This window comes from Lissotriton helveticus, chromosome 9 (assembly GCF_964261635.1).
Source record: "Lissotriton helveticus chromosome 9, aLisHel1.1, whole genome shotgun sequence".
Classification (NCBI taxonomy): domain Eukaryota; kingdom Metazoa; phylum Chordata; class Amphibia; order Caudata; family Salamandridae; genus Lissotriton; species Lissotriton helveticus.
This window is the reverse complement of record NC_136070.1, coordinates 6,552,552-6,674,894: the sequence shown is the minus strand read 5'-3', so window position 1 is coordinate 6,674,894 and position 122,343 is coordinate 6,552,552. Positions and strand designations below refer to the sequence as shown.

Sequence of the window (122,343 nt, the reverse complement as noted above, 5' to 3'; positions counted from 1 at the left end):
AGCAATAAAATGTCTTCAAGCTCCTTAAAATACACCAACATCACAGCCAGAAACGTAATAGTCAATAATGCTGAGTGTTTGCAAAGGGCTGCAGAGTGTGCAAGGGGAAGCTTGTCTGTAGAATAAAACTGTGGAGACCGCCGAGTGTTACCGCGCCCCCTGGCTATCCAGCTGTCTAGGGTCCCCCGAAGCCTCGCAGTTTTTAAGCCTCTGGGGCCCAATCGCTAACTCCCAGCGCTGATTCCTCTCCTCCTTATGGCCCTCGGCACCCACCAGCTCACAGACGACTGTTAACAGCAGAACTACCCAGTGCTTCAGTTCTACCTCTGTGGATCTCAGTAATGTATCAATGCAGCTGGTAGGGCTGGGACAGGGTACATAACTGACCTGGCTGTATTGTTGGTTTCCTCCTCTGATTGTTCTGTGCCAACAGTCCAATCAAATAACAGTCCAAGAGTGTATATATATCACAGATCCTGCTCTAGTCCTTATACGTGCTGGGCCTCATTCCGGCTTTGAATCTGAACCTCTGAGCATATGGGGAAAAACATTAATTCTTCCCAGTTGCTCATATCAACCATCAAGCATAGTATAACAGGTCCCAACGCCGCACATCAATCCGGCTGCGTCGTAGATTGGTTTAAAGTAGAACCTTTTGAAACTGGAGTCCGAGGACCAATCATCCGCATTCATGATATCCTAGAGTCTGCCTCCTACCTGGACAGCTTTGGAGGCCATTGCTCACCCTGGTGGAGTGAGGACCAATCATCCGCCTTCATGATATCCTAGAGTCTGCCTCCTACCTGGACAGCTTTGGAGGCCATTGCTCACCCTGGTGGAGTGAGCTCCAAACTCAGTGATATCAACACCAGCCTCTGACATGACCCATCTAACCCACCTGGCAATGGTCGCAGAGGACACGCCTTCTTTTGAGCCCCAGTGTGGGTATAAAAGGTTCATGCTCCTTCTGTTCAGTTTGCAACTTCATACATTACCGAAGGGTATTGTGTGAATGTAGTTCCACCTCATGAGGTTAATACATTTTGTATTTTATATTCCAGTTTCCATGCCCACTTCTATCTTATTGGTCTGAGGACTTGTGCAGAGATGGGCGAACCCCTAGCACTGGTAGGCCTTGCTGAGGCCCACCACCACATAAGGAGTTTACTTACCCATGGCTGTTCACCTACCAGAACATTGCTCACTGGACTATGACCCGATGAGATAGCTGATCTGAAGGAGTTGATAGTGCAGTATGCCAAAACCTCTGGAAGAGCTCTGCCAGGAAATTTACAATATCAGTAATGCTGGTGCCTGGGGATCCAGGTGTTTCTCCACACAGCAACAAACCCACCTTCTACAAGCCGATTTGACCCTCTTGGTAGTTCCTGGGGCACATGCCTGTTGGCCGAGGAATTCAGCTCCTGGTGACAGCCTGACAACTTGCCAGCATCGCCTGAAATCCGCCATGCCATGAGGTGAAGGCGGTCCTGGAGAAGCAGAGGATGTGGATGGCCCAGGGGATTCATCACAAAGGATGGTAGACATATCAACGAAGGCCATGCCCGCTCCAGAAGAGAATAGAACCATGCTTGTGAGTGTCAGATTGGAGTGATCATCACCAGAGAGGCCCGCTGACGTCTGACCTGAGCCGCCACTCGCACACAGGACGAGAGGGAAGGTATACGCCTGCTCCGTGGGCAAATCTTGCAGTAAGGCGTCCACCGCCTCCGAATCCAGTCTCTAACTGACATAGTGCAGAAGCTGGGCATTTCATCTGGAGGCAAAGAGATCCACCTGGCAAGGATCCCTGAGCGACACAAGAGTTTGAAATACTTCCGGGTAGAGTCTTCAATCCCTGAGGTACCTGGAATTCCAGTCTGCCACCAAATTCATTGCTCCTGGGAGGTATTCTGCCATCATCGAGATCTGCCGTTGGAGGCAACAGTGCCAGAAATTCTTGGCTAGCTCCACCAGAGCACGTGACGGGTACCGCAGAACTGGTTGATATATTGCACTGCCGTAGTGTTGTCCATCCTACAAGAGTACGCAGCACAAAATCTTGTCCCTCGTCAGGGATTGAATAGCAAACAAGCCCACCAGAAGCTCTAGACAATTGATCTGGAGGGTCTGTGTAGGAAAGTATGATCTGCTTCTATTGTTACCCCCACTTTTTGCTTGATATAATGCGGTTTATGACTAGTCTGACTGGGATCCTGCTAATTAGAACCTCACTCTCTGTGTTTTCTCCCCTAAATTGGTTTGGTAAGTACTAAGGTACATACCAGATTGGACACTGGTGCACACTTATCAGTCCCTAGTATATGGTACTAAGGTACCCAGGCCATAGGTACACCAGGGGCTGATGCATGTATTACGTCACCCCAGGGAGACCACTCAATATGTAACTACAAGCTTGCCATTACAGCATGTGTAAGCTGGTGCTAGCTCCACTTACGAAAGATATAGGTTTACATATATCTAAGGTCACTGCACTTAAAACCTAAAAGTCACCTCTACAGCAGGCCTAACAATCCTGAAGGCAGGGTGCTTGGTTTTAAGTCTGAGGGTGCCCCTGCATGAGCGGGACACCCCTACATCCCATGGAGTCCACTCTCCCGGGTTGTATGTGAGACAGCCCTTTGGCATATAGAGGGGCACCACGTCATTACGCGATGACCGTCTCAAAACGGTCTTGAAACTGGCTGTAACGAACCCTGTCGTGTTTGGCATCCCCCACACCATAAACTGTGTAGGAGGTATGATTCGATGCACTGTAAAGCTCCTTTGGGAGGCCCTCAGTGATACCGGTACATGTCTTCCAGACTCGGACAGCAAGCTAGGGCTGCTGCTGGCCAGAGACACGCTTCTGCCCTTCAAGCTCGGGCAAGGGAAGGCAGAACAATAGGTATCCTTTCAAAAGGAGGTGTGACCACCTCCCAGACATGCTTTAGTGCATTGGGGCAGGGCGGGGCGCTTGCCAATGCCATTCAGTCTGCATGTGGTGCACATTTGGTGCCTCCCTTGCATAGTCCAGCTCAAACCAGTTCTGGGAGCCGTTGGCTCCCACTCTGGTACGAAACTGGACAAAGGACATGGGAGTTTCCTCCCTACTGTCCCGCCCCTCCTCTGGGAGGTACCCCTGAATCATCCCAACCCTTTCTCTGGGGTACTTAAGGGCTTACCTGAGGGTCCCTTGATTCGTCGTAGGACAAGATTCAGTTAAAGACACCACTGCTTCTTCGACCGTCTGGGCACTCTGGACTTCGCTCTTGGCATCAAGGCTGCAACCGGAAAGACTCCTGCTGCGCCTGATCTCCTTGCCCTGCCCGTCTGCTGCAACATCCATGCCTGTGCACCATACAGGAACCTTCCAAGGCCTGTGGGCATCCAAGACACCTAAAGGAATCTCCCTTGAAGTGAAGGAGTCACTTACCTCATCCACAGGCACCACAACTAAACCGACAGGTCTGCTAAACCTGGGCTCCCATGGACTCCGAAAGGCTCAGCAACACAGGTCGTGGTTCTTCACATGCCTCGAGGTCTGACCTGTCCTCTCATCAAGTTTGAGGCCAGTATCCCTCGTCAGAGCCACAGGAATCAAACCCCTGTGCACTGCGTTGACTACAGTTGCAAAGGATTTTTGTCTGATTTAAACTTTCACCTAGACAATTCTGACTCTAAAGACTCCTTGGCCCTTCTGGACTCACTATCAGCATGTGATCTTGTGCAATTGGTCAAACATCCCACTCATCAGGTGGGTCATATACAGGATGCGGTATTCTCTAATGATGACAGACTTACAATAGATGTTCCCATCCCACTGGCCTGGACCGACCACTTTGCCGTCCCTCTGGAGCTTCAGACTGTCCCGCTGCCTGCAAAGACGGGTGCCCCTAGTCATATTAAATCTAGGAGGAACTTTAGAAAAATTATGAGCGCCTCGCTGGCTCCGCTGATGCAAAATTACAAAGCGGATCTCTCTGAGGATGTTAATCTTGCCGCTTCGGAACTGTCCAAAGCCATTAGTGCAGCAGGAGACGTGCTGGCTCCCCTGTCCTCTTGCTACTCTGCGAGGAAAAAACCTTTGGCACCCTGGTTCTCGGAGCCTCTTAGGCTCATGAGACAGGGTTGCAGAAAAAGAAAAGGGTTTGGCGGAAGAGCTGGATTATGAAGGAAAGGGACAAACACAAGAATCTCCTCAAGGAGTATAAGAGGGAGATCATCAGAGTGAAGCAAGAGTACTTTGCTAACCTGACTATGGCTCTTTCCTCTCCTAGGGAGCTTTTTAAAATAGTGGACACGCTCTGTACGTTACAGATGCCGGACCCTGTAGTAAGTTCCCAGGAATTCTGCGATAAAATCGCAGGATTCTTTCATTCAAAGATCGTGGACATCTACTCGGATCTTGAATCACAAAGATCCGCTACTTCTCTCCCACCCGTCCCCTTCGTGCTGCTCTCGAAGGAGGTTTTATCCACCAGCTCAATGACTCTGTCTGAGTTTCCGCCTCTAACGTATCAGGAGCTTGATCTGCTCTTAAATAAGATAAAGTCGGGGTCTCCACTTGACCCATGCCCCCTTAAAGTCCTGAAGGAGTGCAGATCTTCTTTACTGCCCTTATTGCTAGATATCATGAATAGGGCTATGAGAGAGGGCATTTTTCCATCTCAATGGAAGAGTGCGGTGGTCAAGCCCCTCCTAAAGAAGCCTACACTTGATCCCGAGGTGCTTAAGAATTATCGCCCCATCTCTTTGCTTCCAGCACCGGCAAAGATGATGGAGACTTATCTCAATCAACATCTGGCGGTTTTTCTGGACTCCTCGGGTATCTTGGATCAATCCCAACATGGTTTTAGGAGGCACCATAGTACAGAGTCAGCTCTCACGGTTGTTTTGAATAACATCCGTATGGAGGTAGACCAAGGACATACCATCGTCCTGGTCCTTTTGGACCTGACAGCCGCCTTCGATACCCTGTCCCCTTCGGTTTTAACATCTCGCCTGAGGGAGATAGGGGTGGAAGGGACGGCTCCGAGTCTGCTGGCCCCCTTTCTGGACCAGAGAGAGCAGAGGGTCAAGTTGAGTTCCTATCTCCATCCCTACCGGTGCAATGCGGGGTCCCACAGGGGTCGGCATTAAGTCCGACCCTGTTTAACATCTACGTGACCCCGCTTGCCGGGCTTGTTAGATCTTTTGGGATGGAGGTAGTCTCGTATGCGGACGACACACAGATCTTGGGGTCCCTTTCACATCTGGGTAACTTGGCGCCGTCCAGCTTTAGGAACTGCATGGAAGCAGTTTCCTTGTGGATGATTCACAATTCACTAAAGCTGAACGGTGAGAAGACTGAGATCTTGGTGTTTGGCCCTAACAAGAACATCTGGTCGCCTGATTGGTGGCCGCCCTCTCTGAGAGCCTGTCCTACGCCTACAGAGTCGGCACGGAACTTGGGAGTGCTGATCGACCCTGCTCTTTCCATGACTCTGCAGGTTAATAGAACGGTTGCTACTTGCTGGGGTATTATTAAAATACTCCGAAAAATAAAATATTATCTGTCTCCTCAGGCGCGGAAGCAAGTGGTGGCAGCACTTGCTGCTTCGCGACTCGATTACTGTAATGCCTTATACATCGGCATGAATAAGAGTGTTACAGCTTCTTCAGACTGCCCATAATGCGACCGCCAAATTTGTTCTGGACGCTCCCGGACTAGCAACAGCAGCCAGGAAGGCCTTACACTGGCTTCCTATTGAATCGAGGATTACCTTCAAAACCCTCTGCCTCACTTACAGTGCACTCTCTGGTAAGGGTGCGGGGGTGTCAAGGAGCTGTTGCTACCCTACGTATCAGGTAGAGACTTACACTCTTCTTCAAAGAACCTGCTGGTGATACCTCACTTCCGCAGGAATAAGTGGGGTGGTAGGGCTTTTTCTTCAATCGCCCCCAAATTATGGAATACTCTTCCTTGCAAAATTAAATCCCAGCCCTCCGCTCTGCTTTTTCGAAAAGCCTTGAAAACTTGGTTGTTTGCTAGGGCGTACCTGTAGTTACTGTTCATTTGCTCTTATGGTTTTGTTGTTAGGCGCCTTGATGCCTTCGGGCTTAGTCGCGCATTACAAGATTCCTTTCATTTAATTTCATTTCTTACTTTCACCAAGATCTTCGGGCTCCAAGTAACCCCAACCTCATGCATCTCCAGTGATGAAGATTTTCGTCCTCACCGCAACACTTGCATCGTGGGCCTACTTTTTTGGTGAGCAGCGCAAGGTCCTCTCTCTACTCCAGTGCCTCCGGCCTGTGGGTCCTATTGAGGGTCATCTTTGAATTCTTTGGGCTTCTTTGATTGCTCGGGCCTGCCCTGACTTCCCTACTCCTGGTGAGTCACCTGGAACTTGCTGGTCCCGACATTGGACCTTCTTCGCTTTCCACGTTGTTTGCATTTGCCAAGGCTTGTTGGTGCTCCCGACAGACACCAGCATCTCAACTCTCAATATCCGACGTGAGACAGGTTGTGAATGGCTCCTGGTCTTCCACAGCATCGCCTGGTCCTCACAGCTGCAGCTCCAAGATCACGTCAAACCTCCAGCAGGACCCGGCATCGGTGGGCATTCGTCGTGGTCACTCCTGAGGGGCATAGACTCTGTCCCCTTTGCTTTCAGGTACTTTTTTACTTTAATCCACTTTTGGGTTCCACCGGACACTTTCTCCTTCTCCAGCAGCTGCATCTTTACTGAAGTCCTCCATTGGGTTCGACAGCAGTTTCCGACACCACTTAACATCTATGCCCCCGGCTCCCCTGGGGCAGGTATCCTGGTTCCTAAGGTATCCATTGGTAGGGTGACTCTCCAACCTTCTGTCTTCCACGGGGTTTCTTCAGGGTCCACTGGGAAGGCTCCTTCTTCTTTGAAATTGCAACCACAACTTAACCCTTGACTTGCACTGATCCCGCAGTCCTGTTCCCACTCTGCACATGGCCTCCGTGGGGCTCCTGGTTACTTACCTTGGGTGGTTCCTTGGGTTCCCGGCACTTCTACGTCTTCTGGGCACAATCTTGACTCGAGTCGTGGTTCACATTCCACTAATTTAGTATATGGTTTGGTCTCCCCCTGGTGACCACTGTGTATTCGTGCTACTTACTGGTATTGTGTGCATTGTGTGTGTCTCTGGCTAGGAGATATCTGTATGAGTTAATGAGTGTCTTATAATAAATACATATTTTTATAAATACACTGTGTGGTTCTTTTTCACTTAAACTATACCAATAAGATCAGGCTCTGGTAAAACAAGCTGCTTTACACACCTTCTGGAGTAAGCCTGAAGGCTGCTCTCCACAGCTACCACTTAGAGAGCTTTCTAAGGTTGTCTAAGACCACAAAACTCACCATAAGGGTTGTCTGGATTAGTGCAGGGTGCTACATTTACATAAGTGTACACCATATACCAGGCCAGCTTCTCACAGTCAGTTCCTCCTCTGTCCACCTGCCTTCCATGGAGATTGAGCCGCATCTGGCTTCCCAACACAGACGGCTGGCATCAGATTCCATCACCAGGGCTGGAAGGGAGCCGAAGATTGTCCGCCCATTCCAGGCCTCCATGTTGTCTATACACCAATGCATCTCTGTCCTGGCCTCTGATGTCCGGTCACCAGCTCTGAATAAGGCTCCTCTGAAGGTGAGCTGCCTTCAGCCTCTGGAGGGCCCCATAATGAAGAGGTCCCGGGAAGATAGCTTGCCCGTTCCAGGCCTCCATGTGGTCTATCCACCGTTCCATCTCTGTCCTGACCTCTGACATCAAGGTCACCAGCTCCGAATAAGTAAGGCCCCTCCGAAGGTGAGCTGCCTTCAGCCTCTGGAGGGCTCCATAATGAAGAGGTCCCGGGAAGATGGCTTGCCCGTTCCATGCCTCCATGTGGTCTATCCACCGATCCATCTCTGTCTTGACCTCTGACGTCAAGGTCACCAGCTCCGATTAAGTAAGGCCCCTCCGAAGGTGAGCTTCCTTCAGCCTCTGGAGGGCTCTGTAGTATTGAAGTCCCAGGAAGATGGGTTGAATCACGGATGATAAGCCAACAACCCTGGCCAGTTGTCGCAGAGAAATCCTGTTCCTCCGAAGAACCTTCTTCAGTTCCTTTTTGATCTTGTTTATTTTCTGGCCCGGCAGGCTCAGGGTCTCCCCCATTGAGTCTATGCGGAAACCTAGAAAGTTCATGGTCTGTTGAGGCGTCAGATTGGACTTCTGCTGGTTTATGACAAACCTAAGATCTCAAAGGAGAGATATGGTAGTATTCAGATGGGCTACTAGGAGATTATGTGATTGGTCCATCAGCAGGATTTCGTCCAGGTATATGAATAACCTGATGCCCAGGGTCCGTAGGTATTACTCTACTAGTTTGAGGAGCTTCGTGAAGCACCAAGGTGCTGAAGATAGACCGAACAGGAGAGTCTGGAACTCAAAGGTCTGCCCTTTCCTTCGAATTGGAGGTGCCTGCAATGTGGCGGGAAGATGGGGACCGTCAGGTAGGCGTCCTTGAGATATAGAGGTGCTAACCAATCGTCCTGAAGAAGCATATCCCTGAGGATGTGAATACCCTCCATCTTGAAGTGGGGGTAAACCAGCCACTCGTTGAAGGACCGGAGGTTGACCGCCCACCAGAATCGTCTGTTGCTCTTCTAGATCAGAAACAGATTGCTGAGAAAACCTTTGGGGTGAAGATGTGATAAACATATTCTTTATCTTTATTTCGGCAATTATTTACCATAAAAGATTTCAACAATAATCATTTCATTTAAAAACAATCTGAAACATATTGCATTCTTGACCAGAAGGTCCTGTGTCTATTATGGACATCTCTTGGGTGGAAAAGGACAGAGGGCGGGGTCTCACTGTCTGTATCGGGGTGCCCTAGAACTCTATGTGGAACCCTTTGAAAGTCTTCAGTACCCATGGGTCTGCTGTTATCTCTGCCCATTTGTATGCGAATAGGCGCAACCTCCCTCCCCCCCCCAAACGGACAGATGATGACTGAACGGGGCTTACTGTTGTATCCATTGCTGTTGTTGGATCCTCTTTGGGCTCTTATATTTTCCTCCACCGCAACCGCGGGAGGGAGAGAAGGTTTCCCGACGGCCATCATGCCATCCATTGTTCCTGTTCGCTTGGGCTCCGTTAGGGCCTTGGTAGGTTTGACGGCCAGAGGAGCGATCACTGCCTCAAACGGCCCCTCCAAAAACCTTTCCCGGGAAGATATTTTTCATTGAGAATTGAGCTTTGTTGAGGGCTGAGAAAGTGGAGACAAAGTTTCCTTGTTCTTTGACTAAAGCTTCACCGAACCAGAGTGCCCTGCATTATCGGACCTGCCTCCGAGGTTGAAAGTTCCCCCAACTTTGTATCCATCTTGATCAACAGGGAGCGGCGACGTTCCGCAGAGAGGGCGCAGTTGGTGTTACCAAGGAGGCAGATCGCCCTCTGCGCCCAACCTGCGCCGAACAGGCACTGCCACATTTGTGAATACCAGAGGGGGACTTGGAAGGCTGAAGGAGAGCATGGAAAACTGAAAATGCTTCTAGGGCCACCTTGAACAGCAGGGAACACCTGTAAGACTGCAGAACGGGAAAGTAAAACTAGTCATCCTGCAGGTCCAGCACTACCATCCAGACTCAAGGATCCAGGACAGATAGAAGCCGGGGCAACATTAGCATCCTGAATTGTCCTTTTTCAGGAAGAATTTGAGAGGGCGATGATCTAAAATAGGACAAAGGCCCTATCCTTCTCCAGCACCAGAACAGAACAGGAACATCAACCAGTCCTTATTTCGGATGGCAAGAAACTTACGATGGCTGCTTTGGTCAAAAGAGGCTCAATCTTATTTTTGTAGAAACCACTGAGCTGGGTGGGTTACGCAGCAGGTCTGGCGGGGCTGGTAGGCCGAAGCCCAATAGAATGATTTTGAGCACCCACTGGTTGGATGGGATTCTCTGCGACCCCTGAAAGTAATATTTATTGATAAAGTTTTACATAGCGCAAACTTGACCTGTGAGGGTATCGGAGCGCTTTACAAATGATCAGAAATAAGAAAAAACAGGAAAGCAAACAATATAATCCAAGAGAGGTACCAACTGCGTAAGTTCACAAACTGGGGAAGGGAATATCTCTGGAATAAGTCGATGAAACAACAGACATGGTCCGACAGTAAAGTGAATCATGTGAGTAGATCTTGAGTCGAATTGTTGACGAAGGGCGGGAATGTGTTTAAAAAAAAAGAAGTTAAATCACTACTTATGAAGGATGCAGTTGAGAGACTCAGTCTGATTTCAGGCGGTAGGGAGTTCCCAATTCTCGGGGCAATAGCCGAGAAGGCTCTGTTACAAGTTTACTTTTTTGGCATTTCTGTGGTCTCAGTAACAAGGTGATGGTGTTTCTAGTGGATCTGCAATCACCAGACACTTCTAGCTTTTGTGACAAGAACCTAGGAGCGTTGTAATGAAGAGCTTTATGGGTCATGCAAGCAATTTTTAACTGTATCCTTGCTTCAAAGGGGATCCATTTTGGGGTTTTAGAGCCAGGGTGATGTGTTTATTTCTTTCTGTTCCTGAGAGGAGTCTGGCAGCCGCATTGAGAGATGCCCTTAGAGGTGCCAGCTTGGATCTGGGAAGGCCACAGAGAGTTGCACTTCCACAGCCCAATCTGGGAGTGACTAGCCCCTGGACCGCTAATTTGAAGTCGCCCCGAGGGAGGAAGGGTTTTAATTTCCACAAAATGCTAATTCGGTAGGTCGTTCTGTTGATGGTATTACTGATGCGCTCTGCATGGTCCGGTTATTGTGAAGAGTTATTAACAGACATCTTGTCGAGTCTATAATGCTTGGCGAGCAGCTAAGAGTGTTTAGAGGAATCAGCGATAGAACCATCGTGGATGAGTGATTGGGTGGGACGGTTAGAAGAATTCTGTTTTGATGGCATTAAGTTTGAGGTGGCTGAGGGTTAGCCAGTTTTGAGTTTCTAGTAGGGTTGTGTTGAGTGATATCTTCTGGGGAAGAGATTTATAGGTACAGTTGGGTGTCATCCGTGTACATGTGGAAGTGGGTGTTGGAGGTATTCAAGATTTCGGCTACAGGCTCCATGAAAAGGTGAAAAGCGTAGGTGAAAGACGACCCTTGTGTAACCTCTAACATGACCGGTGTGGCATTGGACAGCCACTGATTAACCTTAATTCTTTGAGTTCTTTTGTGAAGAAACAAGGTAAACCAGTTTAGAAGAGATCCTGAAAGTCCCATTTCTCAATCCAGTAAGTCTTTGAGACTCATGTTTAACCAAATCGAACGCAGATGACAAGTCTAGGAGAATTAGACAGCAGGATTCGTTCTGATCCAACATTTTTAGCAAGTCGTCCACTATGTGCGTGAGAGCCAATTCCGTGCTGGCCTTGATAGAAGCTGGACTGAGATTAGTCTAGGAGTTGGAAGTGATTTATGTATTGCAAAGTTGGACTAGAATACATTTTTTAATAAGCTTAGATAAAGATGTAATGTTGCAAATAGGGCAGAAGTTGGTTGGGTCCGAGAGATCTGTGGTGGGTTTTATCAGAATAGGAGTTACCTGTCTTACTATAAGGCAGTCTCGGATAATGCCTTGCTGAAGTGCGCAGTTTACCCTCTTCATCCAAAGTGGGAGTAAAGAAGATTTGATCTCCCTGAAGATATTTGACAGCAATGGTCGCAGAAGGGGTTTAAGTGCTGTAAAGATGTTGTGACTATCCTTTAAGTAGAAGGTTTTGAATATATTCCAAGAGTTGTTTTTGAGGGTGGGCCCTGTGAGACCAGGTGGCTCAGCCGTGTGGGATGGAGGCCGATGGGCCATACAACCGAGAGGAGCTCCCTTGCCGACCACAGGTCATTTCCAATTGTTTCCGTCTTTCCCAGTAAGGAGGAGTCAAATTCCTTCGAGTTTGGCAGCAGATTAGACTTATTTATGGGTGGGCTTGGTTGAATATTCGATTGATGTTTGACCAGGTCAAAGAGTGTTTTAGGTAGTTTTTTGTCTAGGTCTAGCTGGGTTTTAAAGACATTTGCTTCTGATGCATTTATTATGGGTGTTCCACACCGATCGTAAGCGTTTTAGGTATTCTATAGTCGGGAAGAACCTCCATGCTCGTTCAGCTAGTCTTCGATTGCGTCTTTCTGCATGCAGACGGTCATTGGACCATGGTTTGAAATCTTTGGTGGATATTCTTTAGAAACTTCAATTCAGAACAAGAGAGAAGAAACACAAAAGGGGAATAGAAGGGTAAAAAAGTACAAATCGTGACAAAGAATGATACCAGGCTTGAAAAAGAACGCTCAAGAGTGACATAAAGGAGTAGTGAGTGTCAGTGGACGATGAACAAGGCAGGAGTTGGAAAAGAACGCTCAAGAGTGACATCAATCAATCAATCAATCACTGACACTTATAGAGCGCGCTACATACCCATAGGGTCTCAAGGCGCTTAGGGGAGGGGGGGGGGGGTGGCTGCCGCTACTGCTCGAACAGCCAGGTCTTCAGCTTCTTCCTGAAGGAGAGGTGGTCTTGGGTCAGGCGCAGGTCGGTCGGGAGGGAGTTCCAGGTCTTGGCGGCCAGGTAGGAGAAGGACCTTCCTCCTGTGGTTGCTCTTCGGATGCGGGGGACGGCGGCGAGGGCGTGGTTGGCTGAGCGGAGGTGGCGTTTGGGAGCGTAGAAGTTGATCCGGCTGTTGAGGTAGCCCGGGCCTTGGTCGTGTAGGGCTTTGTGTGCGTGGGTGAGGAGGCGGAAGGTGATTCTTTTGTTGACGGGGAGCCAGTGAAGGTCTCTCAGATGTCCGGAGATGTGGCTGTGTCGTGGGATGTCGAGGATGAGTCTGGCTGAGGCGTTCTGGATCCGCTGGAGTCTCTTCTAAAGCTTGGCGGTGGTACCGGCGTAGAGGGCGTTGCCGTAGTCCAGTCGGCTAGTGACGAGGGCCTGGGTGACGGTCTTCCTGGTCTCGGTGGGGATCCACCAGAAGATCTTCCGTAGCATGCGTAGGATGTTGAAGCACGCTGAGGAGACGGCGTTGACTTGCCTGGTCATGGAGAGGGAGGAGTCCAGGATGAAGCCCAGGTTGCGTGCATGGTCTGTCGGTTTGGGTGCGGTGCCCAGGGCGGGAGGCCACCAGGAGTCGTCCCAGGCGGAGGGTGAAGAGCCCAGGATGAGGACCTCCGTCTTGTCCGAGTTCAGTTTCAGGCGGCTGGTCGTCATCCACTCGGCTACCTCTTTCATCCCTTCGTGTAGGTTGGCTCTGGCGGTGGCGGGGTCGGGGTCGTTGGTCAGGGAGAGGATCAGCTGGGTGTCGTCGGCGTAGGAGATTATGCTGAGGTTGTGTTGGCGTGCGATGGCCGCGAGGGGGCTCATGTAGACGTTGAAGAGGGTGGGGCTCAGAGAGGATCCTTGAGGGACGCCACAGATGACTTCGGAGGCCTCTGACTTGTACGGTGGTAGGCGGACTCTGTGTTCTTCCGTCGAGGAAGGAGATGATCCATTCCAGCGCCTTGTCCTGGATTCCGACGTTGCTGAGGCGCTGTACTAGGGTGCGGTGGCAGACCGTGTCGAATGCCGCGGAGAGGTCTAGGAGGATGAGGGCCGCTGTTTCTCCGTTGTCCATCAGGGCTCGGATGTCATCGGTGGCGGCGATGAGGGCGGTCTCGGTGCTGTGATTGGCTCGGAAGCCAGACTGAGAGGGGTCGAGGGATCCATTCGTCTCGAGGAAGGCGGCCAGCTGCTTGTTGACGGTCTTCTCGATGACTTTGGCTGGGAACGGGAGGAGCGAGATGGGGCGGTAGTTCTTGAGTTCGGTGGGGTCCGCTGTTGGTTTCTTGAGTAGAGCGCTGAGTTCGGCGTGCTTCCAGCTCTCAGGGAAGGTGGCGGTGTCGAAGGATGTGTTGATGATGTCTCGCAGGTGGGGTGCGATGACAGCGTCGGCCTTGTTGAAGACGTGGTGAGGGCAGGGGTCGGTCGGTGATCCGGAGTGGATGGAGTTCATCGTGCGGATGGTGTCTTCGGTGCTGATCGGGGTCCAGGCGTGGAGGGTGGAGGTTGTTCGGTCATGGTGTGCGTTGGTTGTTTGTTAAAGGAGTAGTGAGTGTCTGTGGACGATGAACAAGGCAGGAGTTGGAAAAGAACGCTCAAGAGTGACAAAGGAGTAGTGAGTGTCTGTGGACGATGAACAAGGCAGGAGTTGGAAAAGAACGCTCAAGAGTGACATAAAGGAGTAGTGAGTGTCTGTGGACGATGAACAAGGCAGGAGCTGGAAAAGAACGCTCAAGAGTGACATAAAGGAGTAGTGAGTGTCTGTGGACGATGAACAAGGCAGGAGTTGGAAAAGAAAGCCCAAGAGTGACACAAAGGAGTAGTGAGTGTCTGTGGACGATGAACAAGGCAGGAGTTGGAAAAGAAAGCCCAAGAGTGACACAAAGGAGTAGCGAGTGTCCGCTGACGATGAACAAGGCAGGAGGTGGAAAAGAACGCTCAAGAGTGACATAAAGGAGTAGTGAGTGTCTGTGGATGATGAACAAGGCAGGAGTTGGAAAAGAACGCTCAAGAGTGACAGAGTAGTGAGTGTCTGTGGACGATGAACAAGGCAGGAGTTGGAAAAGAACGCTCAAGAGTGACAAAGGAGTAGTGAGTGTCTGTGGACGATGAACAAGGCAGGAGTTGGAAAAGAACGCTCAAGAGTGACATAAAGGAGTAGTGAGTGTCTGTGGACGATGAACAAGGCAGGAGCTGGAAAAGAACGCTCAAGAGTGACATAAAGGAGTAGTGAGTGTCTGTGGACGATGAACAAGGCAGGAGTTGGAAAAGAAAGCCCAAGAGTGACACAAAGGAGTAGTGAGTGTCTGTGGACGATGAACAAGGCAGGAGTTGGAAAAGAAAGCCCAAGAGTGACACAAAGGAGTAGCGAGTGTCCGCTGACGATGAACAAGGCAGGAGGTGGAAAAGAACGCTCAAGAGTGACATAAAGGAGTAGTGAGTGTCTGTGGATGATGAACAAGGCAGGAGTTGGAAAAGAACGCTCAAGAGTGACATAAAGGAGTAGTGAGTGTCAGTGGACGATGAACAAGGCAGGAGTTGGAAAAGAATGCTCTAGAGTGACATAAAGAAGTAGTGAGTGTCAGTGGACGATGAACAAGGCAGGAGTTGGAAAAGAACGCTCAAGAGTGACATAAAGGAGTAGTGAGTGTCTGTGGACGATGAACAAGGCAGGAGTTGGAAAAGAACGCTCAAGAGTGACATAAAGGAGTAGTGAGTGTCTGTGGACGATGAACAAGGCAGGAGTTGGAAAAGAATGCTCAAGAGTGACATAAAGGAGTAGTGAGTGTCTGTGGACGATGAACAAGGCAGGAGTTGGAAAAGAATGCTCAAGAGTGACAAAGGAGTAGTGAGTGTCTGTGGACGATGAACAAGGCAGGAGTTGGAAAAGAACGCTCAAGAGTGACAGAGTAGTGAGTGTCTGTGGACGATGAACAAGGCAGGAGTGGAAAAGAACGCTCAAGAGTGACAAAGGAGTAGTGAGTGTCTGTGGACGATGAACAAGGCAGGAGCTGGAAAAGAACGCTCAAGAGTGACATAAAGGAGAGGCGAGTGTCTGTGGACGATGAACAAGGCAGGAGTTGGAAAAGAACGCTCAAGAGTGACAGAGTAGTGAGTGTCTGTGGACGATGAACAAGGCAGGAGTTGGAAAAGAACGCTCAAGAGTGACAAAGGAGTAGTGAGTGTCAGCTGACGATGAACAAGGCAGGAGTTGGAAAAGAACGCTCAAGAGTGACATAAAGGAGTAGTGAGTGTCTGTGGACGATGAACAAGGCAGGAGCTGGAAAAGAATGCTCAAGAGTGACAAAGGAGTAGTGAGTGTCTGTGGACGATGAACAAGGCAGGAGTTGGAAAAGAACGCTCAAGAGTGACAGAGTAGTGAGTGTCTGTGGACGATGAACAAGGCAGGAGCTGGAAAAGAACGCTCAAGAGTGACAAAGGAGTAGTGAGTGTCTGTGGACGATGAACAAGGCAGGTGTTGGAAAAGAACGCTCAAGAGTGACAAAGGAGTAGTGAGTGTCTGTGGACGATGAACAAGGCAGGAGTTGGAAAAGAACGCTCAAGAGTGACAAAGGAGTAGTGAGTGTCTGTGGACGATGAACAAGGCAGGAGTTGGAAAAGAATGCTCAAGAGTGACATAAAGGAGTAGTGAGTGTCTGTGGACGATGAACAAGGCAGGAGTTGGAAAAGAACGCTCAAGAGTGACAAAGGAGTAGTGAGTGTCTGTGGACGATGAACAAGGCAGGAGTTGGAAAAGAACGCTCAAGAGTGACATAAAGGAGTAGTGAGTGTCAGTGGATGATGAACAAGGCAGGAGTTGGAAAAGAACGCTCAAGAGTGACAAAGGAGTAGTGAGTGTCTGTGGACGATGAACAAGGCAGGAGTTGGAAAAGAACGCTCAAGAGTGACATAAAGGAGTAGTGAGTGTCTGTGGACGATGAACAAGGCAGGAGCTGGAAAAGAACGCTCAAGAGTGACATAAAGGAGTAGTGAGTGTCTGTGGACGATGAACAAGGCAGGAGTTGGAAAAGAAAGCCCAAGAGTGACACAAAGGAGTAGTGAGTGTCTGTGGACGATGAACAAGGCAGGAGTTGGAAAAGAAAGCCCAAGAGTGACACAAAGGAGTAGCGAGTGTCCGCTGACGATGAACAAGGCAGGAGGTGGAAAAGAACGCTCAAGAGTGACATAAAGGAGTAGTGAGTGTCTGTGGATGATGAACAAGGCAGGAGTTGGAAAAGAACGCTCAAGAGTGACATAAAGGAGTAGTGAGTGTCAGTGGACGATGAACAAGGCAGGAGTTGGAAAAGAATGCTCTAGAGTGACATAAAGAAGTAGTGAGTGTCTGTGGACGATGAACAAGGCAGGAGTTGGAAAAGAACGCTCAAGAGTGACATAAAGGAGTAGTGAGTGTCTGTGGACGATGAACAAGGCAGGAGTTGGAAAAGAATGCTCAAGAGTGACATAAAGAAGTAGTGAGTGTCTGTGGACGATGAACAAGGCAGGAGTTGGAAAAGAACGCTCAAGAGTGACATAAAGGAGTAGTGAGTGTCAGTGGACGATGAACAAGGCAGGAGTTGGAAAAGAAAGCCCAAGAGTGACACAAAGGAGTAGCGAGTGTCCGCTGACGATGAACAAGGCAGGAGGTGGAAAAGAACGCTCAAGAGTGACATAAAGGAGTAGTGAGTGTCTGTGGATGATGAACAAGGCAGGAGTTGGAAAAGAACGCTCAAGAGTGACATAAAGGAGTAGTGAGTGTCAGTGGACGATGAACAAGGCAGGAGTTGGAAAAGAATGCTCTAGAGTGACATAAAGAAGTAGTGAGTGTCTGTGGACGATGAACAAGGCAGGAGTTGGAAAAGAACGCTCAAGAGTGACATAAAGGAGTAGTGAGTGTCTGTGGACGATGAACAAGGCAGGAGTTGGAAAAGAATGCTCAAGAGAGACAAAGGAGTAGTGAGTGTCAGTGGACGATGAACAAGGCAGGAGTTGGAAAAGAACGCTCAAGAGTGACAGAGTAGTGAGTGTCTGTGGACGATGAACAAGGCAGGAGTTGGAAAAGAACGCTCAAGAGTGACAAAGGAGTAGTGAGTGTCTGTGGACGATGAACAAGGCAGGAGTTGGAAAAGAATGCTCAAGAGTGACAAAGGAGTAGTGAGTGTCTGTGGACGATGAACAAGGCAGGAGTTGGAAAAGAATGCTCTAGAGTGACATAAAGGAGTAGTGAGTGTCTGTGGACGATGAACAAGGCAGGAGTTGGAAAAGAACGCTCAAGAGTGACAGAGTAGTGAGTGTCTGTGGATGATGAACAAGGCAGGAGTTGGAAAAGAACGCTCAAGAGTGACATAAAGGAGTAGTGAGTGTCTGTGGACGATGAACAAGGCAGGAGTTGGAAAAGAATGCTCAAGAGTGACATAAAGGAGTAGTGAGTGTCTGTGGACGATGAACAAGGCAGGAGTTGGAAAAGAACGCTCAAGAGTGACAGAGTAGTGAGTGTCTGTGGACGATGAACAAGGCAGGAGTTGGAAAAGAACGCTCAAGAGTGACATAAAGGAGTAGTGAGTGTCAGCTGACGATGAACAAGGCAGGAGTTGGAAAAGAATGCTCAAGAGTGACATAAAGGAGTAGTGAGTGTCTGTGGATGATGAACAAGGCAGGAGTTGGAAAAGAATGCTCAAGAGTGACATAAAGGAGTAGTGAGTGTCTGTGGATGATGAACAAGGCAGGAGTTGGAAAAGAATGCTCAAGAGTGACAAAGGAGTAGTGAGTGTCAGCTGACGATGAACAAGGCAGGAGTTGGAAAAGAACGCTCAAGAGTGAGATAAAGGAGTGGTGAGTGTCGCTGGCGATGAACAAGGCAGGAGCTGGAAAAGAACGCTCAAGAGTGAGATAAAGGAGTGGTGAGTGTCGCTGACGATGAACAAGGCAGGAGTTGGAAAAGAATGCTCAAGAGTGACAAAGGAGTAGTGAGTGTCAGTGGATGATGAACAAGGCAGGAGTTGGAAAAGAATGCTCAAGAGTGACAAAGGAGTAGTGAGTGTCTGTGGACGATGAACAAGGCAGGAGCTGGAAAAGAATGCTCAAGAGTGACAAAGGAGTAGTGAGTGTCTGTGGACGATGAACAAGGCAGGAGCTGGAAAAGAATGCTCAAGAGTGACAAAGGAGTAGTGAGTGTCTGTGGACGATGAACAAGGCAGGAGTTGGAAAAGAATGCTCAAGAGTGACAGAGTAGTGAGTGTCAGTGGATGATGAAGAAGGCAGGAGTTGGAAAAGAATGCTCAAGAGTGACATAAAGGAGTAGTGAGTGTCTGTGGACGATGAACAAGGCAGGAGTTGGAAAAGAATGCTCAAGAGTGACAAAGGAGTAGTGAGTGTCTGCTGACGATGAACAAGGCAGGAGTTGGAAAAGAACGCTCAAGAGTGAGATAAAGGAGAGGCGAGTGTCTGCTGGCAAACAAGGCAGGAGTTGGAATCAAGACGAGTTAGTATTTGGCTCTCCCGATATCTGTAGAGCTCGCTGATGGCGGCAGAGCAAAACCTTGGCCTGGCACTTATTCTTTTTATAAAGAAGCACTGGCCCTGCGGCACACAATGTGCGCCTTAGGAAGGCCAGCACAGTATAAATATCGGCACACACATGCACAATGGCAGCTGGACCTTTCTACAACACTTGTGCTAGGCTGAACAGTACTTTCAAAATAATTAGTCTGTGGTGTTGCATTGGGGAGTTCATCGGGCTGCAGGTTAAGAAAGAAAACTCCCTTTAAAGAATTCATACAAAGGTAAAAAAGTTTGCGGCAAGAAATGTTCCTGCGTGCAGAGCGGGCATGGTTCCCGCTCCTTCCTGAGAGTCGCTAACATGAAGTAAGAGAAGCTACAAACGGAAGTAAAAACAGTGCAAACCATAGTGTCTTTAATATGATTAAGGTCTATCCCAAAAGATAATAATAAAATAAACTTTTGTTGAGTGTTCTCCATGATCAATAGCTGCAGTTCTTTCTCCAGAGCTCTCTCCCGAAGTGTGAGCGGAGGATTTGCATTTCACACGACGGAGGAGCTTGAAATGCGGACTGCACACAATCGTCTCAGATATGGACGACTAGGCTTGGAGTGGCATTAATGCCCGGCTCTCCGTACACGTGTCATCGCAGCCCGGAGTGCAGAAGGCTCCACTAGGGTTCATAATGAGCATTTCATCTACAAGAGCAGGGTCTTTCCACAAGGACACAACGCTACCAGAGTTTGTCGGGAAATCTGCATCTTCTGGAAGCAGGGCTTTCTGCAGCAACAGCACCGTTCCACCGAAGGTAGGATCTCCGGCGGGGACATCTCAGTAGTGGACTCGTGTCTCTTTAGTGGTGTAACAGCACACCCATGTGAAAAGGCCATCAGTCCGCTGCAAACATTATTCAACAATATCTTTCTGTTCCAGTGCAAAATCTCCCCACGTCTGAAGTCTGAGGGGCATCTCTGCCTCAAGCATCTCTCAGGGCAGCTGCAGTATATCCTCCTCGACATCCTGGGGAGACAAAGAAAACGTTTTAGCAGCGAGCAGAGCATTATCTCGTCACATATGTAGGTTACAATGCACAGGCATATTCACTCTCAGACTTAGGAGACAACATCAAGCTCTTAGACCTGCCCTTTGCCTGAAAGGGAAGATTCAGAGCTACACGAGGGCAGCATGGGGGCCCTCAGACACCCTACAAAGGAAGCGGATTCTGGTACATTAACTTCTACCGTTGCTTTGCACAGTTTTGATTCTTCCAATACTTAGTTTAGTTTTGAAACAATCACCCAACCCTAGCTAGGAGCTCATAATCCTCTAGAGGCAGGTAGTAAAACTATACACATTGATCGACCCATTTGTATTTCCCTCCTTGAATATTTAAAAAGGTGTGTGTAGTGGAGGTGTGTGTGTAGTGGAGGTGTGTGTGTGTGTAGTGGAGGTGTGTGTGTATAGTGGAGGTGTGTGTGTATAGTGGAGATGTGTGTGTATAGTGGAGATGTGTGTGTATAGTGGAGGTGTGTGTGTGTAGTGGAGGTGTGTGTGTGTAGTGGAGGTGTGTGTGTGTAGTGGAGGTGTGTGTGTGTAGTGGAGGTGTGTGTGTGTAGTGGAGGTGTGTGTGTGTAGTGGAGGTGTGTGTGTGTAGTGGAGGTGTGTGTGTGTAGTGGAGGTGTGTGTGTGTAGTGGAGGTGTGTGTGTGTAGTGGAGGTGTGTGTGTGTAGTGGAGGTGTGTGTGTGTAGTGGAGGTGTGTGTGTAGTGGAGGTGTGTGTGTAGTGGAGGTGTGTGTGTGTACTGGAGGTGTGTGTGTGTAGTGGAGGTGTGTGAGGAGGACCATGTTGCAGCCATGTAAATGTTCTTTAACGAGACACGGCCACACATGCTAGAGTCGCTCCTTTATCCTGCTAGACTGGTTTTCCTTGCCATTGAGCAACACTATTTGTGCTGCCATCTGACTACAGAAGCCTTTGACACCAGCTAGCCTTTAGACTCTGGCGCATGTGCCAAGTGTATATGCGTTGTATTCCATGGCCCTCCTGACATCACACGTGTATACATGTACGCGATGGCCCTCCTGACACAACATGTATACGTTGTACAAGGTGGCTCTCCAGACATCACTGCTCAGAAATGGAGATCAGTACAGAAGCACCATGGTGCTCTGCTGGGCCTAATCCACTTTTAGGAGGTGGTTGTGAGGAGGAGTAGTGAATGAGGAAAAGAAAGGCTATATAGCAATATCAACAAGGAAAAAGGGAGAGGTTTACAATGAGTGAAAAAAGAGAAAGGGGAGTTAGACACAGAAAAAAGAAAATCGATGCAGCAGGCAAAAGTAAGCAAGAAGGAAGCCAGATGCGGAAGGGAATGGAAGGGTGTACAGGAATAAAGATGAGTACAACGGTTAGGGAATCAGGGAAGGCAGGGAATGAGGAAAGGATGCATGAAGGAAAGCTCACTGTATGCAACACATTTCCACAGATTATATAAGGTATGCAACCAACACGCCAAGGAAGGTTGTGTGTTAGAATATTGCAATATTTAACATGCTTATATGAGCCGCAGCAATGCACCCCTAACCACTACGACCCTTCGACCTAGAAAGAGGATTGGTGTCCTACAACCGATGGCTCTGGGGCTTGGAACCATTAGCCCCATGTCAGCACAATGCCACAGCAAACAGGATGACTGGCAACCCTGTGCTACAGTGCTTGGCTTTACCCATGCTCCAGAACGTTACCACAAAGGACAATATAACACGCAAACACCCTCAGGCACTTGTAACCCCCTCAGGCACTTTAAACATGCTCATTTCAAAGTGGAATACTCTGTAAAAACAGTTTCTATTCAAATAAGGCTGAAAAGGAATGATTAAGAGTAACATAAAGTGCTGCAATAATGTTGTAAAATTTCCATTTTTTGACAAAATCTGCAAATCTGTGAGGAATATCCTGGGGATCTGGTCGAGTGTCTTCATGCACAGGATGCACTGAACATGAACGCACTTCACAGTCCAGCTACCACTCAAACTCTCTCACGGAGTCTAACAGCACAGAGGACAATACCTTGGCGAGGTCTCCCGTAAATCCTGGTAACAAACAGAGCGGACGTCCATGTTCCCAAACACCTTTCAGCTGTTTTCGCAAAAGAACAATAATTCTGCAAAAGAAAATATAGATAAGACAAACTTACTGATTTGTATAACTAAATGCTAAGGCTAGTATAAGCGAACAGCACAGCCCTCGGTGTGCGGTATTACAGCACGCCCCCTCGGTGAATGGTATCACAGCACGCCCCCTCGGTGCACGGTACCATAGCACGCGCCCTTGGTGCACGGTACCATAGCACGCCCCCTCGGTGCACAGTACCATAGCACGCCCCCTCGGTGTGCGGTATTACAGCACGCCCCCTCGGTGCATGGTATCACAGCACGCTCCCTCGGTGCACGGTACCACAGCACGCCCCCTCGGTGCACAGTACCACAGCACGCCCCCTGGGTGCACGGTACCACAGCACGCCCCCTGGGTGCACGGTACCACAGCACGCCCCCTGGGTGCACGGTACCACAGCACGCCCCCTGGGTGCACGGTACCACAGCACACCCCCTGGGTGCACGGTACCACAGCACGCCCCCTGGGTGCACGGTACCACAGCACGCCCCCTGGGTGCACGGTACCACAGCACGCCCCCTGGGTGCACGGTCCCACAGCACGCCCCCTGGGTGCACGGTCCCACAGCACGCCCCCTGGGTGCACGGTACCATAGCACCCCCCTGGGTGCATGGTACCATAGCACGCACCCTGGGTGAATGGTATCACAGCACGCCCCCTGGGTGAATGGTATCACAGCACGCCCCCTGGGTGCACGGTACCACAGCACCCGGTGCGCAGTATCACAGCATGACCCCTGGGTGTACGGTATCACAGCAGAGCCCTCTATGCACACCAACATTCCCTGGTATCCTGAGTCTGGTAGTGGTTAAGGCTTCAACGCTGCTCATGAACAGATCTGGTGAAGTCCTGTCCTAATGAGTGGCAGACCTCCACAGCACCGTCTTACACCCTGTGGGGCAGAGTCAGTGTGTAGACTTCATCCCAGTTTCACACCCCTTGCACCTTACCAAGTACATGTACTAGAGAACATGTCAAAATCATTAGGCCTTAAGAGTAACACATTAAATGTAACCTCCAAAAAAGGCAGAGTTCCATGAGTAAACGACCCAGAATAAGGGTAAATACCTCCTTTACTGGCTTAATCCTCACCTCTCGTTGTACAGCTTATTTGAACTGCTTTCATCTGAATTTGATGTTTTTCACTTCCAAGATAGCTCTTTAAATTTTGATCACCTCTTTACATCAGAAGCAACTTTGTTATCTCCATTACACTCTTGAAATGGTGCATTTAACTCTGATCACCACAGTATTTTACTTCGCATACTTTTCTCACATGACCTTCTCAGCACCCGTCGAGCACGATTCTCCTCAACCTCTTTCATCGCTGCCCGGTCACCCAGCACTCCTCTCGGTGTAGTCGAAGGCTGGTGTCCTGAAGCGTGTACTTTTCACACTATTTCCCAACTCCCTTTTCACCACAGCTTCTCCGATCACACGCAGACGAGGACACTTCTTTCCACACGTGTGCACAGATCTCTCAGTTCACGGCTTCACGAGGTGTGCAAGCTAAAGCTATACTTACTATTCCCATTGAGAACGGTATGTTCACCATAGGGGAAGGCGGTCTCTTTGCTTTACCATTACCTCTCTTGGAGTACAATGCAATGCTGTAGCATTTATGGAGTACAAAAATTCTTGCCAGAAAAGCCAAAAAAGAAGGAAATCTGGCAGACAAACTAGTCAACAAACAGTAAAATACCATTAGGGAGGCACTTGTAGTTTAATTTGCAAGTCACATCGATGCTAAGCCAATGGTATTTTATTATTTGTTAACTAGTTAAAGACTCTCGGTTTAAAAAGAAAAAAAGTGTACATGACTGCATTTAGTGGGATTTCCCTTTCACGCCCCTAATAGGTTAGGCCTCTGACATGGGGCGGTTTCCCTCTTAAGTGGGATGAATGTTCTAGAAGTGGCAAACAAGCAAAGTATTGAAAACAAATATACTATTAAATCTGCCAGGGTCTAGTGACCCCTGCTAGTTTAACTTTATTTAGATCCAATGGCAGAAGGTAATCGGTGAGATCATGAGTTGAAGGAGCTTGCTTGACACATGTTTTGAACCAACATTAAATACACCCCAATACTTAAACGAGTGTAGAGGACTACCGGAGAGAAACCCTCACCACGAGCGCCCGTTATTTACGCAAGGAAGAATCTCTTCTTCCACCACAAGTCCGATTCCAAGAAGTCTACGCCCCGTGGTTGTGGTTTCAATAGTTAACTGACATCACCAGTATGTTAGTGGCCTCTAGACCAGGGTCTTCAATCTGTGGGGCGCGCCCCCCAGGGGGGCGCGACACCATCTCAGGGGGGGGCGTGCACTCCACACTAAGATCTTCCCTGTCAGATTATTTTATTGTCCTGAGGCGTGCAGGTCTTCATTCCTTTCAAATGACAATCCGTTTATTGAGCTCCGGTAACTGAGGGCTGGAGGAGGGCGGGGGCGGGGAGGGGGGGATAGATAAGGCACCACTTGCACTTTTGTCTTGCAAAGAGCTACGTGTTGACCTTAACAGTAGCTTCAGCTGTAGTGGAAGGCAGGGTCTCCTCTGCTAAAAAAACAAAAGCAAATGAACAGACAGTCCTGTTCCTTTGCGTTCGATTTCATAGCAGAGGAGATTCCTTGCCTCCCACTGCAGCTGAAATTACGGTCTGTTCCTTGCTTTTAGTTTTAGCAAAGGAGACATCCTGCCTCCGACTGCAGCTGAAGCATTTCAGTTCTACCAGTTTAACCCCGTCCTGTGAGGAAGCTCTTAGAAAGAAGCCAAAGTTTGTTACATTTACACAGGCAGGCGCCACAACACTTTGAGTTACCAAAAGAAAAATGCCAGCCCCCCATGTGTTCTTTTAACCAGCCTGCAAATTGCTTGTCTTGACACCAAATATGCTTATAAATAAATATAAATACATTTGTAATGTGACTTTTCTGTCTTTGTTCCATTTTATATTTTATTATCAGTCATGGACCATTCAGGCAGCCTTGGAACACAATTAAAAGTGCTATTATTTATATTTGCTGTTCAAAGTATGCACAGTCAAGTGCTGACAATACAGCTTTAGGTGACTGTTTATGTGTGTACCAACTGGGCCATCAAAATAATGAGCTGGCAACCGTAATCATAAGACTGGAAGTTTGTTGCAAGATCAGCACATTTATTTCCTCCACCTTGATCTCTTGTTAATGCCATAACAGCAATAGTTTAACATATCTGAAACCCTACGCTGCCGTCAATAACCTGCTAGGTTAGTTCAAGTGTCTGGGAATGCACCCTGCATTCAGGCAACTCGCTCCCCATTCTCGCCCTTCACTTTCACACTCACCCTGCACTCACAGCGATCACCATGCACTCACGCCATTCACCATGCACTCACGCCATTCGCCCTGCACTCACGCCGATCGCCCTGCACTCACGCCGATCGCCCTGCACTCACGCCGATCGCCCTGCACTCACGCCGATCGCCCTGCACTCACGCCGATCGCCCTGCACTCACGCCGATCGCCCTGCACTCACGCCGATCGCCCTGCACTCACGCCGATCGCCCTGCACTCACGCCGATCGCCCTGCACTCACGCCGATCGCCCTGCACTCACGCCGATCGCCCTGCACTCACGCCGATCGCCCTGCACTCACGCCGATCGCCCTGCACTCACGCCGATCGCCCTGCACTCACGCCGATCGCCCTGCACTCACGCCGATCGCCCTGCACTCACGCCGATCGCCCTGCACTCACGCCGATCGCCCTGCACTCACGCCGATCGCCCTGCACTCACGCCGATCGCCCTGCACTCACGCCGATCGCCCTGCACTCACGCCGATCGCCCTGCACTCACGCCGATCACCCTGCACTCACGCCGATCACCCTGCACTCACGCCGATCACCCTGCACTCACGCCGATCACCCTGCACTCACGCCGATCACCATGCACTCACTCTGATCACTATGCACTCACTCTGATCACTATGCACTCACTCCGATCACTCGCTCATCCTGCACTCAGTAATCACTCTGCACTCAAAATGCACTTGTGCTGTTCACCCTGTACCTCACCCTGCTGTCACACAAGCACACTACTCACCCTGCACTCATGAAACACTTCACTCCCATGTCCCCCTTACTGCTCAATGTGTATACTCACTCAAATAAGACCACCACTAACCATACATTCATTTGTCCGACCCTGCACTTACATCCGCACCCAAATTCATATGGTCACCTCACTCACCCTGCAGTCACTCCTCTTACCCTACTCACACACTGTCGCATCGCTCAACGTGCACTCGCATGGGTACTCCTGACACCCACACAGCGCAGAGGTTTAATGTGCCTGCTACAAAGAACGTGTACCATGCAGATCAGAGTGTGGGTAAACTATGAGTAGCGCTATAAAAAAATGTGCATTGTTGATGAGTGGTAGTGAGGAAATTCATGGAGAAGGAGGAGATGGGGGGGGGGGGGAGGACAAAACAGACAGTTGCACTATGTGCAACCAGTGTTAGGTCTACCCCTGGATGGGAGTGTTAGCCCCACCGAAGTTCGGGTCTAGTTGCGCCCCAGTACACAAGTATGGGCATGTCGCGCCCCATCAAGGTTTTCGTCCTAAATTACAAAAGCACATATTTACATGTACTGCAATCCAGCCTTTCATTGGTTCTCTTGATAGAGGCAGCTCTGTTTTTGCCCTGATGGCCGGGAATAAATCCTAAACAGATTCTTGTAAATACTGTTTTGTTTCATTTCTTTTTAATGTGATTGATACGAGAGATTCTATTACTATTTGCAGAGAAATGTTTTTGTTTCATGCAATTTTAGATCAAAACGGATCCACAGATTTATGTTTGTGGTGTTGTTATTAATCTAGGTTGTGTGTTAAACAAAGCATTCTAGTAAAAAGAATTTGCGCACATTTTATCTTGGAAAATTGGGTTTTGAGCTGTGTAATAAGCCTCTGTCATTTCACCACACCCATTCACAAACCTGCAGTTTACTAAACACTCTAATTATGTAAAACATTATTTGCCGAATATGGCCTGTGATACGCACGTGGCAGTCGATTATGTAGTGTACCAGATTCCAGAAATTTCTGTCAGGTGGTGGGGGGGGGGGGGGGAGGGGGGGCAACATCTAAAAAAAATTCAGCTGGGGGGAGCTCAAACTACAAAAGTTTGAAGACCTCTGCTCTAGACGGACGTAAAAAGGATGCTGAATAAAAAACTGCAACAGTACGGAAAGCGGACTCCACGGTTGCCTCAGGTTATGAAAATATGATATTGAGGCAGCAAAACTGAAACTGCAATAACAGAGTAGAAGACAGAATAAGATTGAAATATTATTAAATATTTTTTTACCAGTTCCTAAATGCGTTCCCAGAGAAGCCTCTTCCCCTCTGCAGGAAAGGAGAGGGGCGCAGGCCTTGGATTGATCTTAATCGACCAGAATGGGTAATTTGAAACCTGACCAGAGCTGGTCAATGATGGGGTAGTGGCTAGTTTGTAGTGCGGAGTGAAAACCTTCCATACTCTCTCTCCAAGGCTAGGTCTGGAACCCTAATTTACCCGAACATCTCTCCTTAGAGAACTACAGTTTCTTCTCAGCAAACATTCCACCATGAGCTAAACATTTTCCAGAAGCGAGGACTGTCCATCGGGTGCCATTTTGTATCTGTAATATGGTGTTGAATTCTTAGTCTATATTTTATCTGGTAGCTATGAGTGTCGGAAAGCGCCCCTTTTTGACTTGGTCACCCACACTTTTTGCCTCGTATCTGATGCAATTTTGACTGAAGTGAACCGGGTCCCTGCACGCCAGGTCCCCCGTGCCAGCGCTCTTTCCCTAAAACAAGGCAACTGCTCAATCTCTTCCCAATTGGCAAGACCTTTAGTACCCCTGTAAGTCCCTTGTAAATGGTGCCCCTGATACCTTGGGCATGGGTACTAAAGAGGGTTCCTAAGGGCTGCAGCATGTATGGTGCCACCCTAAGGGAATCACCATGAAACTCCCGCCGGCTGCCACTGCAGGCTGTGACACTGTGCAGACAAAAGGGAAAACACAGAACGGCACACGCCCTGTGTGCCACGCCCACAGACCATGTGAGCAACATACATCAGTGATCCCTACAGCAGGCCTTATAGCCTTAAGGCAGGGTGCATTATACTCCATGGGAGGGCATACCTGTATGAACAGCTATGCCCCTGTGCGGTCTAGTTCAATTAGCAGATGTACAAGTGAACAGGGAAGCCATCTTAAGTATATGTCCTGGGCACTGGTCATTATGAGTTCCCCAGCTACACGATGGCTTCACTGAAACCTATTGTGTTTGGTATCAAACACCAGGTCTTAATAAACCCCTACTGGTGCCAGTAATGGATTTATGAACCCATGCACCCAGAGGGCACCTTAGAGGTGCCCCCTGAAACCCTACCAGCCTCTTAGTGTGCTGGATGTCTGGTATCGCCCAGCCTCCCACCACAGACATGTTCCTGACTCCTTTGCAGGTGAGCGCCTGCGCTCTCGGAGACCAGGACAATGCCGGTTCCAGAGGAAGGTGTCCACACCTCCTCCAGCAGGATGGCTAGAGAATCTGCACCCCAAGGGCAGGGACTTCAAAGGCTTGGATATGTGAGCCCGGCTTCCCCCAGACCTGGGAGATGCCACCGCCTGCTTGGAGGCCCATGTGGCACCAGGACAGGTGGGAAATTCGCTATGATAGGAGGCGTGGGGCACTACCGGGCCAGTCACATGCCAAAGGTGTGCACCACCATTCTGCACAACCATGTTGATTTTGTTGGAATTAATCTCGGACAGGGTTATGCCCTCTCCCAACAGGAAGTGGTCTTTAGGGGGGGGCGTAGTGACCCCAAGGGTAAGTAGCTCATTACCTACTACCCTTCAATCCCTGTATCACCCCATAATGCAGTATTTTGGTAGCACCACTGACACCAGGAACTTGGATTAGTCTGACTGAGGAAAGAAGAGCCGAAGAAGTGAGAAGTGTTGACTGCTGGTGGACTTTGGTGCCTAACCCTGCCTGCCTACATGCGACTGTCACAACACTTGCGACAACCAGACCTATTCTGCAGCTGTGCATCCTCCAAAAGGCTCAGAGGGCCCCCAGCACTTCACCGAGCCGACAGCATCACCCTGGAGTTGGAGGAGCCACTTCCCTGCGGCCTGCAAGCACCAAACGTAACGCTGTATTCACAGTTCTGTTCACCGAGTCCACCAACGCAGCGGCCTCTCAGGAGTTCACAGTGCTCCAGGAGGTCAGATCTGTCTCCCCAATAAATGTGAAGATGCCAGGACCAACTGAAGCCGGCCTATACCAATACCCAGGGTTCTGGACCAGTTGTAGCAACCAAAGCTTGTTCGAGTCCAATCCGGACTCAAACTCTGAAACAACCGACCAGTTGACGAGGGATGTTAGCATTGCAGAGGCCAGCACCGAGAGAGGCCCAGTGGTTCTGTTTTGTCCCCCTCCGCAGGTCTAACCGTGAGTGCCTTTGATGCACAGGCCCAGCCGACCAAAACCCTCTGCATCTGAGCTTTTCGACCCGGAACCACAGTACCCGACCAAGCCCCAACTGCTCCCAGGACCCTCATGAACAGAGCCCTCCCCACCCCCTGTTGGGAGCTCCCAAACTTGTCCCCAGGTCCCCCTCTACAGCGAGTTTCTAGGAGACCCCCTTTTTCCCCACGGTGTAGCTCGCAAGGTTACAAACCCGTCCAGCATCTCTGCAGCCGGACGCTCCAGTGCAGGTAAACAGCCAGGACCCTGCAGTTAAGTAAAAGGTACTTAAGTACTTGGCAGCCCCTAACTTACCCATCAGTTCATCAGCTCTGGGGATGGGGGTGTGCATCTGTCTTGGTGACAGCATTGAGGCCTCTATAGTCCACACAAAACCTAATTTCTCTCTTTCCACCCTGTGGATGAGGTTTGGGGACCTGGAGCACTGGGCAGGCCCAGGGACTCTCAGAAGGCTCAATGACCGCCAACTCCAGCCTCTTGCTGACTTTAGCTCTGATGCTTTCCTAGACATGGTCAGACTGGCAATAGATTTTGGCAGGCAAGGCGTCTCCAGCGTCCACATCAGGGGTGCAACAGGGGGTCTGACCAGGGGTCAAGGAAAAGAGCTCAGCATACTGCTACAGGACCTGCCTGCAACCAGCCTGCGGTTGGGCTGAGAGGGTGTCTGAGTACTGACCCACCTTGGGGGCTGTAAGACAGGCGGTCAGGTAGAGGTTCACTCTGTCTCCTCATCCTCATCTGTCACCATCAACATGGTCACTTCAGCCCTGTCACATGAGAGTTTTAGGCGATTCACAGGTATCGCCCTTTTGGGGACCTGCTAGTGCCCAGGTCTTGCAAGTAGGTGGCATCACTCTCTCTCTAGGACAGGGTAAGGACCACTCCATTTCTCTTGGACGAACCTTGGTGCCATTGGCTCCAAAACCCACACATGTTGCCCTGGTTGGAATTCTACCAGGGCAGCTTTTTGGTCATACCAGTGCTTCTGGAGCTCCTGGCTGGCCACAAGATTTTTGGATGCTTTCTGCATGTACTCGGCCATCCTGGAACAAAGGCCTGGTACATAGTCCACCACACCTTGCTTTGGTACATGATAGGGTTTCTCCCATTCTTCCGGCTCAAGCGAAAGTGGACCCCTTTCAGGGTGACCAAACAGAAGCTCGAAGGGTGAAAATGAATAGTTTTCTTACCTGTCGGTGTAGTTTTGCAGCTTGAAGATCTTTCTGGATTCACTATGCTGTGCATTATTCCGCGGTCTTGTGGTTGGGTCCGGATTCGTAGTCTTTTCTTTTTTTTCCCTTAGCCCAGGTGGGCGTCGGCGTCACACCCCCTTGGGTGTATTTCCGGTGACGTCGGCATGCTTCCTGCGGAAGCTCCCACTCTTGGGCGCCATCTTCGGGTTCTTTTTTTCCATGTTTCTTTCGTTTCCGAAGTAATGGCAATGTTCTATTTAGTTTGTATTTACCGCTTTGTACTTTCAAAGTCCATTCTTTAGTTAACCACCTCTTCTCTCTCCAGCCTCATCTTTCTGGCGGAGGTGGGTGGGTTCGCTAGTGAATCCAGAAAGATCTTCAAGCTGCAAAACTACACCGACAGGTAAGAAAACTATTCGTTTTGCAGCGTGAATCTTTCTGGATTCACTATGCTGTGCATAGATTTTGTAGCGGTTTCTCATCTCTGTGGCGGCTGGGTGGAAGATGAGCGTTGGGTGTTGAATATGTGCTGTAGCACCTTCTGTCCCACTTGAGCTTCCTTGTTCATTTGTATGTCCACACAGTAGTGCTTCGTGAACGTGTGCACCGAAGCCCATGTTGCCGCCAGGCATATGTCCTCTATGGGTGTGTTAGCCAGGAAGGCTATTGTAGCGCCCTTCTTCCTGGTGGAGTGGGCACGTGTCCCCTCAGCCAGTTCCTGTCCTGCACGTTTGTGGCAGAGTTGAATTGTCTGTGCGATCCACCGTGCAATGGTCTTTTTGGTTACTGCTTTGCCCATGAAGCTGTTTGCGAATGACACCAAAAACTGTTTTGTTTTCCAGTGTCCCTTTGTCCTTTCAATGTAGTGCATGACTGCCCTTCTGGCGTCCAGGGTGTGCAGAGCTCGCTCTGCGCTGGTTGTAGGTTTTTGGAAAAAAAATCGGTATCTGTATAGACTGGTTCATGTGAAATTTGGATACCACCTTCGGCATGAAGTGTGGGTCAGTCCTCATCACAACTCTATCGTTGTGTATTTGTATGTATGGTTCTTGTAGCGTCAGCGCTTGAAGTTCGCTTACTCTGCGTAAGGACGTTATTGCAACCAGGAAGGCTGTTTTCATAGTTAGCATCTTTAGGGGGGCCTTGTGAAGTGGTTCAAAGGGCTCTTTCATGAGTTCCGTTAGGACTGTGTTCAAGTTCCATGCAGGTGGCGGCACCCGCTTGGGTGGTGCGATCCTTTTCGCTCCTTCTAGGAATCTCTTCACCACTTGTGATGTGAAGAAACTCCTGCCAGTTTCTCCCCTTGTGTAGGCGACTATCGCTGCCAAGTGAACTCTTAAAGAGGATGAGCTAAGGTTCTTCTCCAGCAAGTGCGTCAGGTAGCTTAGCACTGTGGAGTCCCTCTTCATTCGATTGTGTAGTCTTTCCTGTCTGCACCATATTGTGAATCTTTTCCATTTCGCAACGTAGCACTTCCGAGTGCTGGGCCTTCGTGCCTCCCGAAGTACTCTCAGAGTGCTTTCTGGTAGTCTCAAATGTGCGAACTCTATGTCCTCAGGAGCCACGCCACTAGGCTCAGGCTCTCTGGCTCTGGATGTAGTACCTCTCCGTTCTGCATGGAGAGTAGGTCTTTCCTCCTGCTGAATCTGTGGGGTGCACACTGTGTCATCTCCATGATCTGCGAGTACCATGTCTGCCTCGCCCACTGTGGCGCGACCAGTATCAGGGTCATGTTGCTCGCTCTGCACTTGCTCAGCACTCTGTGCATCAGTGGTATCGGGGGAAAGGCGTAAGCGATTGTCCTTGACCAATCTATCCATAGGGCATTCCCCAGTGACCCCTCCTGGGGCTGCCTGGATGCGAAGTTTTGGCATTTTGCATTCTGGCGTGTGGCAAACAGGTCCACCGATGGTGTCCCCCACCTGTCGAACAGGCACCTTGTCTCCTGAGCATTGAGCTCCCACTCGTGGGATGCCGATGTCTGCCTGCTGAGCCAATCGGCTTGTATGTTGTCCTTCCCTGGTAGGTGTATGGCTAGCAGGTCTATCTTGAGAGGGATGGCCCATCTCCATATCTCCTGCGCCAGCGTTGAAAGCGGTGCTGACTGTGTGCCCCCCTGCTTGTTGATGTAGAACATCGCAGTGGTGTTGTCTGTTTGTATCAATACCTTGTGTTTGTACAGTCTTGTTTGAAAGGCTTTCAGTGCAAAGAAGATCGTCTTCAGTTCTAGGTAATTGATGTGCTTTGCCGCATCTGTTGTCGTCCACAGTCCCCTCACCTTGAGCTCCTCCATGTGAGCGCCCCATCCCTTCAGGGATGCGTCTGTGGTGATGGTCACTGTTGGCGTTGGGGGCGTTAGAGGCTTTCCCCTTGTTATGTTCTCCATGGTCCACCATGCCATCTCCTTCTGCACTGCGTGCGTTACAACCACTAGATCCTCCCAACCGCCTGTGGCTTGTGACCATTGCTCTTGCAGCCATTCTTGAATGGGTCTCATGTGGAGTCGTACATTTGGTACCAGGTGGATGCATGATGCCATCATGCCCATGATCTTGCTCGCAGTCCTCACTGTCCGAGCTTGTCCCTTCCGGTAGAGGCGAGTTTCCTTCACCAGCGCCCTCGCCCTCTTCTCGCTGGGGAACACCTTGCCCTGTAAGGTGTTGATCTGTGCTCCCAGGAAGATTTTGACCTGTTCCGGCTCCATTGATGATTTTTTCCAATGGATGGAGAACCCCAGGTTAATGAGCGTGCTCGTCACTGTATGTGCGTGCTGCTTGCATTTCTGGTATGAGTTTGCTTTCACCAGCCAGTCGTCCAGATAAGGGTATACGTGTATACCTTGCCTTCGTAGGTGCGCTGCGACTGCTGCGAGGCACTTTGTGAAAACTCTTGGTGCTGATTTTAGTCCGAAGGCCAGTGTCGTGAACTGGTAGTGGCTTTCTCCAATGGTGAACCTGAGCATGCGTTTGTGCTTTCTGTTCATTGGGATGTGCAGGTAGGCGTCTTTGAGGTCTATTGTGACCATGAAGTCCCCGGTCTGCAACTGTGGGAGCACCTCTTGCAGGGAGGTCATTTTGAATTTTTGCGTTCTTATGAATTTGTTCAGGAACCGTAAGTCTAGAATGGGCCTCATTGTCTCGTCTACCTTTGGTACCAGGAAGTACGTTGAGTATATTTAGGCTGTCCGGAATTCGGTTAAAACCGATTGTAAACGACAATACACTACTGAATGAAAATCAGCTGACTCGGTTGAAACCGAGTCTCACTGATTTTCATTGTTGTTGCGCCTCTTGGCCACTTGATGGAGCCAACGCTATACAAATCAGTGGCCTGCCTGTAGTGTCTGGCACGGAGGTGTCTGGGGAATACAATGCTTCTGCAAATGGGCAGCCGAGGTGTGAATGGCCCAAGGGCCAGAGTAACACCAGGCCCCCTGCCTGGCTCACTTGGGGGGGGGAGAGGAGCTGTTGTGGTCTGCATCTTACTGCAGCCTGCCGTGCACGAGTACTTTACAGGTCTTTCAAGAGACCATTTACATAACAAGGCTTTGTTAATTAAGTAGTGGGCGATGGGGGACGGGCACTGGAGAAAGAGGCGGCACGCTCAAGTTTCTTGCACGTTAGTTCTCACCTAGCGCAGCCCTCCAGGCGCCTACCACAATCCAGTCTATTACTGCCTTCCTTGATGGCGTTGAACCCGGACGTGTGTTACCAAGCTTTTCCGAAGTCTGGTCAGGATATTATTATGTTTAAAGTATTTTATTAGAAAGGTACAGTCGCATTGTAGAACAAACATACAGATATGCCCAATACGTAGCAGGAACAGTCCCATGAGTAGAGTGCAAATGTCCCAGCCCAGGGGGGCTGCCTCAATATCCTGCCACTGGCATGGGAACGTGCAAAAAAGGGAAAAAGAAGGAGCATCGCCCCCACATCCTATACCTCTCTTTAAGTAAACAACACCCCCCAACAAACTTCCCCCCTCCCACCACCCTCCCTGTCCAGTGCTGCGTATCGTGGAAGTAAATTGCCATCCGTATCATCCATCCCGAATCCCTTAGCTCCTGAATGGCCCTGTTCCTCCCCCCCGCAATGGAACAGTGCTTCAAAACGGGGGCGTAAGCCTCAGCAGTCTCAGGTACCTAGGGCATGTAATTTCCTTAAATTCAGTGGCCAATAGCGAGTGAAAGGGCTGCCACAGTTCCTCAAAACAGGTCACGTCTCCCGCCAGTGTGAGAGACAGCTTTTCCATCCCCAGAACATGCCACAATCTGTGCAGCCAACCTGTGTGTGAAGGAATGGTAGGCGTGCGCCAGTGTATCAGTATGTTTTGGACTGCCGAACCCAGCATGATAGCAATCTGCCGTCCCCTCCTAGATGTCAGTGGGTACATCAAGCTATTCGGGAGACCCAGCAAGGCATACGCTGGAAATCGGGGCAATTCAATCTCAAAGCATGCATCAATCTCATCAATCACCGCCGACCAGTAGGCTTGCAGTACGGGGCAGTCCCAGAGGATGTGTGTCAATGTACCAACCCGCCCACATTCCCGCCAGCATTTGTCACTAAGGAGCCCGTTCATTTCATGCAATCGCTCAGGGGTGTGATACCAATATGTGGAAATCTTGGTAAAGGTTTCCGTGAGGCCCACGTCATAAGCTGAGTGTCGCGCCCTATACGAAATATGGTCCCACTCCGTAGGGCTAAGCGTCCTCCCCAGCTCCCTGTTCCAGCGCTCCCGACCAGGAATGTGGAAGTGGGAAGAAGGGAGCTGGAGCATCCTGTACAGGTCAGTTATGAGTTTGGCGTCCGAGGTGCGGGTTATCAGCCACTTTTCATACGGCAGCAACTTCCTATTTGCGGACTCTCTAACGCTCGGCTGCAGGGCCCAGTGTCTTACCTGCCAATAACGCATGCGCTCTGACTCGGCCATCTGATATTCATCTTTAAAGCTCTGGAAGGGAATGACCCCCTCCGTAGTGTACATGTGGAAAAGTGCCCTACATCCCCGGTCCCTCCAGTGTGAGAAGGCCCCCTGCTCTGTCCCCGGCGCGAAATCAGGATTGTCCACAATAGGTGTGAATGGCGAGGGAAAGGTGGTGAGATCGAAAGTGCGACAGGTAGAGTCCCACACTTTCAACGGAACACGCGTGATATAAGACGCATAGAGATTCGGGTGGCGGTGTGGCCTGCCTAGGAACGGTATTTCCTGTAAAGGGCGCCCAGCCACAGCCTGGTCCTGGAAGAGCCAGTGTTTGTCGGACTCCCACCTACTCCACTCCACCAAGTAACGCAATTGGGACGCTTGGAAGTATTTGCGGAGGTCGGGGACTCCCAGCCCCCCAGCCTCCGGTGCCAGAGTCGTGAGGGCGCGGCGCATTCGGGGTTTACGGCCCTGCCACACAAAGCGGGACACTTCAGTTTGCATCCGTTGAATCCAACCCTTGGGGGGCTGTAATGGTAGTGCTCGGAATAGGTACAAAATTTGGGGTAAAACGGTCATTTTGACCGCCGCAACCCTGCCCAGCCAAGAGATCGTCCCTTTGCTCCATCTACCAAGTTCCTCCCTCACCTTCACACCCATGGCCTCATAGTTGATGGAGACCATTGCCTGCAGTGTCGGGGCCAGTGCAATCCCCAGGTATTGCACCTGATCCCGTGACCAACGCAGGGGAAAGAGCCTCTGCAGGTCGTTTCTTGTTGCCGGAGACAGGGAAATGTCCAAGGCTGTGGATTTCTCCACATTCATCCGAAAGCCAGCTACACTCTCAAAGGCCTTAAGTTCAGCCATACAAGCGGGTAGGGCGCGCCCCGGATTCTCCAACGTGAAAAGAACATCGTCCGCGTACAGGCTTACAGCATGGGAGAAGCCACCCATTCGTACCCCAGTGACGGCTACATTCTGCCGTACCCGCTGGGCGAAGGGCTCCATGTAGAGCGCGAAGAGGAGGGGGGAGAGCGGGCATCCCTGTCTTGTACCGCGTTCGATAACAAACCGTCGGGAACCACAGCCATTCACCCGTACAGTTGCAGAAGGGAATTTATAGCAGTTAAACACCATGTTCCGGAATTTCTCTCCCAATCCCAACCGCGCCATCACCCTTTCGAGGTAGGGCCAATGCACCCGGTCAAACGCCTTCTCGGCGTCAACCGAGAGCAGCATCCTCTCCCCGGGAATACGGGAGGCCTTCTCCAAGATGTGAGCTATTCTCTTAGTGTTATCCACAGTCTGCCTTCCGGGCACGAAGCCAGCCTGATCAGGGTTAATCAGGCCGGGAAGGTACTGTGCCAATCTCATCGCCAGGATCCCCGTGTAGAGTTTCAGGTCCACGTTCAGTAGGGAGATTGGTCTATAGGAGCCGCACTGTGTCCTGTCTTTCCCCGGTTTGGGAATGACCGATACCGTCGCCTGTAGGAGATCTGGAGGAATAGCCCCTGGGTCAGAGAAGGAGTTAAACAGCTTGGTCAAGATTGGGGCTAGCGTCGTGCAGAACGTCCTGTAGAAGAGGGCGGTATAACCGTCCGGACCCGGGGCCTTCCCTAATTTAAGCCTAGAAATCGCTGCTATAACCTCCTCTACCCTAATCTCTCTCTCTAGGTAGTCTGCTTGCTCGGGGGTTAGGGAGGACAGTGATACCGAGTCAAGGTAATCTTCCGGGTTCCCCATTTGTGCGGCCTCAGCTGCATATAGGTCGGCATAGAATCGACGGAAGACCTCGGCAATTTCAGCATCACCCGTAATCCCTTGTCCCGCGCTCCCCGCTAACTCCTTCACTTGGCGACTCTGGTGTGCTACTCTCAGTTTGGCCGCAAGGAGGCGGCCACAGCGGTCCCCTCCCGTGTAGTAAGCGTGTTTTAAGCGCAGCGCCGCGTATTCAGCCCTATCTAAGTCCAGTGAGGACAAGAGTTTCCTGGCCACCTTCAGCTGTGTCCAGACTCTCGGAGCCCCTGTGCGACGGTGTACGTGCTCAAGCTCCCTAACCCTCTGAGTGAGCTCGTCCCGCTTCATTTTCCTATCGCGGTTGTCTGCGGTCGAGATCGCAATGAATTCTCCCCGAATTACCGCCTTAAGAGCCCCCCATTGAGTCGATAGCGAGGTGTCAGGGTTAGAATTGTGTAGCTGAAAATCCCTAATAGAATCCACTATACTCTGCACTACCGCTTTTTTATGCAGAAGCGTGTCTCGGAGCCTCCAGACCCCCCTCCGGGGCGAGCCCGGCGGGAGAAGGAAGGTCCCCGAGACCGGTGCGTGGTCCGAAAGGGAAAGGACTCCCATATCCGAGGCGGTAGCTAAGGCACGAGCCGGTCCCGAGACCAGTAGGTAATCTAGCCTGGCATACGTCTTGTGTGCATGCGAGTAGTAGGAAAAGTCCCTGTCGGTCGGGTGGAGCTCGCGCCAGAGGTCGTGCAGGTCTGATTCAACTAGCTGCGCCTTCACCGCTTGCGAGAGTTCCCCAGTCTGCGGGTATCGCTGCGCTGATCTGTCTTTCGAGGAATCAAAGACTAAATTAATGTCCCCACCCAGTATTATATATATGTCCTGTGACGCTGTGACATCCTCCAAAGCCTTGCGTAAAAATCTATCTTGCTGCTCGTTCGGGCCATAAACTGTGCCCACCGTGAATACCAGGGTGCCCAATTTAAATCTGTAGGCTAGAAGTCTCCCCTTTTGTTCCACTAGTTTGTGCAGCACCTCCCCCTTGAATGATTTGGACAAAAGAATGGCCACCCCCGCCGTTTTGGCCGTGTTGGAGGAGAAGAACTGTGTAGGGAAGTGGCGGGACCTCAGCCTGTGACAGTCCCCGGCTAACAGGTGGGTTTCCTGGAGCAGACAGATGGCAGCCTGGGAGTTTTCCAATAACGAGAGGACAGCCCTCCTCTTCGTGGGATTATTCAGGCCCTTAACATTCAGGGTGACTATCTTTAACTCAGCCATGGACAGTCGGGACCACTGTTCCTATATGTGTGGACCATAGTGTGTGGCACCATGATGACTCCCAAGTGAGCATGCGTTCCTAGCGGGATATATGCAGACACCGAAGAAGCACTGGACAAGGCAAACCCCAACTCACCCCCATCAACTATCCCCTTCCCCAACCCCCAACCCCCATTCCCCTCCCTCCCTCTCAAGCCACCCCCCAACTCCCCCCCCCCCACCTCTCCCGCACAACCCCCAGCATCAGAACCCCAACCCCCCGCCCCAAACTACCCAAAACTTCCTGAAATAGTCCCAGACCGGCCCTAACGGACCAGTCCGTGGAATGTTACCTTAGTGGACGTCCAGCCACACGTGTCCAACCTTCGCCCCCCCCCCCCGCCCCCCTTCAGCCAGCTGTTGGAACAGTGCTGTAACGAACTCCCCCCGGAGCACGATTAAGCGGTCAATGCAACAACCTCCGGATCTCCAAGCTCCTCGGACGCTGTCCGAACAGCAGCCTCACGTTCCGCTCTAATAGTCGGAGACCCTGGCCTCCGGGTCCTCTCCGCCGTCCTTCTCCTGCGTGCAACCTGTTGCCAATCTCCCTCCGCTGTGCGCCGTCTTCTCGGTGTGCCGGTCTCTTCCCCCTCCGTGGTGATGCCCAGGATCTCGCAGGTGTCCTGGAGGTTCCGCAATTGGTGAGTCTGTCCCTGCCACTGAAAGATGATACGGAAGGGGTGCCCCCAGGAGTAAGGCGTGTCGTGTTGCTTGAGAAAATCCGTCACAATCTTAAATGATTTACGCTTCTGAAGCGTGAGGGTAGACAAGTCCTGATATAGCGCCACAGGGTGATCTCGGAAGGTGAGCGAGTGCGCTTTTCGTGCTTCCGCCATGATCCTTTCCTTCAGCGGGTAGTCCGGGAGGAACGCCAGGATGTCCGGGGCGGGGCCATTAGCCCTTCTGCGGGGTCCTACTCTGTGTGCTCTGTCAATTCTAATGAGGAAATCGTCCCCTTCTCCCAAGACCATGCGAAAGAGTTCCTGCAGGTACCTAACTATATCAGGGTTCTCTTCCGATGATGGCACACCCCGGACCCTAATGTTGTTCCTTCGTGACCTATTCTTCAAGTCCTCATTGTGCGATTGGAGATCCAAGTGCTGTTCCCTGAGAGTCAGTACTTCCTGCTGCAAAAGAGCGATCTCCTCATCCTGTCTGTGCGTGGAGTTCTCTACAGTGTCCACTCTCTCGCCCAAACCTTCCACTTCCCTGCGGACTTCTCTCACCTCACCCGCCACTTCCTGCTTCAAGGTTTGGAAGTCGTCCCTCAATGTGCTGAACAGAGACTCCAAAAAAGATCTGGTGACCGGGGGTTCCATCGCCGCACCCGAGTGCGAGCTCCCAGCTGCTCCAGGCGAAGAGGAGTTCTTGTCACCCTTGGCCGGCTGTCTGTTGAGCATCTCTGGAAGCGTGCGATCATTGCGTTTACCCCCTCGCTGACCAGCCATGATGTAAGCTCCTTCACCCGGCCTATCGCCCGTCTCGGTTCCTTAGCACGTCCACTCCCGTGCCCCTAGGGGTCCACCTCCAGGCCAGGGCGGGCGGCGGTCCACTGCAGCTCCAGAAACCACGGGGAGATTCGCGCTCGCTATTCACAGGGGGTCTCAGGCGCTGCGTTACCGGGGCGAACAGCGGCTCAGGGGCTCCGGTGTCTTCACCGACGTCCAGCCGGTACTCGTGGCCAAAGGGCTCACCACGTCAGCCCGGTTGTGCTCCTGCGTCACCCCGTGGATGACTGTAGACGTGGCAAACGTCGAGAGGGGAGGCCAGAACCCCCACGGCACCCCCCTGTATCTGGGGGACGTGAGCTCCGTCCAAGGCGTGACCGCAGTACCCCCACTCGCCTCAAACCTCTGCAGGCCTCGCTGGTGGCCTCATGCACAAGTGAATCAGCACCAGGGGCGTGGGGGCGCCACAAGTAGGCGAGGCGCTTGTGCCCATGCAGTCTCAATCTGGGCTCGATATGGCTGGTCCTGCCGGAAGCAGCGCCCGGCTCCTCGCAGAGGTCGGGGAGGCCTCCAAGCCGGGCGCTCGCGTAGGTCCGTCCCCGGTCACGTCTGTCCCTTGAGTGGGGAGATCACCCAGCACCGGCCGGAGGGACCGCTGTGTCCGGCGCCTCGTCCGCCTCGTTGCCAGGGAAGCCCCGCCTAGCAGCGGGGAGCAACCGCTCCTGCTAGCGCACTCACTTGGCAGTCCCAGGGCTGTCGTCCAGTCCGGGCGGGGATCTCCGGTCCTGGCGCGCCGCCATCTTGGGGCATAGAGGGGACAGCAGGGACGCCCCGGACACCGCGCTGCACCACACCGCTATAGGGGCTCCGAAGTCCGATGCCCTCCAGGTGCTCCGTACTCTCCAGCTGGGGAGATCAGCGCCCCTCCGCCTTCCCGATGCTACTGATCCGGCGGGACCCAGGTGCAGCGCCGTCACTGGTCCGCAGCTCGTCACCGCGAACTCGGTGAGTTTTTGCTCTGCGGGGCTCCGGCGGCGGCGACCAGGCGGTGACCAGCCCCTGGACAACACAGCCGCTCTGTATGGCTCTGGGGGGGAGTTCTTAGCAGCAATCAGGGCTTAGGGCCTAGGATGGGGTCGGGAGCTCCGGCAAACACGTCTTCCTACCCCGCCATCTTGGCCACGCCCCTCAGGATATTATTAAACCGCATTTTTGGAGCTCTGCTCTCGATGTCACCCCCACTCTCTCGTAGCTTGGCTCTCGTTGTGGCCATACTCACTCACAGCTCTGCTCTCAATATAGTAATTCCCTCTAGTTTCTGCCCTGGGATTAGCCAGTCTTTTTCAACAGCTAAACAATCATGGAAGAATTGCAATGCTTAACTGCAAAATCTGAAGAGGGGTTTTTGCTCTGTGCAGACCGTGGCCGCGCCGCCATAGCGGGAACCACACTGCAGCATTGCTTTTGCCATTTTGACCGCTCATGTCACACTGTGTGGGAGTCGGGGACATTTACCGAGCTCGGGCACATGTATTTCTAAGTCTTTGGCGCTGTTTTTCCTTTTCACTATTGCTGAGTTTTCTTTCACCTACTCAGACAACTGGGTCAGGGCTCTTGCTGGGAGGATCCCGTGTAAGTGGAGCTGCGCCAGACAGTGACTCACGGCGCGCATTAGATGCAATAAAAACAATATGCAAGCCCTTCCAATGAAGCTGTTCAGGGTGCTCATGAAAACACATGGCCTTTGTCCAGGGCAGGTCTGTTGTGCCTTCGCGGTATGTGCAGTACTTAGTACTTCTGTTTTCCAAAAGCAAGGTCTCTCCAGTCTAAAGGTCGGAAAATTTTTAAAGATGAATGTCTGTTAATATATTTCTATGAACGGTTTATTAAAATAGACTTTGATAGCAAAACCATGTAATTCTTGGAGGTCCCCGTGTTTCATAAATCCTAGATTGACTGATATTTGTGAGGAGGTAGCAGTCTTTTTAAGGCCCCTATTGTCCGTCATATAGATATTTTTGGGTGGCATGAGCAGGCATTGTTCAGCGCCATGAGGTATTCCAATCTCCTTTGAGTGCACTGCTTAGCTTGTTAAAAAACAGAAGTCCTCAGTTTCACAGTTTAAAAAAAAAAGACTTTCCTGTTCATCAGCAGCCAGATGTAAATTGACCCAGTGATAAGAACTTGGGGGCAGATTTACAAGCCCCTTGCGCCACTTGGACGATTCCCAGACGGGTTTCAGGGTGAACAACAGTACTGAAACAACACTTTTGGCGGTGACGGATAACATCAGGGCCCAGGTAGATCAAGGCAAGACAGTCGTCTTAATACTCCTTGATTTATCGGCGGCTTTTGATACCGTTCCACACGACCAATTACTGAACGCCCTGGAAGGGAAAGGTATACGAGATAAGGCATTGGGATGGCTAAAATCTTTTCTGGAGGAACGAACACAATCAGTGTGTTTGGGTGATTTCATCTCTCCCCCGCGAAACATTAAATATGGGGTTCCCCAAGGGGCCTCACTCAGTCCAACTTTGTTTAATGTTTTCGTGTCCTCATTGGCAGCCATTGGAAGAAGGTGGGGTGTTGAAATGTGTTCTTATGCTGACGACACCCAGTTAATGGTTACCATTGATGAAAAGAATGATCCTAAAACCCGACTGATAAACTGTCTGACTGAACTGGCCAACTGGATGCAAGAGCATTGTCTGAGATTGAATGCAGACAAATCAGAGATCCTCTTGTTTGGCAAAAATCCCCAGCTCTGGGATAACAGCTGGTGGCCAAGCAACCTGGGGTTGCCTCCGAATCCCACCCCAAAAGCAAAAAACCTGGGAGTGGTATTGGACAGTGCCCTGTCCATGAAATCACAGGTCTCCATTGTCTGTGGTAGAGGGTTTGCATTGCTGAAAATGCTCAGACGAGTTTTCCCCTGGATCCCGACTGAATGTAGGTAAACCTTGGTTCAGTCATTGCTGATGAGCAGATTGGACTATGGCAACTCACTGTTTGTCGGAATGGCAGACTCTCTCTTTTCTAAACTGCAGATAGTGCAAAATGCCGCGGCAAAGGCTGTCTGTAATAAAAAGAGATTTGATTCGGCTAAAAGCTGCATGCGAGAGCTTCATTGGCTCCCGATGCGACAAAGAGCCAATTTTAAATTACTGTGTATCACACACAAGGTGCTCTACAATGCAGGCCCTACCATTCTACATAATAAAGTTGAATTCCACAGACCACTGAGGAACCTTCGATCCAGTACTTTAGGAAGAGCTACCACCACCCGGGTGAAGACTGTCAGGATGGGAGAGCGGGCCTTTTCGCATCTGGCGGCCACTAAGTGGAATGAACTACCTCCCAGTCTTAGACTGACAGACGATCTTCTGTCTTTTAGGAAACAATTAAAGACACTACTCTTCCCTAAATCAGAATAAATCATTACTCAGTGTGGTTATTGTACCTCTCAGCATCCAACCTTAGCGCCGTGATATCCTACTCAGGATGATTGTTAGCGCTCTATAAATAAATTAAATACAAATACTTTTGCATAACTTTATCCATGTTAAAAATGACACAAAAGTGGCGCATGGACCTTGTAAATAAGCCCGTTGAAGTCTAGGGCTCAATTTCCAGATCTGTTTAACATTGAGATCATCTAGCTCCCGTGTTGTATCCCTGATTTGGAGCTTTAAAGGTTTGAGACCTTGCTTTTAAATAGAATTAAGAAATGCTTACATAAGGGCCAATGATGTTTTTGCCACGCCATTTGGGGATACATTCTGACACCTATTTACTTTATGCTCTTTTATTTCCAAGAACTGGGTGACCATGTGCCATCTCCCGCTGATACAATGACGTAGTGCACGTTTGCTGCTTAAATTAATAATGCGGGACAGGAAAGGTTCGTCATGTAAGATGGTTGCCTCGTCGGAATTGCCTTTGTAAGGGGTTCGCTGTAAAACTGTTTGTCTAAAACCATACATCGTGGCTAGCAGCATGCAGCACGATACCTGTAGCAGTCCTGGATTCTACATTTTCCCTGCTTAGGATATTTACCTCTATTCATCTGAGGAAACGCTTGCTCTGGAAATTTCGTGCCACACATGAATTTAACAGATTGCTGTCACTGAAATGCCAGCAGCGCAACATACTCTGTGTCAAAGTTTTTATTACGATTATATTTGTTAGCTAGGTGTGAAAGCACATTCAGGGGAAACTCGCAATTAATTTTTGACTAATGAAGTGTCCTAAAGGGTGTTGGTAACAAATAGCACTATTCCAACCATTAAAAGTCAGCTTTTTACTTTACTTGTGGTTGCGCAATAAAAAGGAAAACAAGACACAATACTCATATCAACTGGCTTCTTCCATTCTAAACTACGGGGGGAAAATCCATTCTAGAGTCAGAAATTAGCTGTACAAGCCCTCATTCTGTCACGCATGCATTATCGTAATAGTCTCTATCTTGGCATTTCAAATGCTGGGTTGTCCAAAATTCAGGTAGTACAGAATTCAGTCTTCCAGTTAATACTTGGTTTGAGGAGACAGGAGCATGTGTCTGTTTTCACTCATAGATCACATTGGCTCCCTACTGAGAAGGATTCATTTGAGTCAGCCGTGTTTCTTATGCAATACATGGAAGAAAGCCCCTTTCCCAACACACTTTCACCTGTAGCAACCCAATTGCCGACCCCGCTCATAACCATGTGCTCCTCAAGGTGAGGCCTATTGGCTATGCCAATGCTTGTTTTTTAAATGTGCACGATTCCCCGTCTTCATTGAACTGCAAACTCAAACTATACAACTGATGTTTACCAAGTCCTTAATCAGAGTTGGTAGGCTACCAGAAACACGCTTAAGAAGCAGACACTGCACTAGTCAGGTGACCATGTCCTTCGTGGAGTGCAACACTCTCTGAGCAGAAGAGGGGTAGTGACTCTGGAACACAGACTGTAACTTCCAACTTGCTGAGGGACCAATTCACGTTTTCATTTAAAACAGCATTTGCAATGCAATAGGTCTCAAATTTAGGCGAGTTTGAGCTATTGACATTGCACATAACAATGCCTTTTATTTTTGAATTTGTTTTTAAAACAAATATAAGGCTTTGTCATTTACAATGCAAATAGCTAAAACTCGCATAAATGCGAAACATATTGCATTGCAAATGCTTGTTAAATCTGAGCTGCTGCATCAAATGACAATGGAAAGTATTTCATGACTGTATTAAGCTTCTGAAATGTAGAGCAGTATACAATTTCTAAAGGAAAATGGAAAAAGCAATAATAAAAGCAAAGCGTTCCATAAACACCGGTAAAACACTGTTTCAATTGGTTTTTTATGGCGCGAAAATGAGTAACCACTGAAAATAACTGTTTTTTTGAGGTATTGAAATCACTGGAAAACACTGAGAAAACACCACCAGAATTTCCCAAAAATAGAAACTGAAAACAGGAAAGCCTAAGTATATTCCTGTGTTTCTTTCCTTGAAGGGTACCCGTTCTATGGCCTGTTTCCGCAGGAGTTCCTTCGCCTCCTCCTGAAGACACTGCAGCTGCTTGCGGCTTTCTTTTTGGTTTTCTGCTTGTTGGTCTCCCCTCCAATTCTATGCAGTATCCGAATTGGATAATGTTGAGGATCCATTTGTCTGATGTGATTTCTCTCCACTCTCGGAGGTAAAATCTTAATCTTCCTCCCACTGGTGTCATGTGGTCGTAGGTGTCTAGTTTGTCTTGACCCATCTGTACGTGCTGCCCCCTGGGACCTTTTTTGTGGGCGGGCACACGGAGTTTTTTGAAGTCACTTAGAGGTGGGCTGCTGCCCCCCTCTTCTATTTTGTCCCCGTCCATTTCTCCCTCGAAAGGACTGGCCTCTTTGTTGGTACTGCCAGGACTGCTTCTGCTGACCATGCTGAGCTTGCGGGTCTGACTGGTGAGTTTGCTGGAAAGCCTGGTGTGATGTACCTGGCTGGTTTCCGCCTCTCCCGCCGGGCCTCCGTGACGGGGTGCCCCTCTTGTTCCCTCTGAACTGCAATGCTCCCATGGATCTTGCTGTTTCGTTATCTTTCTTCAGTTGGCTGAGCGTTTCATCAACTGTTGTCCCGAAAAGCGTGCTGCCGTTGAACGGTGTGTTCAGGATGCTGTGTTGCACCTCCGGTTTGAAACCTGAAATCCTGAGCCAGGCGTGCCTCCTTTCCGTGACACTCATCATCATGAGCCTGCTGGCTGTGTCTGCCCCATCCAGGGCCGTCTTAAGGCAAGAATTAGCTGCGTTCTTTCCCTCTTCAACCAGCTTTTCGGCCTTCTGCCTGGCATCCTGGGGCAGGTCCTTCAACTGCCCCAGCCCCTCCATGATCTGGTACATGTGCCTGTTTATCAGGGCGTTGGAATTAGCCATACGCAAGTGGGTCGCGGCATTCCGTTCGATCCTTCTGCCCACCAGATCCATCCTTTTGCTCTCCTTATCCGGTGGCGGGCCCGAGGTAGTGGGTACGTTAGCCCTCCTCCTTGCTGTGGCCGTGATAATGGAGTCTGCGGAGACCGTGCCCTGAATGTAGGCCGGGTCCTTTGCGGCATGTTTGTACTTTTTCTCAGTTCTGGGAGTTACTGCTTTGCATGTTGCGGGCTCCCTGAATGCTTCCTTCCCCTGAGCCAAGACGCTTTCGAGCATTGGAAGGAACTGGCTCCTCGTTTGTGTTGGGAGCAATGTTTCTAGAAGGAAGTCTGCTTTCTGCTTCTCTTCGTCGAGCTTGAGCTTGAAAGCTGCTGCGGCAGATTGTATCACCGAGTTGTAGGCCCCGATGTCGTCCGGCGGCGAGGGCCTCGAGGGGTAAGTGTCGACCACCTCCTCCGGGCTGTCGGTGTCGACATCGATGTAATCTACCTCCTGAAGGTCCAAGGGTGCCGACTCTGTGTCTGTCCTGCCATCCTCTTCCTCCCCATAGTTGTAACTATCGTAGGGATTCTCGTACTCCTCCTGGTCGTCGATCACCTCGACGTCCTGGTCTTGTTCCTCGGTGACTTCGGCGATCTCCTCTTCCTCCTCGACCGCCTCCACCACCGGTGGCTTGGTCTTGTGAGGGATCGTGAAGGCTTTCATCTTTGCGTCAAAATCTTTCTTCCGCTGCATGATGTTCTCCATTTCTGCCTCGAGGCGCCTTCTTTTCTTCTCCATCTCGGCCGCGTGTTCCGCATCGGATGGGTCGGCCGCTCTCTTCGGCGGATGGCTCGTCGCCGTGCCTCTCGGAGTCGAAGTTTTCGACGTCGAACCGGATTTTGGGTCTCTGGTCGTCGTCGTCAGTTTTGGGTCTTTCTCCCTCGGCGTCGATCGATCCTTTTCGGGGACGATTTTCAACGTTTTCTGCTGATCAGCAGCTCTCGGCGCCGGGGACTCCTTCTCGGAGGATCCGCTGGGCCTGGGAGTAGTCGCGGACGCCGCCTTTTTTGGCGTCGGCGCTTTCGGGGTCTTGCCCTCGATTTTTCTAGACTCAAGAGTCTCTCGGGTTCTTGGGGGCCGAAGAGTCTCCTACCTTGTCAGAAGTCTTCGTGTAATCGGTCTCTACGACCGTGTAGCTGTCGTCTTCGGCGGCAGCGTTGTCTTCTTCCTCGGAGGACATCCCCAGCTCGTAGAGTGACGGAGTCGGGGCCTTCCCCTGCAGGGCGGCGTGTGCTACCCTCTGCCTCTCTCTCACACGAAGGGTCTTCGGGGTGAAGGCGGAACAGGCGTTGCAGTCTCCGCTTTCGTGGTCCACCGGTAGGCAAAGGTTGCATACCGGGTGCTGGTCCTTCTGCGCGTACTTGTGGTGGCAGTTACGGCAGAACTTGAACGGCGTATTGTCCATCATCGAGCGTCCAGGGCCTCTCTGGTCGCGTGTTCGTCGACGGTCGTCGAAGATCTCGATGGAAAACGCCTTATCCTTGCTGGTTTTTCGTCGATGAAGTCCCCTGGAGTCTTCAGATGACTTTTCCTCGTATTTTCTGTATTTTCTTTCTTCTTTCTCCAAAAATGTCTGGAGCCCAACGGGAACGATCCAGACCCGACCGCGGAAAAAAAGAATCTGAAGATGGCGCCCAAGAGTGGGAGCTTCCGCAGGAAGCATGCCGACGTCACCGGAAATACACCCAAGGGGGTGTGACGCCGACGCCCACCTGGGCTAAGGAAAAAAAAAAAAAAAACAAAGAAAAGACTACGAATCCGGACCCAACCACAAGACCGCGGAATAATGCACAGCATAGTGAATCCAGAAAGATTCACGCTGCAAAACTCTACGCCCTTCTGAGGCACCTCTCTGTAGGCAAAAAGCAGGCAAGGCAACAGAACATCCAGTATCCTTTTGAGCTTTTCAGGGAGTCCCATTATCATGCCTTTCAATGTTTTGTTGAATCCCTCAACAAGGCCATTAGTTTGTGGGTGGTAAGGAGTAAAATCACACCCCATGTGTTTTAAGTATGCAGACATTTAGTAGGAACCGTGGTCTGGTACTTCCTCCTTAGGAAACGCTACCCTGGTGAAGACACCAATGAGGACCTTGGCTACTGCAGGAGCTGTAAAAGTCCCGAGGGGAACAGCTGCAGGATACCTAGTAGCATGATCCACTAATACCAGTAAGAAGGTTTCCTGAGTCAGTGGGAGGTTCAAATGGACCCACTACTTCCACACCTACCCTCTCAAAGGGGACCCCAACCACTGGTAGTGGACTTAAGAGGGGCTTTGCATGTCCCCCTGTCTTGCCACTGGCTTGACAGGTAACACAAGAACTTACAAACTCCTTCACTTTTTGTGACATCTGGGGACAATAAAAGTGGATGACCAATCTTTACCAAGTTTTGGTCTGCCCTAGATTTCTAGCTAGGGGAACGTAATGTGCTAAAGTGAGTAGAAACTCCCAATACAGCTGAGGTACTACCACTCCTAGTGGCACCAGGTGTGGGGTCTCTGGCCTCAGGAGCCCTTCCTCCCAATAGACCTTGTGGGAGCCAGAGACATCTCCCTGCTCCTATGCAGCAGCATCAGGCCTTCAAGAGTGGGGCAGACCTGCTGCCCAAGGCACAGCTGGGGCAGACCTGCTGCCCAAGGCACAGCTCTTCCCTAGAGGGTCCCCTGGGCCCAAGAGATGTACCTCATAAGGTTCAAGCTCCATGGGCTCAGTTCTCTCTGGGGCGGACATGTCCTATCCCCGAGGAGAGGGGTCCTGATCTTTTTGCTGGGTGGAAGCTGTGTCACCAGTCTTCCTGTCTTCCTACCTTTCCTCTTGGGAGGTTGGGACATCAATTCAGGCTCCAACTCTCCCTCCTTTTACACCCTGTGCTAGGCACTGTGCTCTGGTTTTCACACACACTATCTCAGGGATTTGCAGCATGGCTGCATATGTCTTTCTCTCTACCTCCAAAGCAGACAGGCAGATGTGAGCTTTGGAGAGACCACTACCCTTTTCAGGCCAGCACCCCCCTCCCCCAACCCAACCTCCAGTTGAATATCACCATAGCCATGGCATGGTTAGTGGTGACACTGACCTGTCAGCATTGGTAACTGGATAGGGTTTTCCAGTTAGGTATTGCTCTGGGGAAACCAGTGTATCTCTCACCATGGTGACACTGGCACCTGTATCCCTCACGGCGTCTATCTTAGTCCCATTCACTAATGGGTACTGCAGAAATTTCTTTAAATGAGGGGGACAGACAGCCAAAGTGGTAAACACCCCCCCCCTTCAGAAACTAAAGCAGCTTCCGTATGAACCTTGATTTGCTCTAGGCACACTGTTTATGTCATTTGGAGATTTGCCACACCAGTAGAAACTGAAGGGAGGACTAGGAGCTGGTTTGTTGGGACAGGCAGGATCTCCAGTTCGGTGTCCCTTCTTGTAACAGTGGAAACACCACGCCTTTGCAGGAACAAATCTTTCCCCTTGTACCCACTCGTGGGTTGGGAAGATTTCTTGGGCCCACCGCCCTGACCAGGATTTTGGGGCCTTTAGAAGGCTCTATTTCATCTTTGGGTTTTTCACAGTCTTATGCTTGGGGAGGCTTTGTTTTGGTCACCCCAGTTGCTGTTTTGGTTACCCTTGTCTTGACCCAGTGGTCTGCCTTCTTTCCCAATTCTTGGGGAGAAATTGGAGCTAGGTCTACCAGACACTGATGCAACTTTTCACTGATTAAGTTACTTGAAATGTGTTCCTTCACAAACAAACAAACAAACAAACAAGTCCCTCTTAATTCTGCACTTTACATTCAGTCAATCAGCCACCTAGTGTCTATAAATTCCACCTCAGATTGATTCTGGGATTTCTGAGGCCCCCTGAATTTAATTCTGTAATCCTCAGTAGTGACTCATCTTCTCTTCCTGGTCAGGAGTCTTTCCCTGCACTTAACAAAGAACAGTTCCCAAAGTAGTGCTCCCCAGTGAGTCTCTCACTTTTCTGGCTTCAAAAGCTCCCTCAAGGGCTGTGAACCACTTGATGTCATCATCCTCCTCAAATTTAGGGACAATCCCTTTGGGGGTTTTAGGATCATAGGATCCTTCTCTCTTGATTCTTAATATTGCTGCCACTGTTGATGGGTCCAAGGCCCTTATCTGCGCTCTCTCTGAGTTTGAGCCTAGGCAGCGCACGCGCCGTCTCTCGACATGTGGTATCTCCTTCTCAATGCATTTACCACGCCCATCACTTTCACTGGCTCCTTCGGAAGCCTTTCGCAATTTTTTTGGTTTGGTAGGTAAAAGCTTTACTTTGCAGGGCGTGCACAAAGCAGCCAAAAGGCAGGGCAGACTGGACCTTCCATGAATTATTTCACCAGGGCCATATATAGTGTCGGTGCACTACTTTCTCTTTTACCTCGGTTTAGTTTTTTGCATTATTTTCAATAAATGTAACTTATTATTAGAAAACATGGGTCTCATAATAAATCTCAGAGGTCTTGTAAACACCCCAAACGTGCACCTCTCTGTTGTCACTAGTGCAATTGGTTCTTGTATGGAGCAGACTTTATTTTTACTGCTCCTAACATCGCTCATGGGGCATTCATCAAAATATACTTGTTTGAGTATCCGATTCGGACCAATGTTGGATTACATGAGAGGGACTTGGTTCAGTTGGTGTCGCAGTAAAAGTCCATCCACCCCTCACGACTCGCAAACATTCCCTGGAGGTGTCTGTTGTCCGTTTCTCCGGTAACAGTCTAGATATGTCGCCCTCTCGTGGGACAGTCAGTTGACTAACAGCAGCTAGAGAGTTCTCTTATACTACGCTGGTGCAGCGCCCAGAAGTAGACAAATCGTCGCTAAATACACATGTGCCTTGAGGGGCACCGTATTCACGGGAGAAGGTGTGGTTAATTTACAATGTTGTATACCTAGGCCAGATGCTATTGTGATCAATGTTTAGAAATCTACCACTATAAATAGACCAATAGGGCGGGCGGTTGCTCTTCTTGTACTGTCCCCTCCATGCCTCCCGTTTCCCAGTTCTGGACTCACTGTACACGTTGCAGAGGGCTGTGTACGTGTCAGCTTGCCCAAGTTAATTGTTTATCTGATTTTCCATTAATGTCTACAATTAGTCTGGGGATGGATGGGTGCTGTTGGATCTGAACACTTAAGTCTCTGGTGGGCTGTCGGTGGACAGTCTTCCATAAACCCATATGCCCTTCCTCCCAGAAACCCCACGAAACAAATGTTCCCCCTGGACCTCAGTCTAGAGTTCTTGGCAGTCACTATATATCACTATAGGAGAAGCTTTCCCGAGAGGTTTGACTGACATTGTGAGAACAAACGTAGGCGGCCTTCCGACTCCCAGTCGCCCTGCTGGGGGTGCACCTTTTATCATGGACAATGGCCCCATGACAAAAGTCACTCCCCTTCTCACTGTCAAACAGCAAAGGCCCAGAGTACAATGAATTCAGTCACAAACGCACGCAGCAACAACTCCCTGGAAACTCTGACCCGATAGAGCTAAACAGGTCCCCTTGAATAAACCTTTAAACACTGTATTAATCAGATCTGTTGCTATGCCGATGTGACCTAAGGATCCCCCACCACCATGACCTACGAGTTCCCCACCCACCATGAACCAAGAGTCCCACCATGACCCAAGAGTCCCCCCGCCACCATGACCCAAGAGTCCCCCCATGACCCAAGAGTCCCCCCCATGACCCAAGAGTCCCACCATGACCCAAGAGTTCCACCATGACCCAAGAGTTCCACCATGACCCAAGAGTCCCCCCGCCACCAGGACCCAAGAGTCCCCCCGCCACCGGGACCCAAGAGTCCCCCCGCCACCGGGACCCAAGAGTCCCCCCCCCGCCACCGGGACCCAAGAGTCCCCCCCCCCGCCACCGGGACCCAAGAGTCCCCCCCCCCGCCACCATGACCCAAGAGTCCCCCCCGCCACCATGACCCAAGAGTCCCCCCCGCCACCATGACCCAAGAGTCCCCCCCGCCACCATGACCCAAGAGTCCCCCCCGCCACCATGACCCAAGAGTTCCACCATGACCCAAGAGTCCCCCCGCCACCAGGACCCAAGAGTTTCCCCGCCACCAGGACCCAAGAGTCCCCCCGCCACCAGGACCCAAGAGTCCCCCCGCCACCAGGACCCAAGAGTCCCCCCCCCCGCCACCGGGACCCAAGAGTCCCCCCCCCCCGCCACCGGGACCCAAGAGTCCCCCCCCGCCACCGGGACCCAAGAGTCCCCCCCCCGCCACCGGGACCCAAGAGTCCCCCCCGCCACCGGGACCCAAGAGTCCCCCCCGCCACCAGGACCCAAGAGTCCCCCCCGCCACCAGGACCCAAGAGTCCCCCCGCCACCAGGACCCAAGAGTCCCCCCCGCCACCAGGACCCAAGAGTCCCCCCCGCCACCAGGACCCAAGAGTCCCCCCGCCACCAGGACCCAAGAGTCCCCCCGCCACCATGCCATTGTTCATGGTAGCGCCTTGAACAGTGTGGCAGTCAGTTACTGCCTTCTACGGTTTGCTGCACTTTGACCACGTTAATGGGTTGTGTCCTACTGGTCTCAACAACAAGTGTGTCCATGTTGTCCTTGGCGAATGGAGGGGTTATATGTTCAAGCTTGCAGAGCTGTACCGAGTACTTAGTTGGTATGGTAACTCACATTTCTTTGGGACTAGAAGTGGATGTGGCCCTCGGGCTGCACACAGGCCAAGCTGTCTGGGCGCGCCGCACTGGACATCCTATTTCAATTCCAGCTGCTTGATAACTGGCCGTCTTGCTGAGCGGTGGCTGTCATTTGATTTGTTGGGTTCCCGCGGTGGATGTTGTCTAGCTGCATAATACTGAACACAGGATGATTTGTCCACAGCCCCCAGCTGATCTGCCGAACTCTCGCCGGCTGGTATGAAGCTGCTAACCGAGCTGCTTCATGCCAACTGGAGCTTGCATGAAGTCTTTCAACCCACATATAGCCACCCACTGGTGCACGGACGGAGGAGTCTTGTGGGTTTAAAACCAGTAATCTGGCGGAATCTTGGTCATCTCAGGGAAACATCACGCTACACTTTACGTCAGTCTGTGCCGGCCACGCCAGTTAAATGATGGCTTTTAATTCAGCAATAGGGTTATTAGATCCCTCCTTAGTGCCGCCTTTTCTCCACCTGTGAGCTCCCACGAGAACTGCCCCCGTTACATGCGTCGTTGCTCGGCCCGTCTTATTTATGTTCTTAAGCACTATTTTCTTTTCTTAAATTACTTTCTCTTACCGAATGTCGCAGGCATAACACGCTCTCCTGCAATGTACCACATTTTTAGTAGCTGGTGCAATAGGTCTCGCATTACTGAAAGTTTGTGCTATTTATATTGCAAATGGCAATGCTTGTTAATTATTTTTTTGTTAAGAAATATTCCAGCAGTATAATAAGTAACACGAGAGACACGAAGCAAGTAAAAATTACAGTACCACAGTCGCTTACTAGGTGTCCCTGTGGAGTTGTGAAGGTACCTCTATTAGCCACAGAAGGTAAGACATCCTTAATGCAATTATAAAGAGAAAGATCGCAGTTCACTAGGTTTCCATTTGTTCTTATTGGGAGTGAGATTTTTGTTAGTTTGCATTTTAAAAATGCACCGTTGTTTATTCTAATAGTGCAATTTTTAAATGCAGGCTAACACAAATCTACCTTTAAATAAAAACAAATAGAAATGAATGCTCAGCTGCAATCTTTCACTTTATAATTGCATTAATGGTGCAGGACCTTATATAGCTAATAGAGGTCCTTTTTCAACTCAATAGGAACATCTAGTAACAGCCTATGGTACTGCACCCTTTTCTTTCCTTCATGGCTTCTCTTCAATGACTTATGCTACTGCTGGGATATTGATTTACAAAAAATTAAAATCTAAGAAACATTATTTGCAACACTAATAGCTCCAATTTCAGTAATGCGAGGCCTACTGCATTGCAAATGCTTGTTTTCTAGAGCTAGAAGCCTAATCTGCAGCTCTAATCTCTTGGGCAGCCTTGCTAAAAGCGTGTCCTCCTCAGTGAATGGTCTTGACTGTCTTGTACAGAGTCCAGCCTTCCTCTGGACGTTCCAGTCTCTACTCCCTGGGTTGGAGGCGGGGAGCTCAGAGTTAACTCTCCCCAAGTAGTTGAGGTGGAGGCACCCCCTCACTACCTTCCCCATCTCCCTGGGTGGTCCTTCTCCTACTCTGCCAGCAATTCCAGGAGTTCTATTCGGATAGGGTTGGACCCTGCACTTATTTTACCAGCTTTACAGGGACCCAGGGCATATCAAGTCACGTTGCATAAGATGTCGGGCAAAAAGTGAGGGGTAACCATGCAGAAAGGGGCACTTTCCTACAAGGACACTATGTTCTTTGCGAGGGCAGCACCGTAGAGTCCCTGGGCGCAAGGGAAAATAGGTATGGTTGAGGGGGGGTCACTCACCTCTGCGTGACGGTGAAACAAACTACAATCACCAGAAACTCTATTCAGGAGAGCGAGACACGATCATGAGCGGCAAGTACCCCGGTGGCCATTTTGAATCCGTGGGTATTTAAGCCAGGCACCTTGATCGTGTCCTCGCTTGCCAGACTTCCTGGCAGTCTTACGCTCTTTGCTCCAGCCGTTTCTGGCATGGCGCATTCCTTACACAGAGTATCCTGAAGTCCTTGTTGGGACCGGCCCCTACTTGTGCCGTAAGTGGAGTCTGTTGCGATTAGTAAACCACTGCGGGCTTCCTGCTATAATCGCCAGCATTCTCGGTTAGCTTGCCGTCACTCAGCGCCCTGCTAAGCTCTCATCTCCTGCGCATCAGCCGCCTGCACCTTGCTGCTGCTGGGCACACGTGGAGTTCGCGCACCACAGCGCCATGAACTGCTGTGGGTGCCACAGCGCCATGAACTGCTGTGGGTGCCACAGCTCTGAAGAGCTGCATTCGAAAACGCCTGGATAAGCGAAGTGTTCCGCCTGCTTGTGTGCGGCCATCTGTGATGTACTTTATCATGACATTCAGTGCTAAAGGAGTTATTTCCATTTTTCTGATGAGTATTCTGGTTACCAGAATAACTGCATCGATGTCTCTGAATAGGACGAGATTGATCATCCCCTCATACGCCATAAAAAAAAAAAAAAAAAAAAAAAAAAAAGGAGTGACCTGTATCAACTCCTTTCGATTAAGCTACACAGCCTTTCTAGTGCATGTAAGTGGTTCCGAGCTGCCTGGCTTTGTGTATGTGGTGTGTTTGGGAGGAAGGTTCAGTTAATCATCTCCCCCGTTTCTCCTTTGCTTTGCTGCAGATAGAACCACTTGCATAGGGTCTGTGTTTCTGCAATGTCTACACGCATTCAGCACAGGGCAGTAGGAGAGGCACAGGCGGACGTTTATTTTTAGATACACCCATTTCCTTGGGCGCACTTGCTAGGGGGAACAGTTCGTTTTGTACTCATGGTAGGGCACCACAGGGAGTGATTGGACTTTCTACAGATCATCGCTCCCGTCGGCTTGATTTGTAAGGTTAGGGTCATACATAGAATATATCCGCTTGTACTAACCGATCTGATAGAGGTGAAGGCAGAGCCTCAACACATTGTAGATGACAGGGTGAAGGTTGGCAGAGACTCAGTACAAAGAGCCCATTGGAATTAAATCTAAAAAGGGTAGAAATGAACATAAAAAGGAAGAAAGGCAGGGCTCAGACTGCTCTGTGTGTAGAGGAAAGTAAAACAGTTTTCAGGGAAGAGGAATCGTCGTCTTACTTCAGCCCACACTTTACACTCACCTGTCCTCCTGGCTCTCTGGACGGCCAGACAGCTCCAGCTGCCATCTTTTGAGAACTGCCTTAAGCCAGTTCAAGCCGACCACCCTGTACCTATGGGAAAAGTATTGAAACATGGCCCATGAGAGGTCAAGAAACAGTAAGAAAAGAAACAATGCATTAAAAAAGTGAGAAAATCAGTGACAAACTAGAAATAGTGAATGAGAAAATAAGAAAAAATACGAAAACCAGGAGCACTGTGCGTGAAGAAAGCAGACAGTGCGCCAGCAAGCCAGAAGCAGGGAGGCAGGGAGTGTTAGAAATAGAAAAAAATGGCACTAAAAGACAAAAATAGTAAATGTGCAAAAATAAGACCAGAAACTAGTAGCACATAGGTATGGGTGGATGACAAAGCAGACATCAATCGCTGACGGATACCAATGCCAACACCATATAAGCACATTAGATGAATAAAGAAATACACCTTCCCCCTTCGTGCAGCAGTGTCGCTTGGCTGTACTTTCAGGAGATGTTAGAAAAAAACAACAACAACAAAAACTTGATAACCGTTGCACCATGGTTTGCAGGGAAGGACTTAAGGACACTTATGGGACCAAAACGTTTTATACACGGCAAAAAAACCACCCTTAAACAACAATGGTAGAACCCACTTCCCTGGACTTTAGAAGAAAACCTCAGATAAGGAAAACCAGCTTCTGCCAATTGAACTGGAAGAAACCATCAGAAACCTATCCTTATCCCGGACACAGTGTGTTGGGTCTCAGCTGGAAAGGCGGGCACCAGATGCGGTCACCAGGGTCACAGGAGGATCGACATCAATCAGAAACCTCCATTTAAAGCGATGCTGTTAGCGGAGTCACAGCTGGATAGACATCCTTCAGAAACCTTAATTGACCCACAGATGAAGTCACCTGGGTCACAGCTGGCTCGACATCCTCCGGAAGAACAAGTTACTTACCTTCGGTAACGATGTATCTGGTGGAGACATATGTTAGTTGTAGATTCCTTACCTTAGTGTCAGTCTGGAGCCGGAGATTTTTTCTTCAGCAATACCCCTGCGCGATGGTAGGTGGAATCGATCAACTCCGCATCCATCGTCGGCATTGTGGTCGCCGGGATGACTTTGTGGTGCCTACTCAGACGCTGTCCCTGCGCGCTGATGTCAGTTCGAACAAGACTTTCCACGTAAGAAGCGCAGAGCCATGATAGACACCGACCAATGGTGCGCCACAACTAGGGCCCGGTTATGGAGTCCCTTTCCCTAGAGATCAGTTCACAGAGCGGGAAGGATGGGTGGGGCGGTAAGGAATCTACAACTAACAACTGTCTCTTACAGATACATCGTTACCGAATGTAAGTAACTTGTTCATCTGAAAGAGACAGTTAGTTGGAGATTCCTTACCTTAGTATAGATATCCCAGCAATACCATCACCGGAGGAGGGTCTGTGAACAAAGTTCACACAAGAATGTCTTGGTGGTCTGAACGGGCAAAATAGCAGTTCCTTCAGACTTGGCTGTACAGGCAATAGTGTCTGGTGAACATGTGCAGAGAAGCCCATGTCGCTGCCTGACCGATATCGAGGAGTGGGACTCCACGTGCTCATGCAGTGAACGCTGCCGTAGCACTAGTGGAATAAGCATGCAACCCCACTACAGGATCCTTCTTCGCTAAAGCATAGCAGATCTTTATGCCAAGGACAACCCATCGAGAGTTTAACAGCCCGGCCTTTCTTGGCACCCACACATCCAACAAAGAGATGATCATCCACCCGGAAGTCTTTGGAGCGGTCAAGATAGAATGAGTGCGCACGTCGAGTCCAGACGGTGGAGTCTCCCGTCCTCCTTGGAAGGGTGAGACGGTGGGAAAAAGGTGGGCAAAGTGATGGATTGTCCAACATGAAATGATGTAACCACTTTAGGAAGAAACAAAGGCCTTGTTCTAAGCAGCACTTTGTCCGGATGCACAGAGAAGAAAGGGGGCTTGGAAGATCGAGCCTGAAGCTCACTCTCTCTGAAAGCAGAGGTAATGGCAACAAGGAAGGCAGTCTTGAGGCTCGAGGGAAGCACGCAAGAAATGTGAGAACAAGATTCAACTCCCACTGGGGCATTATGAAGGGAGATGGAGGAAACAGAGGAGTAATGCCCTTAAAGAATCTCTTAACAATAGGAGATTTGAATAAGGATGGCTGATCTGGCAGCTAAGGAAAAGCTGCAAGATAACCTTTGAGAGTGCCCAGAGCAGAGGCCTGCTCTGCCACAGAAAGTATGAACAACAAGACCTCTGAAAGACGAGCAGAAAGGCAGTCAGCAGCCTTTGGTGTGCACGATGCCAAAAACTTGTTCCATCAACAGGCGTACACCGTTTTAGTGGAGGGACGCCTGGCTGCCACGATGACCGACTTCCGGCGGAAGGTTGAAAGCCGTCAACTGCTGTCGTTCAATCTCCACGCAAGCAGGTGGAGGCTGGACAGGTTGGGTGAAGAACCGACGCCTGCTGCTGCAACAGAAGATCCTCCCGAAGAGGTAGTCTGATCGGAGGATCGATGGCCACGCTCGGAAGACCAACTCTTAGTGCCCAGTCCGGAGCCACATGAATAACTCTGGCCCAGTCGCACTCAATCTTTTTGAGCACTCGTGGCAGAAGTGGTACAGGCTGAAAGGCATACTGGAGGCTGCAGTTCGACTCGCGACAAAAAGCGACACTGAGCAAGTGCCGCCTTGGAAACTCCAATGAGCAATACTGCTGACATTGTGCGTTCTCTTCGGGGGCGAACAGATCTAAACAAGGCTCTCCCCATCACTGAAAGAGACCTTACACCACCTCCCAGTGAAGACGCGATTCGTGATCCACCAAGCACCAACAGCTAAATTTGTCCGCCTTGGTGTTCAGAGAACCAGCCATGTGTTGAACCACCAGGGCTATGCCCTGATGTTCCAGCCACGTCCAGAGGCAAAGAGCCTCCTGACACAGGGTCCACGACCCCACCCTGCTCCCCTTGTTGCAGTACACATGGCGGTGGTGTTGTCTGTAAACACCTACACCACTTTAGTTTTGAGAGAGGGAAGGAGTGCCTTCAGTGCCAGTCTGCTCGCCCAGAGCTCCAGCAGGTTGATATGTAGACCAGGCCCCGCCGGAGACCAGACGCCTCTGATTTCTGCCTCTCTGATGGCCGCCCCATCCCAGGAGTGAGGCATCTGTCACTACTGTTAGATCACTGCAGTTGTTGTGGAGTTCCCTCCAAGATCTGAACGAAGTCGGAAACATTCCCCTGATGCTGCGCCCACTGGAACTTCAGGTCCCACAGCAGAGCCCACATACGCCACGATCTACCAGCAGGATGCAGGAGGCCACGAGTCTCAGCAGCCTCAAGATCATTCTCACCGAAAACCGGGATAGAGGCTGAAACATCAGTATCATAGCCTGAATATCCCAGACTCGCTGTTTGACGGGAGGATAGACCCGAAACGGCAGTGTGTCCAGGACAGCTCCGATGAAAGGGAGCATCTGAGAAGGAGTCAGGTGACACTTTGGTTCGTTTATAGTGAACCCCAGCGAATGCAGGAGGTCTGCCATAGTCTGAAGGTGGGAGACGACATCCTGGGGCGAGCCGACCTTCAACAGCCAGTTGTCGAGGTTGGGGAGGACTGGTACCCCTAATCTGCACAGATGAGCTGTGACTATCGCCGTCACCTTTATGAAACACCCGAGGGGCACTAGTAAGGCCAAAGGCGAGCAGGGAGAACTGAAAATGCTTGTGGCCTACCGTGAACCGAAGGTAACGCCTGTGGGCCAGCAGGACGGGTACATGGAAATAGGCAAGTCCAACTCCACCATTCAGTCTCCGGGGTCGAGGACAGACAGGACCTTGAGCTAACGTGAGCATTTTGAACTTCTTCTTCAGGAGGAAGCGGATGAGGGGCCATAGGTCTAGAATAGGACGCAGGCCTTTGTCCTCCTTAGGCACCAGAAAGTAGCTGGAATAGAAATCATGACCTACTTCTGGCACAGCGACCCCCTCTATAGCTCCCTTGCCCAAAAGAGCTGAGACTGGTAAATTACAACATGTGCGGCTGCCATTAGAAGTCACCCCTCCCCCCCATCGGCGCTCCTGCAACCTCACATAACGTTCAACCCCCTCCCTCCTTCTCTCATATACAGACGCACAAAGCCTGCCCTGTCCCACCCACTCTTCATCGCCAGCTACCCTGCACCTCTCAGCGGGAGGGTGTTGGGTCCGGAAAACTGGGTTGCCCGGGGCCAGGCAGTGGGGACAGGCAATTGCCCCTGTGCTGGGCTTGGACCAAGTGCTCAGGAGGACATCAGTAAGGGCTTAATTGAATGGCAATAGGGGTTCAGAGGAAGAAGCCGCAGGCTAAAGCAGCTGTCAGGAGGTTAGTCCTGACTGTCACCGAAAGGAGCTCAAGGCCAAGGACCTCGGTCGCCCTTCTTCTCACCACCACAGGATAGGACGCTCCCTCCTCTGTAGCTATGGTAGGAGGAGAAAGCAAACTAGTGTCTGGAGAGGTGTCAGACCACCGGCATCAACCAGATCGTCTCGCGAGTCCTGTTCTTCCAGCTGGTCAGTTAAAGGGTCAAGCGACCCCTCCCAGTTATCATCACCCTCTGGTTGATAGGGAACACCAGGGATGAACAGGGGAACAAAAGCACCCTCCGCATTGGTTACGACTTTAGTCTGGCTCTGTGTCCAACTCGGGAATGGATGGCGTTGGCCGGGGGCACAGCTGGCACCGAGGATGGTGTTGTCGGGATCGGCGCTGGGGAAGGCCGAGTGAGATCGACCGGAGTCGATCTGGATCCTTCGGGGCCCTTCAGCGCCAGGACCACCGGCATCGAAGGCCCAGGACCTACAACCTGCTCCGATTGCCCAAAGGCACACCAGTGGAGTCAGGCTGCCTAAAGACGAGGTGTAAGGCCTCGTAAAACTGAGTTGGGCAGGAGACGCTGCGACTCTTAGAATGGGTAGGAGGCGCGGAGTCCACCCTGAAGCAGGCACCGGCGAGGATGGTCCAAGTACCACGTCTAGTCAGCCGACTGACGGGGAGAAGGTGAAGAGCGCATATGCTTCTTCGCCTTCTTGTGCTTTGACTTACCGAGGACCTCGACAACTTGGAGTGCGTCGAGGAGTGGGGGCTTCGCAAATGACCTTGTGACCTTCCTCTCAAATGAGACTGGGAATGATGCAGAGCCGAAAGCCGGGCCTCCAACAACTTTCGGGACTGCTCCCGTAAAGTCTTAGGGTTCATTGCCCAGCACTTTGAGCATGACTTTGGGTTGTGGTCATGCTCCAGACACCACAACCATCTTGAGACAGGAGCTGCAGGGTTTGAAGCCAGTCCGACGTTGGGACATCCCCGCACACCAGGAGTCCAAGACTAATCTGCACTAGGCTAGCAAAGAAAAAGAAATAACGGACGTCAGCGCACAGGGGCGGCGTCTAAGTAGGTACTGCAATGTCATCCCAGCAGCCACGATGGACATGGAGACAACCGACGCCACCAATTGACGTGCAGGGGTATTCTGAAGAAAAAATCTCCGGATCCAGACAGACGCCTGGGGGGAAATTCTAAGGTAAGGAATCTACAACTAACAGTCTATCAGATACCTCCCTTTCCCCTGGATGCAGTCAGCTGGGTCACAGCTGGATCCACAGCCTGTTAATACTTTAAGGAGGCGGAGAATTCCGCGAAGGAACTGTTTAAAATCTATAAATCCATCTCGGTAGCTAAATCCTCCGTGGTACAGGGGGACTGCTCGTTGGACTCGTGCAACCGTATTGCGGATTACTTTGCAGAAAAAGTCGCAAATATCTACCTATCCTTCCCGGCCCAAACCATAACAGGGTCTGAGTTTGTTGAAGCTACGGGGGAAGCTAGGGGACAGTATGGCTTAGCTAACCTCACTACCCCCCCTCCGGAGGCGCTGATACAGATCGGTAAAATCTGGCTCCCCGAGGGACCCTGCACCACCTAAACGGCTCGTTGAAAGCTTGGTGATCTTGGAGCCCTATATTAGGCACCTGTTGGATGTATCTTTTAGGACCCACACGGTACCCATAGGGTGGAAACATGCGGTAGTACTCCCCTACAAAAGAAACCGAACATCAGTTTTGAGAAACTGGAGAACCTCCGTCCCATATCACTCCTACCCTATATGGCCAAAGTAGTGGAGAAGGTCGTGAATATCCAGCTGATGGAATTTGTGGAGGAGGCGGCCCTCCTTCACGCCACTCAGTTTGGATTCCGGCCTCGACATTCCACCGAGTCAGCCCTACTCATGGCAGTCTAGACCATTAGACAGGGGGTGGATGAGGGCCAAACCATGGCCCCGATTCTGCTGGACCTAAGTGCAGCGTTCGACACTGTAGCACATACCACCTTGCTACAGTGTCTGAATGAAGGCGGGATCTTAGGCGCTGCACTGAAATGGATCCAGTCCTTCCTGGTAGATAGGGGTTTTCAGGTGAGGCAGGGGGACTGCTACTCCAGAGTGATCAACTTGGGTCAGGGCGTTCCACAGGGTTCGTCCCTGAGCCCAACCCTATTTAACCTGTATGTGTCCCCGGTGGCTACCATCTTGGAGGCTCATGGGCTGCGTATAGTGTCCTATGCTGATGACACGCAGCTGGTCATCTCCCTATCGCGCGCGCCGGGTCTTGCTGCAGACAGTTTCAGAGCTTGCATGCAGGAGCTGGCAGCCTGGATGTCTTCCAACTGCCTGAGGCTGAACGGCAGCAAGACAGAGGTGCTGGGAGGGGGGCCATCTGTGTGGAATTCAGCATGGTGGCCACCCTGTTTGGGGTTGGCACCGATACCTTGTCAGGAAGCCAAAAATCTTGGTATCTGGCTTGATACTGACCTGACATTTAGGCCTCAGATCAACAGAGTGGTGGGGGTATGTTTTGGTGTCCTGAAGGGCCTGCGGAAGGTTCTTGAGCTCCTACCCACGGAGGCCCGAAGGACGCTGGTGCATGCCCTGGTAACAGCACGCTTGGACTATGGCAATCTCCTTTACCTGGGGGCCACAGAAAGGAGTCTCGACCGTCTCCAGGTGTTACAGAACGCCGCGGCCCGCCTGGTTTTGAGGCTGCCTAGGAGATCGGCCTCGAAGGCAGCGCTCCGAGCTCTTCACTGGTTGCCGGTGAGGAGTAGAATTGAGTTCAAGGCTCTGTGCACGTGCCACCGAATCATGGGCGGTAAGGCACCGGTGCCATTACAGGACCTTGTAACCCGCTATGAGCCGCCCGAGCATTGAGATCTGCTGGCTCTGGGTTATTGAAGGTCCCCAGAGTGAGAAAGGCTCGCATGGGGGGGGGGGGGCAAGTCTTTCAGGTTCTTGGCTGCGAAAAGCTGGACCAAACTCCCGCTGGAACTGCGCCTCGAACCCTCAGAGTCAAGATTCAGGGGCAGACTTAAAACCCATCTGTTAGTTCGGTAGACTGGTGCGATACCAAGCTGCGAGGGTTCTGTCATTACCACCCACCATAGCGCGGAGACACGCCGTTGAGCGTAATCGGGCGCTTTATAAACTTGCCTAACATTATTAAAAAGTCTGTTATTGTGAGAAATCATGCCTTTATATGCAAAAACGAAATTGCAGCTTTACTGACGAATTCACATGCTCTGAACTCCACATCAACGCCAAATAAAATATAAAGAGAAGACAGGACCAACAGTGGAACCTTCTTAAAGTTAGCACCTAATAAATAATAATCCCAAGTGGTAATAAGTACCCCTAGTGTTTGTGTGGGGGTCTGTGTGCACACTGGATAGCACTCACGGTAACAGTGCTTATTCCCTAGGGAACTTTGATTAACTAAACATAACAGCACAGGTGCACCACAACATTTAACATTCATATTTTTAATGAGTCAAGCAGAATAGGGTTCTTCACTTTAGTTCCTTTATTTTCAAAAAGATGAAGCACCATACAGCCAAAGCGTTTCGTCCCAAGGATGGGACTTCAGGGCTTCTGCTATAGAAGAAAGATTTCAAACGAAGAGTCTATGAGGTATGGATGCAAGTCACCGCTGAGGATGGACACATTTATGTCCCATAGAATTTAAAATAAAGCTTAGTATTGTCTCTAGTAGGTAAAGTCGTAGGTACATCTAGAGGTAATCATTAGCTTCCTTGAGGTCCAAAAACGAAGAGGACGAGTAGTCTATGTCTGTGTTCCAATCTATTATTTGTCCATAGAAGATCTAAAATTCAGGAACACGTGGATGATGGTCCCAAGTTGTAATGAAAAGGGCCCCAGTCGGTATCTGATCAGACCAAGCGAGACCAAGTGGCAGTATTCGTAAACCCTCGGGTCGTGACCGCAGCGTGTTCCCCAGCAGCTGCTTGACTTATTGAAAATATCAATGTTAAATGTTGTGGTGCACCTGTGCTGTTATGTTTAGCCGAATAAAAAATAGTTAAGCAGGCTCTGCGACCTATGCCCAAGGTCACTGATTGACAGATCACAAGTGGGGTAGCATGTAGCCAGCAGACAAATGCAGGAACAGAAAATCCCAGATCAAACCCACAATTAAGCACAGCAACACCACAATGGTCCAGGGAGATTGGCCCCATTAAAGCACACATGGCCGTAGGGGTTACACTCAACCAGAACATGCAAGGACCACGCGCTCCCTATGTTGGGACATCTGGGCCCGTTATCTACTGGCCGCTTTGTGTCCACGCAAGGCCGAGGCCTACCTAGATTCGTCAATTAAACATTAATTTATGGCACCAAAGACAGTGGTCCGCATTCCTTTCCAAAAATGGACTGGCGGAACCTTTTTACTTAACCCATTGCACTGAATAAAAGTCCACATTAGTCCAATTGCAAATGGAGACAGTCCTCAGACCCTATGCCTGTATCTGTTCTCCTGGCTGCACTGTTTAATTAAACACACTGTTCCTGTTTAGCCAAACGACTCGAGTCTCTTAATTCTTCTCGTTATTTTATGTTCAAACAACATTTTGACGAGCCAGATTAGGAGACTATGTATACCTTGAGCCCGACTGCAGCCAAATGTAGGGGATCCCGTCCAGACAGTCACTTTTGCACAGAAAGAAAGGTGAGCAGATACTGCAATCGATTGAAAGTTCTGCTGAATCCGTGGGGGAGGTCCGACCTGAAGCATCCGTCAGAGAGGGTAAGAGACTACATCGGAACCATAGTACAGCATGTGGCGTATGACAAACTAGGGAGAAGCGCAAAAAATTAACCTGAGTGCCCTGGCATTGACAGAAATCTGGCATATTACATATTTTATATGTCCTAGCTGAGCAGGCGCAAGGCGGCTTCACAGGCGATCCCACAAAAGTCACCTTTTTTTCCGATAGTCAACACAATAAATATTCACTTTCCTAGCGTGCTAATTGTCAGAGTGGACACCTCAATCTTATTTTTTAGTCTAAAAGGGTTTCCCAGTGCCCCCGGTTTACCGGTACCGTGGGTCTCTGAAAGAAGTGCGAGGTGTTCGTCGCTTGAACTGCTGGGCGTAATAGATGGTACACTTTTTCCACTGGGTGTGAAACAGATGGTATACTAGGACCGCTGGGTGTTACACAGACGTACCATCAGTCGCTGGTTTGGTACAGGGTGCGATTCGGACATTTAGGGTAAAGGATTTGGACCTGGGAGATGGAGTGAAGCTTGTGTTTGGCCAAGAGGGGCCTGTGGTTCTCAAGTTATTCCTTTATTCTGCAAATTGTTATTATCTTTGTCCCAGAACCGACAGTGACAAACTATCAGGCTCACTTAGCATTGTGTACCGTGCAGATCTTCCGTAGTCACAGGATAGCATGTGTGTTAGGACCCGGAGCTCTTAGGGCGTGTGTTGTACGGTATATTTTGCCTGGCAGGGACTACAAGTCCCAGAATGCCTTGGGGCGCCTTGCAGAAGACTATGATCCTCATGCTCCAATCAGAGGCCGACTGGGAGGTTCTTATGTCTCCTTTCCCCTATCGGCGGTGCTTGGTTTTCAATTGGATTCCTGCCCGAGACCCAACCCTTGGATCATCAGTTGCAGTACTTGCTCCGTTGAACTGGTTTGTGTCTTTTTTCCTCGTCCTTGCAGCTGAAGCCGCACGCGGCCGCGTCGGCTCAGGCAGTCTACTCATCTCTACTCTCCACGCGGCTTTGTGCAAGTTTTCCCCGCCGCGGTGAACACTGGATTGTTTGTGTCCTTCTTTCCTACCCGCTGCTGGTGGATCCACGAAGCAGCGTTCCTCGACGTCACCCTGTGAGCCTCCACTGGGCCCCTGCTCACTCTTCCCCGATACCGGGATAGCCGCAGAGGTTTCCCTGGCGTGTCAGTTACCTGACAGGACACTTGCCGAGGGATTTTGTTTTTCCTTTTCTTGTTTTTTGAAAGACGCCGAGTGTTAGCGTCCTGCATCTATTTCTTGGCGAGAAACGTCCGAGAAACAACTCCTCTGGAGAGGACTTTATTTTGTTTGCCTTGAGGATTCTGTGAGGAGTATCACGACCCTGGTGTACATTTCCTTCCTGACTCTTCCGTTTTGGGAAATATTCGTGACTGTGTTGTACACCTTCATTTCTTCAGTGGAATCATTCCATAAGAAAGAGAGACCTGAGTATCCACTCTCCTTTTTTTTTTTGGTTCGTATGTTTTGTTTTATGTGGATACCTTTTGGGTGCATTTCACACGTTGGGCAGGTAAGAGCCTTGCAGCACACTCAATGCAGAAAGCTGATACTAGAAGTTTATTATAGTATACTAAGCAGTGTGTTGTATGCTTGTGTTCTTCTCTCCCCTGCAGGCTGCGGCTTCCTATTTTGTGTACCACGTCCGAGTACCCTGTCTTCACACTAGGAGACCTAAGGGTTTTAGGTCTCTCTCTTTTCTGGCGTCACCGCCCTTCCTGTGTGTGCTTGCTAACCGCAGGGGGCGTTGTGTCGTAGGGACAGAGGGGGACACTGTCTACACTTCTGAGGAGCCGGTTTCTGCCCGGAATCTGTTGACCGTCCGACAATGTGCTAGGAGCAGGCTGAGGAACTTTGACAGTCATAATTTTTCCTCGGTCACTTTTTTGGTGTTGGTGGCTTGGATTGCTGGGTGTGATACAGATGGTATGCTTTGCCCCTCGGTGATATGCCAGTGCAACTGTGCTAGTAGATTGGACCGCTGGGTGTAATACAGATGGTACGCTCAGCCCCTGGGTGTGACAGGGTACAATTGTTGATGTGCAATGCTGTATTGCTGTTAATTTTGCAAACTGTTTTTGTTTTAAGTGTTGTGTTTTAGCCAATAATTTAATGTTCCATATGGAGGTGCTGCCATTTCGCAGAACCTGTATTTGACATCAAAGCAATATCGTTCAGAAACAGTTTTTATTAACAATTGCATTTCTTCACGGTTGTAGCCTTCCATATGCATTGCGGTTTGTGTTTATGAAGTATTCATTTTGATTGTGGATGCATCTGTACATAGCGCTGAGCTCATAGTACATACTTGAGAAGCAGTAAAACCCTGTTTGTATTTTCCCCACAATTTCAGATGGAAACCAGAGAGCCCCTAAAAACAAAGGCGCTAAGTTATCTTGTGCTATAAAACGATCAAACCGATCCTGGAGACACCATTCAAAGCAGGCGTCCCACACAGGCTCACAAAAGTAAGAAGGTTTGCCGGGAACGTCATGCACACCCGAAGGAACACACATTTACCCTCCTTTGGCGTGGGACTTTTGACACCAACATGCTTGAACACAAGAGAAAGATAAAAGGGAGGCAATATTAGAACTATGGGCCATCCTCGAGGAAGTCCAGATCGATAATCCTGCTCTACAGACAGTAAAGTCAGCACCTCTTGCCCGCTCTTCCTGCATTCTATTATTCCAAGCCACGGACAGAGGAAGCCAGCAGGCCTCCCACCGAACAAGGAGCGGTTAGGCCCAGGCCTGTAAGATTAGCTGGCCCAGGCAGTCACTGGGCAACCCCAGTCCGGTGCATGGTCTCCCAGAAGTTCGACCACCCCGTCCGTCGCACCCGACACACAGAACCCCAGCAGCACAGAGAGCACGCACTCCCACTGGTTCAGGCGAACACACACGAGTGACCGGGAGATTCATGGAGGCTCTTGACAGTAATACAGCTAGCAGGAGTGAGGAAGGGGACCCCTGTTCACCAGGAACCGATGGCAAGGGTGAGACACAGGACCTCGCCAGTCAAGCAAAGGAGAACGGGAGCCACTGCTCGAGGCAGGAGAGGCGCGCCGTGACACGCCTCATACGGTCAACCACTAACCGACCAGAGGAAGAGCTGTGGTCATGGCACTTGTGAATAATATACCATAGGACTCTGTAAAAGACGCATGAGCATCAGGGTCATGCCTAAGGGAAGGGATGGTCCACCTATAACAAAAAAAAAAAAATGCAGCAATCAAAAGGTTCTCGGATACAATGTCAAGAATCCCCTTCACTGAACCCCTCAACTAGAGATAGAAGTCATTTGCGTGAGAGGCCCATTATTACATTCTCCTTCATCCCCTACTTATGTATTATGATTTGATCTGCTATCCAATCCGAGAATGACCATCCAGGCTACTGATGATGGGACCAGGACCACCGCCTGCTCTTCCCCAGAGGCTCCCATCCTGGGATCCGCAGCATTAAAGCACCCCCTCAACGCAAGTATAACAGCAAAGACACCACCTACCAACGAGACCACCTTCACGAGGTGGTCGTGGCATACAGGGGAGGGCTATACGGTGTCAGTGAACTCGTTTGGCAGTTGACACATCACACACACACACACACTGACTCGTAGTTGAAGCAGCTAAAAGGACAACATATTTTGCAACTAGCAGGACAATTAAGGGGGGGGGGAAGAGTTTAGATTACACTTCACATGCATCCACTGGGCCCCATGGGACAAAGCAAGAAATGGGGGCAAAGCATATGAGGCAATGTCATAGTGGCTAGCTCCCATGCACCTTTTTGTAACACCAAGTTCAGGCCATGTCACTGCCACGGCACCACCGCCTGGGTGCGGCTGAGGCACGGCTGTCTGGCGCAAACTATACCCGAAGGCATAGAATGCTGCATGTAAGAGAGACAGAAACCCACTGCTAGGAAATGTCCCCACTAATCGCAGGGAAAAGAAGGTAGAGTATGAGACGGCGGCTCCTTTGCCCGACTGGGTCGAGGGCTTCACTAGGTCATGAATTCAGTGTAGTGCAAAGGAATACTGAACCCTACATCTTGTGGAGAGAGGCGGAGCTCTCCCCTGGGAGGTACCATTCCGGGGGGTGTCCCTATGTCATGAAGTCTGAGTAACTCAATAGCATGCAGAACCCTACATCTTGTGGAGGGATACAATGGTATCTCCGAGGGCACCATTCCAGGGGGCGTCAACAGGTCATGAAGTCAGTGTAACTCAATGGTATACTGACCCTACCTCTTGTGGAGCGATACAAGGCATGGGGGGTGGGGGGGGGGAGGGGTTTGCTATGTCATTAAGTCAGTGTAGCACTATGGAATACTGAACCCTATATCTTGTGGCGAGAGACAGCGAGCTTTAGCGAGGGGAGGGGGGGGGGGTGGCACCATTCCAGGAGGGCTTCACTACGTCATGAAGTCAGTGCAACTCTATGGTGTACTGAACCAATCATCTTGTGGAGAGCGGGGGGGGGGAGCACCATTCCAAGAGGGCGCCACTATGACATTCAAACAGTGCAGCGCAATGGCATCATGGTGACCTTTTCTTGAACATAGCCCAATTGTGTAAGCCGTGCCAGCTCAAGGGAACAAGTGCCGCTTTAGGAGTAAAGACTTCCAGTCAGTGAGGACAAGGAAAGCAAAGGACAGAGGCTCGAGGGCAGCCAAGAACTAGTGAGTAAAAACATATACTTACTGATCATAAGGACGCGCAATTAATTTTGATACCATGGGCATGAGATCAACACAGCACCCGGGCGAGACGCACGCCTTCTCTTCCTGTATGCTGAAAATACAGAGGGGAATTACACCCGGTTCACTCAAACAGCCACGCGAAGAACAAGAGACGTGTTCGCTTAGACATACCTGTTTGTGAGGCTCGGCAGGCAGTCTGCTAACACACCGAGGTCTTCGATCCTGCAGAAGCAAAAGAATAGGTAAAGAAACATGCTTTACTGAACACTGTTCCGAGCACCCCGGTCCACACATCCGACACCTCTTCATGCATCCCTCAGCTGACATGCAACGTTCGTGCAATCATGCCACACTGCTGACATCCTCGCCATCCACCCTTCTATCACACACTTCCAACATCAGACACAGAACACGTAACACTAGCACAAACCACAACACTGGGCAGGGTGGGATGCTTGGAGAAAAGCCAACACCAGACACTACTCCCCATCCTATACTCCCCGACTGTACAGCACAACAAACCGACACCTGCAAGCGCTGCTGCACGCTCCCTCCTGTCCCCTAAGTAGCATAGAAGACAATTTATTTTAAAAAAATGCTTCCTTTCCGTGTATCAACGCTGTACAGAAGAGTATAGATTAAAAAAATATACACATTGTGGATTATTGCAAGACATAAAATGTGTAATTTAGAAAGGAATGGCAAAGTGAAACCAAACAAGTCAGCGACTGCGCTCAAGATTTACAAGAAAAAAAAAGCATAAAGGGCACATTGAACCTCATTCTGTATCACGGGAGAGCTCCACAGCTGTAAATCTACACCTGGAAATTTAAATACGATGGACCGGTAATTCCTGCGATGTGAAATTACTGGAGCATTCAGAGTTTTTCGCTGTGGAATCGGAAATTACCTTTGAAATCTGTGTTTTCCGCACTCATGTCCACAGGGGATTATCAAATTCCGGGCAGTTTTCTGCTGACATATTTGCAAAATGTGTCCTCAGAACTACAGGGTGAATTAACACGGCTTCCTCAGAATACTGCTTTGGGTAGCAACACCAGTTTATGCCTCGATTGGGAGTTGATGGTTACTCCATGCGACTCATTCATCAACACTGAAAGATTCATATCCAAATGGGGCCCCTTAGACATTCATTCTTATCAAGTGCTTGTTTGACATAATCATAACCGCTACTGCTTACAGCTACAAGACACAATTTCCTTCTTTTTGTATTAGAACCGAAACCAAGTCACAAAGTTTAAGAACAAGCATCTGCTATGCAATTGGTCTCGCATTAGAAAGGTTTGAGCTATTGGTATTGTAATTGACACTTTTTTTATTTAAGTTTTGTTTTTGAAAATAGCGAAATTAATAGTTTCGTCATTTACAATACCAATAGTTATAACTTTCGCAAATGTGACACCTGTAGCATTTGTAATGCAATATGTGTTGTATTTACGTGACTTACATGTATTAGTATTACAATACTTAATTGCAAACGGCAGGTTTTTTTGGTACCAATTTTCCGTGAAGAGTGTAAGGCTATGTCAGCATTTTTTTTTTTCCTATGCTAAGGCTATAAATAGCACAGTTAGCTGGAGATCACTTTACAGTCTTTCAACTAGAAAAGTGATCTTAGCATACATTTATAGAAACCTGAAACTGAAAATGCATGGCCGGCGAATGGCTTTGTCCCAGCACGAGTTTAACAATGGGGAGAGGAGCTGGACTAACGGCTAAGGCGCTCGACCTCTGACCTGGGGATCTGGGTTCGAGTCTCGGTAACGACGCCAAAACCTCCTGTGATTCTGGGCAAATCACTTAATCTCCCCGTGCCTAAAAAAATGAAAGTGTGTCCTCATGTCAAAAAAACAAAACAAAAAAAAAAACGTAACTTGTGCTATGTAAAGCGCTCTGATACCTGATTCGGTTCGGGTCTAGTTCGCGCTATATAAAACTCCACAAAAAAAAAAAAAACCCTGGCTACAAACCAGTAATTCCGGATGCATAGTGGGAAGATTTGCCTGTGAGCTAGCGGGGCTCACGTGCTCGTGGGGAGCCCCTGCCTGCTGCCGAGGGAGAGAGGGACACGCCAAAATAGCCCGGTGAGTGGGGGGGGGGGGGGGGGGGGGGAGATGTGCGTGTGTGGGTGTGTGTGTGTGTGTGTGCACGTGTGTGTGTGCACACGTGTCTGTGTGTGCGTGTGTGTGTGTGTGTGTGTGTGTGCGGGTGTAATAATATTGGAAAAGCCTTTTCACGTAATAATAATGAGAAAGCCTTTCACAAGACCTGGTTGCTTAAAGACAAATTAAGATCACTACACTTGCTGTAAATAACTAAAAAAGCATCTTGCAAACTTCCCCCCTTGGGTGACTCTAAAGTGAAAGCATTTCATTCTAATTGAGCGCGTTAACCGAAAGCGAAAGCGCGCCCACACAGCAAGCAGCAACAAGCATTTACAATGCAATGGTTTTGCCTTTGTTAAAGTTAGAGCTATTGGCATTGCTCTTGACACTCTGAAGCTCCATTCTGAAGCTCCACTCTGCACTCTGAAGCTCCACTCTGCACTCTGAAGCTCCACTCTGCACTCTGAAGCTCCACTCTGCACTCTGAAGCTCCACTCTGCACTCTGAAGCTCCACTCTGCACTCTGAAGCTCCACTCTGCACTCTGAAGCTCCACTCTGCACTCTGAAGCTGCACTCTGAAGCTCCACTCTGAAGCTCCACTCTGAAGCTCCACTCTGAAGCTCCACTCTGAAGCTCCACTCTGAAGCTCCACTCTGAAGCTCCACTCTGATGCTCCACTCTGATGCTCCACTCTGATGCTCCACTCTGATGCTCCACTCTGATGCTCCACTCTGATGCTCCACTCTGATGCTCCACTCTGATGCTCCACTCTGATGCTCCACTCTGATGCTCCACTCTGATGCTCCACTCTGATGCTCCACTCTGATGCTCCACTCTGATGCTCCACTCTGATGCTCCACTCTGATGCTCCACTCTGATGCTCCACTCTGATGCTCCACTCTGATGCTCCACTCTGATGCTCCACTCTGATGCTCCACTCTGATGCTCCACTCTGATGCTCCACTCTGATGCTCCACTCTGATGCTCCACTCTGATGCTCCACTCTGATGCTCCACTCTGATGCTCCACTCTGAAGCTCCACTCTGAAGCTCCACTCTGAAGCTCCACTCTGAAGCTCCACTCTGAAGCTCCACTCTGCACTCTGAAGCTCCACTCTGAAGCTCCACTCTGCACTCTGAAGCTCCACTCTGCACTCTGAAGCTCCACTCTGAAGCTCCACTCTGCACTCTGAAGCTCCACTCTGAATCTGCACTCTGAAGCTCCACTCTGCACTCTGAAGCTCCACTCTGAATCTGCACTCTGAAGCTCCACTCTGCACTCTGAAGCTCCACTCTGAATCTGCACTCTGAAGCTCCACTCTGCACTCTGAAGCTCCACTCTGAATCTGCACTCTGAAGCTCCACTCTGCACTCTGAAGCTCCACTCTGAATCTGCACTCTGATGCTCCACTCTGAATCTGCACTCTGCAGCTCCACTCTGAATCTGCACTCTGAAGCTCCACTCTGCACTCTGAATCTGCAGCTCCACTCTGAATCTGCAGCTCCACTCTCCACTCTGAAGCTCCACTCTGAAGCTCCACTCTGAAGCTCCACTCTGAAGCTCCACTCTGAAGCTCCACTCTGAAGCTCCACTCTGAAGCTCCACTCTGAAGCTCCACTCTGAAGCTCCACTCTGAAGCTCCACTCTGAAGCTCCACTCTGAAGCTCCACTCTGAAGCTCCACTCTGAAGCTCCACTCTGCACTCTGAAGCTCCACTCTGAATCTGCACTGAAGCTCCACTCTGCACTCTGAAGCACCACTCTGAAGCTCCACTCTGAATCTGCACTCTGAATCTGCACTCTGAATCTGCACTCTGAAGCTCCACTCTGCACTCTGAATCTGCAGCTCCACTCTGCACTCTGAATCTGCAGCTCCACTCTGCACTCTGAATCTGCAGCTCCACTCTGCACTCTGAATCTCCACTCTGAAGCTCCACTCTGAAGCTCCACTCTGAAGCTCCACTCTGAAGCTCCACTCTGAAGCTCCACTCTGAAGCTCCACTCTGAAGCTCCACTCTGAAGCTCCACTCTGAAGCTCCACTCTGAAGCTCCACTCTGAAGCTCCACTCTGAAGCTCCACTCTGAAGCTCCACTCTGAAGCTCCACTCTGAAGCTCCACTCTGAAGCTCCACTCTGAAGCTCCACTCTGAAGCTCCACTCTGAAGCTCCACTCTGAAGCTCCACTCTGAAGCTCCACTCTGAAGCTCCACTCTGAAGCTCCACTCTGAATCTGCACTCTGAAGCTCCACTCTGAAGCTGCACTCTGAAGCTCCACTCTGCACTCTGAAGCTCCACTCTGCACTCTGAAGCTCCACTCTGAAGCTCCACTCTGAAGCTCCACTCTGAAGCTCCACTCTGAAGCTCCACTCTGAAGCTCCACTCTGAAGCTCCATTCTGCACTCTGAAGCTCCACTCTGCACTCTGAAGCTCCACTCTGCACTCTGAAGCTCCACTCTGAACTCTGAAGCTCCACTCTGAAGCTCCACTCGGAAGCTCCACTCGGAAGCTCCACTCGGAAGCTCCACTCGGAAGCTCCACTCGGAAGCTCCACTCGGAAGCTCCACTCGGAAGCTCCACTCGGAAGCTCCACTCGGAAGCTCCACTCGGAAGCTCCACTCGGAAGCTCCACTCGGAAGCTCCACTCGGAAGCTCCACTCTGAACTCTGAAGCTCCACTCTGAAGCTCCACTCGGAAGCTCCACTCGGAAGCTCCACTCTGAAGCTCCACTCTGAAGCTCCACTCTGAAGCTCCACTCTGAAGCTCCACTCTGAAGCTCCACTCTGAAGCTCCACTCTGAAGCTCCACTCTGAAGCTCCACTCTGAAGCTCCACTCTGAAGCTCCACTCTGAAGCTCCACTCTGAAGCTCCACTCTGAAGCTCCACTCTGAAGCTCCACTCTGATGCTCCACTCTGATGCTCCACTCTGATGCTCCACTCTGATGCTCCACTCTGATGCTCCACTCTGATGCTCCACTCTGATGCTCCACTCTGAAGCTCCACTCTGAAGCTCCACTCTGAAGCTCCACTCTGAAGCTCCACTCTCCACTCTGAAGCTCCACTCTGCACTCTGAAGCTCCACTCTGAAGCTCCACTCTGAAGCTCCACTCTGAAGCTCCACTCTGAAGCTCCACTCTGAAGCTCCACTCTGAAGCTCCACTCTGAAGCTCCACTCTGAAGCTCCACTCTGAAGCTCCACTCTGAAGCTCCACTCTGAAGCTCCACTCTGAAGCTCCACTCTGAAGCTCCACTCTGAAGCTCCACTCTGAAGCTCCACTCTGAAGCTCCACTCTGAAGCTCCACTCTGAAGCTCCACTCTGAAGCTCCACTCTGAAGCTCCACTCTGAAGCTCCACTCTGAAGCTCCACTCTGATGCTCCACTCTGATGCTCCACTCTGATGCTCCACTCTGATGCTCCACTCTGATGCTCCACTCTGATGCTCCACTCTGATGCTCCACTCTGATGCTCCACTCTGATGCTCCACTCTGATGCTCCACTCTGATGCTCCACTCTGATGCTCCACTCTGATGCTCCACTCTGATGCTCCACTCTGATGCTCCACTCTGATGCTCCACTCTGAAGCTCCACTCTGAAGCTCCACTCTGAAGCTCCACTCTGAAGCTCCACTCTGAAGCTCCACTCTGCACTCTGAAGCTCCACTCTGCACTCTGAAGCTCCACTCTGAAGCTCCACTCTGCACTCTGAAGCTCCACTCTGCACTCTGAAGCTCCACTCTGAAGCTCCACTCTGCACTCTGAAGCTCCACTCTGAATCTGCACTCTGAAGCTCCACTCTGCACTCTGAAGCTCCACTCTGAATCTGCACTCTGAAGCTCCACTCTGCACTCTGAAGCTCCACTCTGAATCTGCACTCTGAAGCTCCACTCTGCACTCTGAAGCTCCACTCTGCACTCTGAAGCTCCACTCTGAATCTGCACTCTGAAGCTCCACTCTGCACTCTGATGCTCCACTCTGAATCTGCACTCTGAAGCTCCACTCTGCACTCTGAATCTGCACTCTGCAGCTCCACTCTGAATCTGCACTCTGCAGCTCCACTCTGAAGCTCCACTCTGAAGCTCCACTCTGAAGCTCCACTCTGAAGCTCCACTCTGAAGCTCCACTCTGAAGCTCCACTCTGAAGCTCCACTCTGAAGCTCCACTCTGAAGCTCCACTCTGAAGCTCCACTCTGAAGCTCCACTCTGAAGCTCCACTCTGAAGCTCCACTCTGAAGCTCCACTCTGAAGCTCCACTCTGAATCTGCACTGAAGCTCCACTCTGCACTCTGAAGCTCCACTCTGAATCTGCACTGAAGCTCCACTCTGCACTCTGAAGCTCCACTCTGAATCTGCACTCTGAATCTGCACTCTGAAGCTCCACTCTGAAGCTCCACTCTGAATCTGCACTCTGAAGCTCCACTCTGAAGCTCCACTCTGAAGCTCCACTCTGAAGCTCCACTCTGAAGCTCCACTCTGAAGCTCCACTCTGAAGCTCCACTCTGAAGCTCCACTCTGAAGCTCCACTCTGAAGCTCCACTCTGAAGCTCCACTCTGAAGCTCCACTCTGAAGCTCCACTCTGCACTCTGAATCTGCACTCTGAAGCTCCACTCTGCACTCTGAATCTCCACTCTGAAGCTCCACTCTGAATCTCCACTCTGAATCTCCACTCTGAAGCTCCACTCTGAATCTCCACTCTGAATCTGCACTCTGAAGCTCCACTCTGCACTCTGAATCTGCACTCTGAAGCTCCACTCTGCACTCTGAATCTGCACTCTGAAGCTCCACTCTGCACTCTGAATCTGCAGCTCCACTCTGCACTCTGAATCTCCACTCTGAAGCTCCACTCTGAAGCTCCACTCTGAAGCTCCACTCTGAAGCTCCACTCTGAAGCTCCACTCTGAAGCTCCACTCTGAAGCTCCACTCTGAAGCTCCACTCTGAAGCTCCACTCTGAAGCTCCACTCTGAAGCTCCACTCTGAAGCTCCACTCTGAAGCTCCACTCTGAAGCTCCACTCTGAAGCTCCACTCTGAAGCTCCACTCTGAAGCTCCACTCTGAAGCTCCACTCTGCACTCTGAAGCTCCACTGAAGCTACACACCGCGCAGGGCAGCTCTGGATGCTGATGCGAGAGGCCAGCTGGGAGGCGCGCTGCTCGTCTTCCTGCTCGTGCTGACTCGGAGAGAAAACTTGTTTTCATTGGGAGAGCGGCCTTCAAAGACCCGGTCACTGCGCCTCTCCGAGTGTTTAGCTTGGGATAAAATGGGCGCAGTGTTGTGGTGATGACAGTAGAGCAAGGGAGGTGCCGGCAATGCCGGAACAGAATCGGGGGCGTTCCCGGCGTCGCGTGACGTCGGCAAAAGCCAAAGAATGTCGGGAACGCCCCCGTGTCTGGTCCGGCATTGACGGACAGGCCCCTCGTCCAATGGCAAGGCTCCATTTACGGAGCCAGCCAATGAATGAGGAGGGCCGACCCAAAGCACACTACAATTCTCATCAGGTTTTCGCCTGCGCGAAAAAGATGCGCAGAGCGCATCTTTTTGGCGAGGCAAAACCTAAAAATGCGCTCACAAGGACAAATCTGAGACACAAAAAGCGCGTGGCCGACTCGTGTCTCACATTCCCAGAAGTCGGCAACATAAGTCGTCGAGCTTGGATGCATGCTTCGCATGCTTTTCCAGCTCGACCTAAAAAGCCCATGAAAACGGGCACTAGCTAAGCAGCGCGGCGCCAGAGTACATTTTTCTTTTAAATGATAAAATGCTGGCACCGTGGTAGAATTTAAAGCTCGGAGCACAGGCAATATAACATGTGTATGGCGGCTCATAAACGGGCGCCATAGTTATAATAAAAAAAAATGTTTAGCTGGAGATTCACTGGTGCGGGAGCGTCCGAGGTTGCACAAGGCGCACAGTCATTAAAAAAAATATTCGCAATGCAGAAAGCAAAACACGTCGTGCCTGCAGCAAGAGAAACTCAAGAAAACACTGATCACAGTCTAAATAACACGTACAGTGTAACAACCGAAGTAAAGGGGCCAGTCGCCATGGGAGGTGACAAATGAAGAGGAGGTGGTACTAACAAGCCTGTTTATGAATCAGAAGCCAGCATTCAGGATGGACAATGACCAGCCAATGGCAAATATGGCGGAGAGTGGGCGGGGCTTCTATTACCTACTCCACTACAGCGGATCGCATGCGCACTGGCTCAGGCTCGACCTAAACAGACTATTTTTATTTGAATTTAGACACTAGAATGAAACAGATCCACCACAGGTTTTGCTTTTACAAGCAATAATAAATAACAAGCATTTGCAATGCAATAGGTCTCGCATTTACGAGAGTTTAAGCTATTGGCATTGTAAAGGACAATGCGTTTTATTTATCTGTTTTGATCATTAACACATAAATAAAAGGCGTCATTTACAATGCCAAAAGCTCAAACTCTTGTAAATACAAGACCTATTTCATTTCAAAGAAGCGGCCGCCATTGTACCGGGTTTGCTTGGAAAGTGAAAGCGTGCATGGTGAGCTGAACGTTGCAGGAAAGAATGTTGTGCCTGCAGTGGAAGAAACTCATTAAAGAAAATAGTGCTTACAGACTAGACTAAAGACGTACCGTGTAACAGAAGAAAAAGGGGCAGTTGCATGGGAGGTTACAAATGAAAACAAGGAGTTACTAAGGAGGGACTAACGAACAAGTTACTTTCCTTCGGTAACGATATTTCTATAAGAGACATTAGTTATGGATTCCTCACCTTAGAATCACCCCCAGACGTCAGACTGGATCCTCAGAATATTTTCCTCAGCAGTACCCCTGCGCGTCGGTAGGTGGCGTTGGTCGACTCCGCGTTAAGTCGTTGGCGTCGTGATCGACGGAATGATGTGGTGATATCTACTTAGACACCGCCCCTGCATGCTGACATCAGTTCTTTACACAACATTCCATGCCAGAAGCGCAGAGCCATCTAAGACACTGACCACAAAAACTACGGCCGGTCCGAAGAGATGACATCCGTGTGGCACCAGGCGTTTCGACGACTCGAGAAGAAGTCGACAAAAAGTTGCAAAAAGAGAGTCAAAAAGCGACTCAAGGTACTCCAGATCAGCACTGGCTGGCGTGAAAAAAGAAAGAACTGACCTTAGTGTGCAGGGGTGGCATCCAAGTAGATACCGCAATGTCATCCCAGCAATCAGAACGCCAACGACAAATGCGGAGTCGACCGATGCCACCTACCGACGCGCAGGAGGTACTGCTGAAAAAATAAATCTCTGGATCCAGTCTGACACCCGGGGGTAATTCTAAGGTGAGGAATCCATAACTAATAGTCTCTTTCAGGTAAGCCTATTAAAAGAATCAGAAGCCAGTATTTACAAAGGACAATGACACAAACCAATCAAAAATATGGACAGAGAGTAGGCGGAACTTCAAGTCCATACTCCAGTACAGCATGCCTCGACCTAAAAATGTAATACCATATATGGTAAGTAGGATATGTGGACAAACAGTTTGGAGGTAGTCAAGGTAGATTTATTGTCCTATGTAAACAGGCTGTCAACATGCAGAGCGGGAGTAACGCATTTACCCTGATGGAGCACCAATAATGTAGACGGGATGCAGGAGCTGCACTCCAGGTGATTGCACCCATTCTCCAAAACACGCAGCATAAATGCAGAAGGGACACAGGCGATGCATTTTGGGGGATAATAGCTTCCTAAAGGACAAGTGGCAAGAGGAAAAGAGACACAGGAGCTGCACTCCTAGGGGGAGGGGTGATTACACCTTCCTCCAGAACAAGCAGCAAAGATGGAGAAGGGGCGCAGGCCTTAAACTCCAGGGGATTACATCTCATTAAACATGCAACAGGAATGGGGAAGCAAAGCAAGTGCTGCGCACCAAGGGGTTACACCGTCCTCCAGAACATGCAGCAACAATGTAGAAGGGACGCAGGAGCTGCACTCCAGGGGATTACACTCCAAGAGTTACACCTTCCTTCCTTCCAAGGCTGCAAACTGGATCACCTCACACACTGGCAGAGGTAGGATAATGCAAAGAATGTGACACGGACTCCCACCAGAGGCAACGCAGTGCGGAGAGTACCACAGGGTCTCCAGCAGGCGCAGGATAATGTGAGGAGTGCCACACGGACTCCCACCAGAGGCAACGCAGTGCGAAGAGTACCACAGGGTCTCCAGCAGGCACAGGATAATGTGAGGAGTGCCACAGGGTCTCCAGCAGACGCAGGATAATGTGAGGAGTGCCACAGGGTCTCCAGCAGACGCAGGATAATGTGAGGAGTGCCACAGGGTCTCCAGCAGACGCAGGATACTGTGAGGAATGCCACACGGACTCCCACCAGAGGCAACGTAGTGTGAGGAGTGACTAAGGGTCTCCAGCAGACGCAGGATACTGTGAGGAATGCCACACGGACTCCCACCAGAGGCAACGTAGTGTGAGGAATGCCACACAGACTCCCACCAGAGGCAAAGCAGTGCGAAGAGTACCACAGGGTCTCCAGCAGGCGCAGGATGATGTGAGGAGTGCCACACGGACTCCCACCAGAGGCAACGCAGTGCGAAGAGTACCACAGGGTCTCCAGCAGGCGCAGGATAATGTGAGGAGTGCCACACGGACTCCCACCAGAGGCAACGCAGTGCGGAGAGTACCACAGGGTCTCCAGCAGGCGCTGGATAATGTGAGGAGTGTCGCACGGACTCCCACCAGAGGCAACGCAGTGCGAAGAGTACCACAGGGTCTCCACTAGGCGCAGGATAATGTGAGGAGTTCCGCACGGACTCCCACCAGAGGCAACGCAGTGCGAAGAGTGCCACACGGACTCCCACCAGAGGCAACGCAGTGCGGAGAGTACCACAGGGTCTCCAGCAGACGCAGGATAATGTGAGGAGTGCCACACAGACTCCCACCAGAGGCAACGCAGTGCGAAGAGTACCACAGGGTCTCCAGCAGGCACAGGATAATGTGAGGAGTGCCACACTGACTCCCACCAGAGGCAACGCAGTGCGAAGAGTACCACAGGGTCTCCAGCAGGCACAGGATAATGTGAGGAGTGCCACACTGACTCCCACCAGAGGCAACGCAGTGCGAAGAGTACCACAGGGTCTCCAGCAGACGCAGGATAATGTGAGGAGTGCCACCCGGACTCCCACCAGAGGCAACGCAGTGCGAAGAGTGCCACACGGACTCCCACCAGAGGCAACGCAGTGCGGAGAGTACCACAGGGTCTCCAGCAGGCACAGGATAATGTGAGGAGTGCCACACTGACTCCCACCAGAGGCAACGCAGTGCGAAGAGTACCACAGGGTCTCCAGCAGGCGCAGGATAATGTGAGGAGTTCCGCACAGACTCCCACCAGAGGCAACGTAGTGCGAAGAGTACCACAGGGTCTCCAGCAGGCGCAGGATAATGTGAGGAGTGCCACACGGACTCCCACCAGAGGCAACGCAGTGCGAAGAGTACCACAGGGTCTCCAGCAGGCACAGGATAATGTGAGGAGTGCCACACTGACTCCCACCAGAGGCAACGCAGTGCGAAGAGTACCACAGGGTCTCCAGCAGGCGCAGGATAATGTGAGGAGTGCCACACTGACTCCCACCAGAGGCAACGCAGTGCGAAGAGTACCACAGGGTCTCCAGCAGACGCAGGATACTGTGAGGAGTGCCACACGGACTCCCACCAGAGGCAAAGCAGTGCGAAGAGTACCACAGGGTCTCCAGCAGGCGCAGGATAATGTGAGGAGTGCCACACGGACTCCCACCAGAGGCAAAGCAGTGCGAAGAGTACCTCAGGGTCTCCAGCAGGCGCAGGATAATGTGAGGAGTGCCACACTGACTCCCACCAGAGGCAACGCAGTGCGAAGAGTACCACAGGGTCTCCAGCAGGCGCAGGATAATGTGAGGAGTGCCACACGGACTCCCACCAGAGGCAACGCAGTGCGGAGAGTACCACAGGGTCTCCAGCAGGCGCAGGATAATGTGAGCAGTGCCACACGGACTCCCACCAGAGGCAACGCAGTGCGGAGAGTACCACAGGGTCTCCAGCAGACGCAGGATAATGTGAGGAGTTCCGCACAGACTCCCACCAGAGGCAACGCAGTGCGAAGAGTACCACAGGGTCTCCATCAGGTGCAGGATAATGTGAGGAGTTCCGCACAGACTCCCACCAGAGGCAACGCAGTGCGAAGAGTACCACAGGGTCTCCAGCAGGCACAGGATAATGTGAGGAGTGCCACACGGACTCCCACCAGAGGCAACGCAGTGCGAAGAGTACCACAGGGTCTCCAGCAGGCGCAGGATGATGTGAGGAGTGCCACACGGACTCCCACCAGAGGCAACGCAGTGCGAAGAGTACCACAGGGTCTCCAGCAGGCGCAGGATACTGTGAGGAGTGCCACACGGACTCCCACCAGAGGCAACGCAGTGCGAAGAGTACCTCAGGGTCTCCAGCAGGCGCAGGATAATGTGAGGAGTGTCGCACGGACTCCCGCCAGAGGCAACGCAGTGCGAAGAGTACCACAGGGTCTCCAGCAGGCGCAGGATAATGTGAGGAGTGCCACGTGGACTCCCGCCAGAGGCAACGCAGTGCGAAAGGGACCACAGGGTCTCCAGCAGGCGCAGGATACTGTGAGGAGTGCCACACGGACTCCCACCAGAGGCAACGCAGTGCGAAGAGTACCACAGGGTCTCCAGCAGGCGCAGGATAATGTGAGGAATGCCACGTGGACTCCCGCCAGAGGCAACGCAGTGCGAAAGGGACCACAGGGTCTCCAGCAGGCGCAGGATACTGTGAGGAGTGCCACACGGACTCCCACCAGAGGCAACGCAGTGCGAAGAGTACCACAGGGTCTCCAGCAGGCGCAGGATAATGCGAGGAGTGCCACCCGGACTCCCACCAGAGGCAACGCAGTGCGAAGAGTACCACAGGGTCTCCAGCAGGCGCAGGATAATGTGAGGAGTGCCACGTGGACTCCCGCCAGAGGCAACGCAGTGCGAAAGGGACCACAGGGTCTCCAGCAGGCGCAGGATACTGTGAGGAGTGCCACACGGACTCCCACCAGAGGCAACGCAGTGCGAAGAGTACCACAGGGTCTCCAGCAGGCGCAGGATAATGTGAGGAATGCCACGTGGACTCCCGCCAGAGGCAACGCAGTGCGAAAGGGACCACAGGGTCTCCAGCAGGCGCAGGATACTGTGAGGAGTGCCACACGGACTCCCACCAGAGGCAACGCAGTGCGAAGAGTACCACAGGGTCTCCAGCAGGCGCAGGATAATGTGAGGAGTGCCACCCGGACTCCCACCAGAGGCAACGCAGTGCGAAGAGTACCACAGGGTCTCCAGCAGACGCAGGATAATGTGAGGAGTTCCGCACGGACTCCCACCAGAGGCAACGCAGTGCGAAGAGTGCCACACGGACTCCCACCAGAGGCAACGCAGTGCGGAGAGTACCACAGGGTCTCCAGCAGACGCAGGATAATGTGAGGAGTGCCACACAGACTCCCACCAGAGGCAACGCAGTGCGAAGAGTACCTCAGGGTCTCCAGCAGGCGCAGGATAATGTGAGGAGTGTCGCACGGACTCCCACCAGAGGCAACGCAGTGCGAAGAGTACCACAGGGTCTCCAGCAGACGCAGGATACTGTGAGGAATGCCACGTGGACTCCCGACAGAGGCAACGCAGTGCGAAAGGGACCACAGGGTCTCCAGCAGACGCAGGATACTGTGAGGAATGCCACACGGACTCCCACCAGAGGCAACGTAGTGTGAGGAATGCCACACAGACTCACACCAGAGGCAACGCAGTGCGAAAGGGACCACAGGGTCTCCAGCAGGCGCAGGATAATGTGAGGAGTGTCGCACGGACTCCCACCAGAGGCAACGCAGTGCGAAGAGTACCACAGGGTCTCCAGCAGACGCAGGATAATGTGAGGAGTGCCACGTGGACTCCCGCCAGAGGCAAGGTTATTTGGAGGGTGACGCAGGGGCACCAGCAGACGCAGGATAATGCAAGGAGTGCCACAGGGGCTCCTGCAGACACAGGATAACGCAAGGAGTGCCACAGGGGCTCCTGCAGACACAGGATAACGCAAGGAGTGCCACAGGGGCACCAGCAGACACAGGATAACACAAGGTCTGAAGCAAGGCAGCAGCAGAGGCAGAATAATGCTGCAGGGTTGGCTTCAGGCCCCAGAGGTCAACATGCACCGGTTACAGAACCCACATTCTTGGCAAGACTGGCAGGGTCAGGACCAGGTCCCCACATTACACACCGCTTGCCCACAAGAGAAGCCACTAACGGCAGACAAAACATTCATGGAAAACGAAAACATGCACAAGCAGATGACCACGGGGAGGAGACTCTGCTCTACAAACACAGGACGCAGTCCATTGTGAGACGGACAGATGCACACATCTTTCTAATCTGATAATAGGTGGGCGCCAGCATCAGTACCCAGCCATGTTGTGGCCACAATTGAAAAATACAGACACCGGAAAAGAAAACGTGGCACGCTGACAGGAAAGGTGTGTGGAGGTGCTGGAAAGCAATAAGAGGAAACGGGTCATGAAGTAAGAAAGGACGAGCAACGATCCAAGAAGCTACATAAAGGAGGAGGAGATACAACAGCATGAGCCGGGGGTTACCTCAGTAAATAGGCAATGAGCTCGCAAATGTTCTGCCGCTTCCAGAAGGTTAACGCCACGCTCAATCGGAGGCTCCTGCTGAAAAGAACCTGCGCCATCGTCTCATGGTGACTGGAAACCTGAAAACACAAATCAGAATTAACTCAACAGCCTTCACCTCATCAGATGCTGCAGGCCTAACCGGGATGGGAACCAAGCACCAAACCTTGGAAAGTACACTAGGTCAGAGTCGGATCAGCACTTGGCAACGGGAATTACAGCTACTGAGACCTAAAATCTGAGGGTCTCTCCAGGATCCTGCAAGGGGCATTATAGGATCCCAAAAATAGGCACCAGACAACAAGAAGAAGTCAAGAGACAAAGATAAGGACAAGAAGTTGAGAGCCAACTAAAACTGGGACAAAGACCAGTGCAAGGAAAGGTCAGGACACAGAGGGCCCAAGCCAAAAGGTCAGGACACAGAGGGCCAAACCTAAAAGGCCAAGACAAAGAGGGCCCAAGCCAAAAGGCCAGGACACAGAGGGCCCAAGCCAAAAGGTCAGGACACAGAGGGCCCAAGCCAAAAGGCCAGGACACAGAGGGCCCAAGCCAAAAGGCCAGGACACAGAGGGCCCAAGCCAAAAGGCCAGGACACAGAGGGCCCAAGCCAAAAGGCCAGGACACAGAGGGCCCAAGCCAAAAGGCCAGGACACAGAGGGCCCAAGCCAAAAGGCCAGGACACAGAGGGCCCAAGCCAAAAGGCCAGGACACAGAGGGCCCAAGCCAAAAGGCCAGGACACAGAGGGCCCAAGCCAAAAGGCCAGGACACAGAGGGCCCAAGCCAAAAGGCCAGGACACAGAGGGCCCAAGCCAAAGGCCAGGACACAGAGGGCCCAAGCCAAAGGCCAGGACACAGAGGGCCCAAGCCAAAGGCCAGGACACAGAGGGCCCAAGCCAAAGGTCAGGACACAGAGGGCCCAAGCCAAAGGTCAGGACACAGAGGGCCCAAGCCAAAGGTCAGGACACAGAGGGCCCAAGCCAAAGGTCAGGACAGGAAGTCTAGACCAAGAGCAAAGCACAGATTGGGACAAGGAGTGTAGACCACGCTGCAAGCAACGGTCGGGACAGAGAGCCTGGACCCAGTGCCAAGCTAAAGCCGGGAGAAGAGGTCTACACCCTGTGCCAAGCAAGGTTTGTGACAGGGAACCTAAACCCAAGAGCAGAATAAGGTCAGAACTGGAAATCTAGACCCAGTACAGGTACAGACTGGGTCAGGAAGCGTCAACCTTGCATGAAGGTCAGGACGGTGATAACAGTCCTAGGCTCAAGACAAGAGCCAGGGGCCAAGATCCAATGTGAAAGCCAGGAATCTGAGCATAGATCCAGCTTCAAGGCCAGGACAGGGAGCAAAGAACAAACATCGAGGCCAGGTCAGTGAGCTGAGATGCAGCTCCACTATGGGAACCCAACAAGAAAGTGCATGAATTATGTGCTGCTCCTCACTGCCCAGGGCAGGACTTTCACCATCGCTCAGAGACCGCAGACACATGAAGCCAAACTTGATGTTTTTAAAGACACCTCAAAAAATGGTCTTCAGCGTCAATGGGTCACCGGAACAGGAACCAAAGCATCTCATTCAGACGGCAGCCCCGGAAAAGGTCTCGAGTGCCTCAGAGCATTCACACTAAGGCACTCACAGAGTGCTTTTGGACGAGAGTCCCCCCCCCTTCTCGGAGCGGTTATAGACAAACAAAAAAGTGCCCCGTTCCCAAAGCAGCCTCAGGTTCGGATCAATGGTCTTGAGTAACCACAGAACAGAGCGTCTCATTCTTAAAAAGTTGCAGAAATTAAAGCATCACATTCTGAGAACAGTCACAAGGACCAGAGTGCTTCATTCTCAAAGCAACCTCAGGCCCAGATCAGGCCTAAAAGAATACACTAATGTTTAATAATGAGAGCAGTTGCAGTGACCAGAGTTCCAAACCAGGAGAGCAAGCAGCAACCAGCAGGTCTCATCCCCAAAGCAATCGCAGGGTTCAGCGAGTCTCATTTCAAGGAGCAGTGCACAGGGGGTTTGGTTTCTACAGATCTAAAACAACTGCTCAAGTGCTGCCCGTCCTATACGTGGGGAGCGCTGCAGGAGAACAAAGCCAGATTTAGATTCGGAGATGGAAGTAGTCTGTTAAATCACGTCCCTTTCAACACGAGTTTCCGAAGGATCAGCCACACAGTTATAATCCTCTCACACCAACCTCGCGGGTCAGATCCGTCTTACTTTGTCTGTATTCGGAAATAAAAGAAGCGGATGAGACATGGAAATGTTCCATACGCCGACTTCCATGTTCTGGCACAATAGGCTTTGCCCTAGCCCACACAGCCTTTGACACTGTCGGCTATAAGAGGAAAAGAGTCAGAAGTAGGACTCTGTGGCTGATACTTCAGTTACAAGAGAGCACAGAGAAGTAGGACAATCATGGCACAGAGGAGAGGACTCAGGGAGCTGAAGAGGATATTTCTGCCTCAATACTACGCACTTTGACACATCAAACAGACAAGCGAAGCCAAGTAAAAGACCCGGGGTCCGACCAGCACAGACTAACCTCTGTGATGAAGCTGCTGTACTTGGAGCCAGGCCCGTCGGTCTGGGAGGTGCCTGGATCACCAGGGTTGAGCAAGTACGTCCGGCTATCCTTCAGAAGTTTCCCCTGCAGGTTCCCAGGAAATGCTACCTCGTTTTCCTTATTATCCATGTCACGGTCCCCAGGGATGGGGAGAGTCTTCCTTCGGGAACAGGGGCTTGGGCTGATCGGGGCGGATCTTCTCCTGAAGTGTAGGATTTTATAAGACTTGCGTGGGCTACTCACAGCCCAATGGGTTGTTGTCCTGCAGGAAAACGAGAGGCACATCACAAAGTGTCTGTTGTACAAACCCGCCTGGACAGCGAGAAGAGCTGCCTTAAGAATGCATGTCTCCTACCTGAGCTTGTAGAGCACCGACGTCTCGTGCACAGGGATCTTATCCTGTCAACAAAAGGAAGATTCAAATGTTTAGATGAAATGAAGACTAAACACAACAAATCCATCCAAATTCCACTGCTAATAATGTACTGTCCCCAAAACGAAGAGCTGCCGGTGCATAAAACGAATATTGCGGCAGCTCTCCACAGCACCACCACCCATAATGCTCCACTCTACCTGTAACAGAACCTGCAAAAGCCCAACCATGGCCACCATAGAATCAGCAGAGCCACTCGTGGCACTCACCTCCCGCTCCATAAACATTAGGGATTCACTGAGAATCACCACATAGATTCCATGGCCAGCCCAAGCAAACATTCACACAGAGCAGAGTTGATTAGTAGCATAAGACTAGATACACTGCATCGGCACAACACAGACCAGTGACACCCGGAGCGGCACAACACAGACCAGTGACACCCGGAGCGGCACAACACAGACCAGTGACACCCGGAGCGGCACAACACAGACCAGTGACACCCGGAGGGGCACAACACAGACCAGTGACACCCGGAGCGGCACAACACAGACCAGTGACACCCGGAGCGGCACAACACAGACCAGTGACACCCGGAGCGGCACAACACAGACCAGTGACACCCGGAGCGGCACAACACAGACCAGTGACACCCGGAGCGGCACAACACAGACCAGTGACACCCGGAGCGGCACAACACAGACCAGTGACACCCGGAGCGGCACAACACAGACCAGTGACACCCGGAGCGGCACAACACAGACCAGTGACACCCGGAGCGGCACAACACAGACCAGTGACACCCGAAGCGGCACAACACAGACCAGTGACACCCGGAGCGGCACAACACAGACCAGTGACACCCGGAGCGGCACAACACAGACCAGTGACACCCGGAGCGGCACAACACAGACCAGTGACACCCGGAGCGGCACAACACAGACCAGTGACACCCGGAGCAGTACAACACAGACCAGTGACACCCGGAGCAGCACAACACAGACCAGTGACACCCGGAGCAGCAGGAGAGAACAGAAACTCATGGATGCAAAGAAAAGATCACACACCCACGGAAGCATAGAAGAGACCAGCCAGCCGGAGCGGCACAAACTCCACTTGTTCACAGACACGGCAGCAGGTCAAGAGACTAAGAGGCGCCCACGGCAGCAGGCAAGAGGCGCCCACGGCAGCAGGCCAAGAGAGCAAGAGGCGCCCACGGCAGCAGGCAAGAGGCGCCCACGGCAGCAGGCAAGAGGCGCCCACGGCAGCAGGCAAGAGGCGCCCACGGCAGCAGGCAAGAGAGCAAGAGGCGCCCACGGCAGCAGGCAAGAGAGCAAGAGGCGCCCACGGCAGCAGGCAAGAGAGCAAGAGGCGCCCACGGCAGCAGGCAAGAGAGCAAGAGGCGCCCACGGCAGCAGGCAAGAGAGCAAGAGGCGCCCACGGCAGCAGGCAAGAGAGCAAGAGGCACCCACGGCAGCAGGCAAGAGAGCAAGAGGCGCCCACGGCAGCAGGCAAGAGAGCAAGAGGCGCCCCCCGGCAGCAGGCAAGAGACCAAGAGGCGCCCACGGCAGCAGGCAAGAGACCAAGAGGCGCCCACGGCAGCAGGCAAGAGACCAAGAGGCGCCCACGGCAGCAGGCAAGAGACCAAGAGGCGCCCACGGCAGCAGATCAAGAGAGCAAGAGATGCCCACGGCAGCAGGTCAAGAGAGCAAGAGGCGCCCACGGCAGCAGGCAAGAGGCGCCCACGGCAGCAGGCAAGAGGCCAAGAGGCGCCCACGGCAGCAGGCAAGAGGCGCCCACGGCAGCAGGCCAAGAGAGCAAGAGGCGCCCACGGCAGCAGGCAAGAGGCGCCCACGGCAGCAGGCAAGAGGCGCCCACGGCAGCAGGCAAGAGGCGCCCACGGCAGCAGGCAAGAGGCGCCCACGGCAGCAGGCAAGAGAGCAAGAGGCGCCCACGGCAGCAGGCAAGAGAGCAAGAGGCGCCCACGGCAGCAGGCAAGAGAGCAAGAGGCGCCCACGGCAGCAGGCAAGAGAGCAAGAGGCGCCCACGGCAGCAGGCAAGAGAGCAAGAGGCGCCCACGGCAGCAGGCAAGAGAGCAAGAGGCACCCACGGCAGCAGGCAAGAGAGCAAGAGGCGCCCACGGCAGCAGGCAAGAGAGCAAGAGGCGCCCCCCGGCAGCAGGCAAGAGAGCAAGAGGCGCCCCCCGGCAGCAGGCAAGAGACCAAGAGGCGCCCACGGCAGCAGGCAAGAGACCAAGAGGCGCCCACGGCAGCAGGCAAGAGACCAAGAGGCGCCCACGGCAGCAGGCAAGAGACCAAGAGGCGCCCACGGCAGCAGATCAAGAGAGCAAGAGATGCCCACGGTAGCAGGTCAAGAGAGCAAGAGGCGCCCACGGCAGCAGGCAAGAGGCGCCCACGGCAGCAGGCAAGAGGCCAAGAGGCGCCCACGGCAGCAGGCAAGAGAGCAAGAGGCGCCCACGGCAGCAGGCAAGAGAGCAAGAGGCGCCCACGGCAGCAGGCAAGAGAGCAAGAGGCGCCCACGGCAGCAGGTCAAGAGAGCAAGAGGCGCCCACGGCAGCAGGTCAAGAGAGCAAGAGGCGCCCACGGCAGCAGGTCAAGAGAGCAAGAGGCGCCCACGGCAGCAGGCAAGAGAGCAAGAGGCGCCCCCGGCAGCAGGCAAGAGACCAAGAGGCGCCCACGGCAGCAGGTCAAGAGAGCAAGAGGCGCCCACGGCAGCAGGTCAAGAGAGCAAGAGGCGCCCACGGCAGCAGGCAAGAGAGCAAGAGGCGCCCACGGCAGCAGGCAAGAGAGCAAGAGGCGCCCACGGCAGCAGGCAAGAGAGCAAGAGGCGCCCACGGCAGCAGGCAAGAGGCGCCCCCGGCAGCAGGCAAGAGAGCAAGAGGCGCCCCCGGCAGCAGGCAAGAGAGCAAGAGGCGCCCCCGGCAGCAGGTCAAGAGAGCAAGAGGCGCCCACGGCAGCAGGTCAAGAGAGCAAGAGGCGCCCACGGCAGCAGGTCAAGAGAGCAAGAGGCGCCCGCGGCAGCAGGCAAGAGGCGCCCACGGCAGCAGGCAAGAGAGCAAGAGGCGCCCACGGCAGCAGGCAAGAGAGCAAGAGGCGCCCACGGCAGCAGGTCAAGAGACTAAGAGGCGCCCACTGCAGCAGGCAAGAGGCGCCCACAGCAGCAGGCAAGAGAGCAAGAGGCGCCCCCCGGCAGCAGGTCAAGAGAGCAAGAGGCGCCCCCCGGCAGCAGGCAAGAGAGCAAGAGGCGCCCCCCGGCAGCAGGCAAGAGAGCAAGAAGCGCCCGCGGCAGCAGGCAAGAGGCGGCAGCAGGCAAGAGAGCAAGAGACGCCCACGGCAGCAGGCAAGAGACCAAGAAGCGCCCACGGCAGCAGGCAAGAGATCAAGAAGCGCCCGCGGCAGCAGGTCAAGAGACCAAGAGGCGCCCACGGCAGCAGGTCAAGAGACCAAGAGGCGCCCACGGCAGCAGGTAAGAGAGCAAGAGGCGCACCCCGGCAGTGAGGCACCCATGGCAGCCCGCAAGAGACCAAGAGGGACCCACAGCAGCAGAGAAGAGACCAGAGACAGTCATAGCAGATACACAAAGGCCTGGGATACTGGCAGCAGAACAAAGAGTACACAGCAACAACAGTAGGGACCAGAGATATCAACAAGAGAAACACAGAACGCATAAACCAGAGCACAAACTCCACTTGTTCACAGACACAGAGGGCCGTAGGTGTTTCTCACCTTCCTCATGTTCTCTTTGGAGGAAGGAGAGATCCGCTTCTTGGGGACTTCAGGCAGGCATTCCTCCTCCACTGGCGAAAGGATCCGTTTTCGAACATCTTGGAATCTAGATGCCATAATCTCCCCAGGTCCTGTTGGTGCAAAAGAAGAACGAGAAACATCAAACTCTGGCTAAACATGAATGAAAACACAAACCGACTACCAAGCATTTACTAGTGATCAAAAAAAATGAATTTCCAATAATTTAATATTATGAGTACATCTCATTGAAGCAGGGAAACAGAAATGTGATCAGATTTATAAATCAACCAAGACAGACGTTGCCTTTGACATCCATAAAGAATCCAGAGCAGAGGATTGCAAGGAACTCCATCGGAAACAGAAGAGAAAACACATCTTGTAAAGGATATCGATTTTATCGGATTCTTCTTGAGGTTCTATTGCTCACCGAAGATCCCAGGGGGAAGGGATCATCAGCATCCTCTCACTGAGAGTCAGAGGTCCTCCCCCCCGCCCCAAGAGTCGGAGGTCCTCCCACCAAGAGTCGGAGGTCCTCCCACCAAGAGTCGGAGGTCCTCCCACCAAGAGTCGGAGGTCCTCCCACCAAGAGTCGGAGGTCCTCCCAGCCAGAGTCTGAGAGGTCCTCCCAGCCAGAGTCAGAGGTCCTCCCACCCAGAGTCCGAGGTCCTCCCACCCAAAGTCAGAGAGGTCCCCCACCCAGAGTCAGAGGTCCTCCCGCCCAGAGTCAGAGGTCCCCCCGCCCAGAGTCTGAGGTCCTCCCGCCCAGAGTCAGAGGTCCTCCCGCCCAGAGTCAGAGGTCCTCCCGCCCAGAGTCAGGGGTCCTCCCGCCCAGAGTCAGGGGTCCTCCCGCCCAGAGTCAGAGGTCCTCCCGCCCAGAGTCAGAGGTCCCCCCACCCAGAGTCAGAGAGGTCCCCCCACCCAGAGTCAGGGGTCCTCCCGCCCAGAGTCAGGGGTCCTCCCGCCCAGAGTCAGAGGTCCTCCCGCCCAGAGTCAGAGAGGTCCCCCCACCCAGAGTCAGAGAGGTCCCCCCACCCAGAGTCAGAGAGGTCCTCCCGCCCAGAGTCAGAGGTCCTCCCGCCCAGAGTCAGAGGTCCTCCCGCCCAGAGTCAGAGGTCCTCCCGCCCAGAGTCAGAGGTCCTCCCGCCCAGAGTCAGAGGTCCTCCCGCCCAGAGTCAGAGGTCCTCCCGCCCAGAGTCAGGGGTCCTCCCGCCCAGAGTCAGAGAGGTCCCCCCACCCAGAGTCAGAGAGGTCCCCCCACCCAGAGTCAGAGAGGTCCCCCCACCCAGAGTCAGGGGTCCTCCCGCCCAGAGTCAGAGGTCCTCCCGCCCAGAGTCAGAGGTCCTCCCGCCCAGAGTCAGAGGTCCTCCCGCCCAGAGTCAGGGGTCCTCCCGCCCAGAGTCTGGGGTCCTCCCGCCCAGAGTCAGAGAGGTCCTCCCGCCCAGAGTCAGAGGTCCTCCCGCCCAGAGTCAGAGGTCCTCCCGCCCAGAGTCAGAGGTCCTCCCGCCCAGAGTCAGAGGTCCTCCCGCCCAGAGTCAGAGGTCCTCCCGCCCAGAGTCAGAGGTCCTCCCGCCCAGAGTCAGAGGTCCTCCCGCCCAGAGTCAGGGGTCCTCCCGCCCAGAGTCAGAGGTCCTCCCGCCCAGAGTCAGGGGTCCTCCCGCCCAGAGTCAGAGAGGTCCCCCCACCCAGAGTCAGAGAGGTCCCCCCACCCAGAGTCAGAGAGGTCCCCCCACCCAGAGTCAGGGGTCCTCCCGCCCAGAGTCAGAGGTCCTCCCGCCCAGAGTCAGAGGTCCTCCCGCCCAGAGTCAGAGGTCCTCCCGCCCAGAGTCAGGGGTCCTCCCGCCCAGAGTCTGGGGTCCTCCCGCCCAGAGTCTGAGGGGTCCTCCCGCCCAGAGTCTGAGGGGTCCTCCCGCCCAGAGTCTGAGGGGTCCTCCCGCCCAGAGTCTGAGGGGTCCTCCCGCCCAGAGTCTGAGAGGTCCTCCCGCCCAGAGTCAGGGGTCCTCCCGCCCAGAGTCAGGGGTCCTCCCGCCCAGAGTCAGGGGTCCTCCCGCCCAGAGTCAGGGGTCCTCCCGCCCAGAGTCAGGGGTCCTCCCGCCCAGAGTCAGGGGTCCTCCCGCCCAGAGTCAGGGGTCCTCCCGCCCAGAGTCAGGGGTCCTCCCGCCCAGAGTCAGGGGTCCTCCCGCCCAGAGTCAGGGGTCCTCCCGCCCAGAGTCAGGGGTCCTCCCGCCCAGAGTCAGGGGTCCTCCCGCCCAGAGTCAGGGGTCCTCCCGCCCAGAGTCAGGGGTCCTCCCGCCCAGAGTCAGGGGTCCTCCCGCCCAGAGTCAGGGGTCCTCCCGCCCAGAGTCAGGGGTCCTCCCGCCCAGAGTCAGGGGTCCTCCCGCCCAGAGTCAGGGGTCCTCCCGCCCAGAGTCAGGGGTCCTCCCGCCCAGAGTCTGAGGTCCTCTCACCCAGAGTCTGAGGTCCTCCCGCCCAGAGTCTGAGGTCCTCCCGCCCAGAGTCTGAGGTCCTCCCGCCCAGAGTCTGAGGTCCTCCCGCCCAGAGTCAGGGGTCCTCCCGCCCAGAGTCAGGGGTCCTCCCGCCCAGAGTCAGGGGTCCTCCCGCCCAGAGTCAGGGGTCCTCCCGCCCAGAGTCTGAGGTCCTCCCGCCCAGAGTCTGAGGTCCTCCCGCCCAGAGTCTGAGGTCCTCCCGCCCAGAGTCAGGGGTCCTCCCGCCCAGAGTCTGAGGTCCTCCCGCCCAGAGTCTGAGGTCCTCCCGCCCAGAGTCTGAGGTCCTCCCGCCCAGAGTCTGAGGTCCTCCCGCCCAGAGTCAGGGGTCCTCCCGCCCAGAGTCAGGGGTCCTCCCGCCCAGAGTCTGGGGTCCTCCCGCCCAGAGTCTGGGGTCCTCCCGCTTAGAGTCTGGGGTCCTCCCGCTTAGAGTCTGGGGTCCTCCCGCCCAGAGTCTGGGGTCCTCCCGCCCAGAGTCAGGGGTCCTCCCGCCCAGAGTCAGAGGTCCTCCCGCCCAGAGTCAGAGGTCCTCCCGCCCAGAGTCAGGGGTCCTCCCGCCCAGAGTCAGAGGTCCTCCCGCCCAGAGTCAGGGGTCCTCCCGCCCAGAGTCAGGGGTCCTCCCGCCCAGAGTCAGAGGTCCTCCCGCCCAGAGTCAGGGGTCCTCCCGCCCAGAGTCAGGGGTCCTCCCGCCCAGAGTCAGGGGTCCTCCCGCCCAGAGTCTGAGGTCCTCCCGCCCAGAGTCTGAGGTCCTCCCGCCCAGAGTCAGGGGTCCTCCCGCCCAGAGTCAGGGGTCCTCCCGCCCAGAGTCAGGGGTCCTCCCGCCCAGAGTCTGAGGTCCTCCCGCCCAGAGTCTGAGGTCCTCCCGCCCAGAGTCTGAGGTCCTCCCGCCCAGAGTCTGAGGTCCTCCCGCCCAGAGTCAGGGGTCCTCCCGCCCAGAGTCAGGGGTCCTCCCGCCCAGAGTCAGGGGTCCTCCCGCCCAGAGTCAGAGGTCCTCCCGCCCAGAGTCAGAGGTCCTCCCGCCCAGAGTCAGAGGTCCTCCCGCCCAGAGTCAGGGGTCCTCCCGCCCAGAGTCAGAGGTCCTCCCGCCCAGAGTCAGAGGTCCTCCCGCCCAGAGTCAGGGGTCCTCCCGCCCAGAGTCAGGGGTCCTCCCGCCCAGAGTCAGAGGTCCTCCCGCCCAGAGTCTGAGGTCCTCCCGCCCAGAGTCAGAGGTCCTCCCGCCCAGAGTCAGAGGTCCTCCCGCCCAGAGTCAGAAGATCTGAATGACAACAGGAGAGCGTCTGGGGAAAAGAAACAAAAAAAAACCAAAAAAAAAAAACTAGAAGCATTTCCCAATCATGCTGATCAGCCTGCTACAGTCAGCACCACCTTCAGAAATGCGGGTCTTTTACACCACAAACTGTACCACACAACCTCGGAGTAGAGGTTGAAATAAACATAACAGAGCAGCAAATGAGTGCTATGTGCAACACTGCAGTCTCACATGATCAGTCACCCCTTCAACCAATCTAGCAGCTATGTCACAGGAACAAATGAGTCGCAATGGAAACGCACGCTTTCAGTGTTGCACATTCCACCGAGGGGTAGTAGAAGAATGCTTAACCTCCTGAAAGCACATTTTGAGTACTGACTTCGTACCATTACTTTCTCCGATTGAAGATAGTCTCCTGTAACCTTGCTTGTACACCCCTGAACTGTCCATAGCACTTCATTTCTTTTTCCTTCAAGGTTTAATCTCCCATCAATACTCATGCAATGCAACTATCAGAATTTCGCACTCAGTACTGCGCACTAATATACAAATGCTATGGGGCTGTAGCGTGGCGTAGCCGCCCCTCCAGTGGGCTCCTTGTTAGAGTAGGTGAAGTCTATGGGCTAGTTAGAGCATCCTTGAACTCAGCACCGCGAGCCTCAGATCTCTGCTCGAAAGCCATCAAAAAGCATCCGAGACCTGCACAGAGGTGTAGATTACAAAGGCTCAGGAGGTGGCTGAGAAGGGAAACAACCTTTACTACGCGGTCGCAACACCGCACTACCATCACAACGCAGATTTTACAACGAAAGTCGTTGCCACGACTTACACTGGAGGGCGCTCTAGACTAAGGAATAGTGTGATTTACTATTCCAACACCCTCCCTACTGTACGTAGGCTGAAGTTGGAATAGTAAATCATACTATTCCTAAGTCCAGCACCCTACAGCGCAAGTCGTGGTAACGACTTGCGTTGTAAAAGCTGCGTTGTGATGGTAGTGCGGTGTTTTGACTGCGTTGTAACGTCATACATCCGGCTGAGAAAGACCAAACTGAAACAGAATACCTCTAGTGACAAAGATGACTGATCTGCAAGGACGAAAAATATTTCAGAGAAATGTAATGCTTTGTAAATGTTGGTGGAAAACGGTAGGAATGATGGCCCCAGGACAGTGTGCAGCATAATCTTGAAAGACATTACATCGAGCCTAATAAAGTGAACAATGGTCACATGCCAAGGTGCATGGTATGAATGCACACTGGCACACCCGCAATGAAACTTCATTTAAAAACAGTGTTGGAAGCTCCACTGAAGACAATGGTGGCCCAGGGCCAATAATGGCTGCCAGACGCCTTCTGCTCCAACAGTCCAATGTCTGTCTGTTTCTCCCTTTTTACTTTGGAGCATTCTAAACTCAGTGGGTGGAATGCTCCAATAGCCTTCGACCCTTCATCTATCCAAATCCAGCTGCAGTCATTGTTGAACTGGATAATCATTCCATCAAAATGTCCTGGATGGCCGAAGACCCTTGGGCGGTCCAGAAAGTTGTGCCGAATTTCACATTTGACCTTCTCTAGCATCATCCTCCTGGAAACTTCTCCCCTCCCTGAGGACCGACCAACCCAGTCCACTCCTAAGGGCTAAACATGGTGGGGATGAACGGTCTTCTCACATTTACCCACTTAGCCCTCTCTAGAGAACCCGGCCTCTTCCAAACCTCCAGTCCAGGCCCCTAGGTTTTTGCCTCAGTTGTCGGACGACGACACGCTTGCTCTTCTTATCTCATACAATGGCTCTGGGTATGGCCCCTCGGACACTACAATCAACATCCAAACGATCTCCTCTGACCCTGGTAGAGAACCCAGTGTGAACCTAAGATCTGTGAGTAGGGATAACCTTCTTCAGATCTCCACTTCTCACAGTGAAGTAGTCACTACCAGCGCACACATCAAATCATTGCTTCTCAGCTGCAGATCTGCTGAGAAACATGCAGCAGATATTTCAGAACTCATCAGCTCACAAAACTTAGACCTCTTGATCCTTACTGAAACTCGGCTCAATGACTCCTCCTCTCCAGTTCGACATCTTAATCCCTTCCGATTATGACATCATCAGATGCGATCGACCTGTTAAAACAGGGTGGGGGGCATTGCTTGCACACATCGCTCCAATCTTGTGCTGAAACAAACTCAAAATTCTCTGATGTCTTCCTGTGAGAAACTAGTCACCGAAATCTGGAACAACGACAAGTTTGTCTGTCTAAGCCACACGATTTATCGTCCACCAGGTGACAATCTTCTCTTCATCTAGCAAAAGATGGAGTCCATAACCTCATGCTCAGACCGCCTCTGCCATATTTTCCTCACAGACTTCAACCTTCATTGGAACAACACTGATGATCCTTTAATATGCTCCTTTGAGCCCTTCCTCTCCTACCTCTATTTCACCCAGGTGTGCAAGGGACCATCCCACAACAAGGGCGCCGCCCTCGAACTTATCATAGCTAAAGACAACATCATTCAAGGTGAATACTTTTTACCCTGTGACTGGTCGGACCACCACCAAATATCCTTCTGCATACAGGAAAAGGTCCTGCGCAGACAGGGCCAACCATGTAAAACCAAATAATTGTCTTGTAACCTAAGAAACATCAACAATCTAACATCCATTTGCTAGAATATTCTCAATCCACCCCCTAACATGACCAACCTGGACGACCTTACTGATCACTAAATAAACTCTATGAAGAGTATTTGACTCTATAGCTCCAAAGCAACTCAAAAGGATTCCGATTAAATAATCCAAACCCTGGTTTAATAGCTCCCTAAATGATGAACGTCGCAAACTTAGGCTTTCAGAGAGACTTTGGAGAAACTCTCCTTCCACTACCAGCCTCAATCAGGTAAGGAAGATGAGAAGCGCATACAAGAAACGTATTCACAAAGCTAAAACCGATCACTTCAGGACTCAACCTGACAGCGCTAAAAACAGAAACAAGAAACTCTTCGAAATCATCAAACAGCAAGCTAACCACTCTACCAACCTAGCTCTGCACACATAACCTCCTTTCCTAGTGGGGAGGACTTCTCAGCACACAGCACAAAAAAAAGCTAGGAAAAATGAACTTGAGCTGCAACCTACTACTCCAAATCTTTCCATCTGAACTCCCCAACATCAGAGGAACCTATGGAATCTTCTGCAGCAAGTGCACCTTCCTTCCACATAATTTGCGCTCCCAAAAACAACGCATCATGGAATACTTTTCTTCTACCAGGAGACACGTAGCGGCTCCAATCTATGGTGTCCTGAAAACCTTCCAACCACTTCAGCGATCCACTACTGGGCAAGTTTTTTAAAAGACCTCAATTCAGCCATCCTCCCTCTGTGGTTTCAGATCCGCCGAGAACCGCTTTTACAGGAGAGGATTCCAGATTGCCCCCAAGTCAGTTCAAGTCAATCCCATCCCAGAGAAGCCCAATGCAGACTTAGCTGATCCCAATAACTTCCGTCCGATCACCAGCATCATGACTCAAGCTAAACTGCTTGAGAAATACGTACACGCACACTTCTGGAACCAGATTGAGAAATTTCCGCTCTTTGGCCTCTGTTTCAGAGCGGGACACAGTACTGATACAGGACTAACTTATATCGTTGATGACTCCTTGGGATCCCTCGATCAAACTGTCCCTTGTCTTGATTCTTCTTGGCCTGTCCTCAGCATTTGACACCATGAAACATGGAAAACTAATTGCTCTTCTCCAATATAGAATGGGATTTTCGGGCCCAGTCTTAAACTGGTTTGCCCCTTTCTAACAGAACCACAACCAAAGAATCAAAGTTAACCAATCCCTTGCAGATAGGACGCCTGGTTACCATAGGAGTACCTCAAGGCTCCGCACTTCGCCCACACTTTCCAACCTTTTTATGGGACCGCTCTCCGCTATTCTGAACTGCTCTAACCTCCAGCACCATATGTATGCAGACGACACACAACTATATTTGAAGATCTCCTCTCCAGATGACATAAAAACACAAAAAGATGCGCTCCTAAAAACACAACAATGGTTAACTTAACCATCTATTGTTAAATACCCTCCGATTGCCCCCACAACCACTCTGCACCTACCCTGGACTGGCTCAAACATCTTACTGCTCTTAACTGCATGCCACTTGTTGTTGACTCGGCTAAATCTTTAGGTATAACCTTGGACAAATACCTAAATTTGCAAGATCAGGGAAGGCAATCTTCAGCTCAACACCCTTAGGAAAATCAAGCCTTTCCTTCCACCTGAGGACATCCAGCCAGCGGTACAATCCATGGTTATCTTATGCTTTGAATATAGACTGGTGACCCTTGCTGGGCTACCTAAAACTAGTATCGTTCCACTTAGAGCCACCCTGAGCGCTTCGGCCAGACTCATCACTGGCTCCAGAAAACAAGATCACATCACACCAGACCCACTTCAACTAAACTGGCTGACCATTGAAGCGAAGATCAGGCTCAAAATAGCTTGCCAGACACACAAAGCTATTTATCACACCACCCCCGTTTACCTGGCAAAACAAGCATTTGCAATGCAATAGGTCTCGCATTAATTAAGTTTGAGCTATTGGCATTGCTAAATATTGCAACACTATTTGCAACAAAAGTCTATAAATTGTAGGCCCAAAAAATGTGTATGTGTGTGGTGGTGTGTGTGGTGGTCGGGTGTGTGGTGGTGGTGGTGGTGTGGTTGTGTGTGTGTGTGTTTGTGTGTGTGTGTGTGTGGTTGTGTGTGTGTGTGTGGTTGTGTGTGTGTGTGTGGTTGTGTGTGTGTGTGGTTGTGTGTGTGTGTGGTTGTGTGTGTGTGGTTGTGTGTGTGTGTGTGTGTGTGGTTGTGGTATGTGGTAGTCCGTAAAAGAACTTTGCTCACACTTGCTCCCGCCTGCTGCTCCGACATGGCTTAATGCTGTGCCAATCTCCTTATGTGCTTTCTAAATCGTTGATGCGGCGAAATGTTACTTCCGTTTTTTTCCAGGAAGCAGCACCACCCAACTACAGTTTTCAACCACTTGGGTGGTTTTATGGGTTGTTGAGGGGGAATTCTTTTCTCAATTGTTGCTGACCTGCATCGTCTAATATGGAGGTCACACACTAATGTTGTTATGCGCGGCTATCTAATTATCTCGCTGTGGAGCGAGGCCACCACATCGCTTTGCTGTACTGAGCCGGTCCAATCGCACTAAGGCTGGAGCCACTTTTCTTTCCACCCGTCACTGCGCACAGCCACCATGTATTGTACCTATTTAGCTCGCTTTGATTTGAGGCAGTGGGATCCCTCTGTTACACCGAGCCGGCCCAGCTCCTCTTTTTGGCGCACCACGACTTTCACATTTCACTGATTCTGCTTCAGACACACGCTGGGAAGCTCAGCGAGAATCTACATATTGCCAGGGCTTTAAGGTACAATAAATGGCAGCCTGAGGGTTATTGCAAAGTCGGGGACAAACAATTGAGAAAATCTAACTATCTTTTTGACGTGGCATTTCACAGATCTGTAAAGAGCAGGTTGTTCTTGAGTTATACAATTCTCTTACACACGTTGAAAGATGGAAGGCGGAGCCTCCCTAGAGAATATACACGAGTTTCCTTAATATAACACACTCCGCTCAACTATTGTGTCTCCGAGTACTTCTTCATACAGTCTGCACTACTGCTATTATTACTCAGATTGATGGCACTCATTTTATGGGAAATATGAGGCAGAGTAACCTCTGATATTTATGTAACTCCCAGGTGCACCGGCAGGTCTCTTAGAAAGGCAATATAGAAATTCATATTCAAAATGTCTTTATTCGGCACAGAAATTGACCATAAAAGATCAACAAATAAAAACATCACAAAAAACAGGTATAACATTAGAATGTGTTAATGTAGTAATACTATATCGTGGGGACAATGGTTATTTAATTCGATTTCGCTCATGTTGTCGGAATGATGAACAGCAAGACAACCCTGTCAGAGAACAAACAGCGCGTTTTTTTTTTTACTGCATTACAATGTTTACTGGCACCTTACTGTGTCTAGAAATGGGTGTTATTTATTATTTACCTCGACGGCAATAGACTAGTGTATGTAGGATAACAGTTGAATAGGACCTGCGAGGATTTCAAGACGTAATTTGAAGGTTGCACGTTCATATTCTTCGTTTTCCGTGTTTCGGTCCACTCACTGCATCTGTGAGGGTCTTGCTCACTCCCCCACCAGTCGGTCCCATTTGTAATAACCCCCCCCCCCCCCCCCCAACACCCCTAGCCACAGCTGCAGTCATAACGGGAGGGGACCGGTTGGAGTCTTGTGTTGCGAGATGGACAGGAACTTAATATCAGGACAGTAACACTTAAAGCTAGCATTATCAGCCTCAGACTGGCTCCAGCCTGGTTCAAATCTACTATAGGGTCACAGAACCTTAAATCGGGTAGTGAATATCTGGACTATCAAAAGTGGCTATATTCGGTCATCGTCGCATGAACTTTAGGAAATATCAAACGGGGATTTCAGTCTTTGAAATTCAATTTGAAGGGTAGGCTAAAAAAAGTGAGGTTTAACTGATGTTCGAACAGCTGGGTACTACTATGCCTTTTTGCACTTTTTCACACCTGCAACTTACATCTGTTTGCAAGGTCGTCTTCTAAAAGGCTCACAAGCTCGTCCAATTGAAAACCAACATTTTATAGTGCTGTTTATCGAGGAAGAAGGTCTAGAGATCGCTGCTTCTGGAATGGGAGTGTATTAATGTATTGAGGAGTATTTTAGAGTGCTACGCTTGACTTTCATTTACTTCTGAGCGATCAGCGACAATAAACCAAGTTTATGGAATACACATTCATCCTTCCGCAGAGCGCAATATCATGCAAGTAGATACTTACATGTAGATACTTCCAATAAAAAACATCTTATTTGCTAAACATTATAACAAGACGTGTGCGTGCACTTCCGAAACCTGTCGTGGGGCGGGACTTCCGTCTTCTGAAGCCCGCGCCCACGGAGTGGCTGGTCCAGAGGAGCATTGGTGACACGGGGCTCCCATGCCCGAGGGAGAGCCCCGCGGAGGCTGCAGAAGTCCGGAGTGGCGCCGATGCGGTGAGTGGGGCTTAATTGTATGGGGGGTGTCTCTGTATGTGTGCACTTGGGTGTGTGTGTGCGTATGTGTGTCTCTGAGTGGGCGCTTGTGTGTGTGTATGTTAGTGTGTGTGTGTGTGTGTGTGTCTCTCTCTCTCTGAGTGTGCGTGTGCGAAGCGAAAGCAGGGGGGGTGTGGCTGTGTGTGTTGGAGGCTTTCAAGGGAGACAGGAGGTGGTGAACACGCACGCGACCTGATCAGATTACGGCATGCTGCGCGTTCCCATCTCCCGTCTCCTTGAAAGCACGCTCGCCGACTATAGGTCTCGCTGCGACATCGCTTCGCGATGCGTTGCAGGTTCGAGACCTAAAAATCTGAGCGATCAGGCTTGAGTCAGAACTTAAGAAGCTCTAACACCCTATTATTGAAACCTCCCAAATTCAATAAGAAAATAACTTATAATCCTGCTTTCTCTGGTATGGCTCCAAAAATATGGAACACTCTTACCCCCTGAGATCGGAACCAACCCAGCAACTGCCTCTTTCACAAAAACATGCTAAAGGGCTACTCCTGAATGACCTTCAACAGCATTAACACGGATATTATCGCTATCTACTCACGTCTCTGTTTGGGATACTCTTTTTAACGTGCCGTTTCAAATAATTTTTTTTGTTTCTTCCCTGCTGAAACCTTACAGGACCCACTAGATTGGCTAACCCCCCTTTGACCTGGTGTCTCTCCCCCCCACCTTTGACCTTTTGCTAGTTGAGTTATCTCTTTTGATCCATTGTGTTGTTGTACTCTTACAGCACTCCGATACCCTTTTGGGTCTTGTTTGCGCTCTATAAAACTTTTCGAATAAAATAAAAATAAAAATATTCTGCTTTACTGGCATGAGGCAGAGTGGCTTCTCATCTCATCACACGAATAAAGAATCTCCACACAACCTTCCCCCATAAGTGTTCAGGCAACACTTGCACTCATCCCTTCAAATAGCAAACAGACTGACAGCAACTAATCATCACTCATTCTGTTCAGCAGTCATGAGTCGCTCCACAAAACCTCCAAATGATCTTCATAGAGACCTGGCTCTCCACCACGCCCAAACACATCAACGTCCTAGTACCCCCAAACTACAGCACTTCAACCAAACAGAACAGGAGGCGATGCCGTCATCCATCATTCTGGTACAGTAGCAGCAGTCTTTCAGTTCTAGTGTCAATCCTATGACTTCCACTTGAGCATAAAACTAAAACCTGTAAATAATCTTCAGAGATTTTAGCCTTCAAGGATGAAGCAGTCCATGAATTAATCTCGCCCGGTGAGGAACTTGGACACGTCACTACTCAAAGTTTCAGATTTCCTCTGTCTCCATCCTCAACTCACCTGCGAAACACTAGGACTCATGCATGAACCAAATGAATGAATGAATTTAGACTTTACAACTGACAGCACAGGACGCCCAGATCACAAAACTATCATCTTCATTTTTCTTAGAGCCAGACCCTGCCATCGAGATCAACAGTTTCACTCAATCAAGAGCTTCACTATTACCGCTCACACGAAATCTCTTGCAACATAATGATACACAAACCGCCTTCATCTGCACCCTCAACAACGATAGTTATACATGAACTCCAGGTAGACCCAACAGCTCAAGGATAGCAAACATTACATTAGAAGCAAGAGACCCTCAATGCCCTGAAGCTCCCCGCACATCTCTGAAGAAGCTCATCAGTGATTGATTGTGGGTTTCTAAAGCGCTAGAATCGACTCCCGAAGGAGTATCTCTGCGCTGTAGACCGCTGGGGAACCCGTCCTGGCTTTCCCTGTGAGATGGTGCCTTCTGGATATCTCCAAGGTGAAACCAGGCATCCCCGGCGTATGTGGGGGGCCGTTGTGGAGATGAGGCAAGCTAATGCCCAGAGTTGCCGAGTGTGTTCCCTGGTTAGAGGAAGCACCGAGGCGAGAATTATCAAGTCCATTGACCCCGGTCCAAGACCCTGCCGGGAATTGAACCCTGGTCCCGGGCCGTCCTCTGCTCCCGGGTCTGCCGCCTTTAACCAGTGAGCCACACCACTCGACTAGTGAGGTCGAGGGAGAGTGACAAACTGTCAGCAATAAAGTAGCCAAAAGAAGCAACGGCTACTCAAAGCTGCCAAGCAAAGCACAAATCCCTCTCCCAAGGTTCTTTCAGAACAATTAATGGAAAAACTAACAACCATCAATTTTCAAGAAAAAGATTGCTAAAATCAGACTGCACATCAACATATTCACCTCTCTAGTACACACCGTGTATCCACTGACAACCTTTCAAGACTCCTCTACTTGTTACAGGCAACATTCTACAAGACGGCCATGATCCCAGCATCTGTGGTACAAACCCATCACCGGTGAGGCTTTCGCAGCGCTGCTCAATGGAATGCATCTTCCCAGACTCTAAATTTCTGGCAGATCCAACCACAACTAAACATACCTAACCATGACCCTTATGTGCTAGCACACTACCTCCCCATCACCCAACTCACAAACCTGGGAATGGTTGTGTTTCCTCAAACAGTAGAATGAGATCAAGAGCACCGCTCTTGTACGGAGTATGAATGTTGACGCACGTCAAAGAGGAAAAATTCTTCAAGTGGGCGACAATGCAGCCAGATTAGAGGCAAAAGCAACCTGGTCTCCTTCTACTGGACAACCTCTCAGCCACTTTCAACAACTTACTTATGGTCCTGCACTCGATTGCAGGTTTCAACAATTATCATTCTTCAGTGCGTCACATCATACCAAGACTACAGTTAAGTTTGTCCAGGTGAGCGCTTCACAGTCCAGTCACATCTGCGAAACGAATAGCATCTTCAACGGTCTCATTCTATGCAGAGTGAGCTTGAATCTCTGCTCAGAGGCCAAGCGTTTGCCACACAAGGCGCTCAAGACTCAACCAGCACAAGGACAATACTTAACTTAACCTGAAGACCTCACCTGGAACCTTCACAGCCATGTGAAGAACTGCGGCGCCATAACATCAAGGTGTACTTCAAGCTACTTTCCTTGAAACCAGTGTGGTTTCTTGGAACTATGATTGTGGGGACATGCTGTGACTGACTGGAGCATTGGCACACTGTTTGCTTCTGGTGGACAACATTTGGGGGCAGCAGGCTTAAATAAGGTCCTGTATAACAGGGTGGAGTTTCCTTCCGATAAGGAGGCCCAGTTCTTCATTTTCACACTGGTGATGAGTGACCATGCACACAGCACAAATGCACAGGATTGAAAGAGTAGATCACATATGCAGACAGGAGCCACAGACAGTAGCAGCGACAGAAAGTGGTGGCGGTTGATGCACTGTAATAAGATGGAGGCCTTCACAGGACTCGTACAAGAGAAATGCTCTTCTGTAAAAAGCAAAAGAAAGGATAAGGGCTCAATCAAGCGACAAAGGGAAGTGTGGGACGTCACAAAAATGTGCCAGCATCAAAATGTGTGATGTTACTTCAAACTCAGCAACAGAGCACAAGCAGCGCCGGTGCAAGGGAGCTTGCGACACTCGAACAACTGGAGCGTAACATGGTCAGCCTCGGGACAGTGTGGTACCCCCACATCTACAGGAGCACCACACAGGAAGTACCCGTGGGTGCAGCATTTGAGGGGTGATATTTTGAGGTGTACATTGGCGCTGTCTTGGTGCTAAAGCCTAGGAGCCAGTACAGCAGTGCCAGTAATCACAGACCAGCCCTTAATCAGAGACCAGCTCTCTCTGGATCTGTTTGGGCGCGAGGCACAGATTTAATTTTTAGCAAAGCAGTGCAAGGTGTACTAAGTCGTTTGAAGACTGTGATGCTCATTCACATCGACAGCGACACCTTCATTTGAAAGATACACAGCCTGCGAGTGCTTTCTCGATTGGAGGCTGATGCCTATTGCCAGTGGAAAGACGCGTACGGTTAGAGAGACCCTGTTTCTTATTGGCAAACCACTGAAATCCTTGGATAAAGCAAGCATGGGACTAGTGGATTACACAGTGACTTATTCACCACCTGCCCTGTTCACGGGTTTGACATCGGGACAAGCCCGTAAGGGACATTCTACAGCTTGGGGAACTCGCAGTTTCGAGTTATCTGATGACCCAGAAAAGGTTGGTGCAGGTTTTAGGAGATCATTTGATCTAAAGTCCACAAGAGTTTGACTGACTTTTTTCTCAGGATTTTGGGTTACATTGGACAAGTCTGGTCAGAGTAAATAATAATTTAGTGCATCATTAACAATTATAGGCGCTTCTGAAGTGTGATTGGTTAATGGTGTTATCCTTTCAACTGAACCATGGAAAAAATAATTCCCGACTGTTTTTCACAAGTCATCCAAGGGAGCCATCCATTAAATGGGCAAATTGGAAGACTGTTTGAACCAAATCCGCCTATCTGCAGCGAATCAAGCCATCAAAAGAGAACTGCTGCTATTAATTCACTGTTTCGGTCCAGAAGGACAAGAAGCACTCAGTGTGCCAGTACGAGGCCAGAGGCATGAATGATTTCAACATCTGTATGAATAAAGTGTATTTACATTATCCCTCCAAGGGCAGGACAATACTCAAAAGGTATGATTGTGTAGAGAGAGTGCTCGGGGAGAGAAGACACTCTCTTAGTTGTCAAAAATTACAAACTGCATTTAGAAATGTGGCTGAGAGATGAGCCCTGATTCAGTACGGGGAATACTGCTGCAAAAAAAGAGTGGGACACACAAAGGTTTGTACTGGAGAAAAAGAAAGTTGGTAATCATAAAACAGATGTAAGTGCAGTGAAAAAAAGACATGCTGTGGCCAATAAGGAAAGGAGTTGAAATATAATGGGGTGATCTTTTGTTGTGGTAACAAGGCCACGTGGCGAGCTGGAGGGAAAACGCAGCACAATAGGCTGTCTGTGATAACGGTGGGGATAGGGGACTGAAACACTGCTGGCCTTTGAATTACAATCAGAAACGAGATAGTGTGAAGAAGTCTGGGATGAGGGAGTTGTGCAACGAGAATGATGGGAACCCATGGGCAGTGCGATGGAAACGAGGTTCGACTCCTGCTCGTCTGTTCATTATTTCTGTTTGGTGAAGCTGGAGGGTGTGGAGGGCAGGAGATAAAGATGAACGGGGTACTTTGTACGAACAACGGAGTTCAAGAGTAAGACCAATGCAGTCGAGGTATAGATGCGGTTCAATAAAAGGGAATCACATTCTGGATGCCGCAGCATAAGGAGTTAGGAGCATACCTTGACCCCAAAGCTGAACCACAGACACTGCTGTCTGAGGGGGGCATGGAAGCAAACTGTTCCCAGATGATTTTTTGCGAAGATTTGAAGCATTCTGCAGAAAGGGAGTTATTGCTCTTATTAAGACAACAGAATGGCTGGCTCCTATTGTCGAGGTCAATAAACCAGGCAGTCCGATACGTTATAGGAGCCGGGTCTGGTAGCTCAGTGGACTAATGCGTCCACTGTAGGGTCCTGTGTTTGACCTCATGGGCACAGGTTCAGTTCCACATGGGTCCACTCAGCATTTCATCCTTCTAATGTCGATAAAATGACTACCATAGAGTTTGGTAATAATAAACATCTATTAATCAGCGAAAAGATGCACTTCTGGCTGAACGAGCGCTTCACAAATACACATTAGGTTACGTCTCTGCATAGTTTTAAAACTATGAGGTTTTCATTGACAAATCTCTTGGAGATGGTGTCCCAAGCTGAGGGAGCCGAGATCTTCAATACTCTTGATCAGGCTTCTCCCAATCATCAGGTGTGCCTTCATGAGGAGTCACAAGAATAACAGCTATTATAACACATTGTTCTGAGTTGATCGCATGAGAGTGACACTGAGGGAGTGAACTGCTCCCAGGATGATGTGTTGGCGTATGGTAAGAATTGGGCAGAATATAGAGAGCAGGTGAGGAAAGTTTTGGAAACTCATGGAGGAAGGACGAACTTTGAGAGCAGAGAAGGGTAGATCTGGACTAACTGCTATTCAGGATATCTTCAACGAGTGCGAGACGAAAGAGATGGTGAAGCAATTAGGAGAGTCTCGTAAGAGTAATGGAGGAGCTATCTTTGCTGAGTATGATGGAACTTTACAGGGGTTTCTTGGTAAGACTTTCTAAAAACAGGATGCAAGTGAGAGGGTTACTGAAGAAAAAAAAGTTGTTTGGTGCAATGAATGTGAGAAAGAGTTTAGAATAATCAACCCAGATCTGAAGGTCACCCCAATCTCCAAGGATTCGTTCCTAGCAGGGAAGCTGGAGTTGTAAGAAGCTGCAAAAGACACAATTGATGGACGGAATGCAGACCAAATCAAAACATTCACCCCCATTCAAGAGATCTGGGTTAAACCCATCTTTCTTTTGCTCACCATGTCACCCCAGGTTAGACCTGGTGCCTCATGGGAACAGTCCAAGCCAGGTCCTCCCTGGACCTGGCTTGGCAGTTCGGGCTGGACTGTTCTCATGAGGCGCAGGGTCAAGACTGATTTTCATATGAACAGGTCTAAACTGGGGTGGCGCGGTGAGCAAAAGAACAATGGATTTAACCCAGACCTCTTGACTGGGGGTGAATGTTTTGATTTGTTCTGCAGTCCGTCCATCATACGTGTGTCTGTTGTAAGGAGCTGCGTCATTATCGAAGTCAGAGAGTGGAGAGACTATTACCGTTGTGTCCAGATCACTGAGGGATGCTGAGATCACCTACTCTGTGGCAGAGAAAGCAGCTTTACCTGTGGCGGAGGTCTTTGGAAAGTGGAGCGATGTCTTGTGGTGAGGTCTTCACTATCAGGACAGTTCGCAAACCCCAGAGGGAGAGGTTCCCGAGTCAGGGTCTAGTCTAGAATAAGACGGAGTGCTGATTTCCATAAATGTACCTTCCATGGAGAGAACATTTGTGAAATCCTGAATAAGGCTGCAGGTTGTTTATCAAAGGTGGCGTAAATGAATGAGGAGGAAGCACAGGTTCCGACGAGTAAGGCTGTGTCAGAGCACGTGCAATCTGTTATAAAATAAGAGTGGAAGAACAATTTGGCAAGTGACAATACCTTAGGGACCGATCTGGCTGTTGAGAGAGGGCTAGGGACTTAAGGGTGGTATAAAACAATTCTGGAGTTGAAGAGCTTAACCGAGTGGGAAGGACGGCTCCGTTTTCAGGGTTACTAAACGGCCTCAGATTGAATTGAGGAAGAAACTGCTGCTGTCGATGCCCTTTGGTCATACTGGGGTGGTCAAAACCAAGATATGGATTCAGCAAGATTTCTGCAGGCTGGGGTTATATTTAAAAGTAGAAAGCATAGTTTTTGAATGTACAGAGTGTTATAATAGGGAGATGATTTTAAAGCGGTTTAAGACCTATGCAGAAAAATGTTTTACCCAGTCTCATGGGAGGAAGAGGTGACTTATCTGGGGTGGAGTAACGTTCAATGGGGTAGAGCGTCAGAGTGGAGTATCGTGGAGACTAGTGTCGTAGAGTGGAGTGTCACAGAGTGGACTAGAGTGAAGTGGCATAGTGCAGAGGGGCAGAGTAGATTGGCGTAAGGAGCATTGGATTTGAGTAAAGTGCTATAGAATCCATTGGCACCGAGTGCAGTGACGTAGAGTAAGGTGATGCAGAGAAGACTGCAGTGGTGTGGAGTGGCGCAGAGTGGAGTGCCGAGGCATAGAGCAGATTGTTTCAGAGTAGAGTGAAGTGGCATAGGTAGAGTACAGAGGTGTAGTGTGGTGCTTGGTGCTGTGGCATGGAGAAGAATGATGAAGAGTGCAGTGGCGTGGAGAGCAGTGGTGTAGATTACATTAGAGTGGCGTAGAGTGTAGTGGCATACAGTAGTGTGGTGCAGAGTAAAAAGCAGTGGCATGGAGTTCAGGGTTGGAAAGTGAAGTCTCGCAGAGTAGTGGGTCAGAGTGCATTGGTGCACAAAGCAGAAGTGCAGTGGTGTATAGGAGAGTGGTTAAGAGTGAAGTGGAGCACAGTAGATTAGAGTGGCGTAGAGCGCATTAGCCTAGAGTGCAGTGTTGTAGAGTAGTGTTGTTGAGTGCAATGGTGTAAAATGTATTGGCATAGATTGGTACAGAATAAAGTGAAGTAGAGTGCAATGGTGTAGAGTGGTGTACAGAGCAGTAGCATAGAGTATAGTGGCGTACAGTGCAGTGTTGCAGAGTAGAATGCAGTGGAGTAGAGTGCATTAGTTTTTAGTAAAGTGATGTAGAGTGCATTGGCGTGGAGTGGGATGGTGTAAAGTGAAATAGAGTGGCTAGAGTAGATCGTTTCAGACTAGAGTGAAGGGTCAGAGTGCAGTCGTGCTTAGAAGTGGATTGGCATACAGTGCAGTGGCAAAAAGTGCAGCGATGCTTAGCTGAGAGGTGTGCACTGGCATAAAGTAGTGCAGAGTAAAGAGGCGTGGAGTAGATACAGGGCAGTGATGCAGTGTGGAGTTGTGCAGCGTAGAGAGCAGTGGGGTAAAGTGGAGTATGCAAGCTGTGGTAGTGCACGGACATTGCAGACAACATCTCTTCGTGTGAAATGCCCATTTGCACAGACGTACAGTTTTACTGATACAAGTACACAGTAAACAAACAACAACGTGTGGAAATGTCTATATTAAAGGCTTTGTTTCCACCTCACTTCAAAATTACCACAAAAAAACTCGCTTCATTTGTGCTTTCCATATTCTGGAATATCTGCACGTTTCATTTACCGACGTATATATTTGGTTGTGTGCTAGAAAAACATAACTTAGAGTCTTTCTATCTCACGTGGGTATCCAGCAGGATTGTTACTATATCCTCTCACTTTCAAGTCAGCGAAAGAAAAGTAAACACCAAGCTACCTGGAAAACGAGAGCCTGACATTTGACCTCTGTCTTTGATTGCACAGGAAATATGACCAGATAAGAACTAGATGTAAAGGATTTTTTTTACAAAAACCCAGTACTGGTGGAATACAGTAAACAGATTCTTGGGCAGTGGAAGGGACAAACTCAGCTGGACAGTCTAAAACAAAGCCAGCAAATAGAAAGCCAGAATATGTGAGTTACAAACCACAAAGCTAACACTAAACAACGGGTGGAATGCATTCCCAGGGAAGCTTTTCCAATGTCCCCAAGACGTCTTTAGGGAACCAGACAGCTTTGCCGCCTGGAAAGCTTGGACCTAAAAACATCAGTCTATATTGGGGATAGAAGTCCCCTTTCATCATGTTCACAGAAAGTTTGTGCTCAATGATCGTGACAGCAACAAAATGAGTGCAAGGTTGAATGCAATAAACCTCGATAGCTTCACCCCGGGACTTGGCAACTCCACCAAGTCACATGTGACTACATTGATGCCAGCATCTGCATTAAAATATATATTTTACACAAAAAAAAAAAAAAAAAAAAAAAAAAAAAAAAAATCACTCAGCAGGCAAGGTCTTTCCACGATTCTCTGAGTGAAGTTTTTCTTCTTTAGAAGTGTTGTCCAAGGCCTGGTACTGTCCTATTTCCATTGAGTCTATGCATATTTCACTGGCATCCCAGATATAACCTGACCTCTGGAGCCTTCCAAACAGTACCCCACGTGATCAAAACAATGAATAGGTTAATGAGAATCAACCCATTCTGAAACACACCCACTGAGTCCCCTCTCCACTGTAACAATACCATCAACGGTCTGCTTTTTTCTTGCAGAGTAATTACTGCAACCACTAGAACTGGCAAGAAAAATCAAAAGCTTCTGTGGGCCAGCCAACACCTGCAGCCGCCATTGCATCAGCCTAGAAACTAAAAAGGCAGAAAGCAATCTGCTGCACCCCGCTCCCACCTCCCAGCTGCTCCTCCCTCCCACTAAAGCTAAGGCTCTACCCACTCTCGGAAGGGCTGTGACCGTCCTGAATTACTCAGAAGCGGTCGCTCCTCACGCTGCTCCCTGAACTAAAATCGGTATCGTAGCACTACACTGCCAGACTGCTCATTAGCTAATCACTCTCGCATCGCTCGCACTGCTTACTGCAAGTATTTGGGCATATTGATTGATCGTAGCGCTGTACTGTTAGACTGCTCATTGTCGCTACTCATTTGTGCATTCATCGCTTTGCCTGCTTGAATTGTTGTGCCTGTTTGCACCGGTGCCACTGCTCATTACATTGCAATTGCCAGGTTGTGCTCCAGTCTAGTCGTGTTTCACTTTTGATTTCGCTGCCATTTTGTTCGACACTAACCACCTGAAGTGCATCCTGCTCAACACCCGCTCGGTCCACAGACACGCCATTGAACTCTGGAACCTATTCGACACCACATCGCCGGACGTCGCCTTTCTTACTGAAACCTGGATGAACGCCTCATCAACGCCCGACATCGCCATAGCCATCCCTGACGTTTACAAGATTATCCGTAAAGACCGCATCAACCAAACAGGAGGAGGCATCGCCATTGTCCATAAGAACACCATCCGCATCACGACCAGTTGCGACGATCACCTCGCAGCCGCCGAACACCTTCACTTCCAGATCCACACCGACCCCAAGACCACACTCAGAGGCACCCTCATCTACAGGCCACCAGGACCCCGCACCCAATTCAGCGAAGACATCACTGAATTCATCAGCCCACACGCCCTCCCCTCCGAGGACTACATTCTACTGGGAGACCTCAACTTCCACCTGGTAAAGAACAACGACAGCAACACCACCACCCTTCTGGACAACCTCGCCAATCTCGGACTCAAACAACTTGTTGACACCCCCACCCACTATGCCGGCCACACGCTCGACCCAATCTTCACCTCCAGCAAGCACATCTCCTTTAACCACACCACAGCTCTCCATTGGACAGACCACAGCTGCGTTCACTTCAACTACAAAAAGACTGCAACACACAACCACCCACAACCAATTACCCGCAGAAACTGGAACAAAATTACCACCGACCAGCTCTTCACATCGCTTCACCAAAACCCTCCTGCAAAATCATCGGACCCAATCCTTGCAGCCACCAACCTCACACAATGGATCACCCACAGCGCTGACGAATTAGCACCCTTGAAAAAACATCAAAGCAAGCAAGGCAGAAAATGATGACCTTAAGAAATCCAAGAAGATCTGTCGCACCTTCGAGAAAGCCTGGAGAAAAAACCCAGCCACTGACAACCTGGCCACCTTCGAGAACGCCACCCGCAAACACCACTAACTGATCCGATCCACCAAGAAATCAGCATTCAAGGATCGAATCGACAACACCCACAACAGCAAGGAACTATTCAACATCGTCAAAGAATTTACCAACCCCACCGCCGGCACCAACGACATTACTCCCTCCCAAGACCTCTGCGACTCCCTAGCCTCATTCTTCCACAACAAGATCACCGACATACATAACAGCTTTGAAAACCCATCCGGAGACCAGTCCACCCCACCCTCCTCCGAACTAAAACCCCCCTCCAACAACCTCTGCGCCTGTAGCCCAATCACCACTGAAGACACCGTCCGCCTGATGAACTCCTTCCACTCAGGATCGCCAACCAACCCATCTCCCCACCACATTTTCAACAAAGCAGACTCCATTATCGCACCCCATCTCCGAGACATCATCAACTGCTCCCTCAACTCCGCTACCTTCCCGGAAAGCTGGAAACATGCAGAACTCAGCGCCCTCCTGAAGAAACCCACAGCAGACCCCACTGAACTTAAGAACTACCGCCCCATCTCGCTCGCTCCTCCCATTCCCTGCCAAAGTCATTGAGAAAGCCGTCAACAGTCAGCTTGCCGCCTTCCTCGAATCCAACAAATCCCTCGACCCTTCACAGTCCGGCTTCCGAGCCAAACACAGCACCGAGTCCGCCCTCATCGCAGCAACAGGCGACATTCGAACACTACTGGACAACGGAGAAACAGCTGCCCTCATCCTACTCATCCTCTCCGCAGCCTTCGACACAGTTTGTCATAGCACCCTTATACAACGCCTCAACAACGTCGGAATACAAGGAAAAGCATTGGAGTGGATCATCTCATTCCTCGCCGGAAGAACCCAGAGAGTCCAGCTCCCCCCTTTTAGATCAGAAGCCACCGAAGTCATCTGCGGCGTACCACAAGGATCATCACTCAGTCCCACCCTCTTCAACGTATACATGAGTCCCCTCGCATCCATCGCGCGCCAACACAACCTCAACATCATATCCTACGCAGACGACACCCAGCTGATCCTCTACCTCACCAAAGACCCAAACACAGCCAAAACCAACCTACACGAAGGGATGAAAGAAGTAGCCGATTGGATGAAGAACAGCCGTTTAAAACTGAACTCGGACAAAACGGAAGTCCTCATCTTAGGATCATCCCCTTCCGCCTGGGACGAATCATGGTGGCCACCGGCCCTGGGAAACGCACCCATACCTACGGACCACGCATGTAACCTGGGCTTCATCCTGGACTCCTCCCTCTCGATGACCAGACAAGTCAACGCCGTCTCTTCATCATGCTTCAACATCCTACGTATGCTCAAAAAAAATCTTCCATTGGATCCCCACCGAAACAAGAAAGACGGTCACCCACGCACTTGTCACAAGCCGACTGGACTACGGAAACACCCTTTACGCCGGAACCACAGCCAAACTACAGTAAAAACTCCAACGCATCCAGAACGCCTCAGCCAGACTCATCCTAGACATCCCCCGCCAAGCTCACATTTCCGGTCATCTGAAAGACCTCCACTGGCTCTCCGTCAACAAGAGCATAACGTTCCGCCTTCTCACCCACGCACACAAAGCCCTTTACGACCTAGGACCCGAATGCCTCAACAAGCGCCTGTCCTTTTACACCCCGACCCGCCAACTACGATCGTCCAATCAAGCCCTCGCCGCAATTCCGCGCATCCAAAGATCCACCATGGGGGGGGGGGGGGGAAGATCCTTCTCCTACTTAGCGGCCAAGACCTGGAATTCTCTCCCCACCCACCTCCGCCTCACTCAGAACCACCTCTCCTTCAGAAAACAACTCAAAACTTGGATATTCGATAAGTAACGTACCCCCCCTCCCTCAAGCGCCTTGAGACCCTCTGGGTAATTAGTGCGCTATAGAAATGCTAAACTTGAACACCTATCTGGGGGGGCAGTGGTGGGCTGACACCTGTCTGAGGGAGGGGGGGGCAGTGGTGCGCTGACACCTGTCTGGGAGGGGGGGGGCAGTGGTGGGCTGACACCTGTCTGGGAGGGGGGGGGCAGTGGTGGGCTGACACCTGTCTGGGAGGGGGGGGGGCAGTGGTGGGCTGACACCTGTCGGGGAGGGGGGGGGGCAGTGGTGGGCTGACACCTATCTGGGGGGGCAGTGGTGGGCTGCCACCTGTCTGAGAGGGGGGGGCAGTGGTGGGCTGACACCTGTCTGGGGGGGCAGTGGTGGGCTGACACCTGTCTGGGGGGGCAGTGGTGGGCTGACACCTGTCTGGGGGGGCAGTGGTGGGCTGACACCTGTCTGAGGGGGGGGGGCAGTGGTGGGCTGACACCTGTCTGAGGGGGGGGGCAGTGGTGGGCTGACACCTGTCTGGGAGGGGAGGGAGCAGTGGTGGGCTGACACCTGTCTGGGAGGGGAGGGAGCAGTGGTGGGCTGACACCTGTCTGGGGGTGGGGGGGGCAGTGGTGGGCTGACACCTGTCTGGGGGGTCAGTGGTGGGCTGACACCTGTCTGGGGGGGCAGTGGTGGGCTGACACCTGTCTGAGAGGGGGGGGCAGTGGTGGGCTGACACCTGTCTGAGAGGGGGGGGCAGTGGTGGGCTGACACCTGTCTGAGAGGGAGGGGCAGTGGTGGGCTGACACCTGTCTGAGAGGGGGGGGCAGTGGTGGGCTGACACCTGTCTGAGAGGGGGGGGCAGTGGTGGGCTGACACCTGTCTGAGAGGGGGGGGCAGTGGTGGGCTGACACCTGTCTGAGAGGGGGGGGCGGTGGTGGGCTGACACCTGTCTGGGAGGGGGGGCAGTGGTGGGCTGACACCTGTCTGGGAGGGGGGGCAGTGGTGGGCTGACACCTGTCTGGGAGGGGGGGCAGTGGTGGGCTGACACCTGTCTGGGAGGGGGGGCGGTGGTGGGCTGACACCTGTCTGGGAGGGGGGGCGGTGGTGGACTGACACCTGTCTGGGAGAGGGGGCAGTGGTGGACTGACACCTGTCTGAGGGGGGGGGGGCAGTGGTGGACTGACACCTGTCTGAGGGGGGGGGCAGTGGTGGACTGACACCTGTCTGAGGGGGGGGGGCAGTGGTGGACTGACACCTGTCTGAGGGGGGGGGGGCAGTGGTGGGCTGACACCTGTCTGGGGGGGCGGTGGTGGACTGACACCTGTCTGGGAGGGGGGGGCAGTGGTGGGCTGACACCTGTCTGAGGGGGGGGCAGTGGTGGACTGACACCTGTCTGAGGGGGGGGCAGTGGTGGACTGACACCTGTCTGGAGGGGGGGGGGCAGTGGTGGGCTGACACCTGTCTAGGAGGGGGGGGGGCAGTGGTGGGCTGACACCTGTCTGGGAGGGGGGGCAGTGGTGGGCTGACACCTGTCTGGGAGGGGGGGGGGGCAGTGGTGGGCTGACACCTGTCTGGGGGGGCAGTGGTGGGCTGACACCTGTCTGGGAGGGGAGGGAGCAGTGGTGGGCTGACACCTGTCTGGGAGGGGAGGGAGCAGTGGTGGGCTGACACCTGTCTGGGAGGGGAGGGAGCAGTGGTGGGCTGACACCTGTCTGGGGGTGGGGGGGCAGTGGTGGGCTGACACCTGTCTGGGGGGTCAGTAGTGGGCTGACACCTGTCTGGGGGGTCAGTGGTGGGCTGACACCTGTCTGGGGGGTCAGTGGTGGGCTGACACCTGTCTGGGGGGTCAGTGGTGGGCTGACACCTGTCTGGGGGGTCAGTGGTGGGCTGACACCTGTCTGAGAGGGGGGGGGCAGTGGTGGGCTGACACCTGTCTGGGGGGTCAGTGGTGGGCTGACACCTGTCTGGGGGGTCAGTGGTGGGCTGACACCTGTCTGAGAGGGGGGGGCGGTGGTGGACTGACACCTGTCTGGGAGGGGGGGCGGTGGTGGACTGACACCTGTCTGGGAGGGGGGGCGGTGGTGGACTGACACCTGTCTGAGAGGGGGGGCAGTGGTGGGCTGACACCTGTCTGGGGGGGCAGTGGTGGGCTGACACCTGTCTGAGGGGGGGGCAGTGGTGGGCTGACACCTGTCTGAGGGGGGGGGTGGGCTGACACCTGTCTGGGAGGGGAGGGAGCAGTGGTGGGCTGACACCTGTCTGGGGGTGGGGGGGCAGTGGTGGGCTGACACCTATCTGGGGGGTCAGTGGTGGGCTGACACCTGTCTGGGGGGTCAGTGGTGGGCTGACACCTGTCTGGGGGTGGGGGGGTCAGTGGTGGGCTGACACCTGTCTGAGAGGGGGGGTCAGTGGTGGGCTGACACCTGTCTGAGAGGGGGGGCAGTGGTGGGCTGACACCTGTCTGAGAGGGGGGGCAGTGGTGGGCTGACACCTGTCTGAGAGGGGGGGCAGTGGTGGGCTGACACCTGTCTGAGGGGGGGGCGGTGGTGGGCTGACACCTGTCTGAGGGGGGGGCAGTGGTGGGCTGACACCTGTCTGAGGGGGGGGCAGTGGTGGGCTGACACCTGTCTGAGGGGGGGGGCGGTGGTGGGCTGACACCTGTCTGAGGGGGGGGCAGTGGTGGGCTGACACCTGTCTGAGGGGGGGGCAGTGGTGGGCTGACACCTGTCTGGGAGGGGGGGCAGTGGTGGGCTGACACCTGTCTGGGAGGGGGGGCAGTGGTGGGCTGACACCTGTCTGGGAGGGGGGGCAGTGGTGGGCTGACACCTGTCTGGGAGGGGGGGCAGTGGTGGGCTGACACCTGTCTGAGGGGGGGGGCAGTGGTGGGCTGACACCTGTCTGGGAGGGGGGGCAGTGGTGCGCTGACACCTGTCTGGGAGGGGGGCAGTGGTGGGCTGACACCTGTCTGAGGGGGGGGCAGTGGTGCGCTGACACCTGTCTGGGAGGGGGGGCAGTGGTGGGCTGACACCTGTCTGAGGGGGGGGGGGCAGTGGTGGGCTGACACCTGTCTGGGAGGGGGGGCAGTGGTGGGCTGACACCTGTCTGAGGGGGGGGGCAGTGGTGGGCTGACACCTGTCTGGGAGGGGGGGCAGTGGTGGGCTGACACCTGTCTGGGAGGGGGGGCAGTGGTGGGCTGACACCTGTCTGGGAGGGGGGGCAGTGGTGGGCTGACACCTGTCTGAGGGGGGGGGGCGGTGGTGGGCTGACACCTGTCTGAGGGGGGGGGCAGTGGTGGGCTGACACCTGTCTGAGGGGGGGGCAGTGGTGGGCTGACACCTGTCTGGGAGGGGGGGCAGTGGTGGGCTGACACCTGTCTGGGAGGGGGGGCAGTGGTGGGCTGACACCTGTCTGAGGGGGGGGGCAGTGGTGGGCTGACACCTGTCTGAGGGGGGGGGCAGTGGTGGGCTGACACCTGTCTGAGGGGGGGGGCAGTGGTGGGCTGACACCTGTCTGAGGGGGGGGGCAGTGGTGGGCTGACACCTGTCTGAGGGGGGGGGCAGTGGTGGGCTGACACCTGTCTGAGAGGGGGGGCAGTGGTGGGCTGACACCTGTCTGAGAGGGGGGGCAGTGGTGGGCTGACACCTGTCTGAGGGGGGGGGCAGTGGTGGGCTGACACCTGTCTGAGGGGGGGGGGCAGTGGTGGGCTGACACCTGTCTGAGGGGGGGGCAGTGGTGGGCTGACACCTGTCCTTGGGGGGGGGCAGTGGTGGGCTGACACCTGTCTGAGGGGGGGGGCAGTGGTGGGCTGACACCTGTCTGAGGGGGGGGGCAGTGGTGGGCTGACACCTGTCTGAGGGGGGGGGCAGTGGTGGGCTGACACCTGTCTGAGGGGGGGGGCAGTGGTGGGCTGACACCTGTCTGAGAGGGGGGGCAGTGGTGGGCTGACACCTGTCTGAGAGGGGGGGCAGTGGTGGGCTGACACCTGTCTGAGGGGGGGGGCAGTGGTGGGCTGACACCTGTCTGAGGGGGGGGGGCAGTGGTGGGCTGACACCTGTCTGAGGGGGGGGCAGTGGTGGGCTGACACCTGTCCTTGGGGGGGGGGCAGTGGTGGGCTGACACCTGTCTGAGGGGGGGGGCAGTGGTGGGCTGACACCTGTCTGAGGGGGGGGGCAGTGGTGGGCTGACACCTGTCTGAGGGGGGGGGGGGCAGTGGTGGGCTGACACCTGTCTGAGGGGGGGGGCAGTGGTGGGCTGACACCTGTCTGAGAGGGGGGGCAGTGGTGGGCTGACACCTGTCTGAGAGGGGGGGCAGTGGTGGGCTGACACCTGTCTGAGGGGGGGGGCAGTGGTGGGCTGACACCTGTCTGAGGGGGGGGGGCAGTGGTGGGCTGACACCTGTCCTTGGGGGGGGGCAGTGGTGGGCTGACACCTGTCTGAGGGGGGGGGGGGGCAGTGGTGGGCTGACACCTGTCTGAAGGGGGGGGCAGTGGTGGGCTGACACCTGTCTGAAGGGGGGGGCAGTGGTGGGCTGACACCTGTCTGGGGGGGGGGGGTTGTATTGGCAGAAAGGACAGGGTAGGAGGAGGGAGGTTCTTGTTGCCTTCACTTCCGGTCCCTGCCGTGGCCTCTCCCCGGTCCCCCTCCCGGCCCCTGGACCCCCTCTCCTGCTGGTTCTCGCCTCCAGCCGCCCCCTCCCCCTCCCCTCCCCCTCCCCTCCCCCTCCCCTCCCAGTCCTTACTCACCGGCTCATGGTCCCCGTAAGCCTGGTCCCCGGCCCCACTTCCGGTCCCTGCCCCGCACATCTGCTTCCGGTCACGTGAGCTGAGCCACGGCTCCCCCCTCCCCACGGCGCGTTCCAAGCCTCGCTCTGGATCTGAGCTGAGCTCTGGGTCCCGGGGTCCGAGCGGCGCTGAGAGGGACGCTCGACTCGGGTGCGGCCGCCGAGAGTCACAGAGAGAAGCGGGCCCTGCGGCCAGCTCCGAACAAAACAACAACACTCAATACTCGAGATTGTGCGTACCAAGCCTCGCTCTGGTTCCAGAGTTCCTGTCTGTCATATCTCCGACAGCGGTGCCTGTCAGCCCTCCTGTAAAGGTGTCTGCGTTTCAAGCCTCGTTCCGGACGCGTCCAGCATGCAATGCATGCGTCTCAAGAGCCTTTTAAGCAGCGAGAGAACGTCCCTTCTGTGGGCGGTGCGTGTCAAGCCTCGTTCCAGACACGTTCAGCATGTGACTCATACGTCTCAAGCCTCTTTTAAGCTACGTGCGTTTCAGGCCTCGTTTTGGAAATGTTCCAATCGCTCTCGGTGCCGTTGTGCGTTTCACGCCTCGTTCCGCACAGTGGACGCAGTGCCTCGTGCTTCCTGTGTAGCTGCCAAGCCATCAGATTGGCTATGTGTGACATTTTCACAATTTCAGTGTAATTGTGAGTGACATTCAGCCACTATGTGTGACATTTTCACAATTTCAGTGTAATTGTGAGTGACATTCAGCCACTATGTGTGACATTTTCACAATTTCAGTGTAATCATGAGTAACATTCAGCCACTATGTGTGACATTTTCACAATTTCAGTGTAATTATGAGTGACATTCAGCCACTATGAGTGACATTTTCCGGCAAACATAAATAAAGCAGTGAAGAGGCTGGAAACATATAAATATCAGAAATGACATCCATTTAAGCAACAAGAAATTCTAAGAAGGTGTACAACCTACTCACACTTCAGATGATTTTACACCTCTTTTGACCACTGCGGCTTGTAGTGTTCTGCGGGACACGTTCTAGTCGAACACCGTCGCAGAGGGGTGCCTGGTGACTCGCTGCCTCCCACCCCTTTGGCTCTGTTGGACAAGAGAGGACCCGCAGCCATCCAACACCAGGGTAAGCGAAAGCCCCGCCACGCGACCAGGGAGGGTACAATGAGCCTACTCCCGGGCTCAGCTTGACGCTGCAGCAGGGGATGAGGCAGGTGACCCCCCCCAACGACAACCCCTGCGTCTGTCCTGAGCACAAGGGCAGCCCAATGCGTCGGCTGGCGGGGAACACATCGCAACCCAGCAACAGGCCGCATGGTTAAGCTCCCGTGGTTCGACTCCGGAGGCACCCACGCATTTGGGAAGAGTGGGCCACCCTGCAGCAACCCCGCGGAGTGCACACCTGAAAAGCCCGAAGCAGGAGAGTGCCAAGCACCACCGATGCCTGAGAGCAGCTACAACGCCAGTGGTAGGGCAAGAATCGCCCCCGTATGAACGGTGCACCGCCACACAGAACTGCCACATATGCGCCGGGGAAGAGGCGAAAGTATAAGGAGCAGCGCCGAGAACTGGTCCATGCCCCCTTACCTGGTCGGGTGCCTGGAAGTATTCTCACCCGCCGTTTGCTGCTCCGCACAGAGGTGCCATCTTGGAGGCGCTGTCTTCCAGGTTCCGGCCCCAAGCTGCACCTGGCCTGCGGGGAAAGTCCCGAAAGTACTTCAGACTCCTGCACCCAGAGACAGCCCGCGAACGAAGAGG

The 122,343-nt window shown here is 51.8% G+C and overlaps 1 protein-coding gene across 2 annotated transcripts; it reads right to left on the bottom strand.

Annotated features, from left to right (window-relative positions):
- Positions 1-19,460: 19,460 nt before the first annotated feature.
- On the bottom strand, positions 19,461-120,992 carry KATNBL1 (katanin regulatory subunit B1 like 1). Of its 2 annotated transcripts, none has more exons than XM_078659340.1 (10): positions 120,850-120,992; positions 91,993-92,123; positions 88,229-88,272; positions 87,853-88,135; positions 85,274-85,392; positions 70,672-70,722; positions 70,502-70,591; positions 56,616-56,705; positions 22,138-22,231; positions 19,461-20,088 (listed from the first exon to the last, which is right to left on the bottom strand). In XM_078659340.1, exons 1-10 carry the CDS (start codon positions 120,884-120,886, stop codon positions 20,056-20,058), a joined length of 972 nt encoding a protein of 323 aa, XP_078515466.1. In that variant the 5' UTR covers positions 120,887-120,992; the 3' UTR covers positions 19,461-20,055. The 2 variants fall into 2 exon arrangements, with proteins under 2 accessions (XP_078515466.1, XP_078515467.1); XM_078659341.1 differs by lacking the exon at positions 120,850-120,992 and adding an exon at positions 120,572-120,682.
- Positions 120,993-122,343: the final 1,351 nt, after the last annotated feature.

Excerpts from the sequence above, each read along its gene's own strand:
- KATNBL1 (XM_078659340.1), bottom strand. The coding sequence starts at position 120,886 with ATGACAGACAGGAACTCTGGAACCAGAGCGAGGCTTG. Across the intron at positions 88,136-88,228 it reads TCGGTGCTCTACAAGCTCAG|GACAACAACCCATTGGGCTG; the intron begins GTAGGAGACATG and ends GTTTTCCTGCAG. Across the intron at positions 22,232-56,615 it reads CCAGAGAGCCAGGAGGACAG|AATTATTGTTCTTTTGCGAA; the intron begins GTGAGTGTAAAG and ends TTTCTTTTGCAG.